This window comes from Xiphophorus maculatus, chromosome 9, assembly GCF_002775205.1.
Source record: "Xiphophorus maculatus strain JP 163 A chromosome 9, X_maculatus-5.0-male, whole genome shotgun sequence".
NCBI classification, from domain to species: domain Eukaryota; kingdom Metazoa; phylum Chordata; class Actinopteri; order Cyprinodontiformes; family Poeciliidae; genus Xiphophorus; species Xiphophorus maculatus.
Window position 1 is genome coordinate 29,781,359 of NC_036451.1, and position 114,660 is coordinate 29,896,018.

Below are 114,660 nucleotides of genomic sequence, written 5' to 3' on the forward strand. Positions count from 1 at the left end.
CACACAAAGGGATTAAATGGAGTTTTAACCCACCATCTGGATCACATTGTGGCGGGGTTTGGGAACGCCTCATTCGAATGATCAGAAAGGTTTTGCACTCAGTGCTTCGTCAACAAATGTTGGACGATGAAGGATTCCACATTGTGCTTTGTGAAGCAGAGGCAATACTTAATGATCGTCCCATCACAAAGTTATCAGAGGACCCCAATGACCTTGAGGCTTTAACACCCAACCACTTGCTACTCTTGAAGGGAAAACCAGCTTTTCCGCCAGGACTCTTTGACAAAAAAGATCTTTACGCTAAAAGAAGGTGGAAACAAATGCAATACATTTCAGACCTCTTTTGGAAACGTTGGATCCGAGAATATCTACCGTTATTACAAGAACAACAAAAGTGGATAAAGAAAAAAAGGTGCTTCATCCCTGGAGATGTTGTAGTAGTTATGGACTCCACAACACCTCGAGGGTCTTGGATATTAGGGAAAGTTATTAAAACTTTTCCAGATAAAAAGGGTTTGGTGCGAGTGGTTCATCTTCAAACAAAAACGAACATTATTGAAAGACCTGTAACAAAAATGTGTCTGTTATGTGAAGTTACAAACTGTTAAACTGGTAGAATAATGAATGTATAAACCTGATTTGCCTCTTATGTACATTTAGACATATCTTTATTTGTGGCTCCTTTAATTTAAGATTAGTAATTGCTATGTCTTCTGCCACACGCAATTAGGGGCTGGCGTGTAGGAGTCATTTATCCTTTTCTGTGTTTATCGCCACCAGGGGGCGAATTTCATTTTGAGTTCTGTGTGTCTGATGGGGGATGGGTATTTAAGGTCAACGGTGATTCTGTTCAGGTGTTGTTAGTGGGAAGAGGCAACAGTTTTCCACTGTGTTTGGTTTGGGTTTTGATGTCGAATTTACGTGTAACTACATGGAAGTAGCAAACAATGGACATTGTTCTGTACAATAAATGACCTTTTCATAAGTCAAACTAAAGATCGACATGGTAAATCTCCACTGAACGCACGTAAGAACAACGCCTTCAAGCACAACAACCAGTAGCCTAAAATATAGGATTTTAGCCGCTATATATATATATATATATAAATACACATTGTAATATATATATGTATTTATTTATTTATATATATATATATATGTATTTATATATATATACATGTATATATATATATATATATATATATATATATATATATATATATATATATATATATATATATATATATATATATATGTATTGAGAGAAGGGAAGATGTACAGTATATATATATAGATATCTATATATAGATTTATATATATTTATAGAGAGAGAGACATATATATATAGATATCTTTGTCTATATATATAATTAAATTTAGATATAGATGTATATATCTTTCCCAGAAAGATAGTTTTGAAAATTTTTCCAATTTGTATAGTTTAGATTTCTAAAAGCCTCTTTTTGTTCCATGTTGTTTACATTTTCTTTTTCCAAATCTCCCTTTAATTAATAAATGTGGTTTTCTTATTTTCTGTTTAGCATTAGAAATAAAAATCTTAGAATGGATGAACATGAGTCCTGATGCTGCTGAACGTGGGGGAAGCCGGAGCACCCGGAGTGAACCCACACCTGCACGGAGAGACGCTTCCCACCGTGCAGTCCTGGCTTTTTAATATTCAAATGTCCAATTAACAACAACAGTGGCTCTTTTTCTAATTACCACCAATCACCCAACCCACACATGGCCCCGCCCCCTTTAAATCTAATAGACATAAATTCATGTCTACGCTGGATGGCCGTTATTTCTCTTTGAACTGGCGCAGACATGTTGGAGTTAAAGCCTTTTTCAAACGCCTCCACAGAGAAATCTTCTTCATGGGTCTCTCTTCCTGTTCAGAGACGTCGTTCTGCTCAACTGATCCTTCAGCTGCTGGAGTCTCTGATTCCTCAGGTGTTGTTTTGATTACACCTTCATTTAATGTAACCTTTACCTGTGTTCTCTGTTCTTCTATCAGATGACTCTCCCCTTCAGGAACCCAACCTGTTACATCCTCTGAAACTTTGCCAGGTTTTGTCTCTGTTTGTCCAGAAGCTGCCTGTGGGATCTCTGGTATTATTTCTAAATCAGTTTTTGGCATCTTGGCGTTCAGGATCCAGTTTTGTTCTGTCTCTATCGGGTTTACACCAGTTTCCAGTTTAGCTTTCTTTGCCATCTTTCTCTTTTTTTTGCGTTGATATTTCTTTGATGGTTTCCTCACATCTTGCTGGTTTCCATTTTGTTGTGTTGTGGAAACAGTTTCTTCTTCAGTCGCCTGCTGTAGTTTATCAATCCCTGTTTCGTTTCTATGAACCTCAATTACGATGGTCGCTGTCGGATCCCCGACTGTTTCTGGTATAGAAACATCTTGTTGGTCACTGTTTTCTCCAGAAATGTTTTCATTGCTGACAGCTTTCAATTCACAGGCAGCTTTCATTGCTGCCTTTCTCCTGAGCTTGCGTTTATATTTCTTCGATGGTTTTCTCTTATCTTGCTGGTCCTCATGTTGTTGTGTTGTAGAGACAGTTTCTTCATCCTGTGGTTTACTGATGACTGTTTTATTTGTGTGAATCTCATTTTCTATGGTAGCCGTCGGATCCCCGACTGTTTCTGGTGTTGAAATGTCTTTTTCACTGTTTGCTCCAGAAACCTTTTCATTACTGAAGGTTTCTAATTCAGAGGCAGCTTTCACTGCCGACTCTGTCCTGTTCTCACCTGTAGATCTCTGAAGTAGCTCGGTCTGCCCATCCTGATGCCCATTCAGCTGTTTTTCAGAGGGCTGTTGTTTTAGCAATAAAGAGAGTTCATTTTGTGTTGAAATGGTTTGACGGACTGGTTTTAACTGAAAGCTGGTTTCCTGAACATCCATCTCCGTTTGTATTGAAGCCGATTGATAATCGGCTGTTTTCTGCTCTGGCCGGTTTTGTGAATCTGTCTGAATTTGAACAGAAACCACTGACTTTTTGCCTTGTCTTCTCTCTGAGAGTAGTTTCCTGATCCGAGCGCTCTGCTGTCTAAGTTTAGTATTTAGTTTATTATTCATATCAAACATTTCATCGAGTTGTTTCATTAAGTACTTCTGTACTTCGATATATTCCAGTTCAGTCTCCTTAAATTTGGCGAGACACGTACACTTTGCTCGACTTGTTGCCTTTTCAGAAGAGTTTGGCAAATTCTGAATTTCAGTTAAATTTTCTCCTTGAACATTTTCTGCAGTTTGACTATCAGGAACCTCAGTTAAATTCTCGGTTTGGATGTTGTCCTTGGCCTTACCCATAGATGGACCTTTCTCCCCTTTCTGATCCAGTGTCTGCTGCGGTTTGAAGATGGATTCCTGGTTGGTGACCAGCTGTGTTGAAGAAATCACAAGGTTCTTGGAATAACTTTCCTTTTTCAAGGAAGCTGCCTCATCACGTTCTTGTGCTGCCATTGAAACACTTTGGGTGTCAATATTCTCAGCAATAAAACTTACATCTACGCGAGGTTCTGATTTGGGGAGCATTTTCCAAAACGTCTTCTTTCTACTGCTGGGCAAAGCTGCCCGATAACTTTGGTTTTCCGGCAGAGGACCGTTATTGATGTCACTGTCTTCAGTAAAAAATGTTAGATCTATAAAAGCATCAGGCTCTGGGAAAGTTTTCCATAACAGCGGCGTCTTCTTGATGCGCGTCGCCTCTGATTTTTGTTTTTTCTCTTTCTGATCCACTTTCCTCTGTGATTGTGAGATCTTTGTCTTTTCAGTGACCAGTTGTGTTGCAGAAATCAACACAACTGGTTCCTCTTTGCAAATCTTCTTTAAGGAATCTTCCTGATTACCTTTTTCTTCAGGCAGAGAAGTGTCCTGCTTTTTAACATTTTCAGTGCCAGACGTAGAAGGCTGTTCCTTCTCTGGTGTCTCCTGCAGTACGGAGATCGATTCCTGTTTGGTAACCAGTGAATCGTTTTCCGTTCCAGTACTTTCAGCAGAAATCTCTTGGTCAACAGGGGCATGTTTGTCCAACCAGATTTGAAATGGTATCATTTTCTTTTTGTTGGCTCTGGTTGTTGGTGGCTGTTTCTTAGACATAGAGGGCTGTTCCTTCTCTTCTATGTCGATCGTCTCCTGCACTCCAGCGGTGGACTCTTCTTCACTGGCCAGTGAATCGTTCTGGTTTTCATTATTTCCTGCAGAAATCTCTTGTTCAGTGGGGACGTGTTCCTCCGACAAGGTTTTAAATGGTACCTGGTTCTTCTGATTGGACTCACTCTCAGGTGTCGGTTTGTCCCCTTTTTGATCCACCGTCTCCGGTTCTTTGGCGATCGATTCATTATCAGTCACTAGTGAAGCGTCCTGCTGTTCGATGGTTTCAGCAGAAATCTTAAGCTCCTGCTGCTCCAACCAGACTGCAAACGACACCTTCTTCTTCTTGCGTTTGGGTGGAGTGGGTGGCTGAAATTTCCTTTCAACAATGTTGTCAGATTCAATCTCTTCAACTCTAAGTTGGTTGGACTCCATTGTATCTTTTGCTTGTTTCCGGTTCTAAGATAAATCACTTCTCTAGAAACTTAGTAAAGATTTCAAGTTAAGTTTGTTGTCAATCTCCAAAAGAAAAGTTCACCAAACAAAGTTGAAAGTCTTATTGCGAACTGCTAAATAAATTCTCAAGAGAAACGTATCAACAACGGCGGCTAAACGGCTGTGATGAAAGTAGATGATGTGAGGAGCTTATATCATCGCTGGTGATGTCAGAATTCTGCCTTTGGAGTTGTATTGTGATGTCACATTGTGATGTCACAGTTTCGTTTGATATTCAGAGCGGGCTTGTCTGATGGATTTTTCATTAACATGACGGAAGCGCGCAACCTGACCGCAGAAAGAGTCAGTGGACTTTTAAACTGGCTGCCATAGTTTAAAATGGCAGCCAGCACGAAATTCAAAATGCCTAAATTTCCATGTTTCATTGAAATAACGAAATTATTATACAGCGGCAGCGCGACTATGGATGGCATGTAAACGATTTGTTTTGCCTATACGGATATACTGTATATATACATTATATATGTACAGTATATATATACAGTATATATGTACAGTATATATATGTAATCCTGTTTAGAGCTCACTGAGCTCAGCACAGCGCCCCCTCTGCCATTTATCAGAACTTTGATCAGGTGTTTAAATTTAATTTAGCCTTTATTTAGGCAGATTTTTCATTAACATGACGGAAGCGCGCAACCTGACTGCAGAAAGAGTCAGTGGACTTTTAAACTGGTTGCCATAGTTACCAGTGACGATTTAGGCAGAAAATAATCATCAAGACCTACGGAGCAAGATTAAGGCCACTTTAAAAAATCAATGCAGTAAGACTTTTTCACAGGATTATGAAAATCATAATAATTATGAATTTCATAATTATGAAATTATGTTTTTATCTTGTAACCAGGTTGCTATGTATTGCAAATTTTTTTTGCCCAGGTCCCTCTTGAAAATGGGATCTAGATCTCAACGGGGCTTACCTGGTTAAATAAAGGAAATATATATATATATATATATATATATATATATATAGGTTGAGGTTGAGGTGCCAGAGATACCATCATGGCAGGACAAGCCCCTACATGGGATGTACCACCAGCAAATAACCCAAGTGGCTGATATCAGTAAATCCTACCAATGGCTGGAAAAAGCTGGACTCAAGGACAGCACAGAGGCCCTCATCCTGGCCGCCCAGGAACAGGCCCTAAACACCAGAGCAATAGAGGCCCAGATATACCACACCAGACAAGACCCAAGGTGTAGGTTGTGCAAGGAGGCCCCTGAGACAGTCCAGCACATAACAGCAGGGTGCAAGATACTGGCAGGGAAAGCGTACATGGAACGACATAACCAAGTTGCAGGCATAGTGTACAGAAACATCTGTGCAGAATATGGACTGGAAACCCCGGGATCAAAATGGGAAACACCCCCAAAGGTGGCAGAGAACGCCAGAGCTAAGATCCTGTGGGACTTCCAGATCCAGACAGACAAAATGGTAATGGCGAACCAACCAGACATTGTCGTAGTGGATAAACAACAAAGGAAAGCCGTTGTGGTAGATGTAGCAATACCAAGCGACTGCAACATCAGGAAAAAGGAGCACGAGAAACTAGAGAAATACCAGGGCCTCAGGGAGGAACTGGAGAGGGCCTGGAAGGTGAAGACCACAGTGGTGCCTGTGGTCATCGGGGCCCTCGGGGCAGTCACCCCCAAACTGGACCAATGGCTACAACAGATCCCAGGAACAACATCAGACATCTCAGTCCAGAAATGTGCAGTCCTTGGCACAGCCAAGATACTGCGCAGAACCCTCAAGCTCCCAGGCCTCTGGTAGAGGACCCGAGCTCAGAGGATAAGAACCACCCGCGGTGGGTGAGAAGGGAAATTTTTATATATATATATATATATGATATGACTTTAATCTCATAATTTTGACCCCTTCTCACCAGAATTCGTCATTTTCCCCCAGTGGCTCTAATCCTCTTCCGTAGTAAGCAGAGGAGGGTAAAGTACCCACAAATTGTACTCACATTAGAGTAACGATAGTTCAATATATTTTTAGTCTTGTAAAACTTTGGCACAAAGTTTACTCAAGTACTGAGGAACTGATCAAATTATCAATCATTTAATATTTAAAAATTAAGTCATCGGTGGACCAAAATATAAAATTAACTGGAAATTTTGGTATTTTAAATTCACATAAATAACGTAATTACAAAATTTTAAAAAATCAGGCAAAATATATTTTTTTCCAAATCAATTTTTTTCAGTGTAAAACCTGTGAAGCTGATCTTCATGTTCGCCTTCATCATTTCTTTCAGATCATCTGAGTTTTAAAGATTCACTTATCAGAAACATCTTTGAGAAACTGCAGCCTGCAAACCAGCCTCTGTTCAGGTGGCGCCACCTGCTGGCCGCGCATCCACATGGCGACATGGAGGAGATCTACGGAGCTCAATTAGGGACAAAATGGTTGCTCAAAGGAGGAAAAAAGAAAGACAATGACACTTAAAACATTTTGAAGCTGAAAACTAAATTTTTAACTAACAAAACAGATTTAAAACTGAAAAATTGATGTGAAAAAGGAAAAAATGCTCAAAGCTACTTTGTCAGATTCAATGTTGTTTTTCAGCCTAAATTTTTAAATTCAGTTTCAAACTTTTTATCATTTTCAAAAATATTTTTTCAAATTTTTCTTTTAGTTTCACATTTTCTTTAAATTTTAAGTCACTTTTGATTCGAATATTTTTATTCAGTAATTTATTCAGTGTCTCTAGTCAAGAATTATTGACTTCATCCAAACTTATCAATCTTACTGAAATATTACTTGTAAGTAATTTTTGTCTGATTTAACTGAACTAAGACATTTTCACTAGAAACTAAACAAGAATATTTTTTTGTTTGTTTTGCAGTAAAAAGCTGGAAACTTTCTCAAAGAGGTGACACAAAATATAATGTTTTTTCATGATTTTCTCATTTTTGGAGCCGTTTCTACGTTTTCCGTCCCGCTGCAGTGTTGACTTGTAGTGATCCACTCCAACCAGCAGGTGGCAGCATAACTTAAGAATCGACCTGGAAGCGTCTGACCAGCAGACCGGAATCTGTTCGCTGCTCAGTTTATTGAAGGAGTTTAAACTTCTGCTCAGCCTTTATAGAGTCGGTTTGAATCAAATTAGTTTAATTTTCTGTTTTCTTCAGAGGCTGACTCAGCATTAATCTAAACATGACTGGTCATAAAACAAACAGGAAGGTGAGAAGATCAACTTCCTGCTGCTTCCAAGACTGTGTGAGTAAACTGCTGTTGTTGAAAGATTCAATGAATGATGGAAAATCAGGATAAACGATTAAAATGTTAAATGTTTACATGCTGAAGACAAACAGCTTAAAACAAGAAAATTGAAAAATATTTAGCTAATATTCTACCACGACTGATAATAAGGCTGAAATGATTAATCAATTATTGAAATAGTCAAATAATTTGGTAATCGATAATCGCTAGCTGGTGTATACACTCAAAAAAGGCAATTTGCTGAAAGAATAACACAGAGCATAAATTAAGACAAAAATATAAATATTTTGCATTTGAGATAAAAAACAACTTATTTGTCTGTAATTATGTTTTCACAAAAACCTGGTTCAAATTCACTAAATGAATGTTATGTTATTCTATTTTAGGCAAAAAAATAATAATAATTTTCTTATTTAAAAAGAAAATTAATTGTTTGCATCTTTTAATGTATTTTTGATATTGCTTAAATGAAAAATATGCCTACTTTTTTATCCGATTAATCGATTAATCACAAGACCAATCGATTACTAACATAATCATTTAGTGGGAAAATCTTCAGACATTTAAAGTGAAAGTTTCTTTCCAGGAAAATGAAACCAGAATAATTGGACTGGAGGCGACTAACCTTCAGCTGAGTGATGGTTTTATTTTTGATTAGATCCAGATGAATTCATTAGCCTGAATACCTTTAACAGTCTTATTTTGAAAGTCTTCATAATGTTTTCTGGACACCACAGTATCAATATTTTCTGCTTTTTCATTAAAAACAGATTACACTGCAAAAACAAAATCTAAGCAGTAAATTTTTGTCTACTTTTAGTTCTGTGGTTTTTTAGTGCAAATACTTTTACACTTGAAATAAGACAAAATTAACTTATAATTAACTTTTCCGTGTCAACAATTCCTTAATATTGATGACAAAGTACAACTGATTATTTCACTATTTCACTATAAATGAAATAATCTGTTGAACTTTTTCATCAATATTAACGAATTATTAACTTAAAACAAGCTCCTATATCTTTGTGAAAATTTACTTGTAGGTTAGTTTTGTCTTATTTAAGGTTCAATAAAGAATTTGCACTAAAAAGCAGATACAAATTTATTGGTTAGATTTAGTTTTTGCAGTGCAGTCTATGAAAAATCCGTATTTATGTAATTTAATTATAATTTTTATGTTTTTTTGAGTCATTTCTGAAGCTTTTTGCTGAATCTGAGCCTGAAAATCTTAACAATCTGCAGAATAAAATCAATTAGAGGTTTTTTTAAATTATCTGAATACTTTGTGTTGGAGCTGCAGGTAAAAGTACTTGATTACTTCCAGTGTGAGTGTTCTGTGCTCTGATTGGCTGACGGCGGCGTGTTTCCTGGGCGGTGTGCCAAGCTCGGCTGGCCTCCAAGCGCTCCGGCCGACCTCATAATGAGATAATGATGACAATATGGCTGAACTGCGGCGCGCGCTGGACCGCTGCCACCTTCCCGCCTCTCGCTCAGTGTTTGGGTCTCTCTGTGTCTGACTGATTCGCAGCAGCAGCGCGGGAAACTCTGGAGGAAGATCTGCAGATGTGAAACTTCTCCACATTTCAGCGGTGAGTTCAGAGGAAAAAACTTCCTGTTCCTTTAAGTCAAGATTCATTTAGTTTCTCTCTGAACTTCAGATTTACAGCAGCTGCTTTTTGTCTAAATGTTACATTTAATGTTCAAACTGAGCTTCTCTCTGTTAATTTGTGTTCAGTTTGTCATAACAGTAGCTAATTATCCTAGAAAATTTTAAATTAATCCAGGCAATGTTCATAATTTTAAAGATACATTTAAAATAGTTTTTACATTTTTTTTATTTTACTTTGAAAATTTTGTAAAAAAAATAAAATAAATAAATTCAATTCACAGTAAAAGTTGTCTCACAGTTTCAGGTGTTTTAATGAGAAAATATTTAATGTTGTAATAACCAGAAACATTTAAAAGGACAGTTTGGACTTTAGAAGACTTTTTTTAAAATTAACATAAGTCATTAATCTGTTATGTTTAACATTTTTAAAAATTTCCCGTCGGTGTTAGAAATTATTAAAATATTTTCATACTTTGCTCTAACTTCTATATGTCAATTTATTAATTATAAATCAGTTTCTGCCCACTATTGTTCTATTTCAGCTTAAATATGAAATAATTCAGACAAAGCTTATTGAGTGGAACTTAAATCTTCTTTTTATTAGCAGTAACTTTTTATCAAACACAGGTTCATATCGTAACATTTTCTCTCTGAAATATAATTTATTTCTCCTGCTCATGCAGCGCAGGCTAACAAAAGGAGGCCTGTGACCTCTGACCTTTCTGGAGCCAATCAGATAAATGCTTTGTTTAACTTTACAACAGGACTTTATAAGCATCCAATAAGAAAATATAAAAAAAAAACAGATTTTTTTTTTGTCTTTGAAAGAATAGAATATGGAGACATTTTGATGTAGAAAAACATTTCCTTCTTGAATACACTTAGCTTTATTTTCTGTAACTATTCCTCTTCTTTTACATTTAGTGCCACAAAAAAACTAAATTCATTCACACAGAAGTCAACATTAACATGGCAAAAGAACCCACTGAACCAGAACCAGCAACAGAACCAGAACTCACAGGACTACAGCGACCAGAATGCATCGTGATTCAGGCAGGAACCAAACAGGAACTAAAACAACAATAAACATCAGACTTTACATCATATATGAGTAATCTCCTGGGTTTCAAAACAAAATGGCAGAAAGGAAACGTTCGTTTTGAAAACGTTTTCGCCCGTCCTCCGTCACAGTGCCGCCGTTTGAGATACTGCATTTCCCAGCATGCCCCTGGCTCCTCCGCTCACAAGGACACACCTCCCTCCATCGGGGATGGAAGGACGTCATGAGGTGATGAAGACAACACAAAGTTTGGGGTTTTTCTGATGAAAAGCGTCACCACAAGGTGGCGCTGTTTCGCAGTCATTAAAAATTCAGCACCAGTGGGGGGAAGGGGACCGGGGGGGGGGGGGGGGGGAGAAAAAGGCCATTTATATATTTGTACATTTGTATTTTTCGCAGGACATTCGGTTTTACTTTTTATTTACAACAAAATGACAAAATTTAGAAAATAAGAAGGAAGCTCCGCCCCTTTAAATCATCCGCCAGCTGCTGGTGGCGCAGCCCAAACCCGACTCCAAAGAAGCATCCAATAAAAAAGTTTAGCAAGTCTTTGGCAGGTTTTCAGGAAGGAAAGGCCGTCGACTGGGAAGGGCGTTCGCTGCTGCAGGGCTGGGCGGTTTATACTCCGGTTATTAACGATGAAGATCAGTCAGAGCTGAGCCACAAACAGTTTACTAAGTCTGAGCATCTCAACCAGAAAACTGCAATGGAAACTTTTATCGCATCATAAGAGTCACATGATGAACAACTGGATGTTGCTACTGGAGGAAACGACAAAGAAGACAACAGGAAGTGTCCATTTAATGGAATTGAAGTAGGGTTTGTCAACGTTAGAATATCAACATTTTACTGACATTTGTAGTGGAAACGCAGCTAAACTGGAAACTGGCCTTAAAATTGTGCAAATTGAAATTAAGAAAATTTATTTGCTTAATTGGAAACATCAATTTCTAGAAAACTTCAGTTTTTTGCGCCAAGGTGAGGTTGTTTTTCTACTGTATCGAAATTAATGTATTTCGCAAAACTGCAATGGAAACACTTTCTTCGCATAATTTGAGCCACATGATCATCAGCCAGATGTTACTACTGGCGGAAACGACAAAGAAGACGACAGGAAGTGTCCATTTAATAAAATTTTGAAATTGTATTTTTTCAACATTAGCAGAATATTGACGTTTTGCTGACATTTGTAATGAAAACAGTTACTGAGAGCAACACACCTTTCAGCCCGTTATGGCTGACTGATGTGACTCATGAATATTTGAGTAACTTTGTGGTTTTGCATTGATTTTGTTGCCGGTGGAAACTGTGTCTCGCTGCGACTGCAACCATCAGTGATTGAAACATGGCCGTCTCTGGGTCGAACCGTTCCCAGTGATGAAAGCAGGAGACGTTTCAGTCTCTGATGGGTTCCTCAGGCTGAAGCTGGACTCCACTGACCACCAAGCTGCACAGGTAGAACTGAACCCCAGATCCAAAAATAACACATTTATCTAAATTACTACTCATTATTTATTTAAACATTGCTTCAATTTATCTCTCTTATTGCTGTAATTTTTAATTATTGCAGGTTAAAACAAAAAGACTTGATGTATGAGGGAGAAACTTCCGTATTTTGGTAAAGTTTTCCAGACCTAGATCCAGTTTGTTAAAGCTGCAGTGTCTAATGTGGCCACCAGATGGCACTGCTCATCTCTAGTGAAACCTTTAAACTGTTTTTAGCTGTTAGATGTTTAAGGAAATTAACATGCATAGTTTAAAAAATTCTAATTTTTATTACTTCATAAATGTATTAAAATCAAACAAATTATTTTTAAGCATAATTAATCACTAAGTCTTATTTGTGTAACAAAAGTATTATTTTGGGAGAGATTTCAGCATAGAAAATGTAAATGTGGTTAAATTTCCCTTAAGGTTCAGGTAAATAAATGAAGTTTCCAGTTAAAAAAAACACAGACTAGTTGGAGAAAGTTTGACTTTCTCATTACAGGTGACCTAGTACGCTTCCTTGAACAGGTTAGGACAAATCTATGGATAAAATAAAATATGTTCTTTACATTTTCTGCACAAAATCATTCTTAGATGATAAGATTTTAGCTGTCTTGTCTCTTTAAATCCAAATAAGCTGCTGCTGGCCACGCCCCCAACTCAACGCACCCGCATGTGAAAATGACTGCAAAATTATACAACCGTACATCTTTGAAAAGCAGAAGTGGAGCCTCTGCACAACCAACTAGAATGCATCAAGTGGTTTCTGGATGGTAAGTCAACAAAAAAACGCTTTGTCTTTTCCAGCAGCCATTGTACAGTACTAAAACCAGCTGGAGCTCCCTTTGGGTTGCTAGGTAACGGGCGTAACTCAGCTGGGGTTGCTAGGTAACGGCGAAATGCCCATCAAACGTAACTCAAAGTTCCAGAGGTTTTTGAAACAGCTCATTTTCTAGACACCAAAAAACATAAACTTATTGCCACAAAACTCCTGGCTGATTTTTTTAAGAGCTTAAAACTGTTTCTAGAAATGGTTGAGACTCAAATGGAAGCATTAAAACATGCAAAATGTGAATTTTACATAATAGATGCCCTTTAAGGTTTTTGTAAGATTTAGTCAGTCTTAATGGAAAAGAGTGAAACATATCAACGTTTCAAAATGTATTGTATTTTAGGAGAGTAACGACTTGTATGTCCTTAGCGGGGCTTATAGAACGGATGTACAAAACTTTGGCATCAACTTGAAAATGAACAAAATGATATTTAAAAAAATGAATGGATTGTTTTAAAGAGTTTCCTGAAATCTGTAAAATCCAGCCAGCTGTGAACATGGAGGTCAGTGGAGCCTCAGCGTTCAGATCTGAAACAGAGTTTTTGCTCTTTTAAAAGAAAAGTTTTTAAAAACTCCAGACGCAGTTCCTCCCGCTGCTGGTCTCCGACTCCTCATCCACGTCCAGAAAAAGGTCAGAGGTCAGGGAGCGGGAGCTGCCAAATCTGTCCCGGCAGCAGCAGGAGGGAGAGGAGGAGGTGCTACGAGGAGGCGAGGAGCAGGATGAGGAGGAGGGAGAGCAATATGGCGGACGGCAGAGCCAGGCTGCTGCCGCCGGTGGTGTCGTCCGTCAGGAAGGGCTCTGGAGATTCATAGATGGAGTCGTCTGAAAGAGAGGCCAGAAAAACATTTTATTTAAATCAACGACGCACCGACTGCACCTCTGATACCGATATCTGAGGGTTAGTATCGGCTGACACAGAAAATCAGAGCTGAAGTGACTCAAAACGCTTCTTTTTTAAATAAAGTTTTCCATTTAGTCATAACTCTACACCAGTACAGTACAACTAAATACAACAAATAGCTTCACCAGCTTGGTAAAACACGTAAAAACAACTTTAATCTGTTCAGTCGGTGCAGATAGGAGTAAATGTAAAAACAAAAAAGAAATTCAAACTGGCAAAAACCATAAATTGATTATCTTGGTCAAACGTAAATATAAACGACAACAAACCTTTTAAACGGTTCATAAACTGCAAATAGGAATTTGAAATAAAGCACAAATCATAGAATTAGAGTGAATAGATCTGCCCTTATGGATTGGAAACACAGTCACAGATACCTAATATAGAATCTTGTTCAATATAATGAATATAAAGATTCAGGTATTAATATCTAATTTAAATCAGGTCCTGAACCATCAGCTGCAGCCTTCCAGACGATTCTGTTGAAGTCATTTTATTATTTCAAGTTATTCTTTCTTCCAATTCTACAGTTTTCATATCAGAATGATAAAAAATATACAATTAATTTTATCAAACCAAGTGTAGAAAAACAGATTAAATAGTTTAGCAAGCAACAAGTGAGTTAGCATCAGCACAGCTGTAAGGGTTATAACTATAAACTATACTCTTATTAAGCTACGTTCACAATGTGCAATTATTACAAACAAATCATTCATTATGGATGTCCATGTTTATGAATGATGTCCGTCTAGATCTGCTTTCCTGCTTAGCTTTGTTGAGTCTTAAAGGTACAGCATCCAACTTTCTGTTAAACTTCTATTGTGCTAATTTTGTAAACTTTCAGTTGAACAAAGTTCGATGTCTGGTGAAGTTTTGGTTAACTGTTAAAAATTCTTCAGGTTGTTTAACATTTATGTTCATGCTCTTATTTTGAAGTCTGTTTATGCAGCAGTTCCATTTCCTCTCCTCTTGTTCTCCACTGTTGCTAACTTAGTGACTTTTTAGACCAGTGCAGCAACAAATGTGGCGACTTTTCTGTGTTATTTTCGACCAGTGAACAGCAGCTATACTGGCCGATGTTTATGTCGAGTCCTTCACACACGGTGGGCGTCAACATGGATGAATTTAGCGCTTTAGCAGGAGCTAAATGCTATTTTGATGCAGCGTTCTAGCATTAGTGGACCTACTGCTTATAATTGGTGCTATTGGGTTAGCGCAGCTAGCTTCTTAGCTAACGGTGCTGACCGCTTCATATAATTAACTTCTCAGTGTTTTCTATCATATCTGATTCCTGTTTTCACTGAACATTCATGTTTTCTAGTCGCAGGTTCGGGTTCTGATTTGTTATATAAAAATGACCCGAGTCAGGCAGAACCGAGCCTTGGTACCGTCAGGTAGCCGATGTGAGCTGTTTTATTCCTCGCTGTGTCTGCATAGCTGTGTATTTCCTGAACTGCAGAGATGTTGGGTATGTTAAGTAGCTGAGTGACTGACAGGCCCAGCCGGCGCTCTTGTGTAAGTCACAGTAATGAGTCTTAAAGCCGTCATCTGCTCCCACAAAGTGGAGATGTGAAAAATACACATGAATAAGATTAGCATCGTCCAGCGGAGGAGAGGGAACGTTTCTTTACAGCAGGAGAAGCAAGTATTTAACACAAACACGCTTCTAACAGCTAAATTCACACCAGATGTTGGTAACAACCCAAGTAATCCTCTTCACGTGTAAATAAGTGAAAACGATACGGGGTAAGTACTGATATTTTAGTCAATACTTTGAAAAGCCTCGGCTGGTAGAAACAGGTTCAAGATGTCTCCAGTGTGGAGAAACCAGTTTAAATCTTTGTTGGGTTTGATTTTATCTTCATTTTGACACAATTAAAGGTTCTGGAAACCTTTAATCGTGGCAACTTTTTTCAAATCTTTTTTTCAGTTTTGACTTTTTGGCCACAGTTTTGCTCCATAGATGTTTGCTGAAGCATGAAAATGAATGAAGTTTGTCAAGTTTAGGTTAAAATTTCTTATGAAATTATTGTTTTATCATAAATTATGTGAATAATAAAAGCATTTTGGGCATAAAGTGCTAAATGAATCGTTTTTAATAAGTGAGTTTTGTTTCTGACTCGTTGTTTTTAGCTTTTTAGCTCCTGCAGAATCAGATCTGGACCTTTTGAACATGAAGTCGAAGGTTTAAAACGAGACTCACTGCTCGGTTTGACGTAGATTTTCAGCTTCAGGCACGGCTTCCCAGCCAGGTTGGGATGTGGAGACGCTGCAGAGGAAACACAAAGGAAACCAGTTTAAAGCCTTCACATCATAATGGAAACCAGTTTAAAGCCTTCACATCACAATGGAAACCAGTTTAAAGCCTTCACATCATAATGGAAACCAGTTTAAAGCCTTCACATCATAATGGAAACCAGTTTAAAGCCTTCACATCACAATGGAAACCAGTTTAAAGCCTTCACATCACAATGGAAACCAGTTTAAAGCCTTCACATCACAATGGAAACCAGTTTAAAACAGGAAAACAACACAAGCACCATATATGGGCATTCCTCAGCTTCAGTCGTTTTTATTTTAAAACAAAAACAAAACAAACATTAAAATTCACCATAAATCCATGGTGGATTTTTAAAGTGCACAGAATTTAAATGTGAGAAAACAAAAGGGAGGGAGGGAGGGAATAATATAAGGAAAGAATAAAAGGAAAAGAAGAAAGACAGAAAGAAAAATGAAAACATGAGGATATAGAAGGAAAGAAGGAAGGAAACAAGGAAGCATCTCAGCTCATCACCCCTCCACCGCCGTGCTTCAGCCTCAGTGTGTTTCAGCCCACATCTCCCTGTGCTTTTCCCCCACAGCAACAGTTTCTGATCTTGGAATAATTTGGTTTTCCAGTCGCTGAGCCGAATTTAATCCAGCTGAATAAATGAATTTATAAAAAGGTTTGGAATTAAACCTGCAGTTTCAGATTCTTTGTTCTGCTGTTTGAGAGAAAGAGACAGAAAGAAAGAGAGAGAGAGACAGAAAGAAAGAGAGAGAGAGAGACAGAAAGAAAGAGAGAGAGAGAGACATAAAGAAAGAGAGAGAGAGAGACATAAAGAAAGAGAAAGAAAGAGAGAGACATAAAGAAAGAGAGAGAGAGACAGAAAGAAAGAAAGAGACAGAAAGAAAGAAAGAGAGAGAGAGAGACATAAAGAAAGAGAAAGAAAGAGAGAGAGAGACAGAAAGAAAGAAAGAGAGACAGAAAGAAAGAAAGAGAGAGAGACATAAAGAAAGAGAAAGAAAGAGAGAGACATAAAGAAAGAGAGAGACAGAAAGAAAGAAAGAAAGAGAGAGAGAGAGACATAAAGAAAGAGAAAGAAAGAGAGAGAGAGAGACAGAAAGAAAGAAAGAGAGACAGAAAGAAAGAAAGAGAGAGAGACAGAAAAAGAGAGAGAGACTCATGAATGTTTTATTCATGTTTCTCTCACTCTGAGTCATTAAGTGTCATTTAAAGCAGCGTTTCTGTCTCTGCTGGAGGCCTTTCAGTCCAAACGGGACAATTTAGGAAAATTATTTAGAAAAATGTAGGAAATGTTTTCCAGCTTGGAGGATAAATTACGTTCAGAACCGTCAGAAATCCAGCGAGTTTCTGACGGTTCTGACCCGATCCAGTGAACCCGGCGCGCTCAGACGGCGATCCAATCGACAGGAAATAACGGCTTCATTTTGGATAATTAATAATTAACTTAGTGAATCATCATATTAAACGACTTAAAGCTGGTTCTGGTCCAATTTATCAGTATAATAAAAAAAGAAAGTACACCCTGCTGGATAAAAACATTAAACACTGTCTTTCAGTAAAGATGAAGCCAAGGTGGGAAAACTGTGTGGAAAAGTAAGTACACCCCTACTAACGAGGAAGGAGGGAAAAAAATGGAATGTAGGAAAGAAGGAAGAAAGAAAAGATCAAAGAAAGTGAAGAAATGCTTAAGTAAGTAAGTAAGTAAGGAAGGAAGGAAGGGAGGAAACTTGTCAGCAGGCCAGAGTCTAAAAATGAATCGATTAACTCGCTGCTGCTACAAAGTGCCTTCGGCGACCTTTGGCGACCTTCAGGTACTCACAGATGTAGTAGTATTCGTGTCCCGGCCTGAACTCGAAGCCCAGGCTGAAGGGCGTGAAGAGCTGGAACTTCTCGGAGAACTTGAGCGGCCCGTTGGGGCTCTGCGGCCGGTTGCACTCCCAGCGCTTGAAGCCGTTGCGGTAGTGGCTGCAGCTCATGTAGCCGTCGTAGTTCACCATGTACAGGATGTAGTGCTCCATGCGCTCCGCCGGCTCCGGCGCCTCGTAGTGCGGGCAGTAGATGTCCAGGTAGTCGTTGATCGCCACCTCCACCGTGTAGTCGCCCCGGAAGAACCTGGGGGGAAAAACAGACGTTTCACCTTCAGTTGATGTTCATCAGACAAATGAATCGTTTCTCAGCCGCAGATCTACGTCGTTTCCTTCACCAGGCTGGGAAACGTCTGTCCAAACTTTCTGTAGCAAATCCTCGACTCCACAGCCAAAAAACTAAATCTGCTTTAAAAACTGAAATCTAGAAGTTTTCTAGAGAATTTTTTTCCGGTTCAACAATAAATTGAGCATGAAATATTTACAAAAGATTCAGATTTTTATTTACAGTAATGGAAGGTGTAAATCATCATGGATTTTGTATTTTTGTAGTTTAGAGCCTCATGTGCAGCCAGCAAGAACACAAGTGGTTTCTGGATGGGAAGCCAACAACAAAACACTTTGTCTTTTCCAGCAGCCATTGTACAGCGCATACAACCAGCGGACCAAAACGTCCTGGAGCTCTGCTGGGGTTGCCAGGTAACGGGCGGAACTCTGCTGGGGTTGCTAGGTAACGACACAGGAAGGTCTTTGAAACAGCTCATTTTCAAAAATGTCAAAAAATAGAGAAAACTAAAGTGAAATGTATCATATATTTATTGTTGACATTTTTTCCTTTTGACAAGTCTTAAAAAGGAGAGAAGGAAAAAGTGAAGGACAGAACAAGTGGAGGGAAAAAAGAAAAAAGAAATAAAATGGAGATATTAATATATTAAAATGTTTTTTCCTTCTAAAAAGGACAAGAAGAAAAATAAAGAAAAGAAAAAGCTGAAACGTAGTTTGTTTCTTTTGATTTTCTCATGTAAAATATTTATTCTAACAAGACAGAAGAACAGAAAAAATAGAAAAATTACAATTTCTGTACACTTCTATTATTCCAAAGGACACAAGAAAACTAAACAAGTAGGGGGAAAAATACAGTTGAGTTTTTCCTAGCAGAGCGTGAATGACCTGAGATGATTTCCTGAGATTCATCAAGTTAAATTTGCTGATGACCTTTTAAATTTGATTTTAAGGTCAAGCTGAATAATTAGTGGTCGGACCTGAAGCTGATTATTTAATCAATCACTTTCAGTCCCGTTAAACAACTCGTGATGTAACGCAACGAGAACCATAACGCCGACCTCCTGCTTTCATGTTTTACCGTTTCCTGAAAATAAAAACACACACTGAAACATTTCAGGTCTGCAGCAGCTTCATGTTTCTAACATGAGCCTGCAGACGACATGAAAGCGCAGCGATAAAAAAAAACTTTCTGACTCCAGGTTAATCCATCCCAGAGTTCAGCGCACACAGCTCCAAACTGCACACATGGAAACAATTGATCAGCGGCTGGCTGTGTGTGTGTTTCCCCGAGAGGCAGCGATTAATCAGAGCACGCCGTTTATCAGAGCGATTTGCTGTTTACAGAAGGGAGACGCAGCTACCAGCTGGACCCGCTTCCTGCCGGCGCCGGCCGCTCAGAACCGCTCAGAGGCGGCGGGAAAACTCCAGGAGATAAAACAAATAAAACAAAATGAAACGGATGCAAACAGCAGCAGACATCTAAAACCCGTCGTCAATCAGAAACGGTTAAATTTCACTAAAACAACAAGACAGACAGATTAAACAAAGCACTAATAAATAAACACTACAAGAGGAGACCAAAGCTTCAACTATAACCAGTTAGTTTCCTCCATTTTCTAACTTTTCCCCACACACATCATGGACAGGTCAAAGGTTAAACTCCACAGAGTGTCCCTGATGAAACAGCTGACAGGAATCCGTTCTGCAGGTTCCTCTGGAGGCTTCAGCTCAGACGCATCAACATGTATCGGCGGCGTTTCTGACCGCAGTTTTAACTGTAACTGCAGGTTGAACTCTTAAACCTCCAGAGGCACAAAGACAGAAACTAATGAGGCTGGAAAACAGGAACTCCACCCATGTGGGATTCAAGGTGAGGGAAAACAAGCGCTCCCTTGGCGCTGCGCCGGTCCCTGCAGACGACGGGAGGCGGCGGTTTCATTACTGCAACCTTAAACCAAGTCTCCGCCTGGAAGTGTTGCGGGTTTGAGCTGAAGCCTCGCTTTTCGTTCCCCCGCTGTGACGCGAAAAACCCGGTTCCAGTCCGCAGAACTTAAATCTTAGACCAGCTAAACATGTTCCAAGTCCAGATTTCCTGTTTGAGCTCGAGAGGAGGCAGTTTTACACGGCCTGCATTTCCTAAATCATTCCCCTGCTGGTAGTAACGTCTGAGAACTGGACGCCAGATCTCTCAGACCCTCATAAAATAATTCAACACCACGACTTCCTCCTTACCGACACATAAATCTGACCACTTTAAGCAATCACAGAACAAAAAACACATAAAATATACTGAGAGGTCAACTTTTACAGTGCACCTTGTTATGACCGGGGAGTTTTTGCACAAATAAATTCCAACTTAAACAGGAATTAGAGTAAATCACTGAATAAATGTAGTTTTGACCTTTTCAGAAATGTGAGATCCTGCAATAAAAAATGTATTTATGGGTTTTAAACGTCTTTGCCAGAAGTGCCAAAAATGAAATAAAGTCTTTTATCTTTCTTAGCTGAGAAATTGTTTAAAGGTTTATTTCCTTTTTGTAAATATGGACAGTTGAAATCAGATACTTAATTCACTGAATAAAGAAACATAAAACCAGCGACAGTGACATCTGGTTACTGGATGTCACTTGTGCGTCAGATATACAGGCGTACCAGAAACACAATACTAAGGTTCCAGGCGTAATTTTTAAAGCATTAAAATCTATGTAATTAAATAAAAATAAACTCGTTAAAGTCCCAACTCTACTTAATTCATAAAAGTTTGTACACACAGAAACGTTTTTTTCTTTTTTGTAAATATATAAAGTTAAAGTAAATATAAAGTTTTGTTGTTTTTTTTTACAAAAAAGATGATATGGTTGAATTAGAGCAAACTCCTGCCTGGTTTCAGTCTGTTGATCCCAGACAGTCTGTTTGGTCTGGATCCGATCCGGATCAATCACCTGCAGGGAGACACTGAGTGGGCCGAGAACGGCACCCTGCGGAGCGCCGCTGCTGATGGTTCATGAGCAGAAGGAGATTACAATTCAACTCTGATGTTTTAATGGATCAGTTGGTGTTTAAAAATGTCTTTAATGAGAACAAATCTGCTCCACTGAGAATGTTTCCGGTTGTCGTTTCTGGTTCTGACCCACTGGGAGTTGGTTCAGATAATATCCAGGTGAAGTCTGATTTGTTCTGACCCAGGTTCCTGCAAACTGGTGAAACATGGTGAGGATACTCAAGCTGAGATTTATGTAGCTGAAAGTAGGGAGCAAAACCCGTCTGCTCTAGATGTTCATGTTACGATGTTCTGGTTTATTTTATTTATCCAAACGGTTTAAAGTTTTACAGAGACGTAGAAACTGGAGGATCCATGACAAACTGCAGAGAAAGTTTAAACTTTTAAAGTGATTTTGTTTCCTGATGATTTCTCCTCACAGCTGCTCCGCTGCACTGTTGATGTATAATTAGCATAATTTAGCACAAAGACACAGATTTTCTTACTCTGACAGATGCAACAATCGATCTCACCAAAGCAAACTAATCAAACTTCACGTCTCTTTGAATATTCACGACGTTCAGGAAAACGACGGCGCCGTTAAAGTTGCTGAAGCAGCAGAGGAGGGAGTGGAGGCCGTCCAATTAACGGCCAATTTAGATTTTGGTAATGAGGTTTGCTCGCGCTGATTTGGTTTGTTTTGGTCGGTCCTGATTAGCTGATCGAAGCTGGTTAATCACAGCTTGTTTCAGATTCAGCTCGAGCGACGTGGAACCAAAACATTAACCGTTAGATTTATACATTTTGACATGTCTGTGATGAAACTAATCATTGTTTATTGGCATCAAATTAAACACCTATTAAATCACTTTGATTGTGCTGTTAACTACAGAAACTTTAAGGTCTGTGGCTTGGTTACATCAAGCCAAACTCCAGAAAACTTAAAAAAAAATTTATTTAAGGCTGACAGAAGCTCAACAGATGAAAGAATATATGTAATTATTAATTAAAGGAGAACTGAAAAGTGTTTTTAAGCTAACATCAGGTCAAAGAAAATCATAAAATATGCTTGGAAAATTTTGAAGAAGAAAGTTAGCCTATTTTTTTTTTACACTAAATATTGAAAAAGCCTCTTGGTTATTTTCAACATATCCCAAAAGATAAAAAAGAAGAAAAAAAATCAAGCCTGACTGAAAAATTATGGTCCAAACTTATAAAAATAAAGTCAAACAGAGAGGAGGAAGTTACTACCAACTATTATTTCAAGCGGGAATGAGTTTGTGTCAGACAGGTCTGCATGTAATTACCAGATTAGTTTTTAATCAAAGCAATAAATCCACAACTTGGACATTAATAATGGCAACCGCTCCAAAAGTAGGAAGCGGACTACAGCGCAGGGCATTCTGGGTAAATACAACCAAAGCTAACGTGTTAGCCTAGCGCTAGCAGCAGAAATGGCTCCTGGTCTTCAGCCAAAGACTAAAAAGAAATCCTCCAACACTAAAATCCTCCATCTTGTTTCCATCTGGTGAAGAAGGAAGTTGCTCTCAGTGTCTTCAGAGGTTTTTGTGTCGTTTCCTTCAGTGGTTCTTGGTGCAGCGCCCCCACAGGCCAGGAGGGGAACAGGTTGGTTTGACTCAGAGCAGAGAGACAGAAAACCACAAAAGATGTTGTAATTTTGGAGTTTACCAAACTATCAGGGGGGAAAAAGGCCTTAAAAATCCTCCAGAATATTGGTGAAAGGAAAATGGCAAAATAACTTTAGGAAGTCTGAAAACTTGTTGATCAAGAAAGTTTGATTCCTTGACATGAAAACATCAAGAATCATAAGATTTAAAACTTTTGCCCAGTAACTTTAGGATATTTCTGGAAGTTCACCACCTTGACAAACACACAAAGGAGTTATTTTATGGTCCAAATGGTTCCCTTAAAACCGCATCATCATAAAAACACTTTGACTTCAGAAGATCCTCGCTGCTGATTATTCCCATCTGACCTGAATGCAGCATCAGTGGCGTCCTGATTGAGTTTGGGGTTGGTGGATGAGAGCAGCTGCAGCATCAAAGAAGAAACATCCTGCTGAATGAAAACGATCCTGATGATGAGAGAGGACAGCGAGATGCTTCTCTCCTCCGCCGCGCCCTCTTTGTCTTTTCTAACACCATTAGCAAAGTGCATGCTAACTCGGTTAGCTGAAGGATTGGGTGACGCTAACAGCTGGGAGGGGAGGCGATGCGTTCACTGAACTCTGTCCCCCTCGGTTCTCACATCATTACTCATCACTCTAATGGACCGAGGCTCTCTGTCCGTCTCAGCTGGGTGACCGGGGTCACCACCTCCATCAGCATTAGCATCATCTTTAGAGGACCAGAGATTGGTTGATTAATTGATTGAAAGACTGACGGAGGAGTCAGGAAATTAAGTTTAAAACCAGAGACTGAAAAAGCGAACAAGAATCAGCAAAAAAGCAGCAGAAAACGAAACGTCCGGCGATACTGGAGCTCAAGCAGAAGGAACAAAGTACCAAACACTGCAGACTGATGTGTCAAGACCAAAAACATCACTAAACAGCAGCAATTAACAGAAATTACGACTGCAAACTAGAACTAAAGACAAGAACATGGAACATTAACGGCTAAAACATCAAACATTTGATGAATTCAGGACTAAAGGGTGGAAAAATGAAGTGAAGCAATATCCCAAAGTAAAACAAAACCAAGAAAATACCTGTGTAATAAATAAAGAAATAAAGGATCAAAATAGGACTGAGAGTTTTCACTCCTGATAGTCTGTTGGACTCGGTTTGATTTGGGACCAGAACTTCATCATCGGCTCCGTCTCCAGCTGCTGTGGTTCTGAGTCAAAACAACATGAACTGAAACTTTACTGGGCCAAACGTCAAAACATCAGTTACAGCATCAGAATACAGGAGAAACTAGAAGTTACAGCAAATAATTTCAGCACAATCTAGAAACTACCAGCTGAATGCAAAACTACATGAATAAAAAAATACCAGAAAAAACCAAAACTTCGGCCATTTTGAATCCGATTCAGATGGAAATTACAAGAAATCTTATTGCAGATTAGGAATAAGTCATAAAAATTATGAGATAAACCAGAACTACAATTACATCAGATAAATCAGGAAGAAACCTGTCAAACATTACGGCGCTACATTCATGCCTCCATTAGTCATGTGTTCATCTATCCTTCATTCACCCTCATCTCTGTTTTTTTTTTTATTTAAAACCTGACAGCTATCAAAATGCCTCCTCTGAACACAGAAGATATTTGTGTTAAATAAACTGATAAGTATGAAAACTGGAGTCTGGAAAAGTATTTTAATATCGAAGGAATACTGAACCAAACCCGAGCAAAAACTACGGATGAACCGATCCAGTTTCCACTTCCGGTACCGATACCCGAGGTTCAGTATCGGCTGATACCGAGCCGATACTGAAAACATCTGACCTGACTGAAAACGTTTCTTTTTTATCTGATGACGCTGCACCAGCACATCACACTGAAATCAAGTTTAGCCTCAGGTTTTGGTCCAACATGTAAAACAACTTTAATTTGGTCAGTCGGTCAGTTAGCAGCTGAGCAGCAAACGTAAAATAAATAAGAAACTGAAACTGACAGAAACAGCAGAATGAGCATCTTGGTCAAATGTGTAAAAATAAACTGAAACAAACCTTTTAGTGGTTCAGAAAGTGCAATTATAATTCTAAATATAATGAAAAATACATTTTAAAAAGCTCAGAGAACAAATCATAGAACTAGGCTGAACAGATCTGCCTGATCTAGTTTTTTTTCTACTTTGTTTTGCTGCATCTCTGCTGCAGCAGCATGTTTCCTCTGCTCTTACATCGACGTAAATCCATTTAATTTCCATTCACTGCTATGATGCCAGAACTCCCAGCACCCCTCGGTGTGATTTATGATTTAATCTGGGCCGGTCTCTGAAGGTCAGGTGGATTAGATCCAGGTCACGAGCCGATGGGGGTCGGGTCAAGGTCATTTATCAGCGTCCCGGACAGGGCGGAGATAACAAAGGCTCTCCAACGTGAGCAGAAGAGACCGGCTGCTGACAGATTAATGACGGTCCGGTTCAGGGAGCGTCAACGCGCCGCTAATGGGACCATAGAGTGAGAAACCAGGTTCATTCTGCTCAGGTGGTCTGGACTCCAGATACGGACCCAACCCTGAGTATCAAAGCTGGCCATGTTTAGGCCGAACCATGACAGAACCAACCCAGAACCGACCCAGAACCAACCCAGAACGCATGGTGCCAAATTACTAAACCAGAACGACTCAGGAAGGAAAACTTTAAATAGGAAAGAATCTGAATAAAACACAGATTTCAGTTTAAACCCTGAAGATTTCTATTACCATAAAACACCTAAAGCCTTAAAGACATTTTTCCTCTAAAAATATGTTTAATTAATCTTTGTCATCTGATTAATTGATTATTTGATTCGATTAATCAGCAGATTAAACAGTTGCCACATGCTGCAGATTTTTCATTAAATCACCTTTTTGTACATTATTTACAGTAAAAACAACAAATTAATTTTTATCAACAACAACAACATTCCTCTAGTGAATGTGAAAAACAAATCAGTTACCATCAGCACAGTGCAGGGCTGATCTACTTATTGATTAATAATTGGATAGCAAAAGGTGATGGGCTATTAGAGTTATTTTTACAGGAAACCAGGAAAATATATTTATTTTTTCTACAGTTTTGATTTAATTACTGCGCTTAGTGTATCGTTGTTTCAGCAGATCTTTTTTTTAGTCTGATTGATCTATTACTATATTAGTTGATGATTATTTCAATAATCAATTAATCACAATCAATAGTTTCAACCCTCCATCTGAGTGACTGGAGATCAGAATAAGATAAGATTTATTGTCATTGTCATCAACAGATTACAGATTGAGATTTGCTCGACTCGAGTTAAGACGCAGGTTATGTGTATATACATAATATACAAAGATAAAGAAATAAATAGTACAAAATGAGAAATAAATAGACATCAGAAGATGGTTGCAGCGCCTGGAGGTGTCGCAACAGAATAAGGAGTCAGAAGAGTCACAATCTCATCAGGGTTTCAATTCAATGTTTTCCAACATTTTTATATATTTATAGTTTTCATTTCCAGTAAGGAACCCGTTAAAATCCATCCTGCAGAAAGTGGCCGAAGCGTGGAAACATTTCATTTGATTGCTCCTTACACCCAGGACAGTTACTGATTCTTTCTTTGAGTTTGGGACCTGAAGCTTCTCCAAAATCAACCAGGAAACCAAACGCTAATGTAAAGAGAACGAATCTATCCAGCGATATTAAAATGTACGAGAGCACAGCTCACTTCTCCTTCAAGTGTTTTCCAGGCACATAGTCCCATTTTACAGCATATTCAACTAACTATGTTACCTTCGGTTATTGTAAAAAGGCTAAACATATCAAATGCACAACCAAGTTGTGCCAGCAGAGTGAAATGAAAACATGTTGCTCAGTGCAGCTTGAACTCCTCCGAAGTTTCCCCAGAATATCCGAACAGCGATGCATGACATCATGCAACCACATTTCTGCAGTTATTGAATTAGAGTTAATGATGGAGAAGGATTTTCCCACAGCAGCCGGAGAGAGCAGCTTTATTATTTCTGCCCTGCAGTCACATGATCGATGCCCTCTGGAGATACTCGCCTCTCCATTGTGTGTTAATGCAACGTGACTCTGCACTGACAAGGCTGGCCTACAATGGCCGCAGTGTTTCCTCCTGGTTCAGACAAGAAGCTACAAGCTGCCAGACAAAACTATCTGATTTGCCGCGTGAACACCTGATCCTCCCAGCTGAACACACACCGGGTCTTATCCGGGCCTGTGGAAGGAGAAACCTTCACCCTTTGCCTCACACGACGTCGGCCAATCAAAACCCAAGCAAACCAGGAGGGATGAAATAACATTTCCAACTTCACCACTTCATTTAAACAGCTGCTGTTAGTTTTTCCACCAGAGCAGAGGAAGATGCTAACGTTCCCCACCGAGTCAAGATAACACAATGATGTGGAAAAATTACAATAAGGTTACACCTGCTAGTTGTACTGCTATACGATTATTCTGTATATTCCCACAAAGTTAAAGCTGTTTGGGTTTCATGCACAAGGTGGGACGTTGTTTTTCCCAGCAGCCTGGGAACCAGTCTGATTCCCAGGATCTCTTATCACTTTGTATAAAACTCATGTGTTTCTCTGCCTGGCAGAGCTTTTCGTTCAGACCTGCTTCAACAAACAGAAGATTTACAATAATTACAGGAAAATATGTAATATTACTGAGGAATTAGATAAATAGCATTTATTGTCTTTCTGATTTTTACTCCGGATAATAAAGTAAAAAATATTCCATCATTTTATTATTTCCATCCCAACAACTTAGTAAAATCTTGCTTTGTTAAAGTTTCCTACATTTTATATTTAAAGAGATTCATTTTGAAAAATATTCCTTTAGCCTAATTATTTTCATTTTGATCTTTAAAATACAAAAATTTCACATAATTTTACTTTTTGGTTCATGTGATGATGTAATTTTTAAATATTAAACAACTGATTTTTTCATCAACTTAGTAGTTGAGTCGAGTTTTTACCAAATACTTTCTCACTCTTGATTCATTTCTTAGATGATTACTTTTTACTTTTACTTGAGTAAAAATACGTCGCAGTAGCTCTGCTGCTAACTGGCCGTCTGCGATTACGACACATTTCACATTAAAAACAGAACCGAACAGAATAAATGCAGCAATGTTTCCATTCAGGAGGTAATATTAGCCATTTTACAGTTTCATTATATTGTAATAACATTAGAGGCTCGATGATGAGCCTCTCTGAATATTCGTTATGCCTTTACGTCAAAAGCTTCCGTTATAAATGTGCCATTATCTAGATGTTTATGTGTATTGTGAAGATATCTTGGTAGACTGATAGGTATGTAAATAGGGTAGGCAAGTATGAGCTTTGGCTTCAGCCTGTTCCTTTTTTGGTAAATTATGGTTTGTTTATTGTTATTTTATTGTTTTCTGTTTTTAATGTTGACAATTTACCAAAATAAAATGAGTTGAAATGTGCAAAAGTTTATTTATATTCCGCTAATGTCAGAAAAACACAACTGTGGTGTTTCCACTAAATAAGAAAGGAGATTAAAATCACATGTGAATAAGTTAGTTCACATGATAAGTGATTAATAAACCTGCGCCGCCATCGTGTTTCTGCCGCTTCCTGTCATCTTCTTCTTGGTCGTTTCCACCAGTAGTAAAATCCGGTTGTTGATCACCTGACTTGTGTGATGCAAAAAAAAGTTTTTTACAAAATAAATTAATTAATATTAATTAATTAAAAAACCACCTCATCCTAGCGCCAAAAAAACTAATTTTTTTTTAAACTGCTGTTTTTTTCCACTAAGCAAATCAGAAAAAGAAGCAGCACAGATCTGCGATGTATTCTTCACAACATCATCCTCAATCAGCCTAGTGTTTATGTCACTTCTTATTGGCAGCTCCACCTTGTGGTGTGGAGTGAAATGACACTACATTACATAAAATAATTTATTTTCCAAATATCAAACTGCGCAGTTATATGATCAATAGAAATGCAGGTTCTGGCTGCTGGTTGACGTATGCGGAGCAACACTGTCCACAAGCCGAGCGCGCTCCTTCGGCGGTGAACGGTCCGGTTTTTTTTACAGAACATCACAAAGCAGAAAGCTTCCATAACAGACATTACATGCTGGGATAAATGCGCTGCCAAAGTGTCCCGTCTCCTCGCTGTACCAAAATCCCTGAGGAATGTTTCCGACATGTTGTTGAATCTACGCCACCAAGATTTAAGACAGTCATGAAAGCAAAATGGAGTCCAGCATGATATCAGTAAGGTGGCGGTTGAGCCATAAATCCTCCAACAGGAGATGTTAGCAGCGCTGCAGTCCTGACCGGCCGCGTCGGAGTTGAAGGATTCCTCACCGCTGTATTATTCCAAAAATGTCGGATCGTGTTAACTGAACATGTTACACAGCAGCAGCCACATGTTGACTGTAAAATGACACCAGGGCTCTTGGCTGCGGTTACCACAGTGACCCATGATGAACTCCACACCAGGCGTGTGTGTGGTGTGTGTGTGACTAGACCATAGTCAGCAGTGTGTGCTGCTCTCACACTGATCCGTTTTTGGTCTGGCTCTGCTCAAAGACGTCTTTATGATTTAAATGTTTAAAATCAGAGAAGAAACTGATTTCACTCGCACGTGAAAATGGCTGCAAACACATACACAATTATACAACCGTACGTCTTTGAAAAGTATTAGTAGAGCCTCCTGCACAACCAACGAGAATGCAGCAAGTGTTTTCTGGATGGTAAGTCATCAACAAAACACTCGTCTTTTCCAGCAGCCATTGTACAGTGAATACAGCTACAGATGAACTGATCCGATATCAATATCAGTCCTGATATTGAAAAAACTTCCAGATTGGGTATCAATGACAATGCGGAGAATCTATTCAGTCTAATTCTACACTTTGTGCTCCGAGTGAAGCCATGCTTTATTACTTTCTGAGCCATTTGAAAGAAAGTTTGGTGCAGTTTATTTTTACATGTTTGACCAAGCTTGTGAAGCTATACATAGTTCCCACAAGAACCGCCATCTTGGTAGGCTACATGTCTACCTTAGCTTGCAGATAAAGGCTACATTAGCTAAGCTAATTTTGTCAGTTTGGCGGTAAGTTGGCCAAAAATAAACCTCTTATCTGTATTGGTATCTGAAGTTAAAAACAAACGTGGATTGGTGCTTCTGTAGGTAAAAAACAGCTGGCCTAACAGACGGAACTCTGTTTTGGTTGCTAGGTAACGGGTCTGGGCTCTGCTGGGGTTGCTAGGTAACGGGTCTGGGCTCTGCTGGGGTTGCTAGGTAACGGGCAGTGCCTGCTGATTTGTGACGTCACATTCGGAAGGTTTTGGAAGCAGCTCATCTTCCAGACACCAAAAAACTTGAGCTTATTTCCAGAATACAGCTGGATGGGTTTTTAAGCACTTGGGCTGTTTTTAGAAGTATTGAGACCCAAATGGAAGAACAAAAACAAGCTAAATGTGAATTTTGCTCACATAAGGACAGTGGCACAGAACTGGCAATAGAAGGTGAGCTCATGTAAAAATGCCCCATCACCCTCTGCCATCCCCTATTGTTGACCCTGCTCCTCCCCCAGAAGCCTCCCCTCCTCAGTGGGAGACAATAAAAACAATAAGAGGCTGCTGCTGCTTTGTTTCCTGATCTGAGAGGTGAAGCCTGTCAGATCCAAACACACAGCCCTGAGGAGCCCCCCATCCCGTCTGTCATGTGGGTCAGGTGGCCCCTGTTGGCCCCAGCACCCCGCCTGGCGCTCTATTATCTCTACTCCTGTCAATCAGGGATTTTTTAAAAGTGGAAAACACACAATGAGGAGGCGGAGGAGGAGGGTCGAGAGCCGCTAAAATTCAAACAAACAAGACAAAATTCTCACAGAATATGAGAAGTTGTGACAGGAAACATGTTTAAATGTTAAAAACGTGGCAGCAGATTATTTCTGAGTCCTGGAGGAGCGACAGAGGCAGAGCGAGGGAGTTTCATCAACCGTCACAGCAGAGAAATGACAGAAAATGTCTGAGAAAATTATACATTTTACATGAAAATGGAGCAACTCTGCATAAAACTCATTTTACTCGACTGATCAGTGAAACAGGAATAAATAAAAACTTTTTCATTCTGATAGCAAAATTAAGTAAATACTCTGAACTTTTTTAAAGACTTCTATATTAAATCTGTTATAACTTTACATCTTCTGTTTTAATTTGTTACAATATTCATAAACCTCTAAATCTGATTATTCCTGAATTATAACCATTAAGAGTCTTTAAAAACTTTTCAGTTTGGCCTTTTTGTCCGTCTCCAGGTTTTATAAATAATTTTTCTTCTCTTCTGAAATGTTCTGGCGGCAGCATTTGATTAGTTCCAGGTTTTGTGGTTCCAGTCCAGGAATTCGGATGTTGTTACGCCGTTTCATCCTGTCAGAACCAATTTATCGGTAAACGTTCAGCCTGTTCGGCTAGAAAAATGCTCCTGGAACTGGCCCTCAGTTTGTTTAGAGAATTGAAATCTATTGATTCTTGTTAGCATAAAATCTCTCATAAGTAATGAGAAATTTTATGTTACTCTTTAAAACTTTCCAGGATTATACTTTTAGAAACTTTCTGTGGCGTTTCCCAAACATACTGTCAGAATTTTCCAGGTACTTTCAAGAAAATTATACATACTTTTATGAAACTTTCATGGAAATTACAAGTTACTGTATTATTAATTATCCACTAAGAAAAATAATCTGAAAAGCAGTCAAGGGCCCTGCTAGCTAAAATGTTAGCTGCACTAAACCTAAAATGCTAATCAGAAACATTGCTTCTGCTAAAGCGCTATACCAACACAGTATTTCGTGGAAGCTAACGCTAAAGCGCTAACTTCAAATCAAACTTTACACCCATCTACTTTGACAGTATTTATGTTCATTTCCTGTTTTATTTTGTTTCTGTATGAAGACATGAGGAAACGGAACTGTTCTGGAAGCAGACTTCAAAATAAGAGCATGAATATAACGTCTAACAACTTGGAGAATTCTTAACAGACAATAACCAATGCAGACATTAAACTTTATTCAACTGAAAGTTTACAAAACAACCAAGTAAATCAGAACTTTAGAATCTATATGAAAAAGAGTCAAAGTTAGCAAAAGTGCCAAAGCGTCAAACGAAAAATTAGCTCCACTATTAGTGCAGCCACTGCTGGAAAGTTCAAATCCGTTTCCTTGCAAAAACATTTGGACAAAACATTTGGTATTTTGCCCAGATGTAGACACAGATGTTTCTCCAAAAACTGGCAGGTAAAATTTCAGCTGATTGAAGGTGATTCTGGAAAGTCTTGACTTTTATTTTGAAAGTCATTTAATTCTGGTTAGTGTCCTTATGCCTAATTAGAGGCATTGATGATACATTTTTGGACAAACTGATGGGAGAGAGAGGATGCAATTGACAGAAGGAAAATACATCAGCACACCGCATAGAGAAATTCTGCTGGACGATAAATATGTTAATAAACAATAATGTTGTTTTGAGAGGATTTTTAAAGAACACATTCTCAAAGATCAATAAACTTTCAATTTTAATGAACATTTAACACTGGAACTGGAAGACATGTTAAATATCTAAAATAAATAAACAAAACTACAGAAACAACAAATAATATTAATTATTGAGTCTCTGTAAACAAAATTATCTTTCAAAAAAGGGTTAGTTGAGACCAAAACACCAGACTGAAGACTTTTGTCATCCAGTTTTTAGTAGAAAGAGAGAAAAGATAAAAATGATAAATCATTCAAATGGAAATTATTGAGTTTGTTTGAATTTATCAAGCAATACTTGATTAATTGCTTATTGTAACAGCCCTGGATGTTCTAATCACCAATTTTCAGCTGAACTGAAGCCCAAAACCTGCATATTTAAAAAAACCAAAATACTTTGAGGTTAAAAAACGATCAAAAACCATTTTAACGAATGTATCTCTCATTTCCATCAGAAAAACCGGTGATGGTGACCCAGCTGAAACCAAAACCCAACAGGAGTCTGACCGGTTTATTTGAAAATCAGCCAATCAGTCGACAGCCTGCTGATCAATATCTGCATCCCTGCTCAAAGTTTTTCAGGTTTAAAATTAAATCTGCAACAGAATGAAGAGGAAGGAAACCCCGTGCTCCCCTTTAGGGCAGCGGTGGCGGCGGGGGGTTAGCATGCCGCTTCCAGTTGGATAACTCTCTCATCGGAAAGAAAAACCTTCAAACAAAGACAATTAGTTGGGACTAATAGACCCTCTAACAGACTCCCTCCTGCTGACCGAGTCAATCTTAAACCAACAGCTCCTCACTTTTACTTCTCTGGACTCTAATGCTGGGAATTTGGTTTCTACGTTTTAGTGGAGAAGGATAATTTAGTGGTCGTTCCTGATCTGAACATCCTGGAAATGTTTTGAATGTGAACATGACTCTCTCTCTGGAGTATTTCAGAGCGATCAGCGCTCAGCGAGGAAGACGAGGAGGTTTCTCCTGCCAGCTGGCAGACTCTTTATCGCCTCTATTAACTCCGGCCTGATGTCGGCTCAGTGCCGCCGCGGCCGGCTGCCATTACACGTCACACTTCACACTTGTGCTGGAGAAAATCCTGGAATTACGAACTGCCCCCCCAACCCACTGCCTCCTTAGAAATCAGCTTACAGACAGTTTAGACTAATTTCATAGAGTTTACAGCAGACGAAGGAAATGCGACCCGCTCGGTTTGAAACATGTCACCGCTCCACGGCTGATTGGATTACTTCCAGTTTTTCCTGCTCATTTTCATTATGTGGCGTTGGGAAGGTGGGAAGAAATGGGTCAGAGTGGAAAACTGATTCTGTTGTGGAGCAGCCGGCTATCAGAAAAACTGATGAGACTTACTAAAACATTCACTGTTAAATATTCTCCATTCAAAAATGTTTTCAAAATGTAACTAAGCTCCAAATCAACGTTTTCATTTCAACTCATCTAAATCAATTGGTCCTTAACCTTTATGAGAAATTTTCCGCACTAATTGTGATATCTTTGTGTAAATTTGTTCATTCTGTAATACTTTGTTTTTCAATATTAAAAGATAATGCATGTGATGTAGGGCTGCACAGTGGTTTCAGCAAGACGGTCCTGGGTTCGATTCCCGGCCTGGGGTTTTTCTGCATGTTCTCCCTGCGCATGCTGGGTTCTCTCCGGGTACTCCGGCTTCCTCCCACAGTCCAAAAACATGACTGTCAGGTTATCTGGTCTCTCTAAATTCTCCTTCGGTGTGTGTGTGCATGGTTGTGTGTCCTGTCTGTCTCTGTGTTGCCCTGCGACAGACTGGCGACCTGTCCAGGTGACCCAGCCTCTCGCCTGAAACGTAGCTGGAGAGGCAGCAGCTCCTCTTGACCCCACTGGGGACCAGGGTGTTAGAAAATGGATGGATGTGACGTATAATTTCATAATTTCAATGAATGCAGGGATGTAGGCAGAGGAAAAGGCAGTTGGTGGAATCAACTAACTCTCACTCTTTGGTTGCTTAGCAACAGCCTGCTGGGTTTAAGGTTTTGCCACTGAGCCTCATAACTGCTTAAAAATAAAAAACAAACTGTGAAAACTGCACTGCAAAAACACCAAATCTTACTAAGTTTTTTTGTCTGGCAAACTTGAACTAAGACAAAACTAACTTACAAAGAACTTTTCAGCAACAAATATTAGACTGTTTTAAATCAATATTTCCTTAATGTTGCTGGAAAAGTTAGTTTTGTTGGCAAATTATTTAATAAGTTGAAAATTCACTAGAAAAAGAAATAAAAATTTTGTAACAAATGTTTTGAAATCCTCAAGAAAAAAACTTGGAATTTCTGAGTTTGAAAAGTCAGAAATATTTACTTCTGAAAATTTCAATAAGACAGAAGAAGAAAATATTTTCAAACTCAAAAATTTCCACAATTTTTTCTTCTATCTGAAATTAATCTCAAAATTTGAGTTTTTTCTTTTGGAACCGACACATTTCATTGCTTTTTCTAAAATATCTCTCTATCAGGTATAAATGTCCTCCTGTTTTTCCATCTGTAATGGTGCTGATGTAGTGTTGTTCAGAAAACTGTGCCTTTTCAACTGTGAGGCGGCGCTGCACAAAAACAAAACTAACTCAATTTAAGGCCACATTAATTCAATATATCAGTCAGCCACTAAGTTAAGGAAGCTCGACGTGTTTCCTGTCCTGTGATGGAGGGAAAGTCCCAGAATGACTTTGTAAACAGATATTCTCTTGCCATAAAGCTAATTTCTTATCAATGTTGGCATAAAGAGTTTTACATTAAGAAAAGAAAATTCTTATAGGCCTCTCAACCATTGATGAAGGAAGTCGCCATAAACAAAGCCGGCTATATGCAACCTTGGACTTCCTTAGCATTAGCATGAAGCTACCAACGCATAACAGAACTTACTGTTCAGAAACTCCTCATTACGGGAGGTCAAATAAGGTCAAATAAAGGTCAAATAAAAGTACAGAAGGAGAAGCAAGGAATAAATGATATGCAGAAGAAAGATGGATAAATGTAAAGAAAGAGTTTGCAGCTTTAACAGAGGAGGCAGAAAAGCGCAAAGATAAAAAAAAAAATAAGGGAAGTAAAGCTACATTTACACTGCAAAAGAAAATACTAATGTTGGTCTAATTTCTAGTGCAAATATCTTTATACACTTGAAATAAAAGACAAAACTAACTTACAAGTAGCTTTTCAGCAACATATAAGAGCTTGTTTTGAGTAAATAAGTCCTAGTTCCACTGGCAGATTATTTCACTTATAACAAAACATTTTTCCCATTTTATAAGTTAAATCATCTGCCACTAGAACTTTTTCATCAATATAAAGGATTTTTTAAAAACTTAAAACAAGTTCCTACATCTTACTTAAAAGTTATTTGCGAGTTAGTTTTTCTTATTTCAATTGTGCTAAGATATATAAACAAGAAACTAGACCAGAATCCTTGTAATAATTTGTGTTTTTGCAGTGCAGTAGTCTGCAAAAAAGAGGGAAGAAGCCAGAAAGAGCCCAAACGAGGGGAGAAATACATGAAACGGTGAAATACAAAGGCATGATGACAAAGAGGGAAAGAAATAAAAAAAGGGACATTAGTGATCTCTGAGGGGAATACGGTTAAAAAATGATTCCAACCCCTGCAGCAGGTCTCCGTTTCCTCTGATGAGTCGATGACAAACAAACTTGTTGAAGGTCACCAGCATCACTGTTTGTTCTAACCCCGCGTCCCCCAGTGCCCCCCATCGTACAGCAGTTTAACCTAAACCCCCACCACCTGACGAGCTTTGAAATGCTAACGAGTTTCTGTGTTTCACAAGGCAGAGATCTCCGCGCTGCATTCATTACCGCGGGGCTGAGTTTAAAGCCGGAGGGTCGGGGAGGGAAAACTCACCTCAGGTGTTTCAGAAATTCATCGTTAAGCTCCGGTTTCTCCTTCACAAGTTTTATCTCAGGTGATAATTCAGTTCAGTTTATTTATACTGAGAATTCACAACATGCTAATTATTAGTTATCAGACAGTGCAGTTCGTTATTTACATTGATTAAAAAAGTTTTCAAAAGTAGACAATTACTTTGTGTCATTGACTTTACTGCAATCCCTCAAACTGAGCATGTATGTGGTGACAGTGGAGAGGAAAAATCTCCCCTTTAATGAAAGAAACCTCTATCCGAACCAGAACCAGAACCTGGCTCAATACAAGCGGCCATCTGCCATAGCGGTATGAGAAGAGACAGAAATAAAAGGTTCAGGGCAAAAGTAGTTACTTCATCTAGGAGACCAAACCCAGCTAACCTGATGCATTCGGAGACAGTTTAGAAGCTTATAAGACACAATCCTGCAACATTTACAGTCCAAATCAGAATTTTAACCCTCTGCTCAGCTGATAAAACTACCTTAGGACCTTGAAAGGTAGGGGTAGTTTTTCTAAGATCAGATGAAGTTATTAGAGGCAGTAAGTACAAAGACATGCACAATTTAGCACAAGTTTATTTTAACGTTTCTCCTTAAAGGAGCAGTGTTACGTATTTTCCAGGAACATCATTCCATTTTACAGCACAATCAGGAAACTGTTACCTTCAGTTGAAGGTAACATATATAAATGCTTTATACATCAAATATGACATAAATAATTTGATTTAACACCTTTAAATTGGACCTTTGTCTCTTTAAGAACTCATGCCGTTTCTGAAGCTCCGCCTTCAGGTTGTCATCCCAACATGGCTCCTCTACCAACCCTTCAACATCATTTTACCAGCCTTGCTCTGAGCAGCAGCTCCTATAACAAGCTCAGCAGCTCCATCAGCTGTTTGCTAATTGCTGCTGGCTAGTCTGAAGGAGCTGAGTGGGGGAGGAGTTGCAGCTTGAAGGCAGAGCTAGGTCCAATCAGGCATTTTGCAAAAAGAAAGAGTTAAAGCATCACTCCAGGTTTGTTTTTGATGAGGGAATAACATTATAACATGATGGAAAACTGAAAAAGTAGATTTTACATCATACATGACTCTTCCCTTAGCTCTCAGAGTTCTCTCTCTTTCCTTCTGTTCATCTATTTGCGTTCAGCCAGCCACATCAGCGCCGATCGGCTGCCGGGCATGGACGCCATGGGAACAACGAACAGCTATGTGCAGCGAGCTGATGAAGAGGAGAAGAACAGGAGGAAGATGACAGCAGGAAGTTGAGCTGAGGAAGGAGAAAGGAGGAGGAGTGGGAGGACGGGCCGCCTCGTGTTTGGCTGCGGGCTCGTTTGATTGGCAGGCAGGTCCGACCAATTGAGACGAACCAGCAGAGCGGGACGTGGTCACAGGGGTGACCAAGACTGGAACCATCAGAGCTGTCCATCAAGACCAGTGTGTCCACGTCAATCTGAGTGTGTGTGTGGACAAATTTTATAAACGCAGTGAGGACATTCTGTCTGGTCCTCACTGTGGGACAAATCCTCCAAAGACGGTTAGAGGGCTCATGTTGGAATTAGATACAGGGGGAGAACATGTGTGAGCGTGTGTGTGTGTGTGTGTGTGTGTGTGTGTGTGTGTGTGTGTGTGTGTGTGTGTGTTGAGTCTGTCAGGACTGACTTGTGGAGCATGGCCCCCTCTCCCACAATGCATCTCTCACCTCAGCATCAGTTCTCACCTGTCAGTCACCTGTCAGTCATAACTGATACACACCATTATTCTATCCTTGTGACGACCTTCATTAACATAACAAAATTCACATCCCAACTCCGTTACTAAAACTTGACTAAACTGGAACCTAAAACCAACTCTGGACCATTTAAGGGAAGAATCAACTCAAATGTCCTTGTTACCCGGAGCGTCCCCACTATTTTCATGGTCCCCATTTAGCCATGAAGACAAGAAAGAACACACACGCACGCACACACAGCAGTTGTTTGTCTTGTTACATAACTCTAACAATAGCTGTGTTTCCATTAATCATAGAATTGCTCAAGTTGAAACTGCGAAAATAAATTTGCTTACTAGAAACACACCAATTTAAAAAAATCTGACGTTTTTCCTGTTAAGGTTTTGGCACTAGGATGAAGTGGGTTTTTTGGCAGTATCAAAAGTTGTTTTTGCAAAGTGGAAAAACTTTTTTTTGCATCACACGTGCCATGTAATCAGCAAAAAGAAGTTACTAATAGGCGTGTCGCGATAACAAATGTTGCTGGACAATAAGTGGTTATCATGATAAACAATACTAGAACGTTTTCAAGTAATATAATCATAATGGCATAATGGGGTTAGAACACATTTTCAAAAAAACAACAAGCTTTAAATTCTAAGGAACATTTAACACTGGAACTGGAAGACATTTTAAATATCCAAAACAAACAACAAAAAAACAAATAAAATAAATTATGAAGTCTCTGTAAACAAAACTGTGCTTAGAAAAAATGGCGAGTTGAGACCAATGAATCAGACTGAAGACTTTATAATCCAACGTTTGGAAAGAAAAGAAAGAGAAAAGACAAAAACTATAAACCTTGCAAAAGGAAATTATTGAGCTCGTTTTAATTTATGGTGCCATTGGTATGTTTTGATTTACAATAATCGAACGCCTGTTTTCTACGAAACACCTAAAAACTGTCTGCATGATGATCAATAAACAAAGAAGTTAAATTAATGAAACTGTATGGTAGAATAACGCCTTACTTATAATCTGATTGTTGAAAGACCTAAATAACAGATTAAAAAATATATATCTTTGTTGTTGAGCTTTTATGTATTTGTTCAATAATTTAGCAGCAAAAATGATTCCTCAATTGAAAAGGTTGTCTAATTTGTTGATGTACAGTTTTTGATCAAAATGCAATTTATTTGTGACAGACAGTGCAATTAAGTAAATTAAAAACTAGTTATTTTGTGTTAAAGAAATTAAGATTTTTCCCAACATTTTAATGAATGAAAACAGCTTTTGTTTTTAGATGGAAACGCATGAACCGTTTAGAGACACAAAGATGTTCTTACACACAAGTACCACAAATCTCCAAAGTCTCATAAAGTGAAACAGAAACGTGCGTCCTCCCATGACAGCCGCACACAAACATGACAGTAATTAGTGTCTTGTTTTTCGCTCATTAAACAAATCAACCAATCAAGTCAATCTGCATCGCTCATGACCTCGTTAAGAGGCAACAGATCAAATCATCAGAGACAAACACACAAACACACACACACACAGAGTGACAGAATAACAGTAGGTCACCAAAACAAATAAAAATAAAAACGTCTCAGAAGGCAATTTAAAAGTAGAAGAATCTTAAATATTTTCTTTGAATTAAAATCAAAAAATTTGGCAAATTAAAGATGACTCCTCAGTAAAGTTGCGTAAATTAAAATAAGGTGCTTTGGGTTAATGAATAACAAAATAACTCTGCATCATTGGTACAATAAGTACCAGATTTTCTAAGTTGCACAAAGCCCAAACACACATCCTCCAGGTTTTTCTTGGTTTAATCATCAAATTAGTGCAAAGTCACATGCAGATCTGTTTGTAATCAGGTCATTTACAAACACCACAGGTGCAGATGGATTTTTTTTGCACAGGAACAGGAATAATTCTTCATTTTAATGACGTCCTAATTAGTCATTGTTTGTCACGGTTCGGGACCACGGACAGAACACGAGGATGAGGTAATTACCAAGTACTTAAAGGCTAATGAGCTCTAACATTAAGAACCTGGGAAACGTTTTGGGCCAAACAAAAAGCTCTTCTTATTTTTCTCTGTAAACTGTTGGTTTCTCTGTACAAATAAAAGTATGAGCCTCAAGTCTCCATAACTGGAGAACACCTCGCTGATTCTGCAGTTTTCTAAGCTGGCTAGTTTAGGGAATTGAGAACAAATTATTGGATTTGAAAATGAAGCAGAGTGAGAAACAAATGATTTCAGCAGAAATAACTAAAAACTACATTTTGTACATTTTTAAATGTCATCCCATTTAGTTGTGCATTCCTTGAACCAGTTTGATGTCTTTAATAACTCCACCGTATATATAAAGCAGAAACAACAGTAGCCCCAAAATAAAGCCCTGTGGATCACCAAATTTAAGTGCTCAATCCATTTGCTCTTTGTCAAAAAAAAAAAATAACTTATCCAACCTGTTTCCTGGTTCATGAGATAAAGAACAATTCATCCAGATAATTTTCTGTTACACAGAGAAGCCTGATTCTGGTTGCATTTAATTAGTAGCATGAACGACCACATGGAAAAAGTCGCAATTCAGAAAGAAAAAAATAAATTGAGCATCAAAACCTGCCGTGTGAACATAGCTTCAGATGCAACTGTGGAAGCATAAATTGTGCTTAGAAGAGGCTTTCTTTGCTGGCAGCGCCTTTAAAAAAAAACACAACAACAATGGTCCTAAAACAAAGCCCTGTGGGAACACCAAATTTAATTGCTAACTCTATTTGCTTTATGTCCATAAAAAAACCTACAAGGGTTCATAAGATAATAAGCAGTACATCTGGATCCTTTTCTGTTTCAACATTTAACAAATTACTGAGGCCTGTGGAATAAAGGATGACGGTCCAGAGGGTTTTATTTTTTAGTCGTTTCTCTGAGAATCGCTTCCTCTGACCTTTGAGTGGATTTACTGTTATATCCACTCCTGTAAAACCATCTTCCTTCACCTCCTCATTCAATAATTTATCACAACCAAAGCAAAGTTTTCATTCCACAGAAATGTCCTTTTCAGGACAGTTTCATCAACGTGTGTGTGTGTGTGTGTGTGTGTGTGGGGGTGTGTGTGTGTGCGTGTGTCTGGTCTCTGCATGTCGTTATGGCAGGAAACATCTGTCAGTGCTGCTTCTGTCGGTAACACGAGCTCCCAAATTTTTGTGTGCACGATCAGCAACTGTTGAGCCTTGGACACGCGCGCAGAAACCCACATGCAGCAGCAGATGGGAGCGAGTACAAGCTCGTCCCGCAGTTCTTGTCATCAGAGTCTCACCTCACCTGCTGCCATCTGTGCGCTACATGCTAACTATATGCCGAACATGTTTCTGCCTCTGAAGATAGCAGGTGTGTTTCTTTCCACCTGTCTGTATTCTATCAAAAAAAACTAGTACTACTAAAAGTTTACCAAATATTATTAAAAAACAGGTTTTCCAAGGAGAATTGTAGCTGAAGATACAGAGAAGTGATCAAAGCCGAACAAGTCGCTCCCGCTCGCTGCGTCTTCAGAGATTTCAGCTTTGTGTTTTAAAGTTTTTCATTTCATGCACACCTCCCCCTCTGCTCCCCACACGATTCTTAAAAATATCAAGGTGTTGAAGCAGAGCAGGGTGTAATTTACTTGTTTCTGACAGCAGATATGATTTAAATCAAAAATAAACAACATCAACAGATCGGCTCCAACAAAGAGCTCCGACAGTGGATTTCTGAAGATCTTTGTACAGCAGATCTTTGCAATAACAACCTTGTCAACAAGAAATATGAAGGAAAAAAGTCAAAGGAGAAATAAACTTTCTAAATGTATTTGTTTTCTACTCGGAGAAACACTAGGCGTATTTGTATCGATCAGTTTCATTATTAAATCAGGAAGAGGAGATCAGTGTCATCTAGTAGAAGCATTTATTCATGCTACGCCAAAAAGTCACTCATCATCGCATCAAACTCTGCTGTCCCACACAAACGTTGTTTAAAACGTATAGAATTTAACGGTATAGAATTTAAGTGAAAATTTTTAGGGGAAGCTAAGTGTGCTAAAGTCTTCAGATTTAGCAAAACAGCTAAAGCGCTAAACAAAACACTACCTATGCTATTAGTAGATTAGGATAAGAAGCCCATCACTTTTATTTTCAAGCAGTTATGAGGCAAAACATCAAACTGCTGCTGCGCAAGTTAGTCAAAAGGTTGTTGCTAGGCAACTAAAGAATGAATGAGTTGCTAGGTAACCAAAGAGTGAGCAAGTTAGTTGATGCCTCCAACCTTTTTGCGCTAGCTGTGAGAAGTTGAGCAGAAGTGTAGCAGCCTTTCCTCTGCCTACATCTCCCAAAATGTTGTGTGGTTCTGGATCGGAGTTCAGTAAATTGAAAATTCTATCAGACTATTTATTGATATTGCTTGCAATCTATATTATTGATTTTTTTGTCCAGCCCTAATTAGTGCTTTAAAAGGTATTTGGAAAAATGTATTTAGGGGAAGCTAAGTTCACTAAACATTTTCAGATTTTAAAAAGTTAAAGTGCTAAAAAAAGATTAGCTCTGCTATTAGCGAAGTAGCTTAAGAGTGTCCACCACTAGATTACCAAATATGATGAGGCTAACTAGTGTTACTAGAGTTGTTAGCATTACAAAAGAAGTGGAAATTCTATGTAAAATCAGATTTAATGGCTTTTTCTGACGGTATGAACATCAATATTCTGTTAATCTGACTTTTAGAAAACATTCCCGTTCGTAATAATATAAATTAACCTTTTACGTTGTACAGATAAACATACTTGATCTGCGGAAAATCAGGCTGGATTTAAGCAGATCTGTTCTGATCCAGGATCAGATCAGGACAAACAAAGACTTCAATGAGTGTCAGAAGAAAAATGTGGAGACCTTTGACCTTGGCTGCAGGGTTCAGTGATTAATGTGGGAGGGGGTCCTAAAAGGCCAAGGCTGCCCTTTCTGGAGCCTGAGTGTTAATTATTCCCCTGTTAATAAAAAAAAGCTTCACCTGCTGAGTGGGAGGAGACTAAACTTGGTTCACAGGTGTTTGGTTTTGAAGTGTGAATCCTGAATACCACTGATCTCAAAAAGCAGATTAGTTGATTCATCTCACGCTGTTCCCCAGAAAACAAACATATACATGTAAAAAAAATATAGAGTTTAAGTTTTCTTTCATCAGGTGAGGAAATCTTCAAGGAATAAAACCAGAAAACGACCAGAATCTGAAGCTTTGATGTTGTTTTGGTGCTTTAATCCCTGTCAGCAGGAAGAAAAAACAGGATGAATCACAGATTACCTGAATTCTGCCTTCTGTCTTTTGATGCCAAAAGCATTTCATCATCATCTAAAATAAAAACCCAAACCAAATTTTCACCTAATTTTTGGATTAAAATAGGATTTTAAGAAAAGACAAACATGGAGTCACCAGAATAATAAACTTATTTTCATTTTTTCTTGCAAGATAAACCAAAATATCACTGATTAAGAAATTCATGCACAGTAAAACTAAATAAATCTGTTTTTTTCTGTCTTAAAATACATAAACTTAAATAAGAGCTTTCTTTTAATCTGTCAGAATTGTATTATTTTTCTTTAAATGATGGTCTCTTTCATAAAAAATAATAAAATAGTAAGTCTAAACTATGTTCTACTAGTTGGATAAATTCTAAAATGTTGCTTATTTGATTCATAATTTTGTAAAATAAATGCAAGTGTTGGACTTCAACACTGCTGGACAAGTCACATTAAAAACATACAAAATAATAAATAAATAATAAATATATTTTTACCATGATAATAAAGATTGTGAAACTCCCAAACTACTTTCTAATTATTTTCCTGGGGTTTTACATATTTATGTATATATATATATATATATATATATATATATATATATATATATACATATGTATTATTTAGTAATGTCTTAAATTTTTGAAGTTGGTACCAAAACATTTCAGGTAAAACCAAATGACACTAAAAACACAAACAAAAAATTATTCACAGCATTTGTTTCAAAACATCTCACCTTGAATCAATATATTTCTGATAAATTCCCTTTTTATTGTTTTTTTTTTAATATATATACTTTAGTGTAAAAACCTTTACTGAAGTAAATGAAATCCAACTGTGGGTAAACGGAGCGATTCCTGCTTTTGGAGGAAAACTCTACGTCCACTCAGGGAATTCTGGGAATGATGGCAGCTATTGTTGACGGTGGCGTGTGATTGGTGGAGCATGGCCGCCGCTGACAGCCGGGACAAAGGACGGGGGGAGTGGCGGGGGGGTCATGGCCGACCAAGTGGAACTAATCCACCCCCTTCCTCACCCCGGACTCAGCGGTCCCCATAAACCCGCCGGTCCCCGCCCGGTCGGGCTTAGCAGGGCGGCGGGGTCACAAACAAGACCTGAACCAGATTCCACAGGAAAACCTGAAAAGTTGCTTCATAAAATAGATTTTTACTCTCTGTAGCTGCTAAACTCTCTCTGAACCAATTGATTTTGGATTTACATTTTTTAATATTTTTGATTTTTTTTAAATTACATTTTATATACAACATTTATAAAAAGAAAAAAGTTAACTTTTTCAATACATGTAAACATTTTAATGACAAATAAACAGTAAAATATTTGAGCTAATAACGTATGTTTTTCTTGCATTTTATACTTATTTAAACATATTTAATTTAGGATTTTAGGTCGGTAAAATAATTTAAAAGTAGAATATTAAAGCAGCTTTTAGATTGACAACACACTGTACATAATGTAATCTAAAAAAGTAAAACTTTATTATTGTGTTTATATGTTTATCTATCAATTAATTTTGTTTTGTCATGTAATTCTATTTTAAATGTTTTATTTTTTGTTTGTACAGATTTTATAGTGATCTGCTGGAAAAATATGGCAGTGATTAGCTGCCAATTCGTTGAATATAAAACAAAATAAAAAATATTATGAACAGTTTGATTATTTTTCCAACTGAGAATGTAGAAAACATTTAAATTTCTTGAGTTTTTGTATTCATTGAAGGGTAAAAGAAAAAGTAAAACTGTCATATACATTCAGATAAACAGATTACATCAGCGGATAACATTTTTTTAAGGAAACTAAAATTATCGTAATAAATACAGCCTCTCTTAATTTGAGTTTTAATTTGAGTAATGGTTCAAATTTAAAGTTCCCTCAAGTTCAATCCAAGTCATTTACTTACTCATAAATTTAAGTAAATAATCAGAAAAACATCAAACTTTCATTAATCAACACAGTTTAACGTTTCAGGCACGTCTCCACTTTTTATTTAAACGTCTCAGAAAATTGGTATGAAAATTGAAATTCTTAGTCTGCAAGTGTCATTTTTCATTTTTTAAAAGAATACTTTATTTAGGATTTTACAAGGATAATGTTACAATTAACTGACAAGAAAAAAAATCTGCTCAAAAACAAGAATAGTTTTCAATCACTGCAAAAATCTTACCAAATATTTCTGTTTAGTTTCTACTGCCAATTTCTTACTACACTTAAAATAAGACAAATATGATTTACAAGAAAGTTTTCAGCAAGAAATAGGAGCTTGTTTTACATCAGTTATTCTTTAATATTGATTTCAAGAAGTACTAGTACCTTCAGCAGATTATTTCATTTATATAATTCTTGCTGAAAAGTTATTTGTAAGTTGGTTTTGTCTAATTTCAAGACATTTGCACTATAAACTAAACGAAAGTACCTGGTAATATTTTGTGTTTTTGCAGTGTTGAGTTCCAAGACACACCTGAGAGTAAATACATTTATAGGGTCAAGAAATGTGAATATTTACCAGGAAACCATCAGACTGAATTGAATTGGACTTGTGTTGAATTTGAAGAAACTTTCAATTTGAAGCATTACTACAATAAAATGGAAAAACGTAAAAGGCCGTATTCATTACATTTTTAAAGAACTAACTGCTTTAATAATTGCATACAAGGTTTATATTTTTAGCTTTTATTTGGAATGTCACAATAACACTTTCTTGGATAAATATTTCCTTTATTTAAGCAGGTAAACCCCATTGAGATCTAGAATAAATTGTCCCAGGAGTTATTGCGACAAAAGATAAAATTGTTGTTTTGAGTCCATTGTTAAGAAATATAATTGTAATAATGGCATAATAATGCAAGAACACATTCTCAAAAATCAATAAAAACTTTAAATCCTAAAGATTAACATTGGAACGGGAATTCATTTTACATATTCAAAGTAAATAAGATGAATTATGAAGTCTCTTCAAGTAAAGGTTTAGTTGAGACCAAAACACCAGACTAAAAACTTTTATCATCCAGTTTTTGGCAGAAAAAGAGCAAAAAGAAAAATAATAAATCATGTATGTGGAAATTATTGAGTCTGTTTTAACTTATCATGCAATTAATTGATTTAATTGCATAAGTTAAATCAATAAGCTTCATTAAAAGACACAGCTAACATATTTTACTCCTCCTGATTGATTTAATCTGTTTAAATAAAGCTTTTTATTCAACTTCTTATTGATTTCAGACATGATTAATAATTTCAGATCCATTTGAGTGTAAAGCTCACTTCCTGTGGAACCAGAACGGCGGCGGCGTCTTTGTGTTTATGTTTGAACAGTTGATCCAGGTCGATCGTGAGAAGCGTAAAACGTGCGAACAGAGGAAGCACAGTCTGCTGCAGAGGCTGATCGGATTTTCCAAAAATAAGGCGTCACTCTGCACACGCTCAGTGGGTCTCTGCAGAGCGGCGAGGGTTCGGGTTTCACGCTCCAGAGTGCAGCAAATCAAACGCAGCCTGACCTCCGACCTTTATCGCCATCCCCCCCCATCACACAGAGGAGACTTCACACTCCTCCGCGGGAATAACACCAGTAATCTGACAAAATGTGACGTTTATTTGTTCATGAATATCTTCGAAGAGCTTCACTCAGATTTCAGCTGCTTGAGTCGTTTTCACATCAGTTTCGACTTTATTGGTTTATTAAAACCAGATCAATAAAAAGTACGACTGAAACTCTAAGAAATGCTTTAAAAACTGACACCAACGTCTAATTAAATCAGCCAAGAAAGACTCGTAAAAATGTTTTATCTGTTGAGAAAATATCACAAATAATCCATAAATATCTGATTGTTCTTCATTGTGATTTGAACTTTTATGTTATTTTATCTTAAAACCTTTTTACTGAGCAAAAGAGTATTTTCTGACCATTAAAACGATACATCTTTATGAACACATTTTAATTTAGATTTAGTTTTTTTTGTATATATATATATATATATATATATATATATATATATATATATATATATATATATATATATATATTATAGTTCTTTTTGGGATTTTTTATATAATTTTTCAAATTGTGGCAAAAACAATGTTGCCCGTGTTAGAAAATAAAATTAATTAAATTAAAATAGTTTAAGAAAAGCTTCAACATACATCCATGAATCTATACTTGAGTCTAAATAAGCTCAAGTTAATACTATTGCTGGGTTTTACACATTAATATATTTAAATTCTTGTATAAAGCAAAATTTTAAAGTTTTATTGGATATACATATATTTAAAGAAGCTGGGGAAAAACCATTTATTCTATTTTGTACAAATATCACTGTAAATTTTCATGAAAAAACTAAAATGTACAAGAATATAACATAGAAATGCAGAAACGTATTCAGAGTAAAACTGAACTCAGTTTTCTGACTGAATAAATTTAATTTAGAAAATATTTGCGCATCTAGTTGCATTAAAATTTTGAACCATCGTTTAATTTTGTTTATTTTAACAGGATCTGAGAAAAAAATAACATTAATTTGGTGAAAATGTCTGAACAGGACAGTGGATTTGCTCTAATTTTCCCTGGATCAAAACGAAAACATCTGCAACGTTTCAACTTCACGTTTGGCCTGACCCAGCTGAAGACTAAACCAACAGCTGAACTGAGCGCGCTCAGAAGCTGAGCAGCAGCTGCCTGAAAAGCTTCAGACACTTCGTTCTGTCCCATAAGTCAAGGTCACACTGGAAGCAGACCAGTTAACTGGAAGTTTCCAGTCCCATAAACAGAGCCACAGGCGGACGTGTTGCTGAGCAGAGCTGCAGCTGGGATGAGCGGGAAATGAGGGCGGCCATGTTGCATCAGCGATGACAGGAGATAACGAGGTAAAGTTCCCAACCATTTTCCTCCTGAAGCAGTCAGAGCTGGGACAGACATGCTGCCTCCAAAACGGCTCAATTTACCATCTTAGAAAGGAGTGCTGGCAAAAAACAATAATTAAATTCAGATCATTGTTGGTGATTTTTTTTTACAGTGGCGTATCAGGGGCATTGTGAGTAGAAAGAAATGGGTAAATTTCTTCAAAAAAACAGACATTTTTAGATTCATTCTAGAATTTTTTTTGTAAATTGGAAAATTCTGAGCTTGAAAAATCAAAAATTTGCTCGAGAGAAACCCTCAAATCTTTAGATTAATCTCAGAAAACTAGAAAAAACAAGGACATTTCTGAGCTGCAGAAGGAGAAAAAAAAACAAATTTTAAGATTATTTTCAGAAATTCTCTATATAGAACTTGAACATTTCTGAATCTGAAAACTCAAAACATTGCTAAAACAAAACCTCTCAGAAAGACGTACGTACGTACGTATCTCAGAAATTTTCTAGAAAAATCTCGTGAATTTCTTATTTTGAAAAGTGAAAAAATTTTAACTCCGAAATGTCCTTGTTTTTTGTAGAAATTTCTGGGATTAATCTAAAAAATGTTTGAGTTTTTTGGGTGAAAATGGGATGATTTATCTTCCACTTCGTACTACCGAACCATTTTGAACTCAACCATTCAAATCAGCTCATGTCTGTTTGGTACCTGGGAATTTTACAACAGAATATGAGGGCCAGGCTATGAATGACTAAAAATGTGCAAAAAAAGGAATTTTTATTAATTAGATTAGATTTCAGGGTTAACTGCCTTCTTAAATTGCATATCACATATTATGGTGAGTTTCCACAGCCAATACAAACAAGAGTATGTATGGAAACATACAAGAGACCTTCAAGTCTCTTGTATGTTAGATTCACACAAGAGCCTCTACAGGGAACCTATTGGATTTTTTATGCTTTTGTTCTTCTATTTTGGTCTGAACTGCTTCTAAAAACAGCAGAAGCACTTAAAAAACAACAATTTTTTTAGAAATCAATTAATGTTTTTTGGTGTTTGGAAAACAACCAATTTCAAAAGTTTCCAGATTGTTATGTCACATTAGATGGGCAATGAGCCGTTACCTAGCAACCTAATCTGAGCTCCCGCACAATTGGCCAGCTGTTTTTACCACTGTCTGACTAAATGTTTTGTTATTGACTTACATCCAGAAACCACTCCCGGCATTCTTGTTGGTTGTGCAGGTAGTTCCACTTCTGCTTTTCAAACATGTGCAGTTGTATAATAGCACATCTGTTAACAGCCAGTGTAAACGTTGAGTTGAGGAGCGCAGCAGTTTGTTTGGATTTAAAGTGACAAGACGCCCTAGAACAGCTAAATTCTCATTATCTAAAAATGACTTTGTTGGAAAAAATGTAGCTAACATGTTTTGTATAGGCCATAGACCGATCCTAACCTGTTCAAGGAAGCATTAAAGTTGCTGCTAACAGTTAGGAGAACAACTAGGAAACAGGATCCGGTTTTGTTTGAACTTGGAACTTTTTAGGGCCAGATGTCCACTTCCTCCTCTTCTTCAGCTACAGAAATAATCCGGCACCACTCAGTGGGTCCAGGTGAAATGGGATCCACACCCAGTGCTGAACCTAGTGGTTCCTGAGCTACCGGGTCCAGTAACTCTGGCGCTTTCTATGTTTTCTGATTGTTAAGCCGCCCCGTCAAAAATCACTCGCCAACAGAATCTCAATCTGGGAATGTAAAACTCCCAGTAAGACCCAGATCAGAGGACGGACCCAGCTGGTCCGGCCACAGTTTGTTAGTCCAGTCCAGACTGTTTTCTCAGGTTTCCAGTGGCTTTCAGTGGGAACAATGTGTCCTCTCGCTAACCCTCCTCCTGCCTGCGCGGTGGGCGGGGCCAGCGATTGGTCACGGCCTTGCTGTTGTCGCCGCGGCCCCTTCGACACGGCGCACAACCCAACAGAAGCAAACATGTTTGGTTCAGCAGGTCTGGGCCTCCTGCTGGTCGCCCAAATGGATGAGGGTGTAATTTACATTAATTTGTTCAGCAGCCCCTCCATGTCCTCGCCTCGCCGTGTTTAATGAAACCTGAGGCCCCTCGCGTTCAGCTGCTACCATGAAACCGCTCTGATCCTCCTCATCTTCCTGTTTCTGGAGGAGATCAGCAACTCTCTGATCCAAAAACCAGACGGCTTAGACAACAACTCTTACATCCACCGCGGCGGGACAGAAAACAAAAAGGACCAGCAAATACAACCCAAAAAACTCTGAGACTAAATTCTGAAAATTTTAAGAAAAAGGTATATTTTGAGAACTAGTGTTTAAAAATTTGCTAAGAAAAAAAATTTGAATTTTTGAAATTCATCTCAGACTTTGTTTTAGAAAATTTCTGAGGTTAATTTCAGAAATTTTTTTCAAAAGTGAAACATTTTTAACTTTTACTTAGAAATTTTCTTGCTTTATCTAGAAATTTTCTGACATTGATCTCAATATTTCTGAGTTTTTATTAGCAGACTTTTCAAACTTAGTATTTTTATTTTAGTGTACACTTTTAAAAATATCTGTTGTCTCCAGCTAATTTGACTTTTTAAAACCAAACTTTTCCTTGTTTTTTCAACAGAATTTTAGATCAATCTAAAAATTGCAAGCGTACTAAAATATCTGAACTAAAAACTAGATGAAAATACTTGATAGGATTTTGTGTGTTTGCAGTGTGATTTATTACTTATTATGACAGGCCTACTTGGCTTTGCAGCAATCTGTCCTACTGAGCATGCATGCAGCGGCAGTAAGGAGGAAAACGTCGCCTTTAACAGGAAGAAACCCAGTTAGGTTTTGCAACAACACACAAAACAACAACTCCAAGAATCAAAATAAAGATAATCAACAACCAACAGAGGCAGGCAGAGCACCCAAAAATTATACTCACGTAAACTACTTTACATATTTTTACTCAAGTAAAAGTAAAAAGTATCCGTTGAAGAAAACACAAAGTAAAAATGTATTTGGTAAAGTGACTACTCAAGTAACTGATCGAACCATCAATCATTTAATATTTAAAAATTACATCAGTGAAAATTTTGGTATTTTAAGGATCAAAGTGAAAATAATTCATATAATATATAACAAAAGATTACAAAATCAGGCTTAAGAAAACGTTTCCAAATCAGTTTCTTTCAATGGAAAACGTCTGAAACTTAAAAACTGCAGGTTTGCGTCTGTCTGGTGGATTTCTGGTTAAAACTTGTTTGTTTTTCATGCAGTGGGTAGAAAATCCAGAAATTTCACTCAAGAGCAGAAATACATCATAATAAAATAATAAAAATACTCCTAAAAGTACATTTTTTCAACAAAGTTCCTCTAGTAAATGTAACTAGTTACTACTGAACTCTGACAACAAATAATAAATAAATAATATTTTAATTGCATGCTAACGACCTCCTCTGCTCTTATCAGCACCCTGACACTGCCTGGATTACCCGGCCCCAGTGCCTGCTGGGAGTTCTGCTAATCGGACCGCTCATTAATATTAAATCCCATCCGGACCCGGACGCAGCAGCGACGGCTTCTGGTTGGCAGACGGCCATGGTTGATGTCTCAGACCAGCCAATCAGCTTTCTCAAAGCCTGTCAGGCAGCGCGCAGGGAGAAAAACGCATCAACAAAGGAGCGACCCGCTAAGTGACCACAGACTGACCCGACTGTCTGCGAGCGCAGCGGCTTCAATCTGCACCATCAGTTCAACCAGGAAGCTGCATGCAAACCGTTCTGCTGCTTCTTCAGCTTTTAAAGGCAGCAACTTTAAAAACGATTCACATAAACACAAACGTCTCCAGCAGGAGATAAAAACAACACAAATTAACTAAAACAGACATTACATGATATCATCTATTAGTTAATGATATCGTGTGATAATATTCTACAGCACTGATAAAATAAACTAAAATATAACAAAATTTGATGTTTTTAAGTGTCTCTTAACACCTTTAACACCTGCCTGGTCCGAGAGCAAAACACTAATTTAACACAGAAAAAATACCATCATTTCAATAACTTTAACATATAAAATAAAAGACAATAAGTAAATTACCTTCCTGCTCAAATTAACAGTCTCAACACAAATGTACAAAGAAAGTTACAAAAAATGTCTTAAAAATTATTTTTTCATTTAGTAAATAGAAATAAGTTTTGTAATTCTAACTGACTTAAAGCAAGAAAAGTTTAGTCTGATTTAACTTCACAGCGAAAAAAACAAGTCTGTCTTTTTATGAGGTGGATGAAAATATCTGGTTTCAACTGAAGAATAAGGTTTTCCAAATTTAGACTTTTAATCAAACTGCGCCGTTGAACATCAAGCACTTTGACTGACTTTATACAGTAATCAAGCACTTTCCAAACCTTGAAAACACATTCAAATTCAAGCACTTTCAAGGATTTCAAGCATAAGCATCAGATTTCAAGACAACCAGAAAAAACAACATTCTCATCTCTATTCTGAATAAGAGATTAATCAGGAAAATATGATTAATCGTGATTAATAAAGTATGAAATAATTGCCAAATAATTTAGTAATCGTTAACTGCAGCACAAAGACTCAAAAAAGGTAATTTGAAACACATTGAGCAGTAATTAAGCCAAAACTGTACAAGAAATAAACACATTTTACATTTAAAATAAAAACAACTTTTACCTAAAACTCCATTTTTAGCTTCACCAGCTTCAGATTCACTAAAGGAATACTTTACTATTGCATTTTATTTAAAAGAGGAACATAATTATTTGTTTTTATCTTTATTGCATCTTTTAAAATATTTTTAATATTGTATAAGAAAACTTAAGAGGTTAAGTGAAAAATCTCTAGAATGTGCAAATTTCTTTACTCGATTAATCGATTAATCGTCAGAATAGCTGATTATTACATTAATTGTTAGTTGCAGCCCTGATTCTGACATTTTTTCAGTTATAAACTTCCCTGATGGAAAACGATCCTGTGACGTCCAGCGGAGATTTCAGAGATTTTTCCAGAAAACAACATTTCAAACGGCCTGGCTGAGGAAGAGGAGGGTAACATTTGATTAATGGGTCCTGATAGAGAAGGTTACACCTCCACCCCCGTACTTTGGAGATGCTGTTAGGTGGTTCTGCTCATATGTTTTGCTTTGCAACCAAATAAGTTTCTCTGGTTTCATCTGGACGTTGTTCATTCAGGTCCAACTCTACAAACAAGCAAAAGTTCTGCTGACATTTTCGTTTTGGAGAGAATCGGCCTCCTCCTTGAACCTTCCCAGATGAGCCGTACTTGTTTAGCTTTTTCTAATCCTCCTGTCACGAACTTTAACATTTCACATCCCAACTGAACCCTGCAGACGCTGAGCGGGAGCTTGTGGGTGTTCTGGCCCTGACCTTTGGCTGAGTTTGCCGGGGGGATCCACTCCTGGAAGATTAGCAGCTGTCTGAAGTGTTTTTCTCTCTGCAGAATGATTTCAAACTGTTTGGACGCTTCAACTCGTCCCAGATTGATAGACAGAGCAAAATGTTTCTCTAAAGTCGTTGATCAGTTAATTAATGCATCTGATCAGCAGCAGCTGGCGGCTACTTTCACTTCTTAATGCATCCGAGTTTCTATTGTTTTGTTTCCGTTTGGCTGAGTGGAATATGTGTTTTTCTAACAAATTTAAATTACAAAAACAGGTAGACAATATCATTTTGAATGCTCTCATAAATAAAACTGGAGCTGAAATAATTAATTGGATTAATTGTGATTAATCAAATACTGAAATCAACTAATTTAGTAATTGATTATCGATAACTGGAGTATGAATAAAAAAAGGCTGTTTAAGTTCAGTAAAATCTCATATTAAGCATCTTCTGCATTTAATTATTAATCAGTTAACAGAAATAATAATCCTGGTATTGATATTAAGTCGAGCAGAAAGGCCTGAGCTTTTCACATGTTAGAAGTATTTTTATCTGCAGAGCCATGCTTTGCTACAAATAATAAAGTGTTTACTAAAAGAATGCTGTTATTGCATTTTAGGGAATAAAATGTTTGTTTTCTCTTTTTAAAAAAATCTTCCATTGTTTATTTGCAATATACTATATATATATATATATATATATATATATATATATATATATATATATATATATATATATATATATAATGTATAAGATAGACTCAAGTAGTGAAATGAAAGTCTGAAAATGTGCCAACATTTTTTATTTGATTAATAGTGAAAGCAATCGATTAATCATCAGAATAATTGCCAACTAAAATAATTGCTAGCTGCAACCCTAGATAAAACCAATGGACTTAAAAATGGTGTATATTTTTCATTTTAAACAGGAGTTCATGACACTAAAATTATTCTAAAAATTTCAAGCGTACTAAAATATATTAACTATAGACTAGACCAAAACAAAACACTTGGTAAGATTTTGTCAAGTCAAGTAAATACTAAGTTCAATAAATCAGTAAAGAGAAACTTTTCCAGAACAAGTTGCAGAGTAAAGAAAAAGGAAAGTCCTGGAAAAACCTGTGAAGTTTTAGAGTTTGAGGCAGAAAATGCTTCAGTTTCGGTCTAAAATCGAGTCTTTGGAGTAAAAACAGTTTGCAGGTTCAGGTTCTCAGATGATGACAGGCTAAATGAAAGCTTCTGTCAGACCTCACAGTAAAATGCTCCGCAGTTAAACATGATATCACAAGTTCACGCTTAGCTTACTGGTTGCCTTCGTTACTTTTTTCCACTTTAAGTTCAGAAGATATGAAACCAGAGACAGAAGACGCAGCTGAACAATCTCAATTCTGCAGACCAAAACACGGAGGAAACAAGGTGGAAACAAGGAGGAAACAAAGAGGAAACAAGGAGGAAACAAAGAGGAAACATGGAGGACACAAAGAGGAAACATGGAGGAAACAAAGAGGAAACATGGAGGAAACAAAGAGGAAACATGGAGGAAACAAGGTGGAAACATGGAGGAAACAAGGTGGAAACAAGGAGGAAACAAAGAGGAAACATGGAGGACACAAAGAGGAAACAAGGAGGAAACAAAGAGGAAACATGGAGGAAACAAGGTGGAAACAAGGAGGACACAAGGTGGAAACAAAGAGGAAACAAGGAGGAAACATGGAGGACACAAAGAGGAAACAAAGAGGAAACATGGAGGACACAAAGAGGAAACAAGGAGGAAAAAATGAGGAAACAAAGAGGAAACAAGGAGGAAACATGGAGGAAACAAGGAGGAAAAAAGGAGGAAACATGGAGGACACAAAGAGGAAACAAGGAGGACACAAAGAGGAAACAAAGAGGAAACATGGAGGACACAAAGAGGAAACAAGGAGGAAAAAAGGAGGAAACAAAGAGGAAACAAGGAGGAAACATGGAGGACACAAAGAGGAAACAAAGAGGACACAAAGAGGAAACAAGGAGGAAACAAAGAGGAAACATGGAGGAAACATGGAGGAAACAAGGAGGAAACATGGAGGAAACATGGAGGAAACAAAGAGGAAACAAGGAGGAAACAAAGAGGAAACAAAGAGGAAACATGGAGGAAACAAGGTGGAAACAAGGAGGACACAAAGAGGAAACAAAGAGGAAACATGGAGGAAACATTAATTACAAACCTGCAGACGAGCAGCAGGCCAACAGGAGGCAGCAGACGCACCGGAAAAGCAAGCAGAGCAGAAGAAGCAGCATTAATGCAAATCATTCAGCATTTAACTGGCGGTACAGTTGGATCTGAATCAATCAATTTGACTAGACTTGAATCGGAATGACATGAATTATTTTAAGCCAGCGTTCACATCAGCCATATTTAGTCCACTTTAGTTCAACTCCAGTCCGTTTGGCTGGAGAATCTGGTTTGTTTGGGGAGGCGTGAACTCTGGTCCACCTCCAAACCTTGGCCTGGATTCGGTTGAAGTGAACTACAGTTCGGTTTGAATGCATATGTGAACGCCAAAAGCAGGAAGTGGACTCCAGAACAGGGCATTCTGGGCAAATACAACCAAAATAAACATGCTATGCTAGCGCTAGCAGGAGAAATGACTCCTGGATTTTTACCTAAAGCAACCGCTAAAACGGCTCCATTTTTGTTTACATTTCATAAAGAAGGAAGTTGCTCTCAGGGTCTTCAGAGGTTTTTTGTTGTTTCCTTCAGTGGTTCTTAGTGCAGCGCCCCCACAGGCCAGGAGGGGAACAGGTTGGTTTGACTCAGAGCAGAGAGGAAGAACCACAGCAGCTGGAGACGGAGCAGACGATGGAGTTCTGGTCCCAACCGGGCCGACTCTACTGGACTGAAACCGAATTATGAAAGAGTTTGAACCTGCTTAATTGGATATTAAATGGAGAAGTAAATCTTGCAAAGAGGCCTGGGCAGACATCTGTTGCGAACTGGTGCTATATAAATAAAATTGAATTAAAACACCCCGTTATGTAACCTGTTTTTCTTCTTCTTTGGGTTTTGCTTCGTTGGTTTCTCCTCATCTTCCTCGTTTCTGCCGTTGGTTCACCTTGACAGCAGCTGATCCTCCGAGCCTCCCAGCCCGACCGTAACTCATCGGATGAGACGGATCGCATCCTGTTCGGGGCGGGGGGTCAAAGGTTTCCTCCCGAGGTAAAAACTCATCCTTCAGCTGTAAATCCAGAGCCTGTTTAACCCATAATGCACTGCTTCCTGTAGCTGCGCGGTGGTCCGGCTTCGGCCCGGCGCGGGTTCTCATGCGTTCATTGCCGGTCATGTGACGCCAAATAAATCAAAATGTTTGATGTTTTTCTGCTGAATTATCAACGTTTTCTGTTTCAGAGACTCTTGAGCCGCTCTAGCCGTCAAATCTTCAGGTTCTGATCGTCTGCAGAAAGATTCAAAGCAGAGATGACCTCTGACCTCTGCAGCTCAGACTCCAACACAAACAATGAACTCAGGAACAGGAGAAGAAGAAATCTCAGGCATGAAACGGGAGGAACAGAAACCAGAGCACCGCAGGGATTACAGGAGCTCCTGGTCCGACCCGGATCAGTACAACGGGACGCAGCAAGCGTTACGTATTAAATAAAAAAATAAGAGTTAATACCTCACCCTGCGCACTGACTGAGCCTTTAACGGTTAAATTAAATTCACACTGAAAAATTAGAGTGCATCCATTTAGTGGGACAAGAACCGACTCAAAGATCAACACATCTGCTTCACTTCAATGTTCTCTTGGATTTCCTGTTTTGAAGAAGTTTCTAGACTCTGATCAATTCAACAAAATAAAGTATAAATTAAATACAGAGGCTGAATTTATTTGACAGATTTTAGGTGAATAATTTTCTATTTTTCTTAACTCCAACGTCTCTCACCCATCCGAGCTTCTTTAAGAAAGCACAATGTGTCGCCTTTGAAGCTTTAAGCATAAAAGTTGAGTGTAATTCTGGGAAACGGAGAGGCGTCATTTATCTCTCACACACAGATCATAAAAATCTCAAAGGATCATCCACTTCTGAACTTTCAGTTCCAGCCTTTCCAGTCGGCTCACAGCTGCATTCTGGGTAACGCGTCCGGCTCGGCAACGCCTTTCCCGTCAAGCTCGCCAGTTCATCAGCGACCTGCTGCGGCCTGTTTGCCGGAAACCGGCCCGTATAAATGTGCCGTCTTACCGCAGCGGGCCCTCCCAGCAGCCAATCAGAGCGCGGGGAGGAGGCGGCATGGGAGCGAATTAATCAGGACGACGAACGGACGAGGACGGATCCCAAATAAAAAACAAATCCTTTTTTTCAGGATTTATTCCCATTAAAAGCAGCTTCTGTTTGTGATTGAGCCTCTGCAGTGGGAGTCCAGCTGCTTTAACCGACACAGAAAGGTTTGTCCCGACGCGGGTCGCTGTAATTAATTAACTGTGTGTGTTTTCTGAGCAAACACGGATCGCTGTGCCCCGCTGGTCACCGCCTGCTGGGATCACACAGCCACACAGGAGAGGAGGTGATTAATACGGGGCTAATTAAGATGACCTGATGGGAGGACAGGCGCTCCCAGAGGGCAGAGAACGACGGCCGTGTTTCACCTCGGGACGACCTTTCAGCCATCAACATGTCCGCCATGTTTGGGTAGATTTACCTGAAACCTGAACGCAGAAACCAACTCATCTAAAACAAACGTTAGAAAGTAAAAATATTATTTTGTGTGCCGACTTTCACCGTCAACGCAGGGCTCAACGAAATGGCTGAGAAACACATTTCATATCAGTCAATATCAATAATCAATCAATTTAAATATGTGAAATATTTTCTTGTTTAATCCTTAGTTTTCACTTCATGCCGTTGCTTTTTATTTTTAGTCAGTTATGAGGCACCGTGGAAAAACTTTAAACTGTTGCTGCGCAAATTACTCAGCAGGTTGTTGCTAAGCAACCAAAGACAGTCAGTTAGTTAATGCTACCAACCTAGCTTATTGGTTTTTACCAACCGCGAAAATCTGACACCTCCATTTTAGTTTCCATCTGGTGAAGAAGGAAGTTGCTCTCAGTGTCTTCAGAGGTTTTTGTGTCGTTTCCTTCAGTGGTTCTTGGTGCAGCGCCCCCACAGGCCAGGAGGGGAACAGGTTGGTTTGGGTCAGAACCACAGCAGCTGGAGGTGGAGCAGATGATGGAGTTCTGCTCACCAAAGCAGTAAACTCAACAAATAAGCATCTGGATTGTCCTTTATGCACTGCAGTCACTTCACTGTAAGAATTTATTATCATATTTAGATTCTTTAAACTCAATTTGATTAAAAATATTTTGTTATTTTATTCAATTTTTCATGTTTCTTCAATTTTGTTTTGTGCTACCAAGAGGTTCCAAATGCAAAAACTCCATTAAGCCGATGATGTTGATCAAGATGATTAATCCAAATACTGACACTTCCAACAAGAACCTTAACCTGGCGGTAAAAAGTCCAACAGGATTTATCAAGAAATCAAATAATCGCATAATAAATTAAAACAAACTCAATAATTTCCTGTTTTCTTTTTTCCCCTCTCTCTTTCTACCAAAATCCGGATGACAACTAGCCCCTTTTTTCAACCCCAAAGTCACGACAAACGACCAGAGACGGACGGCAAGCGTTCCCAAACATTTAACTTAGGTCAGAGCAGCGCTACTTCAACATCGTTTTAATCAAGTAAAAGCAAAAAGAAGCCGTTCAATAAATTACTCAATAAGAGGAAAAAAGTACTGAGTAACTGATCAAATTATCAATCATTTAATATTTAAACATTACATCAATGGATGGACCAAAATGACAATAATTAATATAAATAGCACAAATAAATAAATAAATAAATTGGGGGAAAAAAATTTCCAAATCAGTTTCTTTCAGTAAGAAACTAAGAGAAACTGCAGGTGTGTGTCTGGTGAACTTTTGGTTAAAACATGTTTGTTTTTCATTCAGTGGGTAGAAACTCCAGAATTTTACTCAAGAGCAGAAATACTTTATAATAAAATTACTCAAGTAAAAAGTAAGTTACAACAAAAAATACTCCTAAAAGTAATTTTTTTCAAAAAAGTTACTCAAGTAAAAGTAATTGAGTAAATGTAACTCTGCAAATGATCACTGATCAACTTTGCATGAAGACGTTCGGGTCACTTCTTCTTCTGTTCTTCTTCTTGTGGTTTATAGAAGCATTTGTTCTTCAGATGAGTTTTTCCTCTTCAGACTCTCATGATCCTGATCTGCCGGCGCCTCTAACCTGGATGTGAACCGCAGTGAAACGCCACCAGCGTCCGAGGCTGAGCAGACGCTCGCTGCGTGCGGCGGCCGGCGCTACAAATGGGCTCTGCAGGCGCTGCTTCCTTCAGAAAGGCTCGCCGTCACTGGAGCGCGGAGTGACGGGGGGCCTGTTTATGTATTCATTGAAGACTGAAGTGATTTTCTTTGACATGACAGCATGACTCCGCCCACGTCCTCCTGAGGTGAGGATGAGACCGTCTGCTGCAGGTTCTGATCAGCAGATGCATTCAGAGACGCAAAACTGGGTCACAGCAAAGAAAAGAATGCAATAAAACCCTGAATAAATATAAAGACTTATGGAAATAAACCATAAATTGTTGAATTTTGGGGGGGGGTTGAAGAAAAAACTATGAGAAACAATTGAGTTGAGAGTTGTTTACAGCATTTCTGCTTTAAAAAAAACTGAACTGAAATCATAACCTGACTTTTAAAATGAGTTTGATGAAGCAAAATGTTTCCTCGTATTTATCATAATGAAACATCAGGCTGGACAATAAATCAATAACAATCAATATATCGCGATAAGACACGTGACCAATATCAATCCATGATGCATGTAATAAAATATTCAATATATAGGCTATTTACTGAACTCTGATCAGGTATCAGCTCACTCTCTCGCTCTTTGGTTGCCTAGCAACAACTTGCTGAGTAACCAGCGCAGCAGCAGTTTAAGGTTTAGTCACCGTTCTAACTGATTAAAAATAAAACGGAGTAAAAATGAGGATAAAACAGGAAATGTCACGCCAACGATTTGGCAATATTTCAGACATTTAACACAAAAACGGACCAATAATTATCGATATCAACTGACATGAAATGCTAAGATCATGATACTTTTTCAGCCTGTGAAATAGTTTAATTCAAACATTTGTTCAAAGTAAGAATCAATTAACCTGCTAAAATGAAGATTAAATATAAACAAAGAAGAATAACAGTTTCCTGTTCTGTATTTTGTGAACAGATTATCAGATTGATGAACTCTTGATAATAATCTTAGACAAATATTCCCGATTTGTGCAGGTGGATCATAACCAGCCAGCTTCAAAATGCAAAGGAGACACTGGACCAAGAGAAATGTCAATCAGCTGATCAAAAGCTCAAGATCACAGCCTTAAAAAGTCAAAAACTGTTCAATAATCTGACTTTCATGTCACTTTCTGTCAGGGATTCACATGGACTGAAAGGTTTTCTGTGTTTAAACGAGACGGACCTGTAATCAAAATGAGCTGGACCAACAGCAGCAGGACTCTCCCAACAATACATCATCTTCTTGGTATGTTTTACCTTCTTCAAAAGATCCTGATCAAAAAGAAATAAAGTTGCAGACCTGAAAATGTGTTGTAAAGCAATCTTCACCTGATGTCCCTCCGCTCTCCTCACATCACGACCATCCAAGCAAATGGTCAACACGAGCGCTCAGGCTGTCCACTACGGATCACTTTCCATCATTTTAGTTCAGTTTTGAAGCTAATCGTTCCACGCTTTGAATGAGCCGATGTTCCTGCTTTCCAGAATGTTTTATTTTCCAGAACTCACTAAACATTTCCCAGGACAAACTCTTTGTTTGTTGCGCATGAGCATCACTAACTAAAAACTTAACTGTGCTAACCCTGAAGCACTAAGCATAAACGCCAACACAGCATTTAGCAGAAGCTAATGCTGCAGCATTACACCAACATTGCAATTAAGGGAAGCTAATGCTAAACCGCTATGGTAACACAGTATTTAGCGGAAGCTAATGCTAAAGTTTCACACAAACTGAAAGTTTACAAAATACCAAAGTAAATTAGCTCTCTGGAATTCATCTGGAAATATGACTTTGGTGGAAGCTAAGTGCTACGCTATTAGCGTGCTAGCAGCTTAGCGGAGGTGCGTCCCAACAAGCGTTTTTTAAATAACCGTTTAAAAACAATATTAATGTTTTTAATGCCTGATACTATATAGTCAGATGAAAGTAAGATTTCTGTGCTTATTGTGGTCACTAATTTTAGCCAATGCTAAACTTGAGTTTAAGATCCAGTCAGATTTCTGAAATCTGCAGCTTTTCTGCAACAGTGAAGGTCAAGGTTCTCTCAGAAAGCTGCCTGCTGCTGCAGCAATCAGCTCTGAGAAAAAAAAACGAGGAGGAGGAGCAGGAGGAAGGCTGGGATGCAAACAGAAAGCTGTTTGATATTGATGTGGATCACAGGAGCTCCATTCCTATTCATGGAAAATGATAAAACATGCATTGATGGAGATATAAAAGAAAACACAAGCAGAGAGTAACTGCAGATCATCAGATTCCTGCAGTCTCACACAGATTCCTCTCAGAAAAATAAGCTGTGATTGACGAGAGGAAGAGGAGCAAAGGTCGGCCGGTGGCGATGGATCTTCATCGCGGACCAACGGGGTCGCCATGAATTTCACATCGACACAAAACCAGACGTCCTACTGATGCATTCTGGGTCGTCTGGCTGCCAGCGGGTCAAACTGAACTGATTTTGATGTTTCGGCATTGTGGGTGTTCAAAGTGTGGCCCGCGGGCCATTTCTGGCCCTTCAAATGATATTGTTGGGCCCTGGAACACAACTCTACGGCAAAACAACTTGGCCAACAAAATAGAATAAAACTGATGACTCAAGAAAACTGGAAATTATTAAGGCAAAAGTGCGAAACCATTTTTATGTTTTGGATCTCTAATGAAAAACAGGTTTAAGTAAAAAAAAATGTCTATTGTTAATAATTAAATATAAACTTTTAAATTTTTTTAATTAATGATTTTTAAAATTATTTTTAATTTATTAAGGCAAAAGTGCGAAACCATTTTTATGTTTTGGATCTCTAATGAAAAACAGGTTTAAGTAAAAAAAAATGTCTATTGTTAATAATTAAATATAAACTTTTAAATTTTTTTAATTAATGATTTTTAAAATTATTTTTAATTTATTAAGGCAACAGTGCAAAGTCTTTCCTTACTGTTTGGATAATGATATGCAGATTTAATAATAATTTTATTTATTGTTCAGCAGGTAAACTAGTTAATTTTTAAATTTGTAAATGCTGAAATAGTTTTTTTTCCTAATAAGGCAATAGTCTGAAGCCCTTTTTATGTTTTGGATCTTTATTATATACAGATTTCATTAAAAAAAAGTTTGCTTATTGTTCAGCAGGTAAAAACAAACAGTAAGTTCATTTTTCCATTTTTAATTTAATGAATTATTTTTATTTTATTTTAATTAAATTTTTTTCTAAAGCGACAGTCAAAACCCTTTTAACATCCTAGATTTTTAATATACAGATTTCATTTTACAAAAATTCATTATTACAAATCTAAAAAAAAACAAATTTTTGCATTTTTTACTGAATGAATTTTGTGGCCTGCCAACAGTTTAGTTTTTCCAGTTTTACTAAACTGATTTAAAGTCAGTTTTTTAGATCTTGTTGAGTTAAACTTTCCAATAAATTAATGATAATGAACAGTAACAACTTTCACTGAATTTCCTCTGCATTTCCTGCGACTAATGTCAAAATGTCAGCTGCATTCCCAAAGAGACGACTCGTAGCTTTGCTTTTCCAAAAAAACAGAGCAGCGGTGAAACTATTCTTCATGTTTGCCACATGCACCAATCACAGGATATCAAAAATAAACCCCAAAACTTCTGAGCTTTACTTAAACTTTCCAGGTTAAAAAAAACAACTGATTTTGAGGAAAGTGTCACATTTTCCCTGACAGTTTCACCAAAAATGGGAGGGAAACAAAATCCTCACCAGGTCGTTACTCCACAGGCAGGGAACTACAGCTCCCAGCATGCCTCAGGGCTCTCCCCGGTCCTCATCTCCCAGAGAGGATGTCACCTGACAGGGTCCTGCAGGAAGCCCTGAGCCGCCGGCACCGAGGAAACCGTGATTTATCGGACCTCAGCGCCGGTCGGTCCAGGAAGTAGACGCGTCCCAAATACGCTTGCACTTCATGTTTCCATGAAGGAAAAATACAAATTATAGGGAAAAACAAAAAGCACAAGATATGAACTTTTTTTCGAAGGATAATCTATGGAGCTAAATTCAGGCCATAATGTTTGTTCGAAAGAAAAAAATCTGAAACTGAAAAAAACCTTGAATCTGAAAAGCAGTTTTAATTGTTTTGTTTCAAATCTTTATTTTCAGATTCAAAACAAATTTTTCAGTTTCAAACTTGGAAAGTGGATGATTCTTTAAAATTCTCATGATCTGCAGGTAAGACATAACTGATGCTTCTCTCAGTTTTCCAAAATTACACTCAACTTTTAAGCTTCCTTGAACAGATAAGGATCAGTCTATGGCCTATACAAAACATATTCATTACAATTTCTGCAGAAAATCACTCAATCAGATTTCAGTCTGCTTAGTTTGCCTTTCAGAATGAGCTGTTTTAGGGTCTTAAATAATCCATATAAGCTGCTGCTGGCCACACCCCCAAATCAAAGACGTATGGTTGTATACATCTTTGAAAAGCAGAAGTGGAGCCTCCTGCACAACCAACACTGGTTGGAGAAATTACCCAAATCTTTGGAAAACAAGGTGGTGAAAACTGAACATAAATCATTCAAAAGTATAACTTTAAGTGCTTTAGCGACTTTCAGAAAGCCTCAGAAGACGGTCCATCAGTCAGACGGAGTCCAGCAAGTGGTTTCTGGATGTAAGTTGTTTTTTTCCCAGCAGCCATTGTTCAGCACATACAGTGCAAAAATCAGCTGACCAAACGCTCCAAACTCAACTTTGGTTGCTAGGAAATAGCGGAACTCTGCTGGGGTTGCTAGGTAACCGTCCAGTGCCCTTGGAATGTGACTTAACAGAAATGGCTCATTTTCCAGACACCAAAAAACATTGAGTTATGGCCAAAATATGGCTGAGTGTGGTTTTGTTTTTAGAAGCAGTTGAGACCCAAATGGAAGTGAAAAAACATGTAAAATGTGAGTTTTGTGTAATACATCTCCTTTAACTTAATCTGAAAACAATCATCCATCACTTACATAAATATCTCCAGGCAGTGGGATTATTTTTTATTTTTTTAAGGAAGTCACAATGTTCAGTAACTAAATAAAACCCTTTTACAAAAATATGTTTTCATGCCAGTGTTTGTAACTCGACTCTGATTTGGGCTTTTAGAGGGAACATTAACTCGTTTCCTCAGGAAGATTTTTCACAGATGAAACCAAGCTGGAAGCAACTAAACTGTTGGAAGATTTGGAGAAATGATCAGCAGAAAACAAGGTGGTGAAAACTGGACATAAATCATTCAAAAGTATAACTTTCAGTGCTTTAGCGACATTCAGAAAGCCTCAGAAAACGGTCCATCAGTCAGACGGAGTCCGACTCGGAGCCTGCAGGGCAGATCCAGAGTTTTCTCCCGTCCAGAGGCGCAGATTTGTGATTGTTGTGATTGGGAGTGAACGTACGCGCCGCTGCGACCTGCCGCTGCTCTGCCAGCTCAGCCTCCGTCAATGTAAACCTCGTTAAGACGCTGCAGCAATCAGAGCATGAAACACACCGAGGGCGCTCCCGTTGTTTACCCCGGCTGTTCCACCAGCAGGAAATATTACGTTTTATTATTAACAAACCGCATTTTTTATGAATGAGGCCAGGAGGGAGCACATCGCTCTCCTGACTTACAGACGGAAAATAGGTTTGAGCCAATAACATGAGTTCACCACATGTGAGCTGCTCAGCTGGTTCTGCTCCGGGAAAAAAGGACTCCAGTCAGGATTAAAAAATAAAAATAAAAAATAAAAGAAAGAGAAAATGAGGATAATCGAAGGAGGAAACTGAGAACAGGTCAGGAAATGAAAACATCTTTTTAATTTCCTCTAAGTTATAAAAACAATTGAGAACAAATAAAAAAGACATTGTCATTAAATCGGACTTATACTGAGTGTAGTGCTGAAATGATTAATCAGATTAATCATGATTAATCGATAACTGAAAAAATGTATCAATTAATCATTAACTGGAGGATAACGACTCAAAATAAATTGCCATTTGAGCAAAATAAAAACATATTTAGAGAATTAAGCAAAAAATTTACAAAAAATATATTTATATTTTGCATTCAAGATAAAAACATCTGTGTCTGTAAATATGTTTTAGCCAAAACTCTTCAAATGGCAATTTTAGCTTCACGTGGTTCAAATTTACTAAAGGAATGCTTCTATTGCAAAAAATGCCTATTTTCTTATTTTTTAAAATGATTAGAATTATTTATTTCTAATATTATATACAAAGGCTAAAAGATCTACAGAATGTGCCATTTGTAAAATCTGATTAATTGATTAACTGACAGAATAATTGATTAATAAATTAATTGCTAGTTGCAGCCAAACCTGAGTGATATTATTTTCTTACTTTTAGTTAAGTCAGAAGTTTCCATAAATTAAGATTACTACAGTAGACATCCGGTATTTGCTGGAGTTCAAGACCAAAATCACAACAGATGAAATTTGTAAAAACTTCTAAAATCACTTCTGCCCATTTTAACAATTCAAACACCAAATATGCCTCATTTTGCATTAAGACACAAATTAAAAACCATCTTAGCTCAACAGCAGAAGCTAACATCTACCGTCCTCTTTATTTCCGCTGCTGGAGGTTCAGCCAATCAGCACCAAGGAAAACCGATTGGCCGCTTTATAAACTCCATCCAATAGCGTGTCACGTAGCATTAGCGACCCTGTAGCAAGGCAGGCTAAAAGGCCGCTCAGACAGGAAGAAGCCATAACCCAAAAGCAGCAAAAATCACAGATTCCAGTTTGAAAATCTAGACAGGGACAAAGAAAAACTATTTGTTGTCTTGTCCTGTGGTCTGATGAAACTAAATTAAAGTGTTTGGGGTGTGAGCAAGATGAAACCAAATGCACCGGTTCTGTCTGGAGCAATGGATCCGTTCCCACTAGCCCTGTTCAGGCCACTCTAATCCAACTCCGCTCCGTCTGTCTAGAAAGTCCGGTTCGCTTGGGGATGTGTGAACGTGGAATCGAACCCAAACAGTGAACTCTGGTCTACCTACTGACCTCGGTCTCGGTTCAGTTGAAGTGAACTCTGGTCCTGTTCAAATGCAGATGTGAACACCAAGCGAATTAGAGACCACTCCAAAAGCAGGAAGTGGACTACAGCGCAGGGCATTCTGGGTAAATACAACCAAAACAAACATGCTAGCCTAGCTTGTGGTCTTTAAACAAAGACAAAAGAAAAATCCTCCAACAATCCGACGCCTCCATTTATGCTTCCATTTGGCCAAGAAGGAAGGTGCGCTCAGTTTCTTCTTCAGAGGTTTTTGTGTCGTTTCCTTCAGTGGTTCTTGTTGCAGCGCCCCCACAGGTAAGGAGGGAAACGGTCAGAAAGCGAACCTAAAAAACTGAAAATGTAACAAATGTTGCAATTTTGGTCCCCAATCAGACCGAATCTACCGGACAACCAGGTGTGAAAACAGCTGGATACAAAGGGACTCTACCCAATACTAAACCAAAAAATAAACTCATCATTGTATAACATAGATATTCCTAACTAATCTAAATCAGTAATAGTTTTAATTTATTGATGAACATTGAGGAAAAAAAACTTTTAGTTTTAATAATTTTGCAATTTTAATGTTTTCCCAATATTAAAGCATTGGCTGATTGGGAATTTATACAAACAAACAAAGTTTGAATGACAGTTGCGGCTTCGTGTGTAATTACCGGCATCATTTGGCTCATTTAGAATTCAATGGAAAACAAATTTAGTTTAAAAAAATTTAATTCGCTTCCAAAGAGCAGGAATATTTGAACCTTAGATGGTCTAAAGAGGATTCCAGCTTTACGCTTCAGTCCTGTTTCTGACTGATTAGGAGCTGAAAGAACAGAGTCAGATGTTAGGAAACCAGCGAGTTTGGTTCATTAATAAACATGGTTATGCAAATAAACATGAATTTTACAAACCGAAACAAAGACCAGCTGATGTTTCCCCAGTTTATAACCCTGAACTCTGCAGTTAGCAATCGTAATGTTGGACCATTTATTGGCATAAATATTCTAATCATAAAGTGACACTAAATCCAAATGTCTCTAACATAATATACTTCCAGCAGAAAGTTTTGATTTTACAGCATTTTAAATTTTTCCTGGTCGATCCTGTTGAGGCGAAATGGATCACATTAATCCTGCATCTATACATACCTCGGCTTTGTAGCTAAATCCTCGGTTACTTTTAATGGTTTTTACAAAAAATATAAGCAAACATGGGCAGAAAAACAATCACTATAGTTTTATTTTGTTGTGACTTTTTGTTTGTATAATTCAGTTAATTTTAATTAGATTTTAGAGTGTGTTTGCTAGTTTTTATTAATTATTATTAGTTAAATATTTGTTGGGTATTATTAGTTGTAATAGTTTTAGTTTTTTCATACTTTTAGGTGCAGAATTCAAAAAATGAAAACTTTCATAGGCAAAAAATACAGTAAAGACATAAAAATTTTAAAATAAGTACGAGTTTTTACACGTCACAAACAATTACAGCATTTATGTCAACATGAGTTGTACATCTCTTAAAGATCTAGTGTGGATATTTACATTCAAAAGTGTTAATCTGTATAATACTTACACCCCAACATGTAAAACTCAAAACAAAAACGTACGAATTGATGGATGGATGGATGGATGGATGGATGGATGGATGGATGGATGGATGGATGGATGGATGGATGGATGGATGGATGGATGGATGGATGGATGGACGGACATCACTTTTAGTCAAAGACCATCGTTAAAATCATCAATACACATCGAATGTGTTGGTCAATGCTCCATTTCTTATGTTTTAAAAGCAACTCTAAACTGGTGGGCGTTTAACGTTGATTTAAAGGAACTCAGTGTTTCGACAGTTTGCAGTTTTCTGGAAGTTTGTTCCAGATTTGTGTTTTATAGAAGCTGAATGCTTTTAGGCAGACCTGCTGCAGTAATCAATGCAAATAAAGATAAACACAGATTAGTTTCTAGAAGGCTGGTTTTGTAACTGTCTTTATGTCTCTGAAGGTTCAAACTCAGATTGTTTTGATAACTGAAGCTGTTCAGCTTTAGGTTTAAAGATAATACATTAAAAATGAATCCACTGATCTGTCCATGTTTTGCTTTGACTTGATCATCATCAATTGTTTACTAAACTTTTCTCTGGACTTCGGCTAATTCTTAACGTTTCTGATCATGACAGACCTGTGAGTTTGACTTTAACTTTATCATGTAATAAAAAATAAACAAAGTTATGTACAGTGAAAACAAATTTAAAACAAAAGAATTATATTAGTGACGTGTATTTATACGCTGTATGAAGTGGGAAGAAGGATTTTTACACCCAGCCCTGTTACATTTGTAGCATCATGTAATAAAGTACTTTTTATGTTAACATTCTTAGTATTTTCTTTATCCTTATGAATAACTGGTACAATGCATTCATACTGCCATGCCATAATGATCATTTATCAATAAATAAATAGACAACATTGATTTAGAAGCACATCAATATTCTGAAGTTATAATTGACAACTTGAATAGCAACAATAACATTGAGGATAAAAGTAAAAGCAGTAAGTATTTCTCATACTGATGACCATTAACGTTTTAAACGGCTTTATGTTTAGACAATGGCTGATTTCCACACTTAAACTCACGTACTGAATAAATTAGAAGAAAGTCTGTCTGCTTTAAATGAAATCTTAAGGCTGTGTTAGAGTTTTGTACAGTATTTTGTGTCAGTTGTTATTTTTGCATTGTCCTGAAGCAAGCGCCCTGCTGAAGTACTGTGGAGCCAGGCATGGAGCTGCCAATCAGCGGGCCGACCCTTCACCCCGACGACCCTCTGAGCAGCTGCAGCTCCGCTCCTTTCTTGTCATTGTGTCGTCTTTTCTTTGAGCGGGAGAAGGTCTGAGCTGCTCAACCATTTCCATAATCTCCATTAAACACTTCAAATGGGCGCTTTAAGAGCGCTACCATCTGCATAATCCCATTAACTCTGAAGCTGCAGCGCCGACGCCACAACGCCGCCGCCGCCAGGAGCTGCAGCTCAGGTGGAAGGGAAACCGGAGGAGAAAAGCCAGATTTAGTTTGTGTCAGGTTTCTGAATGAGGAGATGGAAAGGACAAGGAGGCGGCTGACAGTTCGGGGCGGGTACGGAGACCTGGCCAATGCTGCGCCGCGGAGACAAAATGAAACTCCCAAAGCTTCATCCTGGAGTAAATCTGCCGGTTCTCTCCCTCCGTCTGGGGAAACGTCCGTTCACGGAGTTTCCTGTCGCCTCCCTCCTCCTTTCAGTCTTCCTCCTCCTCAGACTGAAAGGGAAAAGCGTTTCACGCTTTCCGATGACGAAGAAAGTAGGTCAAATTTAAATTCGGACCAAATCTGGGTGTTTTCCCCACCAGGCTCGTAAAAACACCAGGACCGGCCCGCTTTCAGGAGAAAGAAGAAAAAAATCAAAAAACCCCAAACTCCTTTTTTCATTCATCCAGAACGCTCGGAGCGCAGAGACGACAACGGAAATGAAACATCCATCACACATCAAGAGGTCGATAAAAAAGCAGGAAAGTGGTTTGGTGATTAATTAACCACAGATGCCTCCTGGGGGAAACACTAATGAACCACAGAGAGGGGGGCAGTAAGTGGATCCGTTTCGTTCTGCAGACGAATGACGAGGTGAAAAAAGATCCAAACATGTCAGCAGCAGCAGCATGCTTTCTGAAAAACATGACTCATTTATTCCCAACATGTTGAGCAGAAAACACGACTTCTGCCTGCAGTGACGTCGGCTGGTTTCCGTAAAATCCTGAAAAAGTTCTCAGGATTTAGTAACCCGGTGTTTGTTGAACATGAACCAAGTATTTTAACGTTTAAACAGAACCAGATGAAGAGAAGACGCCACACACAGCACCCGACGTTCTCAGCAACCACCAAAACAGCCATAAAAACGCTGCGGTTTGATTTAACGACGCAAGGTAATTACATAAAACGTGTGAAGGTTTTGCACAAATTACCAATATGCACATTTATGAGGAAAACGGATCTCTCCGTGTTCCCTGTAAAGGTTGAATACAATGTTCTGGTGCAGACTGATCCAACCAGAACCAAAACAGCTCTGGATTACTGCCAGTAGAGATGAAAACCGTAAGCTGGACCGGTTTTTCCAGACTGATGCAGGACAGATCCTCTCCACCGAAAACGTCTGTTGTACATGTGGACTACAGAAACAATGAGACGGAAAACCACTTTGCTCATAACCATCACGGTTTCTCCCAGTGTATTATGAACCTGGTGGGGCACCAGGCTTACCTTGCCTCCCCGCCAGGCTTAGCGCTACTTGTTTATTTTAAATTGGTTTTTCATACACTGATAAGAGTGACAGTAAAGACGTATTAAGCCGGGTTTATGCTGAAACCCAAAGCAGTGAGTCTCTTTGTCCACGTGTCGCATTAACCCATTTTTTTGTCTGGTTTTTTCTATGCCTCTCCACAAATTGCTTACATTTTGACATGTTTTCTTACTTGTTTACTCAGTTTCTTAGGTCCAACATGCAGAATCTCCATGTTTAATCATTTGGGCTCCATACAGTCATGGTAAAAAGAAAGTACATCTTCTATTACCTATAACATTTTAACATTTAAATAACCTGATTTATGTCAAGTTCTCACATTATTTTAACCTTAGCTGCAGTGTAACATCAGGTTGGTTTTAATTATGTCAAAAAGTTGACATTTCAATAAGAAAAGTAAGTATCTTAATTTATTCATGAAATAAGCAATAATTTCACCTGTTTGTTGTTGTTTTTTGTCATACTTTGATGCAAACAATTTGTTTTGTAAATGTATTGAAACACTGCAGTGCAAAGCTATAATGAAAACTATTCAAGGGGGATAGAAATCTGTTTTCCAGAGAATTAAACTGTCAGATGAGTTTCTGCCCTGAATGTCCAGTCGGATCCAAACGTTTCTCCGTTGACTGATCCGCTTTTCTAACGTTAACTGTTTAGTTTCTGCTCCTCTTTTGGGCCAAAACCCACTAGAGGGGTCGAGGAGAGAATCTGCCTGATGTCCAGCCGCGAACAACCAGCTTGACCGTTCAAGCAGCTGAAACCTAAAATTCAACTAAAACAGACACCAACATTTCCTGAAAAGCTGCTTCAAGGACCATTAATCCAGAAACAAGTTAACAACAAAAGCAAACTTGACTCCTCAAACTTCCTTCAGATGTATTCAAGGCTTTAAATCCTAACATAATAACCGTCTTTATAAGATTTCTGACTGATAAATAAAGCCGCCCAGTGAAGAAAATTGCATTTTTCATGTTTCTGATTCCAATAAACAAAAAATCTCCCTTCTCCGTGCATGTCAGTATTGCTGACGGCAAAGAAAACTCCTAGGAAACTGAATGAAGACTGACAAAATGGACAAAAAAAATGACGGTTTTTCTTAAAACCGAGTTTCTTTTCCTGGCTGTAGACCAAGGTCAAGCCCAGCCCCGGACGATATGTAGAACAAAAGCTTCCCCGCGTGGTTCCTGCTCTGATTGGTCTGCTTTCAATGATTCATGAGACGTCTCCCAGCAGAAATCCAGGTCATTCATAATGAATAACAGCAAACATTAAAGAGTTTCTGCTCTGACGTGAGCCCACTGTGCTCTGCTGAAGAAACTACCACCAAAACTTACAAAAGAAAACCAGGATTTTATTTGGACAAACATTAAAGCAGCTACAGAGTTCATGATTAAAGGTGATGTAAAAAAAACCAACTGTTTGGTTCCAGTAATATTAGTGGAAGCAGTTAGTCGTAACTGTAATCAACATAATGAAGCCGATTAGAAAAAACAGACCAGTTGGATTTAACGCAGCTGGACAGAACCAGCTAAATAAACTAAAATAATAGATGCCCAGTCTCAGACCAACCAGAATAACCAGTTAGAGTCAACTGTACAGAACTAATGGAAATAACCAGTTCAACCAATCACAACCAACCCTCTGGCTGCAAATTTTCCAAATTATAAACTTGACTGATGAATAAGCCCAGCAGTGGACACACGTCTGCTAATCTGCTACTAGTGGGGCAAATTTTCTCTAAATTTGAAAAGACTTGGCGCACATTTAGCTAACAGAGCAGCTCCAACAGTACAGATGACAAGAGTCAGTCAAACAAACCAAAAAACTCATGATGAGGGCGAACAAACGCAATCAGAACCTTTAACAAAAATAAATACAGAAGCCAATCAGAAACACCTGAGTTAATGAAAAGAACAAGTAAACCAATAAGAACCAGTTTTGTTACTGGAAAAAAAAAGAAAAATCAATCAGAACCATCTGAGTTTTTTTAAAAGAACCAAGTAAACCCAATCAGAACCATCTGAAATCAAGACTATGATCTAAAACTATCAGAACCAGTTAGACTAATAGATAAGACCAATAAACCCAAAGGAAGAACTATGACTTATAAATGTAACCAACAAAAACAATCAGAACCAATTTAGTTCATGAAAATAACCAACTAAACCCATCAGAACCAGTTGAGTTAATGAAAAGAAACAAGTAAACTAATCTAAACCAGTTGGATTAATAGGTAGGACCAAGTAAAACAAAAGGAAGCATTCTGATTCCTAAACATAACCCAGGAAACCAACTAGAACCACCTACAAACAAAAAGACCCAAATAAAACCAACCAGAACCAGCCGAAATAAAAAATATGACTAACTAAAACTATCAGAACCAGTAAGATTAATAGATAAAGATCAAGTAAACCAAACGGAAGCATTATGATTTGTAAACATGAACACGGAAACCAACCAGAACCATTTGGCTTAAAAGACATTTGTAATGAAACCAATAGGAACCATCTGGGTTCGTGGGAACGACCAAATAAACCAACCAAAACCATAAATTTACAGACAGGACCAACTAAAACAATCAACACCAGCTGGATTGATCAGAGCCAATGATCAATCTAGACCAATAAGAACCACATGGACTGAAGAACCAATCAATCAAACTCAACCTGAAGAGAAATACCTGGACAGATTCACTTTCAGACGGAGATCATTTAGAGAACCCATTTCTCAGTTTTCCATTTTCAGCTTCTCCCGGTTATTCAGAGCTGAACAAACAAAGAAATACAGGTGAGAATAAAGAAGCCTGGAACACCTGGAACATCTGTGGAGATCTAATAAAATGATTCTGAAAGGATCCTCTGAGATCTGCAGAGAGAACGGGATCTTCCTGTTTACTCCGACGATCCCAGCTGGATTCTCCTCAGGGCTCTTCTCATTCACCAACAAGATGAAACTGCAACTCAGAGCAGCTTGTCAGGAGTGGATATAAAATATTAATTATATTATCATGACCTCATCTGACAAAACCAGCATAATTCGTTTGATGACAGAAGTCTGCTGTGAGGCTCAATTATGCCGTTTCATGAAGAAAACCACCCGTGATTCTGGAGAAAGATCAAAAACCACAACAGAGGAAGTTTTGGGAGAAACCCAAACGACAATGAGTACAAGACATTGTGTGTTTTTTAATACCCCTCCATTCCGACCTAGGCGGGGTAAAAACAGCTTTAATTCAGAGTGAGAATGTGTGCGTCTGGAGGATCGCTTGGTTTCGCAGGGCAGATTTAAAACGCAATCATTTCACATTATGTTTTACGGCGCGGTCAGAGCAGCTCGTGATGCGTGCAGCTGAGTCAGCAGCTGTTTTTCTGCTGTTTTCCACCGTTAACTCGCTGCTATGTGGCCAAGCACCGAGGGGTTAACTCGCGCTTTAAACACGAAAAACTGGAGAGCAGACCAACAACACACTGACAATCCTGAGTGGCGCGCTAACTCCTTATTTTGTCTCTGAATATTTTTTATTTAATGACGACAGAAAAAAAGGCTTTGGTGATCAACAGCAGTATCCAGTACTGAGAATCAATGCTGTAGTTTCCTTTGAAGTAAAATTTATCACTGCAAAAACAAATAATCTTACCAAGCAATAAACGACAATATTGTTGTTTTGAGACCATTTTCAAGTAACATAACGGCATAATAATGCAAAGATCGATAAACTTTAAATTCTAATGAACATTTAACACTGGAAGACATTCAAATATCCAAAATAAACAAAAACAACAAATACAATTTAATTATGAAGTCTCCATTGCTAGTTGAGACCAAAACACTTTTATCAGCCGGTTTTTGGTGGAAAAAGAAAAACAATAAAGCATGCGATTAATTTATCTATTGCAAAAAGCCTAACCAAGACTATTAATATTAGTAGAAAAAAACAATTAGCCCCAAGAGCAAGTCAAGAGGAGAGCAGAGTTTTAATTATCCGTAGACGCACAACGCAGGTTTCCCGCCAAAACATCTAAAAACCAAAATCCCAACTGAAAATTAGATTAATTGGAAACATTTACAAATAAGCAGCTGTTTGCAAAATGAAAATCTAAATAAGAATAATTTAAACAGATTAATAATTAATATTGCAAGTGGTTTCGCCACTTTTTAATAAATGCTGCCGTCTGAGAATTAATCATAGCCTTCATGAAAAGTATCTGTAGCTGTAATAACGTCGACTTTAGGGTTCCTGACTGGCTGCAGATGGGATTCACAGCCACGCAGCAGCTTTTACCACTTCTCATTGGTAAGAGACTATTTCTTAAATATTCTGGGATTTACCTTCAAATCCCAGCAGAGAGTTTTCATCTGGTTACGGTCGAGTAATGGCCGCCCTGATATCGTCCAGGACTTGTTCTGAAACCACGTCTTTGTGAACGTTGAGGTTGCCGCTGGGATTATTGTCCCAGGTCCTTTCCACTGACCACTTCCTCTTCCTGCCACTAGGTGGAGCAGTAATTTTTCCTTTCACGTTAAACATGCGAACTCTGCTTCTTTCTGCTTCTTGTCTATGAACATTCAGGGCGTTGGCTAACCCGATCCAAACATTTTAAGACTGCAGTAATGATTTTGGGAGGAAGATTCGGTGTTGAAATTTGGTTAAATCTGTCCAATGTCAGCTTTTTTAAACATTTACAAAGTAATTTAAGTTAATGCAAACAGCAGAAAATAAATTTCCAGTGGGGTTTGAATAATTTAAATAGAAACTGTCAGTCATGATCTTCACCACAACCAGAGGCTTTAGGCTGATTCTCTGTAGTAATGATGCTATTATTGTTTAAAAAACGTCTCAAAACTCGTTTTTTTAAATCTGCATATTTTCAGTGATGTTTTATTTGCTGCTGGTTTGTTGGTTTATTGTTCTTATTTTGCATCTTATCTTGTTTTTACAGTGCGAGTGCTTTCAAATATGTTTTCAAATCAAATATATTACCATTATGCTGCTAAATATTATGCAACGTGCGGCTTCAGAACCACATGTGGTTATTAAAAAGCAAATAGATGTTTAAAAAGGCAAAAAGAAAGGTAATTTTAGCTGTTTTTATGCAATATGTGAATAAAACATCCAGACCTGAAGGACACCAAAGGCTTTTAATCATCAGCTGCCCTAATGATATAAAATAGTATTTTCCTTTATAAAAAAAATTATTTTGCTCTAAATTCTGAAAGTAGAAATTAATTTCAGTTGATCTCATTGGCTTTCAAAATAAACATTCAAAATATATTCTACCTACAGTTCAGTGTTTCAATTCGTTTTATAAATGCATGATATTGTTCCAGTTATAGTTTTTCACCTTTAATTACTGATTTGATTATTTCAGTAGACAAAAATGTTTTCTCAATTTCAGTTTTTGTTTTGTTAGTTTTAGTTAATTATAATAATCTTGGTCGTCTCATCAGTGAAGCATCTCAATGCTAAACATGTTGCTAACATTAGCATGCTAAATGTCGGCGTCTGCAGTCCACATTTCTAAAGAAGTTTAATGAATGATTAAATCAGTCAATATTGATCATTATTGATCAGTTTTGTTATACATATCTGAAACTAGTGTTGTGACCTTTTCCTGTTTTATACAGTTTTCACTTCACAACGTTGTTTTTTTATTTTGGATCAGGCCTGAAACTTCAAACTGTTGCTGTGCAAGTTACTGAACTTCCTGTTGCTAGGTAACCAAAGTTGGAGGAACTTGAAACTGCTTTGATATTGATCAATATGTATTGTTTTTCATTTACAGTCCAGCTCTGGTTGAAAAGCCTAAAAACAGATTAAAAACAATGTCTTTGTTGTTGAGCTCATCTATTTAGCAGTTTGTTGAATTAAAATGCTGCTTATTTTGGTGATGTTTGGTTTTCAACTAAAACAAAGCAGGATTACCAAATAAATTTTCCAATGCTCAGTTTCTCTTTAGATGCCAAAAATGAAGAAAAGCATTTCCAGGAATGTAAAGGTTTCCCCTCTGTAAGCCAAGAACACGTTTAAATACGTCTGAACTTTCTGATAACTTATGATCAGGAAAGTAAATTAGTCAGAGAAAATTTTACTTGTGACATTTCCCATCTGCTCCCAACATGGACGCCCTGAAACCAGCAAACCCAGCAGGCCTGGACCAGTCTGAAATCATCTCCGCTCTAATTAAAACCAGAACGTCTCGGCATGCAACATGGAGGACAAGAAGAAGAAGAAGCAGAAAAAGAAGAAGAAAAGGTCGGAGGCTCAAGGACATTAATTAACCTTCAGGGGGCGCTGGAGCACGGAGGAAGAGGATGGTGGGCACTTCAAAAAGAGATGAAGAGCAACTTCGCTTCAGAAAATAAAATAAAAACTGAAACAAAAAACTTGTGCCCCCCAGCCTCCTTCACTCCACCCGCCCTGCTGGGCTGACACCAGGCAGAAATCAAACGCCCCTCGTTAAGATTCCACCTTCACATCAATGTCAAACGTCAGCAGAGCGCAGAGTGAAACCTGCTCCGTCTCTTCCTCCGCAGCCTCTAAAACTCAAATTAATGTGAAAAGAAATGAGGCCAATTTAATTCAAACTGGGAATTATCGCTGATTCAGCAGCATTTACAGGATTAGTTCAACTGCGATTGTTTTTCCTTCTCATTATGGAGGATTTTAACGCGGCTTCAGCACTTTCATTTCAGGAAATTTTAGCAGGGAAACGTTTACCTGAATGAAGGCGATGCAGGTTTTAGAAAGGATTAATATTATTTAAAGGTTGTCGTCTAATTTAATGCAAAATTTTACCCACAGTGAAATTCAAGCACTACTTTGGAGATAAAAACAATGCAAATGAACTAAGAAACTGTTTTAATTCACTATATTATTTATTACTGTTATTAATATTTTTGTGATGTATTCCACATTCTACAGCAGCGTTAAAATCAACCGAAATATTCCTTAAATTAAATACCTAAAATTAATAAGTTATAAAAAATTGTAAATTCTTGCAGTTTTCTGTATTTAGCAAACAGAAATTATTTTTAATTCTAACTGAGCTAATACAAGAAAGGTTTAGTCTAATTAAAATCAGAAAGTGAGAAAAAAAAAAGCAGTTTTTCATTTTTACCTGTTTCAACTGTAGATAATATTTTCCAAATTTAGGTTTTTAATAAACATATTGCACTTTTTATCAAACAATTGTGAACCTAAATGAAATTCAAGTATTTAGAAGGATTTCTATTCAGTAGTGTAAGAAAATTTTAGGTTAAGAAAAAAACTGTAAGAGGATTTAAACTAAATGCTTAAACAAAATAACAAAAAAAAACATCTAAAACATATTATTGCTAAGTTTTCTATCATTTAGCAAACATGGTTTCAGTGATTCTAACTGACCGAAAGCAGGAAAAGTTTAGTTGGATTTAATTCAAACTGTCAGAAAAAAATGATCTTTAAATATCTGATTTCAACGGTGAATACCGTTTTCCCAATTTTAGGTTTTTAATCAAAGGTTTATCAAAAAACCATGATCCAAATTGAAATTCAAGCATTTCCAGGGTTTTCTGTAAGTGTATGAATATTTTAGGTCTAATAAATAAAAAACCTGAAAGAGGATTAAATTTAGAGAAAACGGATCCAGAGCGCAGGACGGTTGCATCCTGCAGGCAGGAAGCGGCCTTCCTCAGAGGTGAAAGGTTAAACGCGGCTGCGTTCGGGTCGGGACTTGATGTTTCCATGGAGACCAGTGCGGCGGGTCCAGGAGGAGCCTGATTCACCTGCGGGTCGCCTCCAGTCGGGACAGGAAGGGGCTAAAGGGGGCGGAGTCGACCCCTCTGCGTCCAGGCTGCATCCACAAACGCCACCTTTTGTTTTCAGAAAGCGATAATTCGGATTAGCGGCGCCGCGAGCGCTCAGACGACTCGCTAATCCTGTTAGAGGAACACCTGAGCTGCAGGCTAATCCTTTTTAAACCCCAACACACACAATAAACAAGCTGCCGCGGACGGCCGGCACTCCGATAACACCTGGACGCACTTTCAGCTCTAATTGGGCAGATATAAACTGATCAGGCTGGATTAGCAGGAGTTCCTAATCCATTAGGACCAATCCCTGATGCCGGAAGTTTCTCTGGATCCCACAGAGGGATAAGGCAGGTAAAAAGATCCCACCTGTGCACACCAGAGCGAGCGAGCATCTGTTTTACTGGAAACTTTAAGCCTCCATCAGTCCAAAAACCACAGCCTGGTGGGTAAATATTAGATTTATGAGGAAAATTAACTTTGTTTTGTTTTCATTAAAACTTGACTGAGAATCTGTAGAAAGTTCTGGTCCTGATCAGACGGGTAAATATGTGATAAAGCTTCAGGTTCACGTCGATTCTGCAGCTTTGTGTCCATTTACACCAGAGTCAAAGACTCCATAAGAAATTAAAAACTTTTTTTTTCCGTTCTAGTGCCTCCTTCCTGCGGGGTTCCACATGGTTCAATCCTCGGACATTTTCTTTTTCCACTGTTTATGGAGACAATTTTCACAATTTCTGAAATTTAATTTAAGAAAACAAGCAGAGTGTAAACTGGTAAGTTTCTTTATTAGTGTTGTAGTTTTATTTTACATCTACAGTCCTGCTCCATGTCTGACATTTGTTTGGCTTCTTGTTTTGTGCTTTATTAATAATTCTGGCTCAGATTTGGTCACTTTTTGGGGAAATTCATCATTTTATGGGACTTTGAGTTGATCTGAGGACGTGAGCTGCTCCTGCCAGCAGCAGCAGATGAAACAGGACAGCTGACGGCACATTTAGGAGCATCAGAACGAAACCGTGCATATTAAACAGCTGATGTGGGTGTTTGTGAGTCACATCATGAGCTACACACACGTGTGCGGCTCTCAGGAGGCGGCTTGTGGACCCAGACAAACTTTAAACGCAGCGACAGGTTGTCAGGCTGGATGGTGGGGAAGCAGAGACACATTCAGCGCCGGCGTTGGACACAGATGCTGTCAGTCGCCTGCTGTCTCTCAGGCTCCGTTTCACACCACGATTATAAATCAGAAAATGTTCCTTCCTGTAGTTTTTATGTCGACACTTCAGGACTTTTCATTCAATTCCTTTTAATACTGAAAGTCCCAAATATGTGGAAAACTAACCTGACATTTAACTTAAGTTTTTTGTATTCACTGAGGTAAGAATTAGGAACATTGAAGCTGCAGGATTTAACTTTTATAAAAAATATAATTTTTGCATATTTGTTAATTCACAATGTTTTAACAGTTTGCTATGAGACAGATAATCTGTGAAAAGGTCAATCCAGCTACAGTTAGCATAACCTTTCACAACAGGCTATGCTAGCTGTAGCGTAGCAGAGAGCAAGGAGAAGTGATTGACAGCACTAAGACCCGCCTCCTGGCTCTGATTGGTTGTTTTTATTTAGCATTGGGAGAAGGTGGAAGAGCTCGAATCTTTCACAGATTTTGTGTCTCATTAAATGTCACGATGTGGTGACAGCTTCAACAAATATGCAAAAAAATTTATAAAACTTATGTACTGCAGCTTTAAGGAGTAACTGATTTTACAAAAATCACTGGAATACTAAACTAAATCTAATATTTTGTAATTAATACCTCAAATCATTATAAGGGTCAAACTGTGTATAAGTTTTTATTCTTATTTATTCATGACTTCATGTTTCCTGGGGAACAGATATGATGTAACACAGATCCACTTCTTTAAACCGCTCCTAAAAATTGCTCCAATTCCAAAGGATGATTCTTTGAAACATCAAACTTTGATTAATTGATCCAATCGATTTAGTCTGCCCTAATCGGTACTGAAAAATGTTTTCAAATTAAAAGTTAGATTTTTTCAGTGGAGGCCGTTGGACCTGAATTATAATAATTTGCTTTTATTGAAGCTGGAGCTGAAAAACAATATAAGCGCTTCACATGAGTCTATCAATAATTATTGATTAGTTTTTGGTTTTAAATGTCTGAAATACTGCCAAACTGCTGGCGTGACATTTCCTGTTTTATCCACAGTTTTTACTCGACGCCATTTTTTTATTTTTAACCCTTCTAGGACTACCATTATAAAAGTCCGCATGAGCATCTTTTTACATTTTTGGATGCTGCAGAGTCATTATTAGGAGCACTCCAATGTTCTTTACATCTATAAAATCCTTATAAGTCCTCCTTTCCAAGTTTGTATGCCATTTATCAATAATAACTGATTAAAAATAGAAAATTTGCAAAACAATAACAAGAACTCCATCCGTTTATAATTTTTTTGACATATTTTTGTAAATATGAAGAGTTTCCTAACTTTATTTACCAAAGTTCCCAATACAAAAAAGTTGCACACAAGCCTTCTAAACCAAACACAATTTATTTGGAGTTTTTTCAAAGCTTCGTTTCAAAGTTACAGCCAATTTTCTAAAAACAATAAAACGAGGGAAAATAAAAAAAATGCTTTTATCAGTGCAATCAGAAAAAAGAAGTGCAGAAGATACATTGCACATTGTACATCAACAATAAAATACAAACATTTAAATGAAAGTGTGTCAGTCTTTGTGTATTCACATGAGAAAATGTCTGTCCACATGACAGACATTTGCAAGAGCAGAGCCAAATAGCACGTGCAGGAAACGGAAATGACTTTCATGAAATCTCACCTGAAGTCATGTGACATTTCATGAAATCTCGTAGTATTTCATTCTGTCAACGTCAGAACAACACAGGAAGTGATTGGCCAGACCCGAGCTGATCTACAAATAGAGGGATGGATGCCACATCATGTTTGTGGACCCATCCTTTTTACTATAAATCTGTGAACTCGTCTGCGCGCGCACAGCAACTCGGGGGGGATGTTTAGGGTCGGAAAAGGAAGCGCAATTCTTACAGTTTAATATGCAAAAAAAAAAATTGCTCTACCTTACGTGGTTCGAATTCTACCGGCATTTGAAAAATATGTATGCATCTCAGATCGCCGGCGATCTGGTAGCCCGAATCGGGTTAAGCAGTTATGGGGAACAGTTACTTAACAGGTCGTTGCTCGGTAACCAAAGTTGGGTTGCTATGTAACCAAAGAGTGAGTGAGGTAGTTGAAAACCACCAACCTAGTTCAGTGAATATTCTATAAAATATTGATCAGATTTATTGCGATATATATTGTGATAGATTTACTGTCCAGCTCCAACTGAAGCGAAATGTTCTAAGCGATCTTTGCCATTGAAACCAAGGAGAAGATTCTGTATGAGGTCCAACCCAGATGGAGATATCAAATCCACATCGCTTATTTGAGTTGATCAGCTGCTACTATTTAAGAGCTGGGAACATTTTGAATTGATCAGAAACAGACTTGTGGAGGAATAAAAGGTTTTCCTCCCCAGTCTGACAGTTGTTAGTTCAGCAGTAAGCTTAGACAGCTTCAGAAATACCTTCAACTCCCCCAAAAGGAAAACAAACCTTAAAGACAGCCTTTCAGGGAGGCTGTGACTGACAGCGCTGGCTCTCCCAGATCCTCCGAGATCTCACATGTAACGTTACTCTGCTTTTCTTTCCCTTCTTCAACTCTCAGGGCTGCCCAGAAGGTCAGAAGTCACCATCTGCTGCGAGCTCCAGGAACCGCCGCTGGGTCTCTCAACCGGGACCCACCGGACCAATCAGGCCACAGCGTGGAAGGAAAACCTAAAGACGACGGCAGCGGCGGCCATATGCAGCGCGGTGTCGGTTTACTCATCACATGGACGACATCTCATCTCAGGATGTCCAACAACAATGCCACTCAGAGCCCTTCACCGTATCCCATCATGCACCACTCAGAGAACATCTGAATGAAAACATCGAGGCACAACGATTCTCTTTAGATTTGACAAACATATAAAAACACTCAACAAGCCCATAAACTCAAATTAAAATCTCTACACCTAGCATCGCTAGCTAAAGAATTAGCTGCGCTAACCTTAAAGAAGTCATCATACACACTATTCCGCTAACGCTAAAGCGCTACACCAACATGGTATTTAGCATAAGCTAAATACTCAAAGCCTCTTACTGTTCAAATGTTTAACCAGTGGTTAAATGTTTAGCTAAATTGTTATGTTTAGCTAAATGTTGGTGTAGCGCTAAAGCGCTACACCAACATGGTGTTTAGTGGAAGCCAATGCTAAACCGTAAAATCAATAATCAATGCAAAAAGGCCCTTTAAGAATTTGACCGTTTGTATTTTCTCTAAAAGCTTTCAGAACGAACGTCTGCATCCAGTAAGGAGATTCAGTGAAAACACAGCAGATTTAGTTCAAAGTTATGAAGGTCCTTCTCCTTTCTTCTGTATTTATTTTAATGAATCTTTTAATCATCATAATCTGCCAACAGTCCATCCATCCATTATCAGGTTCATGTCACTCGAATCATGACGCAACGACTTCACCGTCCTGCAGCTGCGACCCGTCGCCGACTGAATCCCTCCAACATTTTACTTCTATTTTTCTCTTAATTCAAAACAAAAATCTCCAGAATGACCAACGTTCAGATTATTTTTCACAGAAATGTCATATTTAAAATTCAGAAATATTTAAAAAGTCGAGTGTTTGTGTGAAGTAACTATTAGTAAACACACAAAAATAAAAAATAATAAACTATAAGAAACAAATAGGATTTATAATCTCTGGTTTTTACGGCTTCAGGGTTTTTCTAAATGTTGCGCTCATCCGTAAAATCATCTAATAAAGTGATCAATAAAAATTGATTTCCATCTTTGAATTGCAGCTCCAAGCTCCAACACACACACACACACACACACACACACACACACACACACACACACACACACTTAATAAAACAACAGGCAGAAGTTCGCAGAACTCGAGATAAACCGTGAAAATAATTGATCAATTCTCTGATTTTATTTTAAATCTGACTGAAAACTCAGAGCAGTTTGAGCTGCAATATTGAATTTATTTAATTCTTCCTCTATGATAATCGCTCTTAAGGTTCATTTGTCCTCGTAAAATATTACAGAGTTTGTTTTCTGATGAATGATTAAAAATCTTTCCAACGTTGAGCTCTGCGTTTGCTCCTGAATTCACAGGGGAACTAAATCAAAGACAGACGCTGAACTCTTCATCCTCCTCTGACGTTTCTTTTCATTTCACGTCAATTTAAAAAGAATAAATACTAACATATGAGGAATTTTATGTATGCTAAATGAATATTAAGTTACAGTAATGGATACAAAAACACAGAAAGAGGCAGGTTAGAGGTAGAAATAAAAATAACGGAGGTCAAGATGAAGTCATTAAATTATTACGATTAATATCTGGATTAAAACCAAAAATGTTCTTAAACTGGAACCTGAACTGATGAAGCTTTTACATGAAAACCTGCTGATGTTACATTTTCTGTGACCTGAATTATTTCATCATTTAATGTTTTGATATAAATATTTACATTTTCTTTCATCCAATCAGTCAGAATCTCTGCAACAATGTAAGAGAAAACAGTGAAACGTTTCTGTTTGCAGTTTCATTTTAAATTTACTGAGATTCAACACCAGCTGCACCTGATTGGTGATTTTTCTAAGCCTGACTAATAATCTTTAATGTATCAATAAAAAATCCTATATTTTTGAAGATTTTAAAGATTGCTGCAGGTGTTAATGACTTACGAGTAAAAAATAAAATCATGCCTCCATTTGGTGAAAGATTGATTTCAGGTCATGCTGCCTGCTTTTAATCCCTGCAGTTTTTGTTCTAAAGCGCGCTGCGCCCCAAGAAAACCAAAACAATCAGGTTTAAAACGTTTATTTGGAAATAATCTCAGATTTTGGGCTGGTTTCTGGACGGTTCGGGAATCTCTAGACACAGTCGCGGCTGATCTGGACACCAGAAACAGATGGAACTGATGGGCTCTGCTGGGGATTGTAGTTTTCTTGTTTGTTTTTTACGCTGATTTGTAGCTGCATTTCTGCAGCTCAGACAAACAAGAAAAGTGAAAATCTCGTCTCCTGATGTGACCCGCTTTGCTGTTTCTGATGCTTCTCAGGGCAAATTTCATCAGAAAACAGTGAAAGGTTGCAGCTTTTCACCCTCCTCCCTCCACCTCTGTGTGCTTGAGCCAAGACTTCAAAGTTTCCCCAGCGTTTCTCCGAGTGTGTGTGTGTCGGCGTGTGTGTGTGTAGATCTAGTGAAATGTGGGTCAGACATTAAAATGTATGAGCAGGGAGCAGAAAGCATGATGAAGTGCTGAGACACGAGGAGGAGAGAATGTAAAAATAACTGGAGGAGCGGCTCTGACAGAAACCTCTCCCCCCGACGCCGCGCCGCCACGCCATTGGTCCAAGAAGCCAACAGGAAAGAGGTGGGGGAGGGGGAAGAGAAGAAAGAGGAGCGTTTTCTGCTGCCTGGATGATCTGCAGAGCACCCATCACGGCTGACAGTACGCCACGCTTATCTGAGACGAGGTGGAGGATTTCCAGGAACAACGGTGATAATTATTTGGTTTTCTTTGTTTGTTTCTGCAGAACAATAAGAGTCAGACGGAAACGCGAGAAAAAAATCTCAACCACGCAAAACCAACTGCTGGGAAAGCAGCGATTATTCAGACAAAGTTTCAACAAGCAACACCTGGTTGTCCAGATCCATAAAAACACCAGAATTTACTAAACAGATCAGAAACATAATCAATGTCCAAATTCTGCAGCACATCCACATGTTACGGTCGTCATAGTCAAGCTAGCATAACTGAACTACTTCCCTCTTCCTAAAACTTTTTCCTGATCTTGTTATGAAGTTGTTGTCGTGTTGACAATTAGTAGCAAAGCACTGCGTCATTTTCTTTCATACATCAGGCGTACATCAAGATTTATGTTGACAACTTGACCACTAAAACCATTGCTGGTCATGGTCGGTTAGCATCTTTTAGCCCTCCAGCAGGAGGTGGAAGGTGTGACGTCACGCTGCAATGTGTCAATAAGAAACACAAAGGTTTCCTGTGTCACTGCAGGATGTGCTAAAGGTTCAGATGGAAGACACCTAAACCAACGCCATGGTTTAGGCCAGAGGCGTCCAGCTCAGCTGATTTAAACATTTCTACATGTCTGCAGAGGTCTGGTAATGAAGCAACACACCACAGATTGTTGAACCAGGAAAACATCTAAATGGAAAACATCTAACTCCACTGTTCAGGTTAATGTTTTACACATTTATTGTTTTCCTCCACTTTTGAAAGAAATCAGCATCTGTAACAACCATTAAAGTCAAAAACTCAATGCAGGCTTGGCTAAAGTGTTTTCTGAAGAATTCATAACCGTTTCCTTTGCTCTCATCCATCAACTTTTTCTGGCTACAATCGAAGTTTAATGGAAACAAAGTCAGGACAAAGTGTGGGATGTGGAAAAAGCCATAAATATGGTCCTAAAGTTGTGGTTTCTATGCAGAAGCAACACTGAGTGAGTGTGAAATTGGTCCCCGTATCTCAGTTTTTAATCTTCTCCAGATGTCCAGGTAGCACGGAGGTTCTAACAGTCCACACAATGGAAAGCCAAGTTATCCAAGCGCAGCAGAAAATCTACGTCTTGCAAAATATCAGCATTAGTGTCAGCAGGTCCTGAGGGAGGATCTTTGGCTGGTTTGTGACAGCAGACATGAGAAAACTTGACAAATGAAAGGAAATAAAGTTGAGTAGAAGGTTTTCAGAGGTTCTACTTCGCTGCCTGTTCTTCACATCTCCCCCATTTCCAAACCTGAACTTCACAAACGGATCATGATCAGGTTTTTGATGAACTCAGCTTAACTTGTTGTTACAGAACCAGAGTTCCTTTCACACCTGATAGTCTGGTGGACACAGTTTTGTTGGGGACCAAAGTCGAACATCTGCTCCACCTCCAGCTGCTGTGGTTCTCTTTCTCTCTGCTCCGAGTCAGACCAACCTGTTCCCCTCCTGGCCTGTGGGGGCGCTGCACCAAGAACTATTGAAGAAAACGAAATAAAAACCTCTAAAGACACTGAGAGCAACTTCCTTCTTCACCAAATAGAAACAAAAATGGAGTGGCGTCAGATTTTAGTAGTTCTCTTGAGTCTTTCTATCAATTTGTTAGAAAAACCGCAAGCCTTGCTCCCGGTAGTGCTAGGCTAACATGCTTGTTTTGGTTGTATTTACCCAGAATGCCCTGGGTTGCAGTCCACTTCCTGCTTTTGGAGTGGTCTCCGGTCTGCTTGGCGTTGACGTAAACATTCGAACTGAACCAGAGTTCACTTCAACCAAACTGAGACCGGGCTGCTCTGAGAAGCTGCGGCTCTGGGGAGGAGCTGCACCTGGAAGGCGGGGCTAGATCCACCCAGGCGTTTTCCACAGCTGAATGGTTGCCATGGAGACTAAAGGATTTCTCAAACATGCATGAAAAAGAATCAAAGCAACACTCCAGGTTTGTTTTTGTTGAGGAAATAACATTATTATATGACATAGAGCTCAAAAACGTTGATTTTACAAAGTACTGCCCCTTTAATTTAACCTCTTGATTTTTTTTTATTACCTTCCTATCCAAACCTGAATGGGTCATTATTTAGAACCAGAACATCAGGATCTTGTTCAAGTCTGGCAAATAATACCATATATCCCCGCATATTAACAGAGGAAACAATTAATTGTTTTGAATCTATTACTTAAATAATTGCCAACAAATTTAGTAATCAATTAATTGCAAATTGAAGAACACAAAAAAGGTAAATTGCTGAAAGAACATAACATTTTGTTATCAATTTGTTAGTCAGTAAATTCAAAACATAATCAACCCATCAGCCCTGCATTAATGTCAAATCCAGCAGAAAGGGACGAGCTTTTCACAGAAATGATCAAACATTCACAGAAGGAATAACAATGTTATTGAATTTTAGGCAGTGTTATTTTTATTTTGTGATTTTAAAAGGATTTTAATTATCTGCATCTTTCAAAGTATTTCTAGTATTGTATTAAAAGGCTTAATGGAAATTTTGCAGAATGTGCCTATTTTTTAAAATCAAATTCATCGTCACAATACACAATTAATTGATAGATAAACTGTGTATCAATAGATTAATCAAAAATTAAATAATTGTTAGTTGCAGCACTATTAAAGTCAGTTTGTTTCCATTTGGATCAAGTTTCCATTTTGACTAATAAATGACACTTGGGTTAAATTCACACCATTTTAAAACCTGGATCATTCTTACCTAGAATTAAAGGGGTTTACTTTCTTTTTAGTGACTCTATAAACATCAATGTGTTCTGAACCAACATGGACGTCGCCGTGCGACAGGAAACGGTTCAAAGACTTCCTGACTACAGATCTATGTTGTCCTCCACGATGAGGACAGTGGAATGGTTTCATCTTCCCAAACTTCTACTTTTCTCACGGAAACCATGTTGACTCTCTCACAGTTTACTCACTGCAAACCAGCTGATGAAAACGTGTCTAGTTGGCGTTTTCTGTAGACTTAAAACTCTTCAGTGAATCCAAACTTTGCTGCTGTTACACATCGTTACATCACATCACTGCTGTTTCCATACAGCTGAGAAACAAAGAAAAGAAAGAAACACCTTTAAATGCACTTCAGTTAAATCTGATCACCTGGTTTGGAGCAAATTACGATTTTTTAGAAGTTTCTGTTTAAACAAGGAATAAAGAAATAAAAGGCAATTACTAATAACTTCAAGTTATGATGAAATGAAGAAAATCAGGATCCTACTGGGGTCAATATGACATTTCAGTAAACCTCTTCATAAAAATGGAGGAGTTTACGTGAAAACAAATTCTTACATATGATTTTGTCAATTAAATTAAAGCAGTTTTTATCTTTATACTGCTAAATTACATCAATCAATCCCTCAAGTTTTCAATTTACCATCAATTTATAGATGCAGACATGGTTCTGGTTCTGCTCTGCATCCAGAACCAAACATGGAGAAGCAGGATTCAGCTTCTATATTTCACAAATCTGGAAGAAACTTCCAAAAAACTGCAAAACAGTTGAAACACTGAGTTCCTTTAAATCTAGATTAAAAACAAAGCTGGTTAGTTTATTTTGAACCATGAAAACTGGAACATGGGTCAGTATATATGACATATATTTGCTTGACGATGGGTTTTGATCAAATGTGATGCCTATCGCTGTTTAATAACTGCTGTTTTGAACTGCCTGGTTGCTGAAATGTGTGGTAGAAATAAACTTCTAATTGGTAGCACGTCCTGACCCGGGGTCTTCTGGAGACTCCGCCTTCCTAACAAACACCAAAAATATGACTTTCAGGTTCACTGGTCTCTCTAGAAGACTGTCTGATGAGACAACGGATGATGGATGTTGTGTTTAGCTTCCAGCTTTAAATTTAACATTGGTGACGAAAAGAAAGTCATGTTCACAGTTGGGGTTAAAGGTCATGGTTCTGGTTAGGTTCAGGTTTAAGATAGTGACAGAAAAATATTTTGTTTGCGTGGTTAACGGCGCTTCACTTTGTCGTCACTTTGAAGGACGATGTGTTGGAAAAACGGACAAAGTGAAGGCAAAACTCGGCTCAACGCGTTTTAATAAATCTTCAAAATATTCCAATATTTCCTCTAATATCATCAACTTACTGATTTCAATTGAAACAGGAAGACTTCTAATATTACCTGCTATGAAATAAAAGAGGATAAAATCCCTTAAATGTCAAGATTTTCTGCGCTCTTGGCCTTAATGTGCCTCTGAAAGCAGGAGGTGTTAAAGGTTTATTTTATGCAGCAAATTAGCAGAAATCTCTTTATTTGTAATCTAAAATAGACTGAGACCACAGGAACAGGAGGACGGAAAGTAATTTAGCAGCTTGAAACCCAGACACCTGCCAGCCTGGGATTTAATTTAAATGACAGTGATCATACATTAGGACTAATAACTGCATCTAACCTCGGAAAAATTACCGTTTATTGTCATTTTTAAATTCACTTTAAGGTTTGCTGTTCAAAATCTGAAGCATTTTCAAAAGTCATATAATAAAAAGGTGAGAAAACAAGTTTACATGAAAACATGCTAGAAAAAAAACATGATTTTTTAAAATAATAAATCTGAGCTGAAATATGGAGGAACAAAGCTGACAAAATTGAAAATAAAAGCAGAGATACATGTATTGTTTTTCCTTGCATGTGTTTTCGTCAAGAAATGTATATATTTAGTTTTTCTTTTTTTTCATACATGCATTTTCGTCAAGAAATTTATGTTTTCTTTCGCATTTTCCTTATATATGCGTTTTTGTCCAGAAATATATATATATATATATATATATATATATATATATATATATATATATAATTTTTCCTTTTCCTTATACATTTGTCAAAATATGCATGTATAGTCAAAAATGCATATGTAAGGAAAAGAAAAAACTAAATATATTTCTGCTTTTATTGCTAATTATGTCAGTTTTGGTCTTCCATACTGCAACACTTCCCGGTGGAACTGAATGAGCTGGAAGACTAAGCGAGCACTCGGCCATTTTTCAGCTCCGTCACGAATAAAACGTCTTATTAGAGAGCAGCAGCAGCAGCGACATAATTAACAGCCCACATGTGTTTCATTCTGCCGAGTCTCTCTGGGACCGACTCGTCTCGGTTTCCTTTCTGGATCCAGATGACAGAGGCGATAAAGCCTGCCGAGAATTATGAGGTTGTAATGAAGAGCTAAACGTGCCTCAATAACCCAAACCGCTCATTTACGCTCAAACGGTGCCACTTTTTCAGGATTTATCACTTTTTTTTATTAACTCAGATTCAGATTCAGGATCACCGACATGCTACTCCAACCTTTAAGACAAAAAAATATAAAAATGTTGAGTTTGTCCAAAGAAATTACTTCCATACATGAATTATTGTGAGGAGATCTGGAGAAACTCGTATGAAATAAACAAAACACCAGAAGAAAGCGAATTGTATCTGCGTCTGATTCTTTAAAACTTCATGATTGAGTAGAGCCGGTTACTAAAAACTCCTTCCCAGGTTTAAACAGAAGCGGATTGAAACAAAGAAAAAAGTTCAAATTATTTACTTAAAATAATTAAAGATTTGGACGTATATTAAAAAACAACCGCACTTCAGTTAAAGAGATTCAGTAGTCCAAGAGTTAAAAATGTGTTTTCACTTTTAAAATAAAAAATTAATTATGAAAATCATTTGCTAAACAAATGATTTTTGTTTAGCAAATTATGAGGTTTGATTGTTTTCTTTTCTACAGACTGGATTTCATAAAATGTTTTAGAAAATATACAGAAAAGATTGTTTTTAATTTTTATGATGCTTTGTGCTTCTACCTACGGTCCACAATGACAGCAATTTAAACATTGTTCACCTTTTTCAGTACAAATGTTTTTTTTTTTTTATTTTGACTGAAAAAAATAACACAAACAATAATTAGACTTAAACTTCAACTGAGATTTGGCCGCATTTTAAGAGCAATTCCAAAAAAAAGTAAAGTTTCAGGGAAGTTTCATTCAGAGGAGGAAGGGGAAATCTGACCCCGGCTTAGCAAAATGGCGGCTGCAGTGATGCGTTACCACTTTCTTTTTCTGAACCAAACTGGCCGCCATTTTCTCCTTCAGCGGTGCAGAGCTGCAGGCAGACCAAACTGGGGACAAACTGGGAGAAAAACTCCAGAAACCAGTCCAGCCACATCACCTTGGAGTCGTTTTCAGATGGAGAGGCGGTTGAGGGGAGTTAGCATGCTGCTAACCAGTCAGACATGACCAAACATTAACAAACGATTAACAAATGATTACCAAACGATTAACGGCCAACAAACAGCAGAGAAATCAGTGGCATCAACTCAATCAACACTCAAGATTTAAAAACTTTAGATCAGGGGTGTCCAAACTTTTTGTCATCCGGGGGAAAAAAATCTGATTCAAAAGTTTCCCAAGAAAAACAAAAGAAATTGTCCAATTTTTTTTATTTTCTGTAAATCCAAAACCTAAAACAGATTTTGCACATTTTCTGTGTCAAAACAAAGACAATTTATTCCGTTATAATAACAGTATTTCTTTCAAAACGATTTTAGTCGAGTTTAATAAATTATAGAAAAGCTGATTTTGAAGCAGCAAAGTCGTCTTTTGAGTAAAAATCTCTGGATAAACGTCGTTCTACTTGTTATTAAAGTTTGGCTGTAAAATATGAATACTTTGTCCATTGCAAGAATTTTCAGCTGACGTAAAAATAAAACGTTTAGTACACTGATATATCTTTCTTAAACTGGAGTTAAGGGCCACAAACGGCCCCCGGGCCACGCTTTGGACACCTCTGCTTTAGATCATTATCCATCCATCCATCCATCTTCTTCCGCTTATCCGGGGTCGGGTCGCGGGGGTAGCAGCTTCAGAAGGGAGGCCCAGACTTCCCTCTCCCCAGCCACTTCTTCTAGCTCCTCCGGGGGAATCCCGAGGCGTTCCCAGGCCAGCCGAGAGACATAGTCCCTCCAGCGCGTCCTGGGTCTTCCCCGGGGCCTCCTCCCGGTGGGACGTGCCCGGAACACCTCACCAGGGAGGCGTCCAGGAGGCATCCTGACCAGATGCCCGAGCCACCTCAACTGGCTCCTCTCGATGTGAAGGAGCAGCGGCTCTACTCTGAGTCCCTCCCGGATGACTGAGCTTCTCACCCTATCTCTAAGGGAGAGCCCAGCCACCCTACGGAGAAAACCCATTTCGGCCGCTTGTATCCGCGATCTCGTTCTTTCGGTCATGACCCAAAGCTCATGACCATAGATGAGGGTGGGAACGTAGATCGACCGGTAAATCGAGAGCTTCGCTTTTTGGCTCAGCTCTCTCTTCACCACGACGGACCGGTACAGCGCCCGCTTGACAGCAGACGCTGCGCCAATCCGCCTGTCGATCTCCCGCTCCCTTCTTCCCCCATTCGTGAACAAGATCCCGAGATACTTAAACTCCTCCACTTGGGGCAGGACACCCCCCCTGACCCGGAGAAGGCACTCTACCCTTTTCCGGCTCAAGACCATGGCCTCGGATTTGGAGGCACTGATCCCCATCCCGGCCGCTTCACACTCGGCTGCGAACCGCTCCAGCGAGAGCTGCAGATCATTATTCATACATTATTACTGACTTTAAACTCAAATTAAATTGTTTTTATCCTCTGAAATTAATGTATTCATAAATTAAAATTGATAAAATTAAGAAGTCTCTTAGTGAAAGTGCTCAACCTTTTTATTTTTCCACATTTCAGACCATCAGTGTTGTATTTCACTGGGATTTGGGGACATAAATGGAGTGGAAGGAGAACGATGGATTATTCGCTCCACGTTTCCTTTGGGGTTTCGTCTCAACTAAATTTGAACATCTGGAGACTCGAGTTTTTATCCATATTTTCCTTAACAACTCAAACTCAGCCAGATCGAATAGGAAGAACAACTGAGCATCATTTATCTACTTTTGTCACTGATTCCAGATTCAGCCTTGGTCTGGACTTTGACTACGCCATTCTAATACAAGAAATGCCTAAACCAGAGAGATGCTATCCTGCAACTTTTAGACGCATACCTGCAACAAAACACCTGAATCCTCGCATCAACAATCATCGGAACCACATGTGTCAAACTCATGGCCCATGGGAGAAATGCGGCCCGCTGCAGCTTTCTAAGTGGCCCTCTAGTCTCCAGATGCCAAATCACATCAATCAGTCCCTCAATTAGTCGCAATTCTGCGATCGTGGAAATTCACACAAAATCAAAAGATCCTTGCATATTATTGTGCAAATGCATAACTGTGAGTTCATATCAAAATGATTACAAACATTGTGTTTCAGTGATGCCAACTCCCACCTGTAGATTAAACAGTTCCTCAGGTATGAATACTTCACACCCTTCATGACTCTTAAAGGAGCAGTGTTATGTTTTCCAGGCACATAAAGCCATTTTATAGCTACTTATGTTACCTTCAGTTGTTATGAAAATGCTATACGTATCAAATATAACTTCATAAAGAAATCTGAATTCATAATTTAAGACTTGGAAATGGGGTCTCTGTCTCTTTAAAACTCCTGCTCTTTCTGAAGCTCTGCCTTCAGGACGTCGTCCCAACATGGCTCCTCTATTAACCCGCTGACAACGTTTTACCAGCGTTGCTCTGAGCAGCAGCTCCTATAAAAAGCTCACCAGTTCCACCAGGTGTTTGCTAATTGCTGCTGGCTAGTCTGAAGGAGCTGAGTGGTGGAGCTGCATCTAGAAGGCGTGGCTAGGCCCAGCTGACTGGTTGCCATGGAGATTAAAGGATTTCTGAAACATGTAGGAAAGAATCCAGGATTGTTTTAGATGAGGAAAAAACATTATAAAAAAGTTGATTTTACACGACACTGTTCCTTTAAGGTCCCAAACGAGAGTTTCTCACCCAGTTTTACATTTTAACCCGGTTGGTTGAGGGAAAATTCAGACTGACCAATCAGAGAGAAGACGATGACCAAGACCTTTGATGCACTACAACAGCTAAGGTCTGAATGTAATGAAGAATTATTTTTCTTGCATTCTTACACGTTTTTACCTTAAATTCCTGCATAAATGTTCCAGTTTTATTTCATATGTAAGAAGATCAAACTGCCTTTATTACAGCATGTTAAACTCTGCGGTCCCTTCAGTGCAGAAACAGTGACTCGTTTGAGCGTGAACTCGTGTTTTCCAGCCTCACAAGTTGGTTTTTATTGAATCCATCAGGAACTTCTCGCCCAGATCCCTTCGGCGGCCTCAGGACATTTTCTGGAGGTCTCTCTCTGCTTTCAGGGAACCTTAATGAAGTTAACATTTTTGGGGGTTTTGGGTTGAGGGAGGCGGCGCAGCGGTAACAGAGGACCATTTTACTTCCTCATAATTCTATTTAGTGAGACAGAGTCGAGCCATAACCAAGAAATGTTTCATTTAACTTCAGACTTAACAGCCAGTCTGGTGGAGGAAACCAACACAAAGATCTTCAGTCTGCGAAATAACATCTGCAGAAGCGGAACACTGACTGATCTGAGCATTTAATTTCTTCTTTAACTTTAACAACGACAATGTCCTGTCTCGTAGGAGTGGAGGATAAAGTTTATACAAACGCTGATCATTCTTAAACACGAGGATCCGATTAGCGTGACGTTCATTAACGACCTGGAGTTTAGGAACGCTGCAGCAAACTTAACGGAAATACTTTGAAACCTCATTACATGTTTCAACCGGAGGCGGGACTAAAACAAATGATTTTACGCTAAAGCTGGAAAACCATCGAGGTCACGAAAGCTAGCAACTCTCTCTTAGCTCTGGGAGGGTGGCACTAATCACAAAGTTAATTGAAATGTTAAGAATAAGAATCAGGTCTTTTGTGTCCTTTAGATTTATTTTCTAACCTGAGAGGTTTTTCACAGAAATGGCGACACCTACAGGCAACACCGAAACATAGTGATGTCACAAACAGGTCACATACTGTAGGTTTAACATGTGATGCATAGAGAGCTAATGCCACTGAACTTTGTCCTATTTATGGTTTGTTTTTACTTTTAAATGTTCAGTTTTCATTCTTTTTCCCTATTTTTATTCCCCTCTTTCTTCCCTATTCCCAATTTTCCTTTTGTTTCGTTTTTATGTCACTTTTCTGAAGCCTGGTAGCTAGCGTAGCGCTAGCACAGTAGCCAGCATGGTAGCTACCGTAGTAGTTAATGTAATAGTTAACACACTAGCTAGTGTGGTTTATTTGAATTGTCCTGTAGTTGTTCTATACAGGACCTTGTTCCCAAATTGCTCAATCTTCATTTTGCAAACCGTCTTTCTGGGAATGAGGTAAAGACTAAATCAGTCCAAAGGTTTGCCAAATGTTGGCTGGTTGAATATTTTTCTCTTATTTTTATGGTTTCCAATTTGTTTTGGTGCTTTCTGTGCATCCGGAAACCATCTACACAGCGACTTCAAGATGCCCTGCATGACGTTATTCATTTATACTGATAAATTGATCACAATTTTTAAAAACTCAAATTAATTTTGTTTAAATCCCCACAACTGTCCGTGTTGTTGTCATTGATAGTTTACTATTTTCTCCACTGTTTGTTAAAAAAAACAATCAACAAATAAAGATACATCCAAAGATATAAATAACTTCTATTTTACTGTCATCCCTGCACTTTATATTTTATATTTAGATTTATATTAATATTTTATACTGTATTTTATTTTATTCTGGAGTAACCTCACAACATTGGAAGCTCAAAACATTGTCCTGAGCCGTATGCAACAAAATTTTGTTCTGTATTCACCCTGTGCATGCAAGATGACAATAAAGTCAGTCTAAGTCTAAGTCTAATATAACTAAATTCAGATTCACACTTCTTTATGTCTGGTGAATATTTTTCAATAGCAATGTTTGTGGGACAACAATTGCTGTGACACACTGTTCACAACAATACAAATTCTTAAAGAGGAAGTAATAAATAGTTATTATTGTCACTTTTATTGTTCTCAAAATAGTATTGTGATAAAACTAAGTTATACTTACAAAATGGAGGCTGGCAGTCGACAAACTTGTTTAATTTTTTCTAAATAAATTTTGGGACATTTTATATCGATTCTATATCACAGTAAACGAGAATCTGCATTTTTATGGAAGCTGATTTTTTGGCACACCGCTAAATGCTGCGTTGATGGGATTCCCTGAATCTGTGCCTCAGCTTCCTGAAGGTCCAGCCACGCATTGCCAGCTCCACATCATGGATTTGCTGCCAGAGCTGTCAGCGCACTACGCTACACTTCGCCCAGGACCCAGAAACGTTGCCACTGAAAATAATAAACCACCACAACCTGGCTGGGGGAGCTTTAAGCCTGCCTTCAGGAAACTCTCACACTCCATCACACGACCTTACCAATACGCTGCAAAAACCCTAGCTGCTTATTCCAACCATCCACTGTGGAAAAAAAAACAAAATAACATTCAAGCTTTATATGGCTAGATTTCAAAACTAAAGTAAAAGGTAATTTGGCGTTATTTCTCAAAAAACTCCCAACTTCCTGATTTATGAGCCAACAGGGTTAACAACTCTCCATTCTGTCCAGTGACTAACTGTGGTCCAAACCGTCCAGTATGGGGAAGTTCATTTGTTATTTAAGTTTGGTGAAAAAATGTATTTCATGCAGATCTTTTAAAATACTAATGTTATGACTAAACAGTAGTTCTTATGCAAGGCAATCCAATCTGTCACATTTCTGTTTCTGCACATATTTTAATAACACATTAGGTGTTAGATTTTTGTTTAAAAAATTGCTTGATAGATTTTTTAATTTTTACAATAAATTGTCAAATATTTCAGTTTTTTATTTTTAGGAATTTTGTCTCGTTTTGGTTTTTTGTAAACTGAAGCAAAGAATTAAATGATTTTATTTAGAAATTCTTTTAAATAGAGAAAATCTGCTACCTTAGCTTTCCATATATTCCACTTAATTATTTTCTGGCCTTTTGTGGACAAAATGGTTCTTAATCACTGAATTTTTATGACTGAAAACAGTTTTTGATACTAAAACTCATCAAGTGCCACTTTGATTTCTTAATAATTAATACGTTTCTGACTTTCTTTCTGCTCCCAGAAAGACGCTGACATTAGTGAAATGACTCACTGACAGAATAAATGAGATCAGACTGGATTAAAACAGAAAACACAGTAAACACAAACCACAGACAGACACTCAGCTACTTACAGGAACATTTAAATAAAAATCAGATGGGAAAGCAGCCGGCCCTCCTGCAGAGCGCAGCACTAAAACCTGAGCCGAGTGGAATCAGGGGAGCAGGGAAAAGACTTCTTATTGTGTCGTCTAACGTTTTAAAAAAGAAGGATTTTGTTTTGACAGACGTCACTGAAAAAGGAAAGGGTGTCGGAGAACAGCATGGAATCCAACGTTTGCTGGATCCCGACATTTGGAAGCAGATTCAAACATTTAAATGGATACAAGGAACGCTTTACAAGAAATATTTGCTTAGAACAAAGTTTTAAACCCAGTTTCTTTCTTCATCTGGTTCCGACTCAAAACCACGCATCACAATTATCACCATTTTCCTGCGATTTCTGTGTTCAGACCCAATTATTTTAATGGGTATAAAACATCAATAAAGTTGAACAGTTTCTTGTGAACAGAAACAGAAAAACATTAAAAATCAGACTACAATTGATGGCTTCTGTTTTAATACTTAGTCAAGATTACACAAGAAAAATGCAAAATGCAAACTTAAACAAAATACGCTAGAAAAAAATAATCCCAATGTTGCCAACAATCCAAGTTTATTGGTCACAAATGGCAGTCCACCAATCAAGCAATCGTTGGACTATCCCAACTTCTAGTTTTCTTAGATCGTATGTCTCCTGAACGTTTTCTAAATGGGCAACTAATAACGTCCCAAACCGAAAAAAAATAGGAAATGTAGGTCTGCTTAAAAACTTAATAAATACAATCAAATTGTCTGCAAGTTTCTGCTTTCAGGTTTCTTCTTGGATACAAATAACATTAAAAAAATTACTATGTTTTTTTTTATCCACCGTTAAATGTGTCCATCATTTCAAGGGAGAATCTATAACTTGTCTAGTTTTTTAGATCTGTAATTCTGACAGTATTTGAGGGCAGAGTCTGGAGTGACATATTCAAAGAGTCACTCAGACATACAAAAAAAACACATTAATAAGTTATATCTATATCCTATGTTAATATTTCTGTTATGGTTCATAACCAATATTTACCAATATTATATATATTTCACTACCGTTTCGACAGCTTTGGGAAAAGAAACACCAGAAACAGATAAAAATAAACAACATATTTGGCCAATACTGATATGTTAAAAATGTACTAATATCGGCCGATACCGATGTTGGTGCTGATATATCGTTCATCTATAATCAAGCTCATTTAATCATGGGATTAATTGAATAATTGTGTATTGCGGCAGGCTTAACAACAGCCAAAGTAAAATAAATAATCAAGAAACTGAAACAGATAAAACTATAGCTTGACTACTTTGGTCAAACATGTAAAAAATAAACTGCAACAAATGTTTTAAATTGTTTAAAAAGTACAATTAGTAATTCTAAATATAATGTAAAATAAATAATAAAGCAGACGTCACTCAGACCACAAACCACAGAATTAGACTGAATAGACAGGCTCTTATGGATTAGCCACATCGTCACCAATACCCAATCTAGAATCTTTTTTCAATATCGGGACCAATACAGTTTTTAATATCGGATCAGTGCATCTCTATGCAAGAGCTATCCCAAGCCTAACATGGAGGCCGCCGCTTTATGCTCACTTTATTTAATCATTTCTTTACATTTTGTAACTGGAAATCCCTGATTTTCATACAAAATTGTAAAACAAAAATCCACATTTTTTTGTAGCTTTGATTTGGTATTAGCTCTTGGAGAAGGTGATGGGAAAGTAGACCAATCTGTTTTGGTGCATCATGAATAAAAAGATAAAATTTTCATTTAGTTTTACATGTTAAAATCAGCGAAAGATGTTGAAGTAGATTATCTGCAGAGTGAAAATACAGGAAACTGGATGTTCGATAGCTTGAACGAGAAAGAACGGCATTATCTAACTTCATAGTGATAACTCTGCATCAATATTCTGAAGTATATCATTATATTATTGTCTTTACTCATAAACGCTTGAACCAGATTCCATCATTTTTTGACCATTTCCCTTCATTTTACACCCATACTGTGCACCTCTTTATTGTTGAGGCAAGTTGTGGCGGTGAAGCCCGTCAACCAAAAGGCTGGGGGCCATTTTGATGCCTGGATGAACATCGAATCCCTAAAAGAAAAAAGGGGGTAAGAGACCGAACCTGCGAGGATGGAAAAATGGAGGCATATGGATGAGTAGAGAAAACAGAAGTGAAGCGGACGGTTTGCACATTTAGTGAAAAACGAACAAAAAGAGTAAAGGATGTAAGTTTTTTAAACATTTGTACGTCACAATTTTTTAGTCATTCTACGTTCGAGCTCATCAAACTACCGGACGTCTGTCTTTATTTCCTAATAAGCCTCTAATTATTCCTCATACAATCAGACTGCTGAGATGTGAAAGTGTCCGGAGGCAGCTCAGAACGAGATAAATAAATTTACACTTCAGATGAAACCAACAACAAGGTCAGAAAGATTCAATTAGCACAAACTGAACAGGCATCAGAGGGAGGGGACCCTGGCGGTCCGATCCTCGGTTGCAGAAACTGGCTCTTGGGACGTGGAATGTCACCTCTCTGGTGGGGAAGGAGCCGGAGCTAGTGCGTGAGGTCGAGAGGTTCCGGATTACAGAGCATCAGATTACAGAGCGAGTCCAGGCAGCGGCCATTACAAACCGTAAAAAATGATCAATGTCGTTGAGATGCACGTTTTGACGTTTCCCAAAACGACTTCATGACAGAATTATGGGAAATTTGAGTTATTTTTGAATATATTTCACACCTAAAAGCCAAAATGTTGGGAGCAGAAGTTATGACGTCTGTGTTTTTATGAATGGAAACAGATTTCTATGAATGAAGAGAGAAAAGTGGTAACTTAGACCTAAATGTGCCAATCCCAAAAAAATTACTGCTGCAACGGCAAAAAGAAAGAAGATCTACGAGCTACTTCGAGGTCAGGAAAAAATTTATTAAATCAGCCAAACACAATGAGACGAAAAGATCAGAAGAATTAAAAAATGAGTGGAGTGGACAACAAAGTCAAAGTATGTTTAAGTAAACACACTTTACATCAAATTTATCATAATATATATTAATAGAATAGAATAGAATTCAACTTTATTGTCATTGTACTGTCACAAGTACAAGCAATGAGATGTAGTTTGCATCTATCCAGAAGTGCTCTACGAGACATAAATATTTATTTACAGATGTACAAGACTATGTATGTATGGACTATAAGGGGTTATAGAAAGAGATATAGATTCATAAGAATTACAGATGAATGCATCAATAAAACAAGCAACCTCTATAGCCATTGTTGTAATTAGAGCTGCAGAAATCAATATTTTGATTCGTTTTTAAGCTAATTTTCAATTACAGTTTTTGGTAAGAAAAAAATCTATTTTATTTATGCAAACTAGAATTAACGTTCAAAGTTACACTTTGCTGAAGATGCACACCATCCACTCCACTAATTCGGCTTATTTTGACAGTTTGAGTGAAGAAAGCGAAGCTCTACCAGCTGATCCCGTCCTGATTCGTGGATTTTTATTGGTGAATTTTTAGCCTGCGGTTGAGCTGGCTTCGTAAAGTTGCTTGCTAACACAAACTGGACTCATAAAAAATACGCACGTTTCCAAACATTTCTGTTAAAACAACAAATTTGAGGTCAAGTATGAGTCAAAAGATTTCTTTCTTTTTTGCATGTGAAGCACTATGACCTTTGACCCAGTTTAACTTAAAAAGGCACTAACTACACAGTATTTGCTCTTAACGTAAAGGCTATTATTTTTATATTTCTGCCTTTTTCTGAATCTGCATGTTTATATTTGTTACACCTGAAATTATTAGTAAATTTTATTTTTATTCAGTGGTTAACTTCATGACCGTTGGGCTCCTTCAATCAAATCCAGAAATCTGTTAAAGACAAAGACATGGGTCACCAGAATTTGTAGGATTCGTGGTAAATTGTGTTTTATTTCATTGAGACAAAATTCGAACCTATTTCGGGATTAATTCGCCCTTCAACCATATTATAATTCATAAAATAATTTTGTTGTTTGATTTTTCTCTGCTCATGTTATTTCAGGGTTAAACGATAAAATTTTTTTTTTTAATTAGAGGTTTTTCAAAAACATTCAAAATATAATGCATCATAATCTGGGAGATTTTATCCTAAAATTACAAAATGGATTAAAGAAACACGAATGAGGATCAAACTAGACTGGATTTGATATTTCAGTAAATTTAACCTAAAACATTTTAAAATTTTGCTTGGATTCGTTCAGTTGACTGACGTTAAAATCCATTTTCTGTGCAAACCGAATATTTTTAAAATATTGGAGGAGAGTTAGTCAGTTTTGACGTTTAAGTTTTTGATACACACCAAATTATCCAATGAAAATATTTAGAAACTAATGGAAATAAGTTGGTGTGGTGTAGCCGTAGAAACCACAGTCACAGCCGTTTTGGGTCCAATTCCCAACGTTGAGACGTTTGCAGCACGTCTTCCTCCATTTTGCTGTCAATTAAAGCCACTAGTGCCAAATTAATATTCTTTATTTAAAATAGTATTCATCATTTAGAAAGCTGAAAAATAACACACTTTGTACATAAAATGTCAGAAAATACATTCATTTGTAAAGTGACACTAATAAACTATCCAAAAGCAAACTGTAAAAATATGAAAGACAGTTTAATAATTTTGTTAGATAAAAAAGTAAAACGTCCAATTTCAGTAATTTTCTTATTTAAAAATCTGTCAAATTTTCTTTTTATTTAATGTTTTTTATTTTATTTTCCATTAAATTAGAGTTTGAACTATTTTTATGTGTGAAAAAAGGTACAAAAGTGAATATTTAAGGACGTCTGAGGTGTAGAAACGACACCTAACCCGTTTCTGTTCGCTCGGCCCAAACGACCCGCCAACACCGACGTTCCTGCAAACCCAAACGGATTTCTCAATCGCCCCTGAGCAGAACCGGTTACTGAACGGTGGTTTAAACCCTCTAATCGAGACCTAATCGGGCTGAACCACAGAACTGTCACGGCGGGACGACAAGCAGCAGGTTCCCCTCCTGAAATTTTCCGTGTGGCGTTTAATAGAAAACGGATTTCCTGCTGCAGATTAGCGGCGGAAAGGAGGAATCCTTTCTGGGTGTTTCATGAACTTCCATTAGCGATAAATTAACCGATGCTTCCAGGGACGCAGATATATTAATTCTCCAGTGAGAAAAATCGTTTTTTCTGCCTTGTTATTACAGGAACGCAGCAGGGACACAAACGATCAGGCAGCTGGAAACCCAGAACCTCACATCTGGACGACCACACACACTCCAACACACACTCCGACTCTTTACGAGAACGGCCTGTAACGACTTTTCCTGCAGCAGAAACTCTCCAGATCAAACTTTACGCTCCTGCTTTCTGTTGAGCTCATTATTGTGCTTTTATTTTGAAAAAAAAACACGCTTTTTAAAAATTAAAAAAAAAAAATCTCAAAAAAAAAAATTCTTCCTTAGTAACACCTTCACATTATAATCCTGCAGTAATCCGCAAAAACACCGCTGCCTCCTATTGGCCAGCTGAGGAGCCAATCAGAATGGACGACATTCTGCTGCTAGGAGCACAAAAAAAACAGAAAAAAATGTAAATGTACAAGTGAAGGTCAGAGGTCGCACAAAAATCGGATGTGTTCCAGACAATTTAACGAGTTTTTTGGCAAACAAGGAGAACTATTTTGTTGTGTTGAAGCAGATCGAAACATCTGGAATCTGAACTGACAAACGTAGCCAAAACGTCCGAGCAAATCAACGTCGACTTGCCGAAAAATTAACTGCGATTTCCCACGAACCATGAAGTCGTCCTCAGATTTTCTGCTGAACCAGCAACTCAGAACCAAACAAAAACAGCTAACCTTCACTGAAAATGGGAAACATTTGATATTTTGGTAAGAAAAATGGAAATTAACTGACCCAAAAAATCTCTGGCTACAGCTTCTTTTAAAGAACCATTATTAATTATAAGAATACACAAGTTTGATTTCTTTCATTCCTGTTCATTATTTCGGGTCTCATTTTCCCATAAATCAAATATTTTAGATCTTTGGACCAAACAAGATGTCACCTTGAGCGGGTCATAGCGGCGAGAAGCCATTTTTCTCTTATTATGCACTAAAAAAATAAAAACTGTTAAAATGTATGCAACATCAGTTAATATCAAATGATTAGAGATTTCCCTGCTATTTTTGGTGGAAAATAACCAAAATAGTAAGAAAATATCATGGAACCAACAGATCAGAACCAAAATTTATCACGTTATTAACTGAAAACAGCAACAAAGGTTAAATTTCTAGATTGAAAAAGACAAACTAAATGAATTTTTCACATATTTTTAAAGAATGAAATGCTTCATTCATTTTCTATGCAATACATTTACATTTTTCAGTGGGAATTTCTAACGTTTGGGTGAAAGTTTTTCTCCAAGTTGCATCAACATCAATTATCAACATTTTATCCAAGATGGATATGAAAGACAAATTTCACCTGTTGGATCAGAACCGTTCAGGTTTCTGGTGCCAACCAGAACCAGAGGCTTTAAAATTGGAGCTGAAGCTGCAGTTTCTAACATCTGGGAGGCATTTTGAGTTTTTATCTGCACTGCAAAAACCCTGCAGCACACCGTTTCATTTCTCCAGAACTTAACAATTTATATTTGGGTTGATTTAAGGAAACCATTCCAATTTAAAGTCGATTCCCAAGACAGTTTTCTGATCAAATTTGACCTCAGATCAGCTCATGATCCCAATCTGTTCCTCCAGGGAGCACAGAGTTCGGATTCAAGGGCCTGTCCGGGTCTTTCTGGGTCTTACCTGGGGTTGGTGCTGTTCCAGTAGACCGCGTACCGGTCCGAGATGAGCCGGTCGTCGGTAACGGCGCAGCAGAGTCGCAGCAGCAGCAGCCCGAGCAGCAGCAGCGGCGGCGGTGGCAGCAGCGGCGGCCGCCCGGAGCGCGCCATGAGCGGCGGCGCGGCGAGCATCCGCGTCTCTTCGGTTCAGCTGTTCGCGAACCAGAACCGAAGCTCATGAAAAAAAAAAAAAAATCACCGTTCTTCAGTCACTTTATATCCACAGAGAGGACCGGGGAGTCTTATTTACAGCAGGCTGGCTTCATTCCGCCGCTCACACGATCATCCATCCCATTCAGCGTCAGGACGCGCGGCTTCACGCTCCACACTCTAAAGTCAGGAAAATACTCCGAGCATGCATCCAGGGGGGGAAACCTGCTCCAAACTTTCATTTTCACTCAGTCAGAACCGGGTCAGAACCGTGCGTCCTCGCTTTTCAGCTGGAATCTGAACTCTGCGGCGCGTTTACGCGCGGAGCGGAGCGGCGCCGGACACGGAGCTCATTCAGGATTTATGTCCGCTCTTATGTAACCTTCGGGTCCAACCGAGCGGATCCCCGGAGCTCCGCCGCTCCGCAAACTTCTGCTCACAAACTTTCAGAACCGGACCGGACCGCGCCTAGTGGACCGGGTCGGGTCGGACCCGTGCACACGGGAACAAAGAGAAAAGTTTAGTCGCAGCTGCAGGAGGAGCGTTTGGCTTGATTACCGGCTCAGCTCCAAACTGCAGCTCCCGGTGCGTCCCGGTGGGCGGGGCTTCCGATTCAGCCATGCCTGAAGCCCCGCCCACCTCCAGAGGAGGAACCCCTCCAGTAAAAAAAGTGTGAAAACCTAAAACAAAGTATTAGGACAATTATAGATAGAAAAAATAGAAAGGGAGCAAATTTTTTGTCAAAAAAAAACATATTTTGAGATTAATCTTAGAAATGTTTTAGAAAAACATGGAAATTTCTGAGTTTCAAAAGGTGAAAACTTTCAACTTGTGAAACTTAGAAGATTTCTGAGGTTAATCTAAAAAATTCTTAGTTTTTCTTTCTAGAAAATGTTCACGGAGCAGAACTGAGAAATTTCCAAATTTTTATCTAAAAATGTATTTGTTCTTTCTAGATTCAGAAAGTCAAATTAAATACTTTTAATACCATTACAACAGTGTATTCAGGCCATGTTTAAAAAAATGGTAAAAGATAAAATCATGAGAATAAGGTCAAGAATAAAGTCATACGAGAATAAAGTTATAATATTATAAAAATAAAATAGTATCAAGAGAATAAAGTTTAAATAATATGAGAATAAAGTCATAATGTTTATAAGAGTAAAGTCGTGATATTATGACTTTATTCCCGTAATTTTATTCCTATCAAGATATCTGCAGCATTCAGAAAGTCACATTTAAGAGTTTTTAAGAGCTTTATGTCTTAAAAACTCATAATGGCTGTCATAACAAAAAACATTTTAACAGTAACAGTAAAGAGTATTTCTGGCTGCTCCTTGTCTAAGTTCCCACAGTTTGGGGTTTTATGAGCTTCTCTGTTTTCCTTTAGTGTCTAATAAACCTTTAAACACTTGTTCAGGTCAGGTTTCATGTTTGAAGTGGGTCCAACTGGGCCCTGAAGAGGTGCAGCACTCTCCAAACATTAGAAACATGTGACTCAGCCAAAGTTTTAGGGTTCCTCGGATTTTTCTCCGTCACCATAGAAACTCCCACCGTCCTGAGATTGATCTGGAAACTATAAATTATTGCCACTGTCTTCCTTCCTTGTCAATATATGGTTTTTGATTTCAGGTAATTGCAATTAATTTGTTACAGATCCTGCAAATAACTCAATTAAAGATTTTAATCAAGTCCCACCACATTTAAAGTAATGAAGGCTTCTCCCAACAAACAGAAAATGTTTGTAGTTGCATTTTGTTAATTGCATTTAGGAAACCAAGAAGAGGACAAATTAGGGCGGAAAATGGCAGAATATATCATTTACATGCTAAGACAGGCTACTCTCTGTTTCCAACCATCCCTTTATTTTTATTTTTGTTTGTTTAATAATGATTGCTGAAATTTCTGTCTGTAATAAATGTTTCAGATATGAAAAGAAAAAGCAACAGAGACTCTCGGAGTTATGCTAACTAGCATGTCACTGAACATAAAGTTGCTCACCTTTTTCACCGCCACAGCGAGGAGTTACGGTGCTGTGGGGCCACAGGCTGGCTGCACCTGGCAGGGACTCATCTGTTGAGTGTGGTAAAAGAAACAGGGACAAGTTAAAAATATGAATCTCTTGCTAAACATTTCCCTTCAATGGTTAAATGCGGGTGAAATGGAGGCTAACGCTAGCTTGTAGCTAGCTAAGCTAACAGGTTGATAAACACCGTCGACCCACCTCTGTTGGTGAAAAACTAGGTTGTGAATTGACACCAATTCTTTTGTTCTTTTTCTTTTTCTTAAAATAGATGTTATTATTTTCTGCGCATTGTGTCTGTGGTTGTTGTCTTTTACAAACTGCTACAAAACACGTTACCGTCAAGTGCGGCTAAAGCAGGAACAGATGGAGGTCAGGGGTGTTCAGTAAAAATGGACGTTTTCCCTTTTGGTCTGGGAATAATAACATTTCATTTTTACTGTCAAAAACAAGAAAAACAATGACATGAATAATTGTATTATTGACAGGGACCCAAAATTATGTTTTTATATTTACCAAAAACCTTTTTTTATTTGGAATTGTTCCAAATTATTTAGTGAACAAGCTTATTCATGCACGATTTTAATGGTGTTTATTATTCAGTGGAAACGCTCCAATTGCAAAATTGTGTTTTTGCGACATTACCAGAATGTCTACAAAGTTTTGCACACATTTGTAATGGAAGCGTAGCTACAGGATACATTTCCATTGACCTTAAAATTGCAAATTGAAATTACAGAAATAGATTTGATTAATGGAAACATGCCAATTTTGAAGAAGCACATTTTTGCGTAAAATTTTTCAGCTAGTTTTGGAGCTGGTTTCTGGCTGTATCAAAAGTTGTGTATTTTGCAAAACTGCAATGGGAACACTTTCTTCTTTTTTTTTTGCATCACACAAATCAAGTGATCAATAACCAGATGTTACTGCTGTAGGAAATGACGAAGAAGACAACAGGAAGTAGTAGGAGAATGACGGCGCTGCATGTTTTTTAATTACTTACTTTAATGACTGATCCAGCATATTCACATGCAATTTTGATTGCATTTCTTATTTATTGGAAACACCAACATTTTGAGCAGTATGTCAGTCTTCAGTTTCTTGATTCCTGTTGCTTCCTCTTCGCCCCTCAGCTGCTCGGCCTGGAGTTGAAGCTGCTGCTTTGCCCTCTGAAGCAGTGAGGAGTTTCCTCCTCTCATCCAGTGATTCAGCACTCATAAATATTTCAGAGAGTCAGCTTTGGAGGGAAAAGCAAAGGATAGAGGGAGAAAGAGGAATACAGATGAATCTTTAATTCTTGCTTTTAAAATAGAACCAACGGATTAATGGGAGCTGCTCTATTAAACTTTCAGAGGCTTCTGTGAATAAAAGCAGAAAGGTTGGACAGCAAGACGCAGAGAACGGCAGAGGAAGAACAATCGCAAAACAGAAACAGGGCATCGCATCATCGGCGTATGTTTGAGCAGAGAGGAAGCGTCTGGGTCAGGTGAGACCGTCCAGGTCACCTGCTACAGCAAACATCAGCGTTCAACACTCACACTTAAAAATAATACCAGAATGAAGTCTTAATAGTGTAGAAGAAAGTCATAATTTCACTAGAAAAAAGTAGTTATACCATGTGAATAAAGTCGTATGACAGTAAAATCGTAATATGAGAATAAAGTCTTAAAATGACAGTCTTATGAAAATAAAATCACAATGTTTTAAAGTCATAATATTACTAGAAAAAGTTGTAAAAGTATGAAAATAAAGACTTGGAATTACTTTAAAAAGTTATAAAATGAACATAAATTTGTAATATGACTAAAAAAGTCGTATCAATATGATAATAAAGTTGTAGTTACACAAGAATAAGATCTTAAAACAAGAATAGTTGTATGACAATAAAATCATAATTCTAGAAATATTACTTTACTTGCGTATTAAGTTGTAACATTGCTAGAATAAAGTCTGAATATCACTAGAAATAAAATGTAATATTGCTAGAAAAATGTTGAAATAATATGAGAATAGTTGTGATAACATTAATATATATTCATTTTCTTTATCTATATATGTCTTGGGTTTTACACATATGTCTTTATTACATATATGTCTTTATTTAAAAATATTTTTAAAAAGATCCCCCCATCTTAAGGCCGCCAATATTCAGATGAACAAACTGGTTCTGTTTGTAAAAAATAAACCTGATTTTATCATTTGGTGTTCAGTTCAAGAATTATGAAATCAGGTCACAAATCTGACCACTAAGCTCTTTTCTAACATCATTTAAAGTTTTGTTCTTCCATGTTTATATTTAAGTTCAGTTTATTGTTTATTCCAGACTCTTTTCCAGAAGAAGCTCAGTTTCTTTTTTGTTTTTGTTATCGGATATTTAAATTAACTGCATGAAGACAAAACATTCAGGTTTTCTATTGAATGTTATTGAATGTTATTCACAGGAATAACATTCACACTACAGGTGGTGCATCACAGCGCCCCCCTGTGGGCGAAGCGTGTCTGGTAGAAAAGTAATTTGACTTTAGAGGAAATAATTAGACTGAAGGAGTTTTAAAAGCTGCTTTCAGTAATGAGGCTAATTAATGAGGCTAATTACAGTTTACAGTGGGAAGATAAACACACACGCACACACACCAGGCTGTACAGGTGTGCACCCACACCTGGATCCGGTTTGTATTTTGTTTTTTGTATGATTGTTGATTTTGTTTCTGGTGCTGGTTCAGGTCTGGTTCTGGTTATCCAGTCTGGTCTGTAGCCGTTTGTTCTCTTAGTGGTTGTTTTGTACCTATTTTGGTTCATTTTCTGTTCGTTTTGTCAATCTTTCCGACTCTGTTCGTGTCAGTTTTGTCTTGCGGGCTCTTTGTGTCGGTACCAAACAGAACCGGCGGAACCCCGCTGCGTCTGAACCCTGGCTGTGGGTTTGTCCTTGCTGAAGGAGACGGAGGCGTCTCCGTGGGGGTCCGACCTCCAAATCACACATACAGACGACTTAATGGACTGTCTGCTGATTCGCCCATCAGCCTTTAATTGACCTGCAGTCTGTGTGTGTAGGGGTGTGGGGGGTGTCTGTGTGTAGGGTGTGTGTGTGTAGGGTGTGTGTGTGTGTGTGTAGGTGTGTGAGAAGGAGCTCATCTTGTGGTGTTGTGGGGACATAAATGTGAATTATGAGGACTTGGCTGGAGAAAAAGAAAAAAGAAAAAGAGTTTCTTGCTGGTTCTGACCAGGTTTTGGAGACAGAATGTGTTCCAGTCATCAGAGGGAGGAGTTTCCTGCAACCGCAGAATTAAGGGGTTAATTATAACCCAGAGGACGATGTGGACTGAAAATGGACGATTATTTACGTCTCATCAGACCTGGACAGAATTACCTGCCGGCCCCCTGCTAGTCGGCTCCAATCACCAAAACACCAGGATGGCGTCGCCTGATAGAGCCGCTGGTGCTTGTGATGGCGACCAGTGAACCGGACGTTTGCATAACCGGCCTTTTTTTTCCTCTTTTTTGACGGATGCAAAGTAGCCGCCTAAAACCGTGATGGACCTGTCAGCCGGCCGGCCATTAGCTGCACGCTGAGCCTCTAGTCTTTTTTTTTTTCTTGCCAAAATACTGTTTTCCTCTCCTTCTGTCCCCCACGCAAACATGTCAAAACACGCGTGACTGCTCATCATGAGGCAAACGGCGCTTTCTGGGAAGCTAGGCTAGCATTAGCGTCCTGACAGCCGGCGCGCGCCAGTTAGCTGCGGTCACTCGGCGGGAATCAGCCGGACCGGACGTTATGTGGAGGAAGAGATTGCCTCGGAGGTAGTTAGCGGGACCGAAGGTGTTTTTTATGTTTTATTTTTCAGAGTGCAGGACGGATAGGCGGGGAGAATTAGCATTTAAAGTACTTGCCCACCAGGCATTAGCACACCTTGGTGGGCTCAGCCAATATGTTCCCCGCTGTCCTCCGAAAAACTCCACAAGGAGAGGAAAAAATATCTAAAAATCATTTCACTTCAGAAGAGGAGAGGAATGTAAATGGCTCACAGAGAGAAGAGCAGCAACATCACAACAGAGATGTCAAAGTCCCTCATTAGGCTGCAGATAAAAGACACATTTTCTTTCTTGAAAACTATTTAAAACTGATGTTTATGACCTTTTTATGGTCTTTGTTTTGACATGAGATACCCTGTAAAAACAAGTTTGTCACATTTATGGCATAAACGAGCAGCAGCAGAAGCTGTGACTCCCAACAGCCATTTAATTCAAAAATAGTTCACAAGTGAAAGATTCCACAGCTTTTCATGTTCATGACATAAAATCATTAATTACTAGAAAAAGTTGTAATAACATGAGAATAAAACCATAATAACATGAGAATAAGGTTGTACGACAATAAAATTGTAATAATACAAGAATAAAATCAAAAATATTTCTAGAATAAGGTTCTAATATAGTAGAAAAGTCACAATAACACGAGAAAAAAGTTGCACAGTAAAATTGTGTTGCCCTGTGACAGACTGGCGACCTGCCCAGGGTGACCTGGCCTCTGGCTGCAGAGGCACCAGCACCCCTCCCACACCCACTGGGGACAAGGAAGTAAAAAAAATGGATGGATGGATTAAAAATGTAATAGTATGAGAATAAAGTTACACTATTTCTATAATATAGTTGTAATATTTCTAGAAAAAGTCATAATACGAGAAACAAGTCGTTCAATAAAATCGGAATAAAGTCAAGAATAAAGTCATACGATGTCTAAAATAAAGTTATATTAGAAGTAAAAAGTTGTAATAATATGATAATAATGTAATATAACTAGAATAGTCATATTACTGGAACAAGCTGTAATAATACAAGAAAAAAGTTGTAATATCATGGGAATAAAGTCATACAACAATAAAACTGTAGTAATACCAGAGTAAAATCAGAATATTTCTATAATACATTTTTGATATTACTAAAATAAAATAGTAATTATAATAATACTAGAAATAGTTTTACTAATACAAGAATGTTGCACCACAATAAAATTGTAATAATACAACAGTAAAATCTGAATATTTATTTTAAAAAAAAAACATTACAGCAGAGTGATGTTATTATGAGAATTGTAATAATGCTATTATGAAAAAGCCATTATTACGAGAATAAAGTTGGAATTTTAGGAAAATAAAGTAATTTTACAAAAGAACACCTTCATGAAAAGATAAAAAATTGAATTAGGACTGTTGAGCGTTTTGTGAAGTTACACTCTGATAAATATTTAATTTTTCACCATGTCAGCATCAAATTTATATGAAATTTATGACTTTGTTCTAGTATTTTATGGAAAATATGTGAATTTTGTTTTATTTCCTTAGATGGGTTTCTGTTTATGATGGTCCCAGTCAGACCAGTAAGCAGGAGCTGCAGGTTTTACTTTCCAGCCGGTTTGACCTCAGCAGAGCCTTCCTCAGGTTCCTCCTCTTCCTCGGGGTCCGGGAGCGTTTTGGGGGATTATGCTAACTCAGCTCGGACTGGAGGGATTCCTGTTTGACAGCCGTGCGAGAGCAAGCTGGCGTGCCGGCATTTGGTTTCCCTCCTCCTCCTCTCAAACCGTTCTTTGTTCGGCTGCGAGTCAACGGCCCGACATGTCGCTGGTGAGAATAAGAAGACACGGATATGAACTTCCTCCAGTCTGTAAAGCCTCAGATCTCCTCTGGTTGTTTCCACAGCACTGACTGTGAAAGTGAACGCTTCACTTCTCTTCTTCTTTGGTTTTAATATCTCCGCCGCTCACTCCTTTCTCAGAAAAGAAAAGAAGCTTTGATCATTCTCTTGGATAAATCTCATCTTCAGGTCACAAAGTGAGGGCAGATAGCTGCTTTGACGCTATCAGAGCAGCTTGCAAACGGACAAATTTCCGCTTTTTAATTTTAGCATGAAGAACATTACAGAACAGTTGGAAAAAAGCTGAAGGAGAATCCGTTTTAGTTTCCGAACAGATGGAAAATCAGGTCAGATGACAATTAGAACACGTTAAAATCAGTCACTGCATTTCCATTTACTTTAAAATTGCGCAAATTGTAATTATGAAAAGAAATTTGCTTAATGGAAACACTAATTTAGGAAAAAACAAGTTTTTCAATAAGTTTTTACACAAGATGGTTTTTTAGCTGCATCAAAATTTGTGTATTTCGCCAAACTGCAATGGAAAAGCTTTTTTGCATCACTCAAGTCACATGATCAACAACAGGAAGTTTCTACTGGCAGAAACCACAAAGAAGACAACAAGATGATGTTAGCGGAATATTGACAAAGTTTTGCACACATTTGTAATAGAAACAGTTACTCAACGCATTACCACTGACCTTTAAATTGCACAAATTGGAATTCCGCAAATAAGTTTGTTTAATGGAAACGCAGCAATTTTGAAAAAACAAAAAAATCTCGTAGTTTTTGTGCTAGGATGAGGTGATTTTTTTGGCTGCATAAATTCATGTATTTCACATTTGTAATGAAAACATAGCTACTAGCTGCGTTTCCATTGACCTTTAAATCTCACTATTTGTAATTCTGAAAATAAATTTGCGTAATGGAAACACTCCAATTTCAAAAAGTCACGTTTTTTGATAAAATGTTTGTGTGCCAAGACGAGGTGGGTTTTTGGTTATACAGTATCGTAGGTAGTGTATTTGGCAAAACTGTGATGGAAAAGCTCTTTTTGCATCACACAAGTTGCATGATCAACAACAGGAAGTTACTACTGTAGGAAACGACAAAGAAGAAGACAGGAAGTAGTAATAGGGTCTCTTTTGATGACTTGTTGCATAAACAAACTTATTCACGTTTTTTTTAAATTATGTTTCTTATGTCTTAAAATTGAGTAATGGAAACACTCATTAAAAAAAATTCCAGTTTTTGGATAAAACGTTTTTGTGCTAGCATGAGGTGGGTTTTGTTGGTCGTTTTGAAATCAGCATATTTCGCAAAACTGCAATAGAAACACTTTTTTCACATCAACAGGAAGTGTCATGGCGGAAACGACGAAGAAGACGACGGGAAGTAGTTGGAGGAGTGAAGGCTGCAAGTCAGTAACTCCATCCAATCTTTGGAAACTTTTTAAACTAATTTAATTAATGAACTAAATTGTTTTGTTTGGGAACTAAGTCCAAATGGAATAAAGATTGTTTGTCAGAATAAAAGTAGCTTGTGAAAATGGAAAACCTTTAAGCTTTTCATTCAGATCACATTTCTGCATTAAATGTTTTTATTGATCGGTTATATTCTCATTTTAAATGTTTTAACTGTAATTAGGAAAATTATTATAAATAAATGCTTTCAAACTTCCAAATATACGTAAATTAATCTTTGTAGCGCGTCCTGAAGTAGATGGACTTTTGAAAATAACATTCTAATTTATTTAATGGTCTGCAAATACTTGAAACTGACACTAATCTGTCTAATATTGGATTGAACAAATTGTATGTAGATTTTATGTTTTTCAAAAAGACTAACTGGTGTCAAAACTAAATGGATTTGAATTGACTGTGTTTAGTGCAAAGAGTTTTATGTGTGTAAACATTTTAACATTTTATTTCCTGCAGATCATTTGGTCACTTCTGTCTCCTTTGAACTTTTTTATAAGTATTGTTTTTCTTCTTCAGCTGAAACCAGAACAATGATGAACAC

The 114,660-nt window shown here is 38.0% G+C and overlaps 1 protein-coding gene across 1 annotated transcript; it reads right to left on the reverse strand.

Annotated features, from left to right (window-relative positions):
* Positions 1-13,149: 13,149 nt before the first annotated feature.
* On the reverse strand, positions 13,150-105,542 carry efna2 (ephrin A2). Its single transcript, XM_023339145.1, has 4 exons — positions 104,803-105,542; positions 17,842-18,134; positions 15,939-16,004; positions 13,150-13,656 (listed from the first exon to the last, which is right to left on the reverse strand). The coding sequence occupies exons 1-4, from the start codon at positions 104,967-104,969 to the stop codon at positions 13,532-13,534; spliced, it is 651 nt and encodes a 216-aa protein (XP_023194913.1). The 5' UTR covers positions 104,970-105,542; the 3' UTR covers positions 13,150-13,531.
* Positions 105,543-114,660: the final 9,118 nt, after the last annotated feature.

Excerpts from the sequence above, each read along its gene's own strand:
- efna2 (XM_023339145.1), bottom strand. The coding sequence starts at position 104,969 with ATGCTCGCCGCGCCGCCGCTCATGGCGCGCTCCGGGCGGCCGCCGCTG. Across the intron at positions 16,005-17,841 it reads ACACGAATACTACTACATCT|CGTCTCCACATCCCAACCTG; the intron begins GTGAGTACCTGA and ends TTTCCTCTGCAG. Across the intron at positions 13,657-15,938 it reads AATCTACGTCAAACCGAGCA|ACGACTCCATCTATGAATCT; the intron begins GTGAGTCTCGTT and ends CCTCTCTTTCAG.